This window comes from Tinamus guttatus, unplaced genomic scaffold (assembly GCF_059628265.1).
Source record: "Tinamus guttatus ecotype Peru unplaced genomic scaffold, ASM5962826v1 Tinamus_guttatus_pri_ptg000501l, whole genome shotgun sequence".
Classification (NCBI taxonomy): domain Eukaryota; kingdom Metazoa; phylum Chordata; class Aves; order Tinamiformes; family Tinamidae; genus Tinamus; species Tinamus guttatus.
In genome coordinates this window covers 362255-506433 of record NW_028289035.1, presented here as the reverse complement: position 1 = coordinate 506433, position 144179 = coordinate 362255, and the positions used below count along the sequence as shown (strand labels likewise).

At 40.0% G+C, this 144179-nt stretch overlaps 3 protein-coding genes across 3 annotated transcripts; 1 reads left to right on the top strand and 2 right to left on the bottom strand.

Annotated features, from left to right (window-relative positions):
• Positions 1 to 59147: 59147 nt before the first annotated feature.
• RNF144A (ring finger protein 144A) lies at positions 59148 to 113796 on the bottom strand. Its single transcript, XM_088533434.1, has 8 exons — positions 113750 to 113796; positions 82433 to 82578; positions 68190 to 68294; positions 67959 to 68019; positions 67053 to 67260; positions 65300 to 65447; positions 63787 to 63876; positions 59148 to 60986 (listed from the first exon to the last, which is right to left on the bottom strand). Exons 2-8 carry the CDS (start codon positions 82565 to 82567, stop codon positions 60855 to 60857), a joined length of 879 nt encoding a protein of 292 aa, XP_088389560.1. The 5' UTR covers positions 82568 to 82578; positions 113750 to 113796; the 3' UTR covers positions 59148 to 60854.
• Positions 113797 to 117750: 3954 nt separating this feature from the next.
• On the bottom strand, positions 117751 to 122790 carry RSAD2 (radical S-adenosyl methionine domain containing 2). Its single transcript, XM_010223358.2, has 6 exons — positions 122451 to 122790; positions 122182 to 122343; positions 121525 to 121754; positions 120143 to 120292; positions 118843 to 118875; positions 117751 to 117939 (listed from the first exon to the last, which is right to left on the bottom strand). Exons 1-6 carry the CDS (start codon positions 122788 to 122790, stop codon positions 117775 to 117777), a joined length of 1080 nt encoding a protein of 359 aa, XP_010221660.2. The 3' UTR covers positions 117751 to 117774.
• Positions 122791 to 123198: 408 nt separating this feature from the next.
• On the top strand, positions 123199 to 134816 carry CMPK2 (cytidine/uridine monophosphate kinase 2). Its single transcript, XM_088533433.1, has 6 exons — positions 123199 to 123312; positions 129677 to 130003; positions 130092 to 130206; positions 131010 to 131211; positions 132748 to 132981; positions 134599 to 134816. Exons 1-6 carry the CDS (start codon positions 123199 to 123201, stop codon positions 134717 to 134719), a joined length of 1113 nt encoding a protein of 370 aa, XP_088389559.1. The 3' UTR covers positions 134720 to 134816.
• The last annotated feature ends 9363 nt before the right edge of the window (positions 134817 to 144179 follow it).

The following is a 144179-nucleotide window of genomic DNA, read 5'->3' as shown; positions in this document are numbered from 1 at the left end:
GTAGCTCTGTAGCTCACAGAGTTCCCAGGCCTGGTGTAGGCCTGCCAGAAATACAGACAGCTTCTCTTGGAATCTTGCCTTAGATTGAGCAAAACTTTATCAAATCCAAGCTGTTTTGAATGAAATATTTCATGCTGAACCAACTGGCATTTTCAGCAAAACTTTGAAGTGGAAGATCTCTGACCAATTCTCTCTATTAACATAATATTAACTGTTTAGTGAATGGCACCTAGTAACTTCTGAGTACTGAGTGTTAATTCTTGCGAATCATTTGATGTGGGAAACGTAAGCACCTATTTGGTATCTGGTTTTATTTAATGATTATTATGCATGCTGTCAGAGAACAGTCTCCAAAATTAATTAACATTCAGATCCAATGGACTGGTCCTCCAGTTTTTGCACAGTGAGATTCTTTTGTCCTGGTGCATGACAGCTGGATTTGGAGAGAAGGAAGCCTATGCTTCAAAAGAACGCTTCTTTTATGAATGGTGCAAGGTCTGTTGATATTTACAGTATTTATAAAGGTTAATCAATATTCGTTAACCAGATCATTTGCCCCATCCCCCACCATTCTGTTTGTTTTATTGTTCCTATGAAACGTGGTTCTCTGGGCAGTCTAGATGGGTGAACAGTGTGAAACACTGCTGGACACATATCATTTCCCTCCTATTATTTCTCATTGGAGTTGTAGATACGAATTCATGAATGTACCTGTAAAGTACATGGACATAAGTCTCGGTTTGTTTTGTTTTGTTTTGTTTTTAATTTGTGTGAATTGGAGAACTGGGAAGGAGAACTAATTATAAAATTCCTTGGAGGGATGGCAGGAATTGTTGTGTAAAATGGAATAACTGCTTGAGAAGTTGGTTTCCCAAGGCCATACCTCAGGCAAAATAAGCCCCCAGCATGACCCCAGTATTTTGCAATCTATTATCTTAAGTAACTGCTCTATTTACCTATGCATAAGCCTGGTAAGATAGGAAATAAAGCTACCAATACATAAACACACTAAAAAAAACACCAAAAAAAAAAGCTGTATCCAATGACATCAAATAATAATATTAAAATTTAAAATAGCTGTGTTTTTTTTTGTTGATGGAGTAGGACACAACAGGATATGGTGCTGCATCCCTTCCTGGCTTTAAATACATAACCCAAAAAGGACTAGGTGCTACAAATACAGACTTTACTGTGTCATGAAACATTTCCAAAGACAATCTTTGTCCACTTCTGCTTTTTAGGCCTTTGAGAAAGGAGAAGAGTGAGCATATAGATAGGAATATCTGTCTTCTTTTTTAAGCAGACTCATTCTTTAAATACTTTTTTCCATATCAGAAATTGGGAGCGCTATTGAGGAGCTCTCATAGAGGCAGGATGAAGTAATGCTGTTCCTGAGGAAGGGAGTCAGGACAAGTGCATCATTCTGGGCATTTTCTGTATTCCTCCCTGCAAAGTACTCCTGCAGAGTAAAGTTGGTTTAGTAAAGAACCAGACCTCTCTAACACCCGCACTCCCCTGATTATGAAATCCCACTTATATTTACAAGTTCAATAAGACAAAGTTCTACCCTTCTGAAGGACATGGGTTTTGTCCTTTTGTCCCTACCCAAACTAGGGCCAAGACATGGGCCCAAATACTTACCTGTCCCACATACTTACCTTAAATTGCTAATATCACCCTGGCATTCCTTTGGTGTGCACTCCACTAGCAGCACAGGTAGCAGGGGTTAGAAATGGGAAGATTGTGGCTGTTTTGTTTTCAGAAGGTATGAGAGTTTAGCTATAAAAGCATGAAAAGTGGTATGGGTTTCAGAACTAGGAGATAATTCCTGGGCTAATCTACATGCTAGTATGGGTGCAGCCTGGAGGTACATCTGTGTCTGAGAATTGACGCAAAAAATTATCTTGGTGACTCACACCAGAGTTCTTTCTTCATGATGAAAAATACATGGAGTAAAGCAACAGAAGAATCTGCATTTTAAAGGCAGCCCATTTTGTTATGGGTGCTTTTGCACCTTCATAGCAGCCACCAAAAAGCAAAGATTTAAGGCAAATGCTTAAAATCTGGTATGCGTATTTTAGGAAGAAATGGGTTTTGTTGCAGACACATGAGTATGCATCTGGTGTCACTGTATGCACATTGCTAAGGCTGTAGCTGAATGAAGGGCTTTTTGTAGTAAATATGCTAAAAATATATTACAGACAGTATACTTCAAAAATGCAATACTGTGCAGTGCCTTTCCGGAAGCAATATTGTTTGGAAGGTCTGAACTTTATGGAAGGAAAGGTTATTGTTACAAATTGTTCCAGAGTCTCTTGTTGGACTTGATATGATTTCAAGTCGCCTGATTCTGGTAGTGTCCAGCTGGACTTTTTAAGTACTTTGTAGCATGTTTCTATTTTTTTTTTTCCCATGACATTTTTAATTAAATGATGATATATTGCTATACAGCAATCCCTGTCTGTGAAACATCAAGAGATCTTTAGATTACCTTAAAACTGTATCTCATCACTGAGGATCATGCCCTGCTTTTGTCCAACATTCATGGATGTTTTTCAAATGACCAAAATTCTCTTGCAAGTTCTTCTAGACATCTCTGCTCAAATCCCAGATACACACACACACACACAAAACAAAACAAAACAAAACAAAACAAAAAACTTAAAGAGCTTTAAACAGTCCTTCACTCTGCATACTGGATACCTGGATAATGAAATTACATATCCAACCTTAGTGCTCCATCTGTTATGCGTTCCCAGTTAAAAAAGGTTTCCTTCTATGAGGAAGGTCAATGTTGAGGACCCAAAGAGATTTTTGACCTGTCAGTACCAGAATCCTTGCTAGTATTTGGTGATGGTTTTTCAGTGAGTTTTTGAGTTCCTTTCCTGTCAAAGGCATTTGTCTATAACAACAGCCCAATGTATCCTTAGTGTGTTTGAAAGAATGTGTTCACAAAACCAGTCTTCCAATACGGGTGCACAGCAATTTTCACAATTTCATATACAGTTAGCCCACTGCAGAAATTACTCTGGATCAGGAATTCAGTCAGACATTTGCCTGGCCAAACGGTGGCATAACAGGTCTAGACATTGACTCACAGTGCTAAAGACAGAGGCCAGGCCTGCACAACAAAATCTGGCTTGCCAGATTCAGTTAGATGTTGTCACAAAGTGTGATTGTCATAACTATGGCAACGTGAACTGCTAGCAGAGACATGATTATCTAAGAATGTTTTGCATGTATTAGAACGATTGCTGTAATTTAGAGAAAAAGGCATAAACTGAGCCACCAAAATCACACTTTTGCCAGTCTGAAGTGTATGGCTTCCCATGCTTTTTAAACATAGGTGATGTATCAGGTACAATACTAGAAACATTTACAAATATGAGCCTTTTCTTAGTCTGTAAACTTTTTCAAGTGAAAATGAGCATGTCTCCAAGATCTGGTTTGAATAGATTTTCCAAAGTCATTAGGTCAACATTTTCTTGAAAGATTGGCTTTCAGCCTCCTTTCACCTTCATGTATTATCTGAGAGTGTTTTGTATACTGAAAAAAGTTGATTTTTTCAGGTGCCTTAAGTATACAGAGTTTTTTTTTTTTCTTTCTTTCTTTTTTCCTGGAAACAGAGATGCTTTTCTGTTCATATTCTTTGTGAAAATGTACTTTTAGGCAAGGCTTTTTGATTAAGAAGCTTCCAAATTATCAAGCATTTTTAGGTGTATGGAAAGGAAGGTGGTTTAAAGAATCTGACAGGTCAACATGATGTATGATCTTTCATTTATTATTATATGTAATGTGGAAAAGATTTTTTTTTTCTAAACGAGTAAATATTCATAGTGCTAAAAGAGAACACAAGGTGACATTGAATTCAGTTCAATTTCTACAAAAATCTGAAATTCTATCTATTTCTAACTACAGTCTTGACTACTTGATGCAACAATGTACACATAGAAGATCTGGCAAAGTTTCTGTAATTTATCAGAAAAAAATATTTCAAAATTAATTAGAAAGATACTTGTTACAAACTATGTTACAAGCATACCACACTGAAGAAAAACACAGTTGGAACCTAAAATAAGACCCCAGGACTAGTAAACTGAGGGTGACCTTGTTTCTGAAAAACGTAAGTATTTTCAAGATCCCAAGTCTGTATCCCATAGAATCACAGAATGATTAAGGTTGGAAGGGACCTCTAGAGATCATCTAGTCCAACCCCCCTGCTCCAGCAGGGACACCCAGAGCACGTGGCACAGGGTGGCATCCAGGTGGGTTTGGAAGATCTCCAGAGAAGAAGACTCCACACCCCCTCTCTGGGCAACCTGCTCCAGTGCTCTGTCACCCTCACAGGAAAAAAGTTATCATCTCATGTGAAGATTAAACTTCCTATGTTTCAACTTACACCCATTACCCCTTGTCCTGTCACCGGCCACCACCAAGAAGAGCCTGGCCCCATCCTCCCTACAATCACCCCTCAGGTACTTGTACATGTTGATCAAATGTCCTCTCAGTCTTCTCCAGACTAAATAGGCCCAGCTCACTTAGTCTTTCCTTATATGATAGATGCTCCAGTCACTTGATCATCTTCCGTGGCCCTACGCTGCATCCTCACTAGAAGCTCAATGTCCTTCTTGTACTGGGGAGCCCAGAACTGCACACAATACTCCAGGTGCGGCCTCACCAGAGCTGAGTAGAGGGGCAGGATCCCCTCCCTCGACCTGCTGGCAACGCTCCTCCTGATGCAGGCCAGGATCCCATTGGCCTTCTTGGCCATGAGGGCACATTGCTGACTCAAAGCCAACTAGCTCTCTGGCGTGGCCTATTTTTTAGGTGACTGTCCCCGATAGCAGCAGCATTAAGGTCCTGTCATGCCCATGCTATGCATCTGGGGGCTCAAGGATACAAAGCATATCACTGTGGGCATGTGAAGTTGCAGTCCAGATCATTTAAGTACTTTTCTGATGATATACAATCCCACCATACTTAGTTCTTAAAGTAAAAGTAAAGAATAGGTTAGGTCTTTACAGAGAGGTAACACATTAACTAATACGCACTTTGTCTTCTATAGTATAACTATTTAGTCACTCGTGCTAAGTTGTATTAACAGTAGTTATTAGTCACTGGTTGAGTCTTTAGACTCTTGTAGTGTGTATTCTTCCTGTGACCCACTTTGAGGCAAAATACGATGGTTGATTGTGGTTTAAGCTTGGTAGCATGATTATGCAATTGATTCAGCCGAAAACATATGCATAACAGCTAGGGTGACTGAGCTAATCGACAGTAACTAGGTAAGACACTGTAAGTCACATTTGATCATGCAGTCATAACCCTTTATTTCTGCTCCTGTAGTTTCTACTTTCACAAAATTTCCATGGTGCATCCTGCAGATGGTAGGAAGGAAGACTTCTTTTTACTGTGGAGCAAGAGTTTATGACATGGGAAGATGAAGAAAGACACCACTGGTTCAGACCAAAGTCCAGTTAAGCTACTATTTTGTTTCCATCATCACTATTCATGGTTATCTGCAGAGGATAACAGTTATGCTTTCCTTGGCATAATCTTCAGATTTATAATCTTCAGAATATAAAATTCCTGAACCAAAACTTATATTTCAGGCGCAATGTTTCCTGACCATGACTGGATTTCTTCTCCATGAATTTGTCCAGTATCTTTAAGATTCTCACTCATATCTTTAGTCTCTATTACAGTCTATGGCTGCAAGTTCCATCATTTTAAAATGTATGGCGCAAAAATTATTTCCATCTGTTTGCTTTGATATTGTTGCGGTATAATGTCTCTGAAGGTCCATCTTTCGTGTTTGGAGAGATGTTAAAAATCACATAGGCTTATGCCTGGGGAATCAAGGATGCATTCAGCTTCACAACCCTTTTGTGAAAATGGGAGAATAAGGTGTTTGGATAGAACACATTTATTCAGTACCCTGTTATAAATTGTCATATTGTATTTCCTGAACTCTGCTTTGTTGGATGGCTTTCAGAACAATTAGCAGAGCAACTTCAAAACTTTTCAATCTGTTTTAATATACATGCCATTCAACTAATGTTAACATTTCAATATATTGCATTTATTATGAAGGAAGTACCCTAGAGTGCTCCTCTCATGAAAGACCAAAGAACAACTAATCAAATTATGTTAGCATGTTGCCAGACAGTTTCAGTGTCATAGCCATGTTATACCAAAGCAAGTGTATGAAGGTAAGTCCTTTTACTGAACACAGCTCTCTGACATATCAAGGAAGAAAAGAGCAAAGTGTCATAGCAGTATACAAAAGCAATGGACAGTGGTTATTAATATATCTTTACACAGTGAGTGTTAGGCATGGCAAAACGCCTAACATCAAAGAAAAGCATCACAAGACATGAAAAATTAAGATGTTAACATGTTTGTCTTATGTTCTATATCCATCTAATCACCCTTTTTATATATTTCTCTTTTCCTTCTACTTTGTTATTAGAAATGATGCTTTTATTTCTTACTCGCTATTCTGACACACCTATTATATTTTTAAGTAGGCAGCAATGCAACCTTATTTCAACAGGCATTTTAGACAGTCATTTTATATCAGTCAGCCTTACTTCCCTTCAGTAACTAGAACTGACTGCATTACGAAAACAAAAAGCATATTTTCTGTGAATCTTTATTTGTAAAAAATAGCAAATAATTTTTCATTAAAAATACTGCTATATTAAATATTAAGTATCAATACTAAGTAAATTCACTGCAGTACGTAAAAGTTTAATGCTGTTAAAATTCACTGAGACCTCTCTAGCAGGCTGAAGTAATCTCTGTGAAACACTAGTGTGTAATATTGCTTTCAGAATGCTTTTGATACTCACTGGTGAATTTATTTTGTACCCCAACAAAACAGCAACAAGTTCAGTAACAATGTTTTAGGTTCACAGCAAATTCAGTTTCATTTAAGTGCTGATTTCTTTTTTAGTTTGATTAAATAATATAGGCTTTCAGTATTTGTTAATTGATGCTGTTTAGAGTAACTTTGTTTTGTTATAAGCAATTACAAAATATAGGAATACAGAATTCAGCTGCATTGAGCTACTGAGTAGAGTAAAAATAGTAATTATGGTTAAAACTGTATTATCTCCAAGTCAGCTTTCAAAGTTAAATGCTTATGCCAGTTACGCTATTTTACGAAGTTCCACAGACTTATTTGATTTCCACTGTTGCCTTATGTCTGGAATTCTTTCTTATATTCATTAGTGAAACTTGCTTTGTTCACCAGTTACAAAATTTTCCTATCACTGCAGTGACACCTGCTGTTGAAAGTAACTTTTTTAATAGCTAAAAGGTATAAGACAATCCTTTTCTTAGCAAAGATTGTCTTATGATCACAAACTTCCTCACATGCTAACCTGGGGAAGAAGGAGGGCAGGGAAAAGGGTGGAAAAGGAAGGGAAGGGAAGGTGAAAGCAAGATAAAGACAAATAAGGAGAAAAGAAGAATAAAAAGAAGGAGAAAGAGAAGAGGCAGAGAAAGGAAAGGGAAAGGAAAGGGAAAAGAAAGGGAAAGGGAAGGGAAGGGAAGGGAAGGGAAGGGAAGGGAAGGGAAGGGAAGGGAAGGGAAGGGAAGGGAAGGAAAAGGAAAAGGAAAAGGAAAAGGAAAAGGAAAAGGAAAAGGAAAAGGAAAAGGAAAGGAAAGGAAAGGAAAGGAAAGGAAAGGAAAGGAAAGGAAAGGAAAGGAAAGGAAAGGAAAGGAAAGGAAAGGAAAGGAAAGGAAGAAAAGAAGAAAGAGAGAAAGAAAAAGAGGAAGGAAGGAAGGAAGGAAGGAAGGAAGGAAGGAAGGAAGGAAGGAAGGAAGGAAGGAAGGAAGGAAGGAAGAGAAAGAGAAAGAGAAAGAGAGAAAGAGAGAGAGAAAGAGAGAAAGAAAGGAGGAGGCAATGAGAAAACAGGAAATCATTTTTTTTGCAGGCTTTAAATGTTACAGATAAGTTCATGTATGTGTAAGTAAATTTTTGGAAAAGAAGCTGATTGAATATAAACATATTTCATGTGTTCCTTGTCCATGGCCTTCCTACATAGATCAGAAATAAAAAAATCTTGGTTCATGCATTGACGCAATTGCTAAGGTTAATTTCTCAACCTCTGAATAGTGACTTTTCAAATTCACTGGATCTAGATAAGCTCAAAGTTCCTACAAAAGCAGTAAATAAAAAGTGAAAGATCCCTGTGATTTTTTTTTTCGAGGAGAAACAATGGCATTTTTCCCACTTCTTTAAAGGAATATTAAAGGTTTCTCCTGTATAATGCATATATATGTTTCCGTTCCAGCTAAAGAAACTGTTGCTGCATGGTTGCATACAGAAAAACGCTTCAATAAACCTTCTGTAAGTAGAATATACAATCAATGGATTTAAATCTATATATACAGTTTTGTGTGTAACAGAATTCCTGTGTGCTAGCATACATAAAATATGAGCATCACTAATAAACAGCAGCTGGAGTATATAGCAAGCTGGATCTTTGTGTGGAATATCTTTAAGGTGTTTTTGGCACAACTTCCAGCACTGTCTTGACCAACACTTTCCCAGATGTGTAGGATTATGGGATATATCTGTTGGAATCTCTCAGGAAAGCACTTTAATTCACAGCCACACCTGGACTGGATATTGCAATCAGCTCCCATTTTCCATTTACAATTTTCCTACCTCGTTCATTTTAATTTCTCTGTTTTCTCCCTTATCACTTAATATATTTTCCTCATTATTGGCATCTGGGCTGTGTGTTCTAACACAAACACTGAAAGACCAAATCAAGATTAAAAAAAAAGAGCAAAAATATTCCCATTTCAGATGGAAGAGCAGATGGAGCTCTTGGCACTTCAGAGGATTCAAATTGACCCTCTGCACCAAGCTCAGGGAAGACAGACTGTCACTGCTGACTGGGAAACACTAAAGAGACCTGTTTTCCCATCGAATATACAGTAGCATTTTCTAATTCTTTAGCTCTAAGCTGTGCATGGCCATGAAAGAGCATCTGATTTTATCAGACTAGACTACCTCATATCTCAGGAATGCTCTTCTCCTACTTTCATATTGAAACCGATAATGAGCGGTCTGAATTTTGGGATATAATTTTGATTCTATCATTTTTTATCAGTGCCTGAGAGGGGTTGTGATTAAGGGGCAACTATGCCCTGCCTCTTCCTCCTCCCCCACCCCTCCCTGCTTCTTGATAATTTTAGCAACCATAACACCATCATCCACCAGTTAAAATACTCAGAACAGAAAGGGCTACATCTTCAGCTGGTGCAAAAGGAGTCAGCTCAGCTGGTCAGTGGGAACGAAACCTACCACAGAGCAGTTCATGATCTGGCCTGAGTTCTCCTGACCAATGCATGCATGTCCATAGAATAACCATCTCTCCAATGTATTACATACTATGTTGGTTGCCTGCACTTGGTATTACTGTAATAATACTTTAATAGGCTTTTTGGAATATTTTATGGTTTTCCACCTTGGTTACAGCATTATTTTCTTAGACTGATATTCAGTATGAAATGTCTGGCTAATAATTCATTTCTAAGTTCTGTAAGTGTAACTTGAAGAAACCCTTTTTTATGAAGGGGATAACAGAAGCTGTACTTTGGATAAAGCACTTCCTGAAGAAATAGGGCAGGCAAAAGCAATATGAAGATTAGCAAATTCCATATTCTTTTAAAAACATCAAAGTTTCATCTGAGCTTAGAAGTCTTCCAAGACTAGCATAAACCAAAACCATAAAAAAAGGCTCAGATAAAGCAGATTCAGACTTCCTCACAGATTCTAAGAGTACTCTTCCAGACATTTCCTAGCTTGGTACTCTCTTTTCAGCCTTGTTTTTGTGACACGTGGTATAGTTTATGACCTTTCTGCAGTTGTGCATGGAAAAATTCTGGCCAACAAGTCTACAGTTTTGAATTTGTTTTCTATGTGAACGAAATGTTGTTTCTAGTGCTTGAACTGCCCACCCAAAATGTCTTTGTTTCTCTAAACCAGAGTGGAGGATGAGTAAGGGACTAGGCATATCTGCATGGGAATTACAGAAACAGTACTGCCAACATTTTACAAAGAACTTTCAATGAAGTGACCTATGTAAAGTCCAGTGTGAGAGGAACACCCTGTGACAATATGGGAATTGTTAATGCTGTGGGAATTGTTAATTCTCCCTTGAAACTATATACAACAGAAAAAGGACAAAATAGCACTTGGCAATTACTTGAGTATTGTTTACAGGCTGGGGATTCCTCAGTCATGAAAGAGATCAAGCACAGCAACAGTGCTCCAAAACAGTGTGTTCAGTGTGTGCCTTTCCAAAGCAAATTAAAAGGCCTGAAGACAACCTTGCGCTCCAAGACAGTCTTCCCCACAAATAGATATCAAAATTTTGGTTCAAGCTGCTCAAATCAGAACGTGTTGTTCTTCCAAAGAATGTTTATGACTATTTTCAAAGAGAAGGTAGACTCTGAAAAACTGGAAAATACTGGGGTTGTTCTGCAAAGTTTTCCCCTTCCTTTAGGTTACTCTACCCAGAAGTGTGGAGAATCGTCTTCTGAGACACCATTCCTGGGAACACCAGCCTCTCAATATTTTCACTTTTTTGGCCATTCTCTGTTTTATATAGTTAAAGGATAAATGATCACTGACATAATTCTAAAACTTTTCTGAGAAAAAAAGCCACCAATCTCACTTTCTATGGCATGATGGCTGCCATGGTGGATGTCTTCTTACAAGGGGTGCCTTCATCAGATGGCACTGCCTTCTCTGGCAGGAGCTGTAGACATCATACCAAGCCTGCTCTAGTAAAGCTACAGCTAAAATCAAAAATGTGCTAAGAGTCCTCATGTTTATTTAAATCCAAAATTAAATGCCAGAGCTGCATGAAATATTTTCTTCTATATTCTGTCAAAACTAGGAAAATAAAGAAAAAATCATCCACTCTATTAAATATTTAGTAAGCTAAATTTGGGCCTTTTATTAGTACAACTATTAGCTGTTGCTAACGTAGCCTTGTTTTCACATGAATTGAAAATAAAACTAACAATCCCACTGCAAATTGGATTTTAATAATAATTCAGTTTGATGATTTACCTTTATTTTTTTCCAAAATAGTGACAAAAACTAGAGTCTTGAGTAACATTTCATTTTTAAATAGTTATTTTTCAGTTTTAAGAGGACATAAAAGCATCTGAAATTATGAACATCATTTACCACTCAAATATATTTTTGTGCCAAGTTTTGGCATAAAGCAAATTTTCAGCTGAGTGACAAACCAATAAATATGTGGGCTTACAGTAGCTCTTCTGAGAAACTGAACTTCAAAGGGTGCCTTTGTAATACTAACAAAAATGTGCTAATTTTTGTGCTTTTTTTTTCTTAGTTTGTTCCTGATGGTTAGGAAGTTGATCGTTCATTTTTCTACTGCCATTCACACCAGCTGCTATAAAACAGCTATAAAAATACTCCCAGTGCAGATCTTGACCGTAGATCACTGTACCTAGACCCAGCTGCAGATGGATGGAGCAGCTGGTCCAGAGAGGTGCTGTTCCTGACTCCCACACACACTTGGTCATGATGCATGAAGCAGCACAGTTGCTCCCCAGCCACAATTCCCATTCAGTCACAGATTTATGAAGTAATGAGCCGCCTACCAGAAAAAAACAAAACCAGCAGCTCTCCAGCACGCTTTAAACAAACACCCAAGAATATTCCATAATTATAAATAACTAACTGCAGCTCAGCCATCAGATGAATTGCTAAAACTTTTTTTTATATATAACTGGTTGAATGGGAAGCAAATACAATAGAACAAGGAAAGAAGGAAATACACCACAGTGGGGAGATGAGACATGAAAACTGCTAATTGCTTCTCAGAATACCTTCTGTTTTTTTTTTTTTTTAATCCATTTGTTGGTGATTGGTGGGGCTGTTCTGCAACGATTTAGGAATATATCATATGACCTGGTTGTTTGCAGTTATTGTGTGAATATACCAGCTTAATTTTAGTGTAGATATAAGAGAACCATGAAGATCCAAACTCCTGATTTTGGGCACAGAATGTTACTTTACACTAGCCTGGGTATAGGGGAGCCGGAATTCTTGACCAAATAGAAATACTCTCTCCAGAGATGAGACAGGAATCCCTGGGATGCTGTTTGGACAAAGAAAGAGACACTTTCTGTGAGATGTTATCAAGATATATCTATCTGCTTCCCTGACTTAAATGATGGGATTTTTGGTGAGGATGACACAGAGAGAAGGAGCTTGCTCCTTCTAAAATTATTTTCCTCTACATGTTTTGATTGCAATTTTAGCAATAGTTTTAAGAAAAGTGTTTAGTCACTGTGGCTACCAAAACATGGGCACTTTTAAATTCTTGAATAGTGACATCCCAACATTATCTTTACATCTCACTAAAGGCATCATACTGGTGAAAATCAATGTTTTGCCCTCACTACTCTTGGTAGAATTTTACTGTAGAAGGAAACAAGAACAAGACAGAAAAACAAAACAAAACAACAACAATGAAATGCATTATTTGAGCAGGATCTTGATCTGGACATCCCAGGTCGCAGAGGTGCATTATGGTGCTCCCTATCAAGTAAAGACAGACACAGTTTGCATTCATCAGTGAAGAGTCTCCAAAAGGCAAGAACTATTGCTATGTACCCAGTTTGATCTGCTGGTGAAGTGCAGCAAGACTAGAAATAACACTCCAAGTGTAGAGTCATAAAACATGTCATTGCATTTGTCTTCCTCACTTTTCAGAAGGTTCAATGTTATTTGACCTTGCTTAATATTAATTAGTATCGGTAAGAATTATGCACACCACTCCAAAGAACCCAACCACATCTATAATATTTGTTTGTTACTACCGATGCAATATTAACTTGGATTACTTACGTACTCTACTACCAATTTCTCTTGAAAAATCAGTCACTGGTCTTCAAATCTTCAAGCTTAAAAATCTTACAACTATGACTGATGTTATTTGATGTGAATTACCTTTGAAAAGCCAAGTTCAACCCTTTAGGTCTCTTCAATAGGCATAAGTAATTAAGTGATTTTTTCCTGCATCAGCTGGGGAATAGATGCATTATCTAATATTTTTTTCTATCTCTAACTTTTATTAATACCAATGGGAGTTTGAATTGTGTAACAAGGCTAATGTATTTACATCAAGTCAAGCGAATGGAAATAATGAAATCTGGGCCAAAGAACCCTCCTTTCAGAGTTCTCTGAGATTATTCCCAGATGAGCATTTTCTTTTCTGCGCTCAGAAGCAATCCTCATTGACTTTGACTTCTTTTTCTGGAGAACTCTAATATGAGTGTAATCCCAAAAGAAATTAAGAATGACCATATAAAAACTAATTAGTTAAACAATACTTGATATCAGAGGCTTATATTCATAGAGACTGAAGGTGCTTCAAGACCAAAGTCCAAACTGCAACCCTCCTGCTGCTAACTTGTCATGTGGTAAGGCATGTGGCACTACTTTAAAGGAGCCTAGAATGAATTTCTCCCCTGACCTTTACTTACTCCCTCATTACATTATCACTTTATCAGTGAGGTCTAGCCTATGCAGTAATATGGGAAACTCAGGAGGTTTAAAGCTCTTCCATCCTGGGATTGTCCTAGCATGGGTAGCTGGGCATAAAAGAGCCCATTTTACAAGGTCATTGCATTCTGCAGCCTGTCCACCTCACAACATGCTGGAACAAAAGCAGAAAAAAGGAAAAAGGGAGATGATTTTAGTGCAAGTAACAGTAGGAAGAGTTTATTTTATGAAGCTTTATGATCATGAGAGACAGCCAAGGACAAACTCACAATGAAGACACTTTTCACTGTTGCACCAGTTCAGTCGAGAGCAAAGTCTGTCCCCTGCCATATACTTTCCAAGGATGATGGAAAAGCATTCAGTAAAACATGCTCTTTCATATCATTCGAGGACCACTGATAACTCAATGTAGTATTATGGGGCTGTAAAACACACACTGATAAAGGTATACTTTCCCTTATAGTTGGAAAGTTCAATTTTATTTCCAACAAAAACAGTTACTGGGCGAAAATATATTTCTAACAGCCATTTCAAATACTCCCGAGATACAAGTGAAATCTAAAATATGATCAAACTTTAACAATTTGTCCCTGCACACTTAGCGTCTGGGTTCTACAGCAGTGATACACATCTGTCCCCAAATACAAAAATACAAAATGCCTGTGTGTGCGGGTTTTTTTTTTTTTTTTGACTAGCTTGTCAAACAAAACTAGCTTGCCTGAACTCAGTGGCTTTTCCCCTTTTTCCTTTTCTCTCAGCATTACTTTTTCTGAAACACTTTTGGGCTTGATTTTAATTCAGAGGCGTGCAAAAGCAAGCATCGCCAGGGGAAAGCCTATTAGTGTGGTGGCATTTCTGACCCTAGCCTCCAGCAGCTCCTGACTGCGCGTGCTCTGCGCCTTCTATGGGGCAGTGTTATTTTCCACTGGCTCCAAAGACTGCCTTTTTGTTCTGTGGTGGCTCACCTACTTAATAGTGGCAAATTGCTGCATAATCATTAACCAACCAATATCTGCTAAAGTAAAACAGAATTAAGGAAAAACAGATGTTGTTTTCTGTGTTTAATGAGAAAAGTTTATGCATCCTCATATTGCATTGTCTGACCTTTCTCAAATTTGGGCCTTATATACCAGACAAAGTATTTACCATAGAGCTGCTGCATTTGTATGTGGTTTATAATATTACCCAGAATACATTTGGAAAAGCAGAACAATAACCTTTGGCAAACATGCCAGTGAGCATAACCTCTGAATAAACGAAAGCGGGACAACTGAGAGCTGCAGATCCCAGAATGCAACTGCTCACACATTTGGTTGTCCCCTGGAGGCATATGAAAATTTTTACACTTAATAAGAAGCCAGAACATTTCCCTTGCTTCAAAAAATCACAACAAGGTGAGGAGGAATAAATATCACTCCATCACCAGTGCAGTCTAATTATTTCATCCTAGAGTGGGAAAAAAATGGCATCGTTAAAACAAATTTTCAGCTAAAAATAGTCTCTTAAACTTTCAGGTCTTCTTGGCTGAATGGAGTAAGTGCTTAACCAATAAGATTAATAATAGATACTAAATGAATGAGGCAATGACTGTACAAATGGGGAGCACAAGTTAAAACTTATGTGCAGAATATTTTCATGGGAAGTAAGTTCACCTTAGAAATGTAATTGACATTGTAAGATAGCGGAGCAAGCTACAAGGATGTCTCTGAAGGCACAGGAGCCCATTTTACTGGTATAACTCAGGCAACTAACCTAGGACTTTTCTTGTGTGTTAAAACAAGAGACTTAATGGCCTGAATGAAATGACTCTTTTATGGTAATCAAGGCTTCAGGAGGGTCTTAATTCTTTGTCTGTAATCCAGTTGTCAGTAGAAAGGAAGAAGAATAACAGCAAAAATAACAGCTGGTGTATTCTTACATGGGCATTATAGTTCTTACATGAAGTCAATAGGTGACAGTAATGTAGAAGCTCAGTAAGCCAGTAGGGATTCAACCCACCGATACCATTTCTAGAGATAAGTAGCAAAGTCATACAAAAATGCTAAAATTATTGCCATTGCTATCAAAGCTATATAAAGAACCACACCTCCACCCTGTCTCTTATTGTTTTATAGGAAACCAACACCTTTCCTCTCAAGGGAAATCTATCTACATGATTTTGACATCTCCTGTCAGACTGAGTCAGATCAAAGGGTTCAACCAGTTTAGCAACTTGCCTCTTACAGGCAGAAGCTGAGGATGCTCAGGAAAGAGTTAGGTCATGTGCAAAGTGCTTCTTTCCCTGTAACATACTCCCCACTCCTGATGATCTAATTCTATGGCATTTTGTTTTATAAAATATACAACTGAATTATACTTAGATCCCAAAACAGTACTGGCTTTTATTTTGTTTTGCGTTGTTTGCTCATTTCTCTTCAATTTGTTGCAAGATAATTTCCCTGTTTTTCCTACTTTGGTCTTCACCATGGTCTACAGATATAAACACAACTATTTCTCCTGTTGAACCAGTTGCTCTAATTAAAGATACAGTTTCTTTCCCTGCAAAACTTCATCTCCCATTGGTTGTTTCTAATTCTTTCCTTATGAGATATAGTGATAAATCTACCCTATATGCTTTTGTTGAAACAATTAAAGACTTTGATCAGCTGATCATATTCCCTTCAAAATGCCTTTTTCTAGTTGAGGAGTACAGATATAGTTTTATCTCTAATGGATATCAGAAGCGGGGAGGGCTTATTATCTTAGTAACTAGGCTTTTTAGTCAAGCTCATCAAGAATATTTCACTTACTTAAGAATTTATTTTTCCTTATTATTCTTTATTTTCTTCATTATTAAGTATTTTCAGTTTGTAGATTCCAGACCTGACAAATCTTTATGAAGTGGTTTATCAAGCCTGGGTAAAATAAAATGTACAAATGAAGACATAACTGCATACCCATGAGTTGTTGGATTGATAGACTTAATGGAACAGACTATTTTCAGCACTGTAGTGCATGGCTGTCCTAAGGTAAAGAAACCTTCACCGCTTAAGCGGTTGGTATATATCCAGGTAAAAGAATAAACCTGTAACAGAAGAGTGTATTTATAGAATCACAGAATCACAAAATGGTTCAGGTTGGAAGGGACCTCTAGAGATCATCTAGTCCAGCTCAGCAGCTCAAGCAGGGACACCTAGAGCACACGGCACAGGGGCCCCGCTCTGCATGGGGACACACTCCAAATGGGGCCCTGTGCTTCATAACTGCTCTAACCCTAACCCTAGGAAAGGGGGTGACATGGACATGGATTCACCAAGGCAATGGAAGAGTGTGAGACAAAAGTATGGGCAGACTTGCTGCTGCCCCGGGTGTCTTTTGCATGTGCTTTGCATCCACAATCCACATGGGGCTCTGCTTTTTATCATTGTTCTAACCCTAACCATAACCCTAACCCTAGCAAACAGAATGACATGGACCTCGTACAATCAGGCCAATAGAAAACTGAAAGGCAAAAGTTGCAGTACAGGCAAAATTAGTGTCATCCCACATGTTGTTTTGCATGTGCTTTGCAGCCACAATCCACATGGGGTTCTGTGCTTTATCATCACTCTAACCCTAACCCTAACCCTAACCCTAAGAAAGAAGGTGACATGGACCTTGTTTCTTTAAACCAAAGGAAGACCGAGAGACAAAATTGTCATACAGGCAGATTTGGTATCGTTTTGCATGTCCTTTCCCATGTGCTTTACAACCACACTCGACATGGGACTCTGTGCTTCATCACTGCTGTAACCCTAACCCTAACCCTGAGAAAGCAGATGACGTGGATCCGGACTCATCAGGGTAAAGGAAGACTGAGAGATAAAAGTTGCCAAACGGGCAGACTTCATGTTGCCCTACATGTACTTTGAGATGTCCTTTGCAGGCACAGTACACATGGCTCTCGGCTTCATCACTACTGTATCCCTAACCCTAACTACAGGAAAGCTTATGGCATGGACCTCATATCATTAGGCCAACCTAAGTGACAAACATTGTCGTATTGGCACACTTGCTCTTGCCCCTCATACACTTTTGCATGTGGTTTGAAGCCACATTCCACGTGGGGCTCTGTGCTTTATCACTGCTCTAATCCAAACCCTAACCCTAACCATAGCAAAGAGGATGATGTAGACACAGACACACCATGCCAAAGGAAGATGGAGAAAAATGTTGCAGTATGAGCACTTCTGGTGCTGCCTTTCATGTCCTTTGCATGTGGTTTGCAGCCACACTCCACACGGAGATCTGTGCTTTATCACTGCTCTAACCCTAACACTAACCCTAACCCTAGGAAAGGGGGTGACGTGGACCTTGCCCCTTTAGACCAATGCAAGACTGAGAGATAAAGTGTGCATACGGGCAGACTTTATGTCGTCCTGCATGTTTTTTGCACGTGCTTCACAGCCACACTCAACATGGGGCTCTGTGCTTCATCACCATTCTAACGCTAAACGTAACCGTAACCCTGGGAAAAAGGATAATGTGGACCTGGACTCATCAGGCCAAAGGAAGACTGAGATACAAAAGTTGCCATACGGGCAGACTAGCTGCTGCCTCACATGTCCTTTTGCATGTGCTTTGCAGCCACACTACATATGGCTCTCTGTACTTCATCACTGCTGTAACCCTAACCCTAAACCTAAGAAAGCATATGACATGGACCTCGTATCATTAGGCCAATAGAAGACTAAGAGACAAGAGTTGTCAAACAGGCACACTTGCTCTTGCCCCGCATGTCCTTTTGCATGTGGTCTGCAGCCACAATCCACATGGGGCTCTATGCTTTATGACTGCTCTAACCCTAGCACGACCATGTGGGTACAGTCACATCAGGCCAAAGGAAGAAAGACACACAAAAGTTGCTGTAGGGGCATACCCCTATGTAGTCCCGCATGTCCTTTTAGAGGCTCTTTGCAGGAGCACTTGACATGGCTCTCTGTGCCATCATCACTGTCGTAACCCTAACCTAACCCTAAAACTAACGCTCGCAAAGGGGGTGATGTTGACATGGACTCATGAAGCCAGTGTGAGACTGAGAGGCACAAGTTGCCGTACGGGCAGACTTAGTGTCATCCCGCATGTCCTTTGCCATGGGTTTTACAGTCATTTTCCAAGTGGGGCTCTGCACCATATCACCACTCTAACCCTAACCCTAGGAAAAGCGGTGACATGGACATGGAATCGACAATGGAAAACTGAGAGGCTCAAGTTGCCATACAGGCAGACTTGGTGGCACCCCGCATGTTCCTTGGCATGTGCTTTGCAGCCACACTCCACATGGGGCTCTGCGCTTCATCACGGTTCTAACCCTAACCCTAACCCTAAGCCTAACCATAACCCTAGGAGAACATATGGCATGGACCTGATATCATTAGGCCAACAGAAGACTAAGAGACAAAAGTTATCAAAAGGGCCTGCTTGCTCTTACCCCGCATGTCCTTTTGCATGTGGTTTGCAGCCACACCCCACATGGGGCTCTGTGCTTCATGACTGCTCTGACCCTAACCCGAGCAAAGAGGGTGACGTGGATACGGTCACATCAGGCCAAAGAAAGACTGAGACACAAGAGTTGCTGTATGGGTATACTTGGCGTAGTCCCGCATGTCCTTTTACATGTCCGTTACAGTCACACTCGACATGGCTCTCTGCCCCATCACCACTGCTAACCCTAACCTAACCCTAACCCTAATCCTAACCCTAGGTAAGGTGGTGACATGGACATGGAATCAACAAGACAATGGAAAACTGAGAGGCACAAGTTGCCATACAGGCAGACTTGAGGTCGTCCTGCATGTCCTTTGGCACAGGCTTTACAGTCACACTCCACATACATAGTGCTCTGTGCTTTAGCACTACTCTAACCCTAACCCTAGCCCTAGGAAAAAGGGTGACGTGGACCCAGACTCATCAGGACAGAGGAAGACTGAGAGACAAAAGTCACCGTAGGGGCAGACTAGCTGCTGCCCCACATATCCTTTTCCTTGTACTTTGCAGCCACAGCCCACACAACTTTCTGCGCTTCACCACTGCTGTAACCCTAACCCTAACTATAACCCTAGTCCTAGCAAAGGCAGTGACATGGACCAAGACTCATAAGGGCAAAGGAAGACTACAGACAAAAGTTACTGTACAGACAGACCTGGTGTTGCCCTGCATGTCCTTTCGGAAGTTCTTTGCAGCCACACTTGACATGGCTTTCTGTGCCATCATCACTTCTGTAACCCTAATCCTGACCCTAACCCTAACCCTAGGAAAGGGTTACATGGCCATGACTCATCAAGTCAAAGCAAGACTGAGTGACAAAAGTGCCCTACAGGCAGACTTGGTGTCATCCCACATGTCCTTTACCATGTGATTTACAGTCGCACTCCACAGGGAGCTTTGCTCTTTATCACTGCTCTAACTCTAATCCTAACCCTCATCCTAGGAAAGTGAGTGACGTGGACATGGACACATCAGTCAAAGGAAGACTGAGAGACAAAAATTGCCCTACGAGCAGCCTTGCTGCTGCCCCACATGTCCTTCTGCATGTCCTTTAGAGTCACACTCCACATTGGACCTAACCCAAACCCTAGGAAAGGGTGTGACATGGACCTGGCCCCTGTAGGCCAATGGAGGACTGAGAGACAAGGCGTACATACAGCCAGACTTGGTATTTAACCCATTGTATTTTCATGACAAACACATTGCTCTAACCCCCTTGGCACAAACTCTTTTCTCTCTCCTCTTAGAACCCTTTTAGCCAAGTCTAGCTATAAAAAGAGACTTCTCATACAAAATAAGAATAAATTATTGCCTGTTCTAAGGCCTTTTTACACTACCTCTATATTGAGAATCAAATGCAAAGTTGTTCTGAGATTATAACAGAAAGCAAAATCATTCTGTATATAAATTTGAGTAACTAGAACTGGGAAATCTGCCTTCCTTCCTAAGTAGTGTCTCAAGCTAAATTGGGACACTGCCTGTTGTCTTTTGGTGAATTTGGTTTTGGCATTTTCTTCTGGGGGAGCGGTGATCAGTAAAATTCATCATTGAAATTCAAGAAGATAAAGATTGAGGTATCTAAGGGTCATTTCTGGTGAAGGGTATTTTTCAGGGTATATGGTGGAATTCCCACATACTTGGCACATTATTGCTTATTTTTCAAGAAGTCAGTTTTGCTAGCTAGCATCAAACCTGTCATATTTAACATTTCATTTCTGCTGCTTCACTCAGTTAATCATTTCAGTGGAGATGCTGCTGACTGTGAAAAACAGGGTATGAAGTACTTGTACATCGAGCTTATTCCTAGTTATCTGTTTTGTTTAACACTAAAAGGGTTTCAAGCTATTGTGGATTTATTTATCTATCTATCTATCTATCTATCTATTTATTTATTTATTTTGGTTTTGCTAAAACTTACTATTGTTACTGTTTAAAAAGAAGTGACCAAGGTGTCAGCCTTCCAAGGACCGAGTTTCCTGCATTCCTGATGCATTTTAGATTAGAAGGAGCTCTGAACAGTTAGCACATGTACTTGGTACCAATTAGATGATTCTCAAAGTGCTTCCTGGTCCCAAGAACCACACAACCTTTTTAGCAGTGCAGCGATTCAGGGCAGCAAAGCAGATGGCTACGTCGTGTCCAGGAGCAGTTATCTCCACATGGCAATAGGCAATTCCTCTCACTCACCCACCTGAAGGAATAGCCAAGAGTTATATCCTTTGAAAAGAGCTGTTGATTCTTTTTCCCAGCTAACTCTCTTGTATGTAGCATAAGACTCTTCTACTTCCTGCCATACAGAGGATACACAACTCCTCATACATTGATCGCTCACTGTGAGGGAGGTATACGAGCATTCAGTGGAGCTGAGCCAAAGCTGAAAAATCAGGCAAGAATTGGTGTTTTTTTTTTCTGTTTAAACATCATGTATGAATACATCTTGGAACAAATTTACCTCTTCTGACAGGTGGAAGAGGGAGGCTTACTAGTTTGGATACAGCTATATGAGAAAGGAGCTAAATTGTCACTTTTCTCTACTATTCAGTATCCATGCTGGGAAGAGAGCTTATTATCACTATGACAATTACTCTCCTGTGCATTGCAATATGGATAGTAGCTCCGTTAAAGCATGTTGGCTCTGCTGAACTAAAAATGACAAATATCACAAACCCATATCCAATGACATTTTCTCCTTTGTTCTTGAATTTTTGTAATCCACAAGATTAATCTCCCACTTAAACTACGTAGCAGCTATGGCATATACAGTTTTATTGTTCGCCCATTATCTAGCACATCAAAACCCAAGCCAAAACATAACCACCCATGCCAAATTTTTGAAAGGGTGTGGCTATGGTATGCAATAAGAACAAGTTTTTCTTTGTGAATAAGGAAGCACTTAATATGAGGTTTTGATTAGGTTTGGGTACTGTGAAGCTAGTGGAAAAACACCAATCACTTAGTAACAACTACAGCAAAATGTCTCCTATTCTTTACAGTTCTATAGGCTTAAGATGGGAATGCATTTTGTTCCCTTGTTTGTCTATACCGTATACTGGAGTCCACAGTTCTCCACATCGCAATATGTCTGTAATAATGCAAGGTCAGGTGAGGCATTACACAGAATGGTCAGTGTTAATTTCAGTCCCAAATTTACTCTGCAAAATTATAAAAGATAAAGACGAAAGATACATAGACAAAAAGGGAGGGGGGAAATTTGAAGAATGTATCACATCATTAAACACGTTTCCTAACCTGTAAAAAGGACTCCACTTCCACAAAAACTGCCAATTTTAAATATTCCAAGGAACATAATACAACTCTTTTTCACTACTACTATGTAAATACTTCCTCAGTTTCTGTCTTAATTCTTTTTTTGTGTGTTCTAACTAAAATTTCCCCATGGGTAGTCCTTGAATAAGATGCTTCTACTGATTCAGATGCTTTCCAGAGTCCAAGACTTATTCTGCTTTGTCTCAAAAATCAGATGTCTTCTCAAAAAGAGATAAGAGGATAGTACAGTATAATAGTCTGCTTCAGTTAGACTCATTCAGCTTTTCATTCAGTTTCCTTTCTGTGCATAACCCTTTCTTCTGCAGTTTGCTCTACAGTCTCACTTGCCTTTGACATGAGGCCAGCAGGCTCCCATCAGTGCCTGCAGCAGTTGGATGTAGGGAAGACCTGGTCCCAAGCCCTGCTTTTGTCCCAGACTCTCACAGAGATCTCCCATAGCTTTGTCTTTCTGGGAGTCCAATGGTGGTCTCTGAAATGAAAGCACCCTTTCTACAAAAGAGTCTTACAGCAATCCTACCTCTATGCTACAAAAACATGCTTGCACATACTACCTACTAATGGCTTTATAAAAACAGGCAGAACATGAGATCCCAAATCACTTCTGCATGAGAAGGGACACAAAAAGAAGCCGTAGTATATGTTGCAAATGTAGCTGTAGGAGACACAGCTATCATCTACACATGTCTGCAGAAAAAACAATGAGATAAGCTTCATTATCTTTCCACAGACATTTTTCTAACCAGTATGCAGGTGGGAGCCACTTAGGTATAGAGCAGATGAAGGGTTTTGTCAATGTCAAGTAGAATCTGTCAAAGTCACTGCTAAAACTGGTGAAAAAATACAGTAAAAGCTTCCTATAGGAAAAAAAAAAAAAAAAAGCTCTTTTTCTCCCTTTCAAATGCAAATTTTCCTGGAGAATAGTTTCATTTTTTTTCAAGTTTTTCATTAAACAGCATAAACAAATGCTTGATTTTTAATTGAGAGAATTATTTTGATTTTTTTTTTAAGGCCCTACATTTTTCATGTCTTTCCAGTGTTTTGTGTGGACAATACCTCTTCCCTCTTAGCTGCAGTCAGTGCCAGTAATAGAATCTGGAACTACTGATTTCCAGACCCTTGCTCTAAGTATTTCATATTATGCTACAATATTTCAGAAACATTATGTAAAAGAATTAAAAAAAAAAAAAAAAAGGCATAGCTCCGAATTATCTACACAAAGCAAACAGAAATGTAGATACTGGATTCTCTCCAGGGCTCCTGGCTTCCTGTGACACTTACAAGACAAAAGTTAGGGCAGCATGCTGCAAAAAGACACCAAGCCTTTCCAGCACCGATAGACTTTCCATGGCTGCAGTGCCATAACTACGGAATTAGCTGTCAGACACGAATTATCTGTACCTCAGGCTGTCCTGAGCAGATTTGCAGGGTCATAAATCAAGGCAGACGGGGGAGGGACGGCCAGCCAGCCCAGCATTTACCTACCAGGGTTTGCCTGGAGGCCTCCTTTGCACCTCCTTTACACTTGATATCCATCAGTCTGCTGAGGTCATTGATGGGTGTAAAAGGAGAGAGACCAGGGCTGGAGCTTTGGAAAGTGTTATTCTAATCAACCTCTCCATCTTTCTGCTGTGTTTCTTTCCTTGTTTATTATTTTTGTTAAATAAAGCTAAGTGAGCAGGTGAGCAGCTGAGGTTGCAGGGTACACTTGCCTTCAGACTCTTTTATTTAATGATTGAGAATTATCTAGGAGCAAAGATAGGCCAGAATTAAATTTAGATTTCTAGATTAAAATAGCACTAAATATCATGAGCCACTGAGATGATAATCTCAGATATACCTTCAGTACCTTCAAAAGAAAATGAAGAACTTAAAACAAAAGCGTCAAATAAGTATCTTGAACCTACTGCTCATTAATTAGTGTTGGTATTTGTTGAATCTGATGCTGATATAATAGCAGTATTTGAGCTCCCTTTTGATTTAGAAGTTATCTTGTTTCAGAAAAATTCAAAAGTTTCTTGGTTGAGGAGAGAAATGGATGAGGAGAGGGAAGCGGGAACTGCTGCGGAAACTGCTGAAGAATCACAGTCTAAAAGCAGAATTTAATCAGAATTAGGGATCTGAACATATGTGCTAACGGGAAGGAAGCGGACAGCTAAAGCACCAGAGCACCATCTGCTGGAAGATCGGCACTTTTAAAAAGCTAGAAATCACATAGGTGAAATCGAATGGGTCAAACTTTTTAACACTTTTTAACACTTAAAACATTTTTTTTAATACAAAAACTCTCTATAAAACATGAGGCCAGTAAAAATGATTTGCCTGACTTTTATAGATGTATTTTTTTTCACATAGCAAATGATCATTGTTAGGCACTACTTACCCTTTAATTTCTAGCCTTTGATGCTAATCCACAGGAAAATGCAAAGTGATAAAATCTGATGGTAAGCATGGTTAGAAACTTATTTCCAAGAAAATTAATTCTGTTTTTTTTTTTTTTTAATTATCTATGGTGAGTGAAAAAAAAAAGCGCAAAAAGGTAAAAAGTAGTATTTTTTTTTTGGGGCTCTTTAAATTATCAAGTTTTATTGTTCTGGAGTCTTCTGTATAGCCCAAAAGTATAAACTAGTATTTTTAATATATAACAATTAAAATGTAAGCATATGTCTCTATAACAAACCACAAGTGATAGAGCATCATTTTGCAATGAGGGATTTGGTGACTTCCTCCCAAATAGCTACTAAAATTCTTTGAGCCTTTCTTAGTGCATTAGGTTCAGTGTTTTCCTGAAATCAAAGGTTATCTTCAATCTTGATGAAGAGAGCCACTTCTCAGCCTTCCTGAGGACATGGCTTTTCAATAAACACACCCTATTTATCTCCCGTTCCAGCTCAGACTATACCTCCCTTTCTAAATTGTCCGTAACTTTTTCCAGATATTATCTCTGAAATAGCTTTGACCCATACCACGAGGGACAAGCCAGCAGAGTCCAAGCCACCTTCTAGACACACCAAGTGACAGAGTTCACAAGCAGGATTTGGTAGTTCAGCCCTGTTTTCCCATTCAAATATTTTGTATTGTGACAACAAACCATCTCTTGCTCTGTTTTTGTTTAACATTCATTTTGGCTGCAGCTGGATGGACCCCACTTTGTATAAAGGGTGGCAAATGTACAGTCTAGAAGTAAAATTTAGGTTATGTTCTGCATGTAATAATGCAGAGGAGGGTCCAGAAAAGGGCTTTCTTCTGTTGCAGCTAGGCACAACAACGTTAAAGAGAGTAAAGGCCATCAGACATAACAAGCTTTAAGATAGTTTGTCCTCATCTTCCAGCATTTGGATATATTTGTTCTTTTAGACTGAATTCTTCCTGCTTTTCCTGCTGCTCTCTGCAAGAAGCCATGTCTTGTTGAGACACATCCTTACACAGCTTATGTTTTTGCTGTACCCAGACTTCTGTTTTAAATTTACAGTGTGAAATGTAGCAGCCAGACTGCAGCAGTTTCAGGCAGATCGCTCCATCCCGTGGCAGCATGATTCCTTGCAGCCACTACTGCTCCCACGCGAAGAAAGGGTGAGAGCTGCGTGTGAATATGTGGGTGCCAGCACCCATGTATGTTATGCAGCAGTGCATCACATTGAGTCTACAAAGTCTGGGCATAAGTACAGATTAAGGGTTGACCTCACAGAATGACAGAATGGTTGAGGTTGGAAGATCTATAGATCAAAGAATTTTTTCATAGAATGCTTAAGGTTGGAAGGGATCTCTAGAGGTCATCTAGTCCAACCCTCCTGCACATGCAGGGTTGCCTAGAGCACGTGGCACATGTCCAGGTGGGTTTTGAAGATCTCCAGAGAAGGAGACTCCACAACATCTCTGGACAGCCTGTTCCAGGGCTCTGCCACCCTCACAGGAAAGAAGTTTTTCCTCACATGGGGATATAACTTCCTGTGTTTTAATTTATACCTATTATCCTTTGTCCTGTCACTGGCCACCACCAGGAAGAGTTTGGCCGCATCTTCTTTACGTTCTCCCCTAAGGTATTTATATGTATTGATCAGATCCCCTCTCAATCTTCTCTTCTTCTGGCTAAAGGGGCCTAGATCACTTAATCTTTCCTCATATGATAGATGCCCCAGTCACTTAATCATCTTTGTCACTCTACACTGCACCCTCTCTAGAAGCTCCATGTTCCTCTTGTCCTGGGGAGCCCAGAACTGCACCCAATACTCCAGGTGAGGCCTCGCCAGAGCTGAGTAGAGGGGCAGGATCACCTCCCTTCTCCTGCTGGCAAAGCTCCTCCTGATGCAGGCCAGGATCCCATTGGCCTTCTTAGCCTGCATTAGGAGGGCCAGATCTCTAGAGGTCCCTTCCAACCACAACAATTCTGTGATTCTATGATTCTGTGATCCTTTCTGTGATAGTGCTGACTACTCAATGCCACTGGCAGGACTATGGACTAGATAACTTCTGAAGTCCCTTCTAATGCTACTTTCCTATGGTCTATATCCTCCTAACTCCACTGATTCACTCTATTTGTTTTAGTTAGCTTTCCCCAGGTCTATCATATTAATGTCTCTGCCTTTCTTCAATTCCTTTCCTTTGCAGGCTATCCTTACCAGATGTGAAAAAATGGATTATTCCATTCCCTCTGCATCAACTCTGTATGTACTTGAAGCCGATTTATTTTGTCTTTTTTCTGTGTTTCTCTTCTTTGTGTTACTCTCCCTTCCCCTTCTACTATTTATTTCAATATTTCTTCATATCTCATGATTTTTAGACTTCTCTTTCAGCTTCTGGGCTCTCCAGTCGGTCCCTGTTTTTCTTTAAGCATGGCATGCAAAACTGGCTCCAGCTGAGCCCCTACAAGCAAAGCAGAAAACTTCAGTTATTGATTCTTGTCTCAGATGCCCTTTTTTGCAGATGTGTGCATGCCTGCTACCTTACATATGGTTCTGATATTCTGTCATCAAATACACAATATAGTTTACTATAGTTATTATTCAAAGTTCCACAATAAATAAAAGCACACCCACCAGCATGAAAACTGTTGTTTTCAATTTCAGTTTGCACTTGAGCTCTTCAAAGTCAAACCACGCTCTTTGAAATGGACTGAATCAGCTCAAGTCAAGTGTATGAAAGCCTGTCTGTGTGATGAATGTTACTGTTTAACAAGAAGCTAGAAACCAAATGGGCTGAGAACTTGGTTCCATTTAAAACTATGATAAAATCCACTTGGCCTGGGTTTCTAATCAGCACACCTTGCTCAAAGGATTCCTTAGCTGAAAATGTAATGTATTCATGCCTGCATCAGCTGTAGATTAAATTTTATATGATTTTTCTTTTGCAAAATTCCAAGAGATAGAGTTTTGAAAGACTGCATATTTTACAAAGCAGAAACAGCTGGATAGACTTTGCTTCAGCTATTGACATTACATCATGACAACCAAAACAGCATTCCATAAATCTTTCTAATACCCTTCACGAAGGTCATGATTTATTTTTAAATGTAGATAGCACTGACATGTAAGGTACATAAGCATTGCTCCTTCAGATTTAGAGATGTGTGTCACTTTTAGTCACAGCACTTCTAATGAACTCTCAATAAAATGCATAGAAGTATGACGATGACAGAATAACTAATATATTCTAAAGGATTTAGAATCTAAACAGAACTTGAGAAGAGTAGAGTCATGGGATATATTGTACAAAAGTACTAGGAAGACAGTCAATTGGGCACATTTTGATGGATAATATTAAAATAAGTAACTAACATTAGAAGTATATCTTATTTTCTCTTTGCCTTGAAATTCTTAGTCAGTGGACTTCATGCCATGATGAGGACAGGCGTGATGAGTGAGGCTGTCCCAGGCTCTTTGCACAATCTGGGCAGTGCGGGGAGATGTTGGTCCTCTTGTGCTTGCCAGGTGTGGAGACCACTTGCTAAAAGTTCTGCAAATCACTGTACCAAGCAGCAGGGCTGCAGATTTCTCCTCAACAGTCACTGAATGTGTTGAAAGGATGAATCAGGTCAGAGGACAGGAAATGGAAAAGGGTGCCAAGAAAAAGAAACTGCAGTTACTGAAAGGAAAAGTAATGAGGATTGTTGGCATCCAAAATAAATGGAGATGTTGTCCAGAATTAGACTGTGGCCTTGGAAAGAGCCTGAATATCTCACCCTACAGACAGGCTGTAAGACCAAAGTCGGGTGGAGATGTGGGAAAGCTGAGCTCTGTAAAACGCAGGATCCTGGAGCAGGTGTTCCACACTGGCATCTCCCTCATGTCTGCCTTCCTAGCCAGCTAATCTACCTCTACACATTCTCCCTGTGACTGGAAATGTGTTAGACTTGTCACTAGTAAGACTAGGAGGCATAGTTTGATTCAAGAGGAAGACAAAGGGCTTATTAACTCCCATTGTACTGAACGTGATGATAAGGAAGAGGGGTTGTCATTTTTATAAATTCTAAATCCAGGCTGAATGAGGGGGAAGGTCAGTTTTGAGTCGCTGGCCCGGATGTGTGGATGAACAAACTCGACCACCTAGGGATAGAAAGTAAAACAAGGAAAGGTGAAGGCAAAAACTGCATATAGTCAAACGACAGGAAAAGTAGGGAAGAATAAGACTTGCTAAAAGAAATCACTAATTAAAGGTCGAAGTAGCTAAAGAAGAGGACAGAGTTGTGAAGTTTCAAAAAGGACCATGTGTCTGCATTAAAAACAGCAGAATTTCTAGCACTAGCCAGAGTTTCAGAGAACCTGAAGAGAGTTTTGGTGACACAAAGGGAACAGATTAAATTAAACTAAAAACAGAATAAAGGTTTGTGAGAAGGTTAGTAGAAAAACATGTGGAAAAGAGGCACTGAAACAAACAGGCACAAGAGCAGTTTCTTTTAAAAGCAAAGTTAATGCTGCAGTTTTACCAGGACCCAGGTAAACTCCTGATACATTTTTATTCCTGATAAAAAACAAAGAAAGAAATAAACAAACAAACAAAACAAACTGATGGACACAAGATGAGCTTGAGAAAAGTGAGGTTTTTATCTTGTTATTTAGACTACAGCCATACACGTGCTTTGAAAAAGAAATGCATAGCATTAGGTTGAGGATACAGCAATACTCTAAAGCTAAAAATAAAGCAAAACAAGACAGTAACTATTTTTTTTTCTGGAATTAAAATAGCATACTGTTCTTTCTCTCTCTGCCTGCTGCCTATGAATAACATTTAGCAACAGCTATTCTGGTGCTTTGCCCAAACATATACTGAGACCACTGATAGCTCTGCGGTAATCAAAGCATTTTAAAACTTCTGTCAGACTTAAGCAGATGAAGAAAGCTAAAGCTCATCAGTAAGAAAGATATGATAAAAGGGGGGAAAAAATGTTATTATAGGACACTATACTGTTTTTTATTTTAGAAAACAGATCATACCACAATTCTGATTTGATGTAGGAAAATAACTGCACAACAAGCTGAACAAGCTGAAATAAGCCTTCCTACTCTCTCATGCTTTCTTGCAATCTCACCACACCATCTTCTGTCATCACATCTCCACCATTTAGACAATGGATGAAAAGCCTGGGTGGATTTTTTAGAATTTGATCTTCCAGGAACCTTACTGAAATACCTTGAAATATTGGATCTTGCTGAAGTTTCAGACTGAAATAGTGGTAAGAGCACCTGCCTTACACCATTCTGTTTAGTCATAATTCTCAGAAAAATCTCTGAAATTGGCCTTTATCTTTTCTTTTTTTTTTCTATCAACAGATTTTACCAAAAATGATTGACCTTGTGTCTCTTCATTTGCCTAATTAAAGCCACGATCTGGGAGGAGCCCAAAAACAGGTATGGGGATTGGGTTCAACCTTTAAGATACACCAGGCTGGCTGCTGCTGAGCTCAGTGGAGAAGTCACTCCCAGAAACGAGTGGGGTTCGTGAACAGCCCCTTATGCTTAAGCAGAGTGTTCATCTGAGCTTAACCATGGTGGCTCAGACATTCTTGGTGAGGATTAACAACCACAGGTGGAAAAAGAGAATTTTCAGTTCATCAACTGAAAGTGTATCACATTTTGATTCAAAATTCAGTTCTACTTTGAAGAATTAATTCAGGGACTTAGAAAACCCCTTTCCTGCGGAACGTTTAGGATTGGTTAACCAGCAACAGATGGCAGCAAAAGAGAACTTGATAAGGAAACTGGAGTAAACCAAGGTTCAGAGGTTTCACAGGGCTATGGAAAACAGAGCATTAAGGTTAAGAAATATCTCCTAACTAGAGCTCAACCACCACTTCTTCCTCCACCTGCCCTCAGGGGAGTTATATCCAGGCCGGGATCCCAACTGTAGATGTTTTATCTGGGTCACAATCTGTATTTTCAGAGAATGTGGTTTATACAAAAGTCCAGAGAGTCAGGAAGCTTAACTTCCTCAAAATGATATGAAAGAATTACGGAGAGCGTGGATGGGTTGAGAAGCATGAGGGAATACAAAGACTTCAGAGATGTCCTGGACTAAGAGGCTCCAGGAACAAAGAAGCTGAGGTCTGCAGAAGCCCTGCAGAAAGTATGGGAACACATTTCTCTGCTGGGAGAGGGCTGGCTGAGATCTGCTACTGCTGGCAGATGGAACTTCAGCCTCAACTGGCAAAATATCAAGCTTTTTAAAAAAATAGTAAATTGCCTTGGCAATGACCGAGAAACCAACCGCAATACTGAAGGAAGAAAAACCCCATGCTCTGACGGCTGAGTGGTTCATGACCCCTGCTCATAAGAGAAAATGAAAGGTGGTAGTGGTTGGTGACTCACTTCTGTCAATAGCAGAAACATATATTTGTTTATATGACCTAACGCTTATGGAGAGGTGTTGCCCAAATCAAAGCTATCGAGTTTGCCAAGGCTCATTCAGCCATTTGACACCCCCTCCCTGCAGCTCATTCACTTAGGAGCTGATGCTCTAGGAACAAGCTAGAGAAAGTGGTAAGTAACAGTCAGACCCCTGGAACCATGCTGAAAGAATGGGAGCCTCAGCTGGTGCTCTTATCAATGCTGTCAGTGAGGGTAAAAGCCTGAACAGGGACAGGCACATCCTGGAGATAAATATATGGCTATACAGATGGTGCAGCTTAGAGGACTAGGGTTTCCTGAAGCGGGGGGAGGAGGTATTCATAATAGGGTCATAAGAGGGACGAGAAGGAAATGACTGAATCAGTTGTAGATATGTGTAAAGTATTTTGCCTTGTATGATGCAGGAAGCACATGTTCACTCTGAGATCTGGAATCTGGTGGGAGACAGACCTGTTCAAAGTCTCCAAGGTAATAATAGAAGGAGAAAAGGGCTTCTTTAGGAAAGAAATACAGCAGGATGCAGAAAATGTAAAGCTGAGTATGTTTAATTTAATTTTAGACACTTCATAGTTAGGCATCTAATTTAACCTAATAATGTAGGTTCACATTAGAATTGGTCTCTTCCACCTGTCTTAGACTACTATTTTAGTATAGGAAGAATTGCCTCTGGAGGAGTCTGTCTCCTCACATTAACTATAAATGAAATCTAGATAACAAGATGACTAAGATGGTTAAGGTTAGATGATATTTCACTATACAAATCAGATGCTCACAAGTTTTTAAAATGTGTTGAGTGGAAATTAAACCGTTTCTGTATTTGATTCTGACCAAAAAGGATAAAATGACTGAGAATGGTAAAGGACAGGTAATTTAAGGAAGATGAGTGATAGAACTGATGATTCTTTGAAATGGACTACCAGAGACCAGATTTCCATCACTCAGCGGATTGACAGGAAGAAACCTATAAATGTCACCTTTAGGAAAGAGAGTCCAAGGGAGCTGGCAGTTTCTTAAATTAAAGCACAAGAAAGATGATCAGCAAAATATGAGAAAGAGTGACCACTGAAAAGATTGATTTTAATATTCTAGTTTGAAGGAGCGCATGCCTTATTCAATAGTCTTCCAAAACAGAGCAAAAGAGACTCTTTTCGCTCTCTCAGAAACTTCTTCCTTCCATCCATCTTAGTTTCCTTTTGTTTATAATGAAAACCCATCTTAGTCTTAAGCACCACCTCAAATGTACTTTAGTAATTAATGTGTGAATTTAACACTAAGGAACCAAGATTGGTGAGCTCTTCTGTACTTCACTCTTAAGAAAGAAGTATGAAGAGCAAACTGGACCAGTTTTTAATGATAAGAATAAAAAATATCACATACACGAAGGGTCAATGTCAAGAAGATCAAAGCACAAAATGAAATATAGCAAGCAAAATCATAACAAGAGCAACAAGCATTCTGTAATTTTCTGAGTAGTAAGGCCTAGCCTTCCGCTCAGTGGAGAGGGAAAGGTAATGGCAGGTGTTGCCAAAAGCTCTGAAATGTTTTATGTATTTTTGGCTTTAGTCTTTACAAACTGTGTTTAGATAGCTAACACAATCAGCAATAACAGCAAAGTGCTATTCTGTCAGTTGGCATAGAAAAAGAGCAAGTCAGAGGCTACCTGAACAAACTAAATCTTTTCAAATCATTTGATATCTTGTTTAAATTTTTCTCACACTACTTAGGATGTTGTCTAGGGCAGTATCAGAATACGCAGTGATTAAGGAGGGTAATTGGGTCCCAGAAGACAGAAAAGAGAAAATAGTGTGCAACAAATTAACAAATTTAAAGAAAAGAGAGAGAAAAAAAAAAGGAAAACAAAAAAGATTAGGAGAGAAAGGAGATCCCAGTCTACCATGCACTAGTGGAAGTTAACTTCAACTACAATATGACACTGGAATATATATAAAAAAAAAGGTTAAATTATTTGTGATATTGATTTGTAGAGAAAAGAACCCTGTCAATTCAACTGAATACTCTTTGACAAAGAGGATGTGTGAAAGGAAAGAAGAAATTGATATGATCTTGAAGCTATAGTGGAATACACACTATATATAAGTAAATGCTGTCATATACTGCAAGAAAACTAACATCACATTTGTAACAATAAACAGCCATCCTGTATGGAAGACAACTGAGAGAATACTTCCTACTTGGAAGAAAATGTGACTTTAGCTAGAGTTCAGTTCTACACTCACTCAGGGAAGATAGGGCACATTTGGAGAGGATGTAGAGCTTAACAGCAAGCCTGATCTTAAATTTGAAGATAAAGACCGTGTCAGAAAAAAATGAAATAATTGTTTTTGTTTATTTAAATAAAAGAATTTGGGAAGAGACTTAAAAACAGTTTTTAACTGCATAAAAGTTTAATGAAAATAGGAAAAAAATGTTTGGTGTTATTTGGGGAGGGGGCGTTTCATGCATAGTGGGAATAGAGCAAGAATTGTGGGTTTAAATGGCAGCAGTGGAGATTTGTATAATGTTTTCTTACTGTAAGGAGAGGGAAGTACTAGACTGGCTTGCCAGCAATGATCACAGAATCTTAAAAGGTTTTAGGACAGGAGGATCAAGCAGCTATAAATATTATATCTAGAAACAGGTACCAAGATACTCTCTGTTAGGTGGATAAGATGGTTCTTCACTTCTTTCCAGCATACTTTCTGTGATTCCAAAAACTTCACTGGGTATTATTTTCTCTCCTCTTTAGGGAACAAAAATACAGAACAATGTTATTTTATTTTTTTTCTTCAGTACTATCAGTTACTGGAAGTGGTGTCTTTCTGAAGAAACAGAAACAGGGAGGAAAGAATTTGAGAATCAGTCATAATACTGGGATTATTATCTGCTCTGGAAGGTTGTAAAATCTGTGATGAACAGTGTTACTGCTCCTTTAGAAACTTTCATCTCACAGATGAGACTTCACATTACTGTAAAGCAAACAGTTATTCCAAAGGAGGTGAGTTTAGGAGTTATTTTTAGATATCCTAGGTTTAGTATATCATATCTTGGTTTCGAAAACATTGTAGAGCCTGGAAGACAAATTGTGGAGAGATTCATATTCTGAGATATCATATAAAATTAGGTCATTTAGGAAATGAACAAGGCATAAATAACTACATCTTTTCCTAATCTATCAGGTAGGACACTATTTGCCATCAGAAAATGACTGCAAGTTTTACCCACACAGACTCCTGCATGAAATCTTTGCACGTAAGTTTTTTTTTTTATCTGGAAGAATAAAAGTAGATGGCTACACTAAGTTTTAAATAGGTACACAATACAAAAAGATGAGAGAGAAGAAAGGAGAGGAGAGAGGAGAGGAGAGGAGAGGAGAGGAGAGGAGAGGAGAGGAGAGGAGAGGAGAGGAAAAAAACACAATAAGAAAACATTTTCCTTAAAGTCTTTGTTTAATTGATTTTAACACATGAACCAAAATGGCAAAAGTGTATGGCAAGTTCCTGAACATGCAATGTTTATGTGCAGTTTATGTGCTGTAGACAAAAAGAAATTATGTTGCTTCCCTGAATGAAACAAAAAAAAAAAGTTGATATTTTGCTTTAAGTGAAAAGTATATAGAGATACTTCTCAACTTTTGCAATAACAAATAAATCAAAAAATAAATTTCAGTTCTAATTTCTGTGGAACTGCCTTGCCTCTTGCCTTTTTAATACATATTTTAATTGTAGTTTTATCTATAGTAAGGGCCATTTTAGGTTTTATCATGCACATGTTTTATCATGCACATATGAGAAGAATTTGTAGTCCAGAGAGGGCTTCACTGATTTTATTTATGTACTCAAAATAAAAGGAATTGAAAAAATAACCAACATAAAAAAACCGCCACCAACATCTAGTGTTTTCCCAACTGTCAGAGTATTTTTTTCTTATGTTTAAAAGTGGAAACTTCTGTGATTTTGTTTGTGTCCATTGCCTCTTCTCCTGACACTGAGCACCACTGGGAAGAGATTGGTTCCATCATTTTTGGATCCCTCCATTAGTTATTTATACACACTGATAAAGTCACCTCTGAGCCTTCTCTTCTCCAGGTGGAACAGATACAGCTCCCTTACCTTCTCACATCACAGATGTTCTTTATGGTCCTTGGGACCCTTTGCAGGACTTGCTCCCGCAGCTCCATCTCTCTTGCACTTCACCCAACACTCCAGCATGGTCCCACCAGGACTGAGCAGAGGGGAAGGATCGCCTTCCTCAGCCTGCTGGCTATGCCCTATGCAGCCCATGTTGGCCTTCTTTGCTGGGAGCTCCTTGCTGACTCCGGTTGTCAATTTTCCACTAGGCTACCCGTGTCCCTCTCTCTAAAGCTGCTTTCCAAATGGACAGCTCTCAGCCTGTAGTGGTGCATGTTGTTATTCCCCGCCAGGTGCAGGACTTACTTCATCTTTCCTTCTTCTGAACTTTCTGAGATTGCTGTCTGTCCATTTCTCCAGCAAAAACATTTGGTGCATCAGCTATTCTCCTAGTTTTGCATCCACATGGATGCAGGCTGATGTTGTGGATTTATGTGCAGTATTGCACACACATACAAAAACATATATAAACATATATAATGTGTATTAGATTATACAGAATACACAAAAATTTTTAGACATTGGTGTCTATATATGTGGAGATATACATATGACGGGGTAGATATAGTTACATGGGACTTGAATAGATCTTAGGTAGATGTGTCTCATTTTAAATACGTGTTAGAAACTGTTGGTGCCATCCATATTCCATAAAGAATGGAGAGAAAGAAATATATTTTTGGATGCTGAGACCTCTGAAACAATGTGCAAAGGACAGCCACAGGAGAAACAGCTCACCACCAAGCTTCTAGTCCCAGCAATTCTAGGGAAAAACTTGAGACTGCTGAAGGTAACAATGATGTTCAATGAAGCAAATGCATATTGTTTGGCAGCTGGCTGAGTCAAGCCATACAACACATACTTTGACAGTAAACCATAGTAAAGATGGTTTTAAAATGTCACTTTGCTCCTATCTAGTGCAGTGTGAAAGCAAACCTTCTTTTAAAAACGCCTTACACCACAAGAATTCTCCATATCTTTTAGGATCAAATATTCAAAATTCAGAAGTCAACCCCGCTTTGGTGAGCGCTTTTAATTGAATGATTCCTAAATGGGCTTTTTTGAATGCCCCTTAATAGGTCATTCCAATCAACACCAAATTTATAAATAAGCTATATTTAAGGCCCTTAGCAAAAATGTTTGAAGAACATGACTGTGAAGCAGGAGGTAAAACCTGCTTTTATATAGAAGCAAATGGATGGTTGGACTGAAAAGGGTTTAGAGATGAGATTTAAACAGATTGGACAGAAAAGATATAGATGGGTAGACACAGTGTAGAGATGGAGAGATGAAGAGATAGATACAGCAGATAGTTAGATTCTCATGAAATAGTCTTTCCGTGTTTGGTGCGCAGCTGCATAGCACCTGCCTGACATTTACAGCAGATAGCTTTTATTCATTTCATGGGATATTCATCAAAATGTGGTTGAGAGATGGAGAAAATTCCAAGTATGTGTCATCACTTTACTGGCTTGTGCAGCTGTTTCCTAAAGCACACAATGATGTTGTGTTGTTAAGGAAATACACTGTCACCCTGCTGAACAAATAAAGCATTTAGTTTTATTGAGTAAAATTACAATAATGATGGGAGATAATACACTAAAAATGCAGTTTATTCAGTGAGAATGGACAAAAAACTTACTGTCCATGAGAAAGAATCACTCCATGTACAGAAAATAAAAATTGCATGATTTATTTAGCTAATATTAATTTTTCAGCTACCTTTTTAATAATACTGATGTGACACTGACATAAGTTTTGATTAAGGGTGAGAACCTGCAGCATCTTTAGCAGTAGAACTCATCAGAGATACCAGAGCTCGAACTACAGCAACCAGATAGAAGACTATATCCATAGAGTCTGACAGATAGCAAATAATTATACTGGGAAATGCACAAGCCTAAGATGGATATTTCATTTTATTTCTTTTTCTGGGAAACTGAGCTCATAAATTTCTGCACATACTAAAATCCCATGATACATTTTCCCAGGAATAATCCTGTTCTTATTTTGCATGTCTGATTATAAGATACTAAATATATCTCAAAACCTTTTGCTTTTCTAAAGCTTTATTTCATATATTTCTAATAACAATGATTAGGATGAGCCAAACTACCTAAGCCACAGCCCCATAGAACTGTACTGCTAGCTGTACGAGACTGTTTTGCACAGGTAAATCCAGATCAATGTCACAATATTTTATTCTATTGCTTTGAATTTTTCAATAGTTAAAAAAAATAGTATTAAGGGGCAGCTATGACACATTTGCTGTTTTTTTTTTTTTAATGTTTGAACGCATGTTTTGAGTATGAGATTTGAAATAAGCAAAACTTGAAGCAAAAGCTCAGAGAAGATACAGGCTTTACATGATTTATACATGAGAACATGTGTTCATCCAGATTTGATCAAAAGCAGACTTAATTCCTTTTCAAAAGGAAATTCATGAACTTCACAAGCCTTGCACCAACCCTCTCTCCAGCCTCCCAAACAGCCGAGCTGCCCTTGCAGGGATGGTCACCTGCCTGGAGTGCACAATATGTGATGTGCTATCCCTACCTGGCTCGTACCAGGCATTTTAGTAATGCTGGGAGGCAGGAGAGACAAAAAGGAAGGGATCTATATATGAGATATAGAAAAAATAGCATGCTGGAATATACTGATGTGAATAGTGAAAATATTGATGTGAATAGTGAAAAAATAGTGATATGGAAAAATAGATTTACCATGTTTGCTATTTATTTTAAATTAAAAGAACAAAAAATATTAGCGTACGAAGCTGCTGCAGAGGGCTGAATGCTAAACCCCTGACGTAAGCTGCGAGGATGATCGCTCCAGTCGCAGCTACAGTGACATGCAGTTACTGAGCCCATCCTGGCCATCTGTGGTGGCAGCTGAAGAAGGGAGTTGAGATGCGCTGTTGTAATTCACGGAGAAAGCTTCACAGCTCCCTGAGAGCCCTCACTGTTCTAAAGGCAGCCTTAACCACCACAACCACAAGCTTTTCTAACTTAAGCACTCAGTAGCATCCTCTCAGTAAAGGGATAGTGGATTAAATTTATAATGCAAACTATCCATTCAAGCCTCCTGCAGCTAGCTAAGGAACTCATGAGGGGCGGAACATTTTAGACTTAGTCCTTTAGAACAAAGTTGTTAAACTATGACCTCATAATGCCTCTGTCATTCCTATGGCCCAGATCCAAAGGCAATTGAAGTCAACTCCTATTGACTTCAGCGGGCGTTGGAACAAGCCCTCTTCCACTTCAGCACAAGGCTATTTTTAATGAATCAAGACTGCCTCCTCAGAATCCGATTTGGCCTTGAAAAATGGAATGCACTGTTGCACTCGAACAGAAATTCTCATCATGATGCCTGGCTATGATATCAGGATGGAAGGGAAGATAAAAGCCTTTTCTTGAATCAAGCTGCTCCTGCAAGAACTGCCCTTTTCCCTCTTCTAGTTGCTAAAAAAAAATGGTACTATATTTTGCTTTTATTGGTTGCATCTTTGGGGAACTAGATATCTATTCCAATGGGAGGAGAGGGCAACCTGCACATACTTACATAGACACACCTGCCTATGTTTGCACTGGTCTCTGTGCTTCTGCAGAGGTATTTTATCTTCATTGTCTACACGTCACGAGTTGCCTATTCAAAACATACAGGGCAGATTTCCCAGAAGAGTCCACTATCATATTTCTTTGCACAAACACTTTTTTCATTCCTTAAACATGTAGCAGAACAACTTCCATACTACTTTTTGTGCTCAGGGGAGACATTTTTGACATTATTGTTTTCATTTCTGCCTTGAAGGATCAAATTGAAATTACAGTGAAATTCACTGTAACACAAATAGGAGACACCGATAAAAAAAAAAATCAAGGAGATGTTTTATTTGTTACTACAGCAGCTTCCCCAGCAATTCTAAACAGTCTCAAAATAACTGGATTTTCAAGAATTCACATTATGATGCATGAGAAGCAGCAGTAGTTTATATTTCTGACTGTGATTACTGACATGTGATAACCCATAACTATAAAAAAATTAATAAGTAAAATGTAAAACTGAAGAGTGATTTTTTGCTTGAAAATTTAAAGTCTGAATAGCTCACAGGTCATTTCATTTTTTCGCTTTAATTTCATAAGAAATGTAGAGTTCTAATTTGGAATGAAAACACATTTATAAATGCTAAAATTTCCTATTCGTCGTTCACTCCAATACTCACATAGCTCCAAAATATGAAGAAGACCTGTATTTGAAACAGAAAGGTCTTTATCTTTCTGGATATTAATAGAATTCATAAGAGGAAATATTCTGAACTCTCACTGAGCTCTTTGCATGGAAGTCACTACAGAAGTAGAAAGTGTTATTATAATAAAGAACAACAGTAGTTCCAGGGCCTGAGCCAAAATGAGCCAGGATACAGTAAGAGCCCAATCCAAAGCCCACTGGAGTCCATCAAAGTCTTTCCATTGCTTGTTGTGCAATTTGACTCAAATTGTGAATTTCTCATGGTGACATCTGCGTGTCCTTCGTTCACTGATGGATGTGGTGAAACAGTGCTGGAAACACAGAGAGATGCCATTGCTGCAAGATGACAATTTCCTGGCTTTGTGTATTATTTCTTCAGTTTTTCATGCCATTCTTTGCATGTCATCATTCATCTGTTTCCCATGCCTTTCTGTTTCCTACTTTGATTTGTTTCTCTCATTTTTTTTTCTTTCACAAGATACAGCAATAACACATGCAACTGCATTTAAAACATTACTGTAGAATATGACCAGGCAAACTTTAGACTCTGTTTTGCATTGTATTGTTTTATTTCTTTGAAAATATTGAGGTTTTTTATTATTATTTTATTTTACGACATTCAATAAAGTACAGGCGAGAATGGTGGAACCCAAAATCCTGTATTGCATTTGTGACAACCTGAAAAATAACACATCTTCTCCTTTTGCATATGAGGTGGAAGTTTGCCTCTTTTCCTGCCACTCCTCCGTATGTAAATTCTGCTGCTATCTTACATTAGAAATATCCAGGAAAAAAAAATGAAAGTGCAGCTGTCTTTTTGCTTTTCACCTCATAGGAAAACACATTAATAGGATTTTGCTCCATTGCTTTGGGAGTAGGGGAGAGCTTAGATCCAGCTGGTCCACCAAACACGTGCAATATTGTGTGAGGTCAATCTATGCAAGGTTTGCAAGAGTACTACTAGGCTTGACTACTGGTCCTCAGGGCATGTATTGTTTTGCAATATAATTACCCAGCTCAAAGCTAGCCTGACGGGTCTAAGGAATAATACAGTGCACACCTGGAGAACACTAACTTGCCAATATGTCCTTGTGAATGTTATCTCCACTTTGATCTACACGAAGTAGGAGCAGGGGCAATTTATTTTTGTGTAGGGTGAATGAGCAGGTTTAGAAAGGGCCTCCAGAATCCGGAAACACCATAGTGCTTTTGCGAGATGATTTCATTCCACTAAAAGAACAATAAGGCAAAGAGAGTAGAGATTTAGTCCATTGACTTCCTAAGTAAATCTGACTTGGCAAGTAACCTGGTCTGCTATTTCTTTCCCCTCATAGAAAGCTTTCCCTAAGCACAGGCCTGATATGTGCAAGGATAGCAAGTCATGTCTCTAGCTGGAGAAGTATCCCATTCTGCTTCAAAACCAGTCAACCAGGTACAGCTGGTGTTTCAACAACTTCACTGTTTGGCTACCACAAAGGAAAGAAGGTTATTGCATCAGATCTTAATGTCTGTAAATATGTGTTCTGATGGAGCTTTGATATAAGCTTTGGCATAAGAAAGGCTTTCTCTTACCAGCCTTATTGACTTACTGAATCTCATTTTTTCTTTTTTTCCCTTTTTTTTTTCTTAATATGCTTTTCTCAGTATCTGTCTCTTGAGTTCACTACCAAGCTTTTCTTGATACTTGAAATAGTAATAGAAATGAAATATTCTAGATATATAATCTCAAAGTCTTTGAAACACAGATTCCATCACACACAAAATGAAAAGAAGAAACAGGTCCTCCCAGCCGCTCTCAGTTAGGCTCTGTCCATCCATTCTTCCTCGATTGTCCCTTAGAGCATTTAACAGGGATAGGTGTGGAAGGGAGGACTGCAAAAGGGCAATCAGTCCTTTCATCCTCCACGTGTTTATTGTTGGCCATAGCCAACATGCAATAGCCACTTCTTCCACTTATTAAGCAAATTATGTCTCTTTTGTTCACACACTGCCACTTAATAATGATTTAGATAAATGATATATGTTGGTTGCTGTGACTGACGAGGTTTTTCCTGAACACACCTAGCTGAGCCACCTTGCCACTAGATCTAGGGTTTGGTAGCTTTGGCGAATTATGAAACACTATGAGCCATGAAGACTCACTTAGGTGTCTGCAGTAGGCAGTCTGAATACATCTCTGAATTTTCCTGAAGGTTTGGGGCATGTGCTATTGCAACTGCTATATGAGGTCTCATTGTGGACTTTCTGATTCATTACACAGCAGGGTCAGGAGAGGTTTCAAGAGGTCTCCTTGTCCATCACCAGAATACCTTTCCTGACAAATATTTGCTCAAACAGTTCTTGAAACTTCTAACCCTGGGAAGCCCCAATCTCTGTCTTGTATAGCTCTCCTCTACCTTAGTAATTAGCAAGTCTTCATTTCCAATTTCATTCTCTCTTGTTGAAGTTTAAACACACTATTTAACCATCAGCTACAGGCAGAAGGAAGCTGTAATTCCTCTTGTACTCAGAGCAGCATCTCTCTCCGAGGGAAAGGAAACTCCCCAGACAAACAGGATAGCATGCTCTAGTGGAAAACAGTAAAGGAGCACAGAGTGCTCCCAAGATAATGTGCATATATCATTGGTTTAGTCAGGTCAGGCACTTAATTTCAAGTCACTTTAAATTTTGTTTCATAAGGTAAAAAGTTGCAGTTTATGTTTTCAAAGGCTGAACATCTACAGATGTGAGTAATTGACTGGCGACTGAACATTTTGCAGGAGAAGACATTCAACACCTAGCCAGTTCTTAGAAGGATTGTCCGAGATGAAGTAATGAAGTCTTGTTTTTGTCATATAGCCACTGAAGTCCCACTGTGCATCAGTGACAAAAGGCTACATCCATCCACACAGTCAGGAACAGGGGTATTTTTTCCTAAAAACAAATTATTAATTGCGGGACTCAGCTTCTGGCACAAAGAGTTGCAATAATCATCCCCAAATGCCACACACACTTTCTTCCTGGTAGGCCATAAACTGCAGAATCCTTAAAATACTCAAGTGACTCAAGGAGAAAACATTTCTGTTTTCATCCTCTTCACAGAACCTCATGACTTTGAATTAGAAAGGAATTTAAAATACAAAATAGAAAAGGAAGAGGTGTTTCTTTTAGGTCTTACTACTTCAGAAATAATATTATTGGCTATAGCCTACAGATTTAGAGGATTATACTTTCAAGCAAAAATGAATTGAGGATATAAGCACAAACCTTGAATTTAGCCAAAACACATTACAGAGGCAAGGCTTGCCAAAACTATGTTAATGGTAACAATATGAGTTTAGGATCTATTTTCTTTGAACTCCATATTCATTAATAAAATGACCTATCAAAATGCTCAGAAACAGATAAATACTACTGATAAGTTCTGCAAACAGACATTACATAAAGAATTATTATTGAATAGGAATGCATTGAAGCACTCATCCTTCATCATGATGTTTGAGTGTAATTAATCCATCTACTTTTGAAGTGATGAATTATTCTAAAAACAAAGATCTGCCAGAAACAATAAAAGAAAGGGGAATATAGACTACTTATAAATATTCAAAGTGAAGACATATGGCTTCTGACATCAGTGTTGTGTGGTTATGTTGGAAGAGAGACACAGAAACTAGAGGTGAATGGAAAGAAGGAATATTACCTAAACTGATAATGATTTAGACTGTAAATGTCCTAAACAGACATTTTTAAAAGGGGCTACATCTGGATATATGAAATTCTGAACTCTTGTCTGGGAAAAATGTGCATCTGTGTGTCTGATGGATAGAAGAAACAGCAATAAATAGAAGAATAGAAAAGGTGGTCCTGTGTGCTTTAGATGAGTTTAGGCAAATTTGCTTCGTAGAGGGCTCAACTCATAGTTTCTAATTAGAGATCAGAACACAAGACACAAATGCTTAACCGTTTGCCATTTTTACTCTCAGTCAAATTCACTTTTTTTCTGTGTATACCTATATCAGCTTCTTTTTTTCTTCTTTTTTTTTCTTTTATTTTCAGAAGTAACACTTGAAAACAGTAAGTGGCTCAGCTTAGAATGGAACAAAACTCGATAGTAAACAGCCAGAAGTATATTCCTCTCCCCAGTCCCACAGCAACTACATGAAGGAAAACCGGGGAAAAACAAACATCTCACATAATTTAAGCATCTAAAAGTCATTCTCAAATGACTTGTGGAATCACACTGGTTTAGATTACTAGACTATTTAGGCTCCTCCACAATTAGTGGACTGAATGACAGTTCATCTCATTCTTCTAAGATACTAAATCAGGATGAGATAAGTCACCTTTGGAGGGACCTATTTCCTTTCACAGCCTTTGCTGTCTCAGCTGTCTTATTTGTAGACACCTATAATTTTCATGAGATGGGCAAATGCGAGAATCACAGGAGAAGCCCATTCTCCTTCAGAGAAGGTTCTTCCTGCAGTGCCTCACCACTGCTCTGTGAAAGGAATAAATGAATAACTCAGAAGAAATGAAGCACACAAAGTATGAATATTCAGAGTGTATGTGTGTGTATAATATGGAGAGAGAAAAAAAAAATGAGGAGGCAATGCTCCACTGCAAATCTCTCTTTTAGACATATCTTCTCTGTTGCTATCTACATCCAAATCCCAAGTCTGTAGGATGAGAATTTGCAATGTTACCACCAAGATTTTTTTGCTTGCTACTGGTCCACTCCTAGAGCTACCTTTGGCTACTGTTTTGATGCAGGATCCTTTTTTTAATTTTGTTTTGTTTACACTGGAAGTTTTACCAGGGGACTTCAGGGTAGAAAGAAAACAAAAGAAAAGAGGAAATGCTGAATAATAGAACAAGTAATCCTAATTTGCTATATAAAAACATTTTGCGGTTGCCTTTTGAGACCATTTGCAGCATTTGAGACCTACTGCAGCATTTGCTGATAACATTTAATACATAATCCCTTTAGAAAGAAAGGATGGAAAAATCAGAGTGAGCAACTTAACAAAGGTGTCATGCAGCAAGATTTTTGTTGAGTAGACATCAGGATCCTACCAGCAGGGCAGCATAAGGTGGGATCTAAAAGCCCAAGCCCCCTATAAACAGCATCAGTTCCCTGAATTGTCTCCTGATGGAAACTCCTGATGGGTTTGTGCATCATGGCACATTGCCTGGCCTCTGACTCCTCTTAACTTCCTGCCAGCATGATTACCTCTAATTTGAGAAAGAAAAATATTGACTGGCACAACATCCTTAAAGTCTCTGATTTCAGTCCACTGTCTGCCAAGGTCAAATTCTTCTCAATTTCCAATTTCATTTCACTCAGTTTTATCCTCTGCAATTCAGAAATTTCCTATGGATATCTTTGAAGCAGCTTCCTTTATATCTGCACAACTCTTGTTAAAGATTATGTGGTGATGTTAAAATTACATCATGTGATGTATTGGTGTTGCACGGCTGCTTGAATTTGCTGTGTATCCAGATCCAAAGTGCAGCTTCTGCAGTGACCCTGACTCGAGTGCTGTATGAAGCAAATATATTTGTGTTCAGCTGGATGGCAGTGCTGGTGCTGCTGCAATTCAAGTGCTGTGCTAGCAGTCCTAATTTGAACAAATTTGCATAGTAGATGTAAACTAGCCTCAATATGCACCTTTTTACCTTGATAGCTTAGTAATAATAATATACATTAATATGCTTTTATGCAGATATTTTATGAAATAGAGTATATATGGCTTTTCACACAAGCATTTTAATACCTGTTGTATTTGCATTTGGTTCTTTTTCTCTCTTAGTATATATTTGCACTTTTATTTTAATAACCCTGATTTTTTTTTAAATAAATAACAGTGTGCTCCTGTACTCTGCTCGATGCCTGTCTCCTAGCTCTTTGCTTGGCATTTTTTCACTGCCCCTCCTATGAATCTGATCTCCAAGTTTTCAGTTCACATGGCATTGCCCACACCCGCTATACTGGACCTCTACTTCTTTTCTACTTCTAATTAACCATGGATTAAACAAACATATTCTATTTAGTTGACTACCTAGTCTCACTGTCTTGCTTACTAAAATGATTTTTTTCAGAAATAAGGAAATGGTATTCAGGAGCATGCTTTTAGGAGAGCAGGATTTCTGGTATCTGTCAGCATCCCAGATCCTGCTTCTGGACAGGGCACATTAAAAAGCAGCTGGGTATCCCCATTCCTATATACAAAAAGCAGGTAGTCATTTAAAGCAATATTCAGAATAAATTGCAGCAGGCATTTATGGAATTTGTCCTCTTTCATATCTTTATGGATGATCTGGATGTGGTGATTGAGTGCACCCTCAGCAAGTTTGCAGACAACACCAAGCTGGGAGGAAGAGCTGATCTGCTTGTGGGTAGGAAGGCTCTAGGTAGGAAGGTTCTACAGAGGGATCTGGACAGGCTGGATTGATGGGCTGAGATCAGCTGTATGAGGTTCAAGAAGGCCAAGTGCTGGGTCCTGCACTTTGGTTACAACAACCTCATGCAGGGCTACAGGCTTGGGGCAGAGTGGGTGGAGAGCTGTGTGGCAGAGAAGGATCTGGGGGTGTTGGTCAACATCTGGCTAAATGTGAGCCAGCAGTGTGCCCAGGTGGCCAAGGCAGCCAACAGCCTCATGGCTTGTATCAGGAACAGCGTAGCCAGCAGGACCAGGAAGTGGTTATCGCCCTGTACTCAGCCCAGCTGAGGCCACATCCCAAATACTGTGTTCAGTTTTGGGCCCCTCACTACAAGAAAGCCATTGAGGTGCTGAAATGTATCCAAAGAAGGACAATGAAACTGGTGAAGGGGCTGGAGCACAGACCTTATGAGAAGCAGCTGATAGAGCTGGGGTTATTTAGTCTGGAGAAGAGGAGCCTCAGGGGAGACCTTATCGCTCTCTTCAACTACCTGAATGGAGGCTGGAGTGAGGCAGGGGTCGATCTCTTCTCCAGAACAACTACACATCTAACAAGAAGAAATGGCCTCAAGTTGCACCAGCGGAAGTTCAGGTTAGAAATCAGGAAAAAATTTCTACACGGAAAAAGTGGTGAAGCATTGGAACAGGCTGCCAGGGAAGTGGTGGAGTCCCCATCCCTCACAGTGTTCAAGAAACATGCAGATGAGGCGCTCAGGAACATGGTTTAGTAGGCATGGTGTTGGAGGGCTTATGGTTGGACTCAATGATCTTGAAGGCCTTTTCCAACTATAATGATTCTGTGAATTATCTTAAAATATGCTAAAGCAGTTCAGATGGCAGAAACCTTCCAGCATCATCTGTGACAATAAACAGGGCTGGCTATAGGCAGCACAGAGATAAAACAAAGAGAGACAAAGCTGAAGCATTAGTCCTCAGAATAATTGAAGTTTAGTAAATTTGGTTATTTTTTTTTCCCATCCAGCATCCTTAGATTATATGCTCTCATACATCTGATAAGTGGAACAATTCTCCAAAAATGTGCCTGGAAGATACATGCCAATGTGTTGCTCTGTGCTTGCTGACACTTTCCCTGTATATTCTTAGTGGATTGTTGTGATGTGTATCTGTTCTGACACAGGAATTAATCAAAATATTCAAAGATTAGTGGTGGAGGGTTATTGATCCCCATTACCAAAGTCTGTGTAACAGAGTTATCTTCCGGAAGAGTAACACACAGAGTTATCTTCCATCACCATCTTGTGCATTAATTTCTAGAAGCTACATTAAGACCACAGAAGCAAATAAGGATGGAGAAACTTTCTTATGAAAGTTCTCTTCAAGTATCACCAACTGGACACAAGGTCTTGGAAGACTGATGTTTGCTGCAAAGACAGAGAGGTCTTCAAGAGTACCCAGTGCCTAACTCTTCATCGTCAACTTAGTTCAAACTCTTCTCTTGCAGCTTTCATTCAGTCAGTAATTATGCAAAACAGTATATGAATATAGCCTTTTTCCCCACCCTAGATGGACAGAGCTTTCAATTTCAGTGAAAATTAGCATTTATTCTGCAATTAAGAACCACATAGTTCAGTTGATGTTCTGCCAGCCTGTGGTAGGTTGTTTGTGGCTGATACCAGGAACTGACTGACTAGGAACAAAGAAAATAAATCCTGTGCAAAATATTTCATGCAAAAAAAAAAAAAAAAAAAAAAGAAAAATAGAAAAACAACAACTTCTTTAGCGAGGTCTGGTGGAAATTCTACTCATGCGTTTTGAAGCATACACTAAACAGCAAGGTGATTACTGGCTAAAGAATTGTGAGGGATATGACTGCCTTACAAACCTGCCAAGTTGTTTCCATGTCCTTGTATACAGGAACAATCTAGATGGAGGCAATGAGAGGTTATGGCAGTGGCAGAACAGGGCTATAATCAAGACTACTGGATTCTTGTTTGTGGCTAGGCACATGTGCTACGCTGCTTCATGAGTTGCATTATGACCATGTTGGATGGCTTAGGGCCCTGATGGACTTTCCTGAGGAGGCTGCTGGAAAGACTTGAGCTCCATTTAACAAAATGGTGAACTAAGTCTGAAGACCATTGAAATCAAAGTAATACACTAAAATAATCTAAAAATATCTAATTAAATACTTACACTACTTAATTTAAGTAGGATTTTCCTGTGCCATCTATAGCCACAAGCCCACATCCACAAAACATATGAAGTGTGAGCAAGGACAATGGAAAGAAAAACTCTGAATCATTACAGTAAAGATATAGACTAAATTTAGCAGCACTGTGCAGCAAGTCAGAGTTTGGTTTAGTCCTTCTATTCCTAGGACTATGGAGAACAGGCGGGCAAGCGAAGTCATCAGACTCATAGTGTGTCAAGCTCAGAAAAACAGCAGTATGGATGTCCCTGACTAGCAAGCTTTAGTGAAGCAGCCAAAGAAACATCCTGGGGAATAGTAACAACAAAGTAAACATATTAATGCATTTTTTCCATTAAAGAAACACTTCAGCAATTATACTTTATGCTTGTGTTTGTGTGTATGATCCTTATCATATCGCTGTAGTAGTTTTTTAGGTGCTGCACCAGATATAGCCAAATTTATCTGTGGAGAAGCAGTCTGAAAGAGATTAAGATCCCACGTACCACAAAAATAGACTGTGGGATGATGGCAAGGAGCTCTCTTAGTGCTTCTAATGCAAGAAAGGCTGCAGTATTAGCTGATATATTAGAGAAGCCTCTATGGAGAAAAACGTGATAAGAGTGTGTGAATCTCCAAAAGCAGAACAACATTTTTCTTCTCATTTGTCATCAGAGGATCCAGCCATGCAGCACAGTCCACAGAGCTGTGGACTCCAGCAGCTGGGTTCTGCTGCTTATTGAACGGTTTAATCATCTATTGCTAAAATGAAATTTGCATTCTCACGGTGGGGCAGGGGATTGGCTTCAAAAGTAGAGCAGGTTGCTCAGGCCTTGTCCAGTGGGATGTGAACATCCTCCAAGGATGGTGACTATACTTCTTTTCTGGGCAACTTGCTCCGGGCACTTGTATTCCAGAAAACCACAAGTCTGGTGATTCTTTGTGTCTGCGAGGATTTATTTATTATTTATTTAGAAAGCCTGTTCCTGGAAGCTTGTGATGTATCTCAAATTCCTTTCTTATATATGTATGTATAAAGTGATTCCTTGCAGTGATGAAAATCTGAAAATACAGATATCCATAGTTCAAAAGCCAGAAGATAAGCAAGAAAAATTATTATTTTTTTAATACTACTCTCAGGATTTTTTGGAAACTGCCTCATGAAAGGCTTGTTTATTCATCACCAGGCAAAGATTTCTGTATAGTGCAGAACAGAAGCTATGGGAATGTGTTGCAGGTAGCCTCAGTCTTCCCAAGCCTTCCTAGCAGCTGCGGTCATTTCACAGAGCACAAGCTACATGTGCAGATGGGGCTTTGAAGCAGCCTTGTGCATACACGGTTATGTGACAGGTTTGCAGAGCTGGCTTTCCCTGCTATCTAATGGTTAAAAATTAAAACTTAGATTTAGCCTTTTATATCTGAAAATATATGCAATATGTGACTCTTAAGTAATGCAAGCAGAAGAAAAAATACTGAAGTCAGGACTTCAAATTTGAATGAGCAAGTGAAACACCTGTTAAGCTAGAAAGCCTAATTGAATTTTCATTGAGTTCTCCTTATGTGCCATCAAAGTGTCTTTCAGGCCAAAGCATCATCATATCAAGGCAGGTATAGAATATTTCTAACGTGAATTATATTCCTGTATCTGATTGCTAGGCCCATAATTCAAATCTTTTTAGAGAAACTGTTAACAGTAACATTCATTGAGCTGTTCCCATTAAAAAGAGCATGCCTTGTTCTACCCATAAGATTTACCAATGTTTAACAAGACCTGCTTCTCTTATTCATTTACTATCTTTTCCTGCTTTTCCCTTTGAATCTTGTTTTGTCTCATACCTTTATATTAATTCGAAATCACCATTTCCATTGACAGCTTGTTGCATGTTCAAATTAGTGACTACAAGATGACAATCAAAGACAGAAAAAAATCCTTAGTGGCAAAGAATTCCATTGATCTTGTTTTGGAAAAAATAAAATCATAAGGTCAGGATAAAACCAGTATCTAATATAAGTAGAGGCCATCTTGCCCAGATTATAATTAATTTTGAATTCCTTCTGTTGCCATGACACCGTGCATGAAAAGAAATAAGCCAGGCATTGTGTGCCATTCAAGAGCTTGGTGGAATTTGCTTTTCCTTGTGTTTAAAATAGCTAGAAAATTCCCTTTTACCAGAATTTTTCTATCAAGTGGTAGAGGGACAGAGGTCAGATACATTTTGAAAACTACCTTGTTTAAGGAAATAATAATAATGATTCAGAAATAGATACTAAAATTGCTTGCTTTTCCTCCTCGCAAATCAAGTAATTATTGTTTTTTCTAAGCTATGTGGACTACTCTTAGTTAATGTGCTCTCTACAACCACCCCCCTTCCAGTCATTTCAGGAGTAGAGACTAGCCAGAGCACAGCTCACTACCCACACACCCACAGCACAAACCTTACAGAGTCTTCTATAGCTCTTCAGAGTTGCTAGGAGAGGGTGAGGCCTTTGGGGTGGAAATACTTATCTAAAGAGAAAAACACACGACACAGAGAGTAATGGAAGTGCTCATGAACATCATGTTCTGAGTGCTTTATAAACTTTAAAGAGACTATGATACTTCTCTTATAAACAGAAATGGTTTTCCTTCTCTTACCAACATGCTGCTAACCTCTTATATCCAGGAGCTTTTGTTGTTCGCAGTTTTTCACACATATGGTTGTTGATTTGTTGGGAATACAAAGTTCTATAAAGACCTGCCATCACTGGTTGCTTTACTGGTAAGTCCCACCTGACTCAGGCTCCCGGCAGAGGGTGACAACAGCCTTTGCTTGGAGCAAGGCAACAATGACACTAAAGCCATTTTCACAAGGACACCATCATTTATTCAGAGATGATCATCTCTACCAAGAGATGACCACAAAGTTGGAATAAACACAGACATAGTCCGCCTAGCCAAAAGAGCTTTTATAATTTTAATATAAAAGTGCAGCCAGGGTGCGTATTTACAGTTATCATCAAAATCCGTCCTTACTTAGTAAGTGTCTTGAGAGTGGTTGAGGTATGGTGTCACTGAAGGCACCTGGTGTTTCCTGGCTCTCTGCCTCTGTGGCTCAGAAGCAGCTACCTCAGGCACACGGGCAGCAGCTGTCATGGGAATGTGGTTGCACCCTGAAGAGCCCTTTCAATCTAAGGGAGCGTCGGGATGACTTTAGGTATCATAGTTTCTTTTTTGTTGTTGTTTTTTGTTTGTTTCTTCCCACAGGCAAATGGCATTGAGAAAACAGTGGGGCAGTTGCCTCAGTTTTCATCCCAGATGAAAAAGTGACTCAGAGGGTTCAAAAGTGCTTCCATAAAGCTCTCATTTTAACCCAACTGCAATCTTCTTTCTGTTTCTCTTACCAAGTCCCAGCCATAAGGAGATACTAGACATTGCCTGCAGAGCCTGTAGTTCACCATGTCCTCAGATCAAAGATGGGATCAAGGGCAACAACTGCTAGCAATGGCACCAGGCACTAAACTCTTTCATCTTGCATAACTCCTTCATTGCCCTTTCCCTCCTTCTCCTATCCGCAATCTCTCTGCTTTCAGCTTCATCCTGCTAGAAGCAGAGCGCTGGCCCAGGAGCAGAGCTCATCTCTCAGGAGCCGTCCTTCCGCACGTGGTGTTCTGCACCTGGATACCATACCCAGGTGCTGGGAAGCCAGGGCAGCACCTTCGAGCTGGAGGTCTCCTGCCTACTGTCACTCAATCAGTGCTGACAGATGGGGAAATCTGATAAACAACGTACTACGGTATGACAGGAACAAAGCGTTAGCAGTCTGGTAAGACACTGACACAACCCTGATCCTCTAACAGCACAACTTGGCATATTTGTGAGGTCTTGAAAAAGAAAAATGGATACAGCTGAAAAACATGCTCATCTCAACATCCCAAACGGTCTGTAACTAGAATGAACCAGAAATTCTCCAGGGTTCCATGGAAGCTTGACAGAGAAATGGTGGCAGCCAAGACAGCACATTCATATTTTCTTGAAAAGTTAGGGTTTGTGCTAGCATTGGCAGGATCCTGACGCATACCTCTAGGCCACAAAAAATACAAGAAACTAATTTTGCAATTTGCTTTATTGCGATACACTTTGTGGGGAGAACTTTGGAACATGTGCAAGTAGAGTGAGCTAAAGGCAGAAGGACTCGGTAACCACCCGTTACAGCTTGCCTTCTCCGCCAAACACGTTGACGGCTAAACGGATGGTTACAGTTATTGTTTGGACAGTTGTATTGTTTCTGCAGAACATCTGTATTGAGGAACACAGATATGACAGCAGGCGTGGGTAGGAAGGGAGAAGAGAACAATTTGGCTCAGCTACAACATCCGTCAATTATAAAATATAGAGAAGATGAAATGCTATTAGCCAATACACAACGTGTTTTGAATGAACTGATTTTTTTAGTGTTCCCTCCTGCTCTCTCCAATGGGCTGATCAGCCTCTCTGAACACAGCTTTTTGAAAGAACTATCTGTTTGCATTACACTTTCCAGTTACAGATTGAAACATTTCTATGCTTATATCAGTTTTCTGGAAGTTCAAACACTTAGGACTGTGACTTTCAGAAAAGGTTTATATACTCACAAAACAGAAACAGGAGCATATGTTAATATTCAGAAACTAGAACAACCCAGCATAGTGTGCAAAGCCCATTATAACATAGTTATTTTTAGCTATGATATCATTACAATTAACTCTGTGCAGGTTTTGAAACATAGGTTATAAAGGCTGGAGATAGAAATCTTGTTCATATAGATTCATGTGCAATACTCTTAAAGAAAGCAATGTCTTATTGTTTAAAATAGTGTTCAAAGACTGCACCCTGCTGGCTCATAGCAGCATCAGTTATGACAAACACTTAAAATATTCCCTCAATATCCCTTTTAAAATGCATTAAGAAAATTCTATCCATATTCCAACGCAAATATCATTCAGCTTATACCCATCGTAGAAGCTATATGACACTAACAAAAAGAGAACACCAACATCTAGTGAGTCATTAAAAAAAAGCATTATATTCTTCAGCATAGGCAATTTTAAGATAAGATTTTGTACAGCCTCGTGCTTTTCTCCTGTGGGCAATCTCACAAAATGACAAGGTCATTCTCAAAGTGTACCGAAGCCTCAGGCTTTTCAGGCAGCTCAAACATTTCTGCCACCTAGCAAGCCCAAAACATCAACTCAAGGGAGCGGGGAAAAATAAACTGTGCTTTCTTAATCATTCTCAAAAATAAAGCATAGCAGTGTCAATCTAAGAGATGGCTGCACCTGCAGAGTTTAATTTAAGGTAGTATGAGCAGGTCAGGCCAACAGAACCTACCAGATTAATGAGTTATGTTCACTCTCCTTTATGAGATACATACATATATATATATATATATATATATATTCTTCTCTTACAGACCATGGATGAAATCGGTCTTGCATATCGTGCCATACAAAACAGAACATGCCAAGTGAAACAAAATACTGTCAAAGAAAACTCTTGTCAGGTAAACAAGAGTCTTTTTCTGTCTCTCTCTTGCACAGCAAGATGAATAGGACTACAAAGAAAGAGTTCATTGCACACCTAAAATGAAACTCACTAAAGTTAATGAAAAGACTCATCAATTTTTATGGACCCTGAACATCCAATTCTATAAAATCTTAGCTCACATGAAGTACCACTTACTCAAGCTTAGAGATGTTAATTTTTATCCTCTCAGCTCCTGAGGATAAAAGGATTTTATATTTGGAATAGAATTAAATCACTTCTACCTAGAAAAAGAATTCTTCTACTTTGAGTTGCAAAGTATGGCATTGTATTTGATGTGGGTAATCTGAATTGCTCCAGGATCTGATTTCCTGCTCTACAAAATTTTGAGGTAACAAGATTTGCCTGTCCCGAGGACATAAAATCCCACATGGGTTAGAAGAAACACTTGACATTTGAGGACCAAGTATTGGGTAGATTTGCATATTTACATTCAGATTCTGGAAGACAGCACAGAGTTCAGAGCTAAAACATCCAGAAAGCATGTACAGGTTTTCTTTGCATTAATGTTCTGATTGTAGGGTTCATTTTATTTTTTTGCTAAAAAAAATCCTCCAAATCAACAACAATCAAATCAACAAACAAAAAACCCACAGCCCCCTCCCCTACCCAAAGTGATCAGCGAACAGCAGGAATTAAATAATGACCTGTTAACACATGAGGCATTGCACTGTTCTCTCCTGTGCACCCACCATTAAATAAAAGGGCTATTCGGTCTCTTAATTGTATTGCTGTTGTTTGCATATGTTAGTTTCTGTTCAAGTAAGAACAGAAACTTTTTAGCTATGAAGTTGGTTTTCATGATTTATATAATCTAAACATTGCGTATGTGTTTAGGTAATCACCCATAAACACACATCACCTGGAAACACTATATAGGAGAAGAACAACCTCATTCTAATTTGTAGCAACAACCTCTGTCCTAGTATTTGCAAATAGCATTTGTGATAAAACACTTTAAAACTGGAAGTTATTTCACTCAATTATTGACATATAAAATCTATGTGCCGATACAAAGCCGATTGAAAGGCCTCTTGAGGCTAATAATTCAGAATCAAACTCTCCACACCACCATCTTCAACAAGCAACATAGCATGGGACGTTACCTTCCAGGAGATAGGTTCATCTCTGCATTGACTACCATCACTGAAGTACAGGCATGTGTAGTTTAAGCATAAATCTCATAAATGAGACAAATAACATACATAAGTGATGTCAGATACAAGGCTTCTACAAAATAGTCTCCAGATATATGTCATCACATGCCAGATGGCTTCAGAGCAAGGGGATCTACTAAATCCACAATCTACTAAAGCAGGCTAGATTCCAAAGTCCTTTACGCCATGTGCAACCTGAACAGTCCTTGATTCTCCAATGTGTTGTACAAGGATCCAGCCACACAGCTGAAGGTCTGGCTAAGAATGGCCTTCCACGGCAAAGTAAGCTTAACCTGGCAAAGAGAGTGGTGAAATGACCAGGAGGCTAAACGTTACTAAGCTAAAAGAAAATTGGAAGTGGTGCACCTATCTGAGAACTCTCTACTCCACATGAAGATTGCAAAGCAAAACCCAAACCTAATTAGAAGCAACAGTCTGCGTGAACAGAGCAAGAAAGTGCAAAGACTGCTTTGTTAATAACACCTCCTTCAAGAATAAGCCAGGAAACCTTGTGGCATTTATTTTCTGCCCATTTATTTGAATAAAATATCAAAACCTCTTACAGAAAAAAGTCATTTTGATCCAGGCAAATGAAAGAAATAACTGAGCGACAATTATAAGGCAGACTTGATTTTCAAGTTTCCGGCTTTAATTTTAAAATGGTAATTGCTTAAATGATCAGGTACAAGAGACACACACACTTTCATGTTATGTACACAAATTTTAGGAAGAATTTGTGTATGTGTTTTTTTATGGGAATGGATATAGTAAATCTTAACAAGCTGGAAAGAAACTATAGAGATTGAAGGACTTCATCCTAAATGGCAATTCAGGTGAACTGCAAAGGACCAACGTATGGAAAACTTAACCAAGAACATGAGAGCAAACTCCTACAGTAGGAGAGAGTAAGGTATCCTCTGTTATTCAGGAAATAGATCTTTTAAATTTTCACTTCCACACCCCGAGCTGAGGGTCAACATAAGTTACTCACTGTGAAAATATACATTAAAACCACCTCCAACGCTTCAGGCTGCGAAACAACAACAGATACCCATACCCATCTCAGCATAAGTTGTGGAGCAGCAAATTCACCCAGTTAGGACGCACATCAGCTGAAAGCGATAGGAGTTGAAGCAAAGACAAGGCTGTGTGTTGAATTAGCCTCTAGATATCCCTAGGTTCTCCCGGTTGGCTCACTGGGGAGACAAGTCCATTAATGTCCATGGGCAAAACCTGTGTCCTGAAGCCAGATGGGATGACTCCAGGCTACAGGATTATTCTGAAAGGAGGTGAAGAAAAGGAGAGAGTGTTTACCTATATATAACCAAAACACTTTTCTTGAGTGAACATAACACTGAAAAGTCACTATGAAGAATCACAGGAGTCATATTCATTTAAAATATCTATTGAAATTAGAAATTAAACTCTTCAATATGATTTGAAGTACAAAACACAACATTAAAAGGCATTCAACAGATCTTTTATACATCACAGTGTTAGTGGCACAAAATGTACTTACATTTCAAATACATCAACAGAACTATTTTTACACTGCTCAAATACATTATTTATACATATGCATGACTCCATGCTTATCCCTATACAAGGTTAAAATGCATCCATGATAAAATGATCAAGAAAGGTTCTGTTATGTACCACGTACCTGTATCTAATGTTCCTGGAATTCCTATGAGAGAGATACACAAATTAAAGCAATAGTGAGGACCACAGGGCTCTAAACACAAACAGCATGCTTTACTTACTATAAGTGCATTAGCATTAGGCGCTGATGCCGGCTTTTTTGATGTCTTTAATATCACTGTCGGCAACATTCTCCATATCCTACCCATTTTCCTCAGGATGCCAGATTATATATATATGAAAAGCACAAACTTTGGTTTTAAAAAGCAAACCTGCAAAAAAGCTTTATGCATGCTGCACCTTATTGGGATGAAAACCACTTGTATTAAACATAGTTATTTTAAAACTTTTTTTTTTTAAGTAAAAGGACTGCAGATGAAATGCCAAAAATCATTTTTGCTTTCCTGTCTATTGCATTTTTAAATTGAAAGCTTTTTTTTTCTGATCTATGAATATTTAATCCTGCCAGCTTCATATAAAAGACAGCTTTTCATTAATTTTCACTATGGTTCCTGCATGTCAGGATTTAACTGTATGCTGAGTTGAGCCATTCAGCTTTCATTTGGGATCTTGTCTAATTCATAAATCAGAGTATGTGATGAGAGATTATGCTACTTGGTAGGGGGGGGAGAGCATCCCAAACTCTTGGTATACTGCAGTCAGCAGTAGGAGATTTAAGGATGAACGTTAACTTGAATAAAATTTAAATATTAATATAAACCGAAGTATGTATGTATATATAATCTTTCATCAGAGAAACTTAAAAAGCCTCCAAACCAATGAAATTATCCTCACAACACTCCTGTGAGGTAGCTGAGCATTGTTCCATCCATTTAAAAGATGGGTAAATTGAGATAAAAGAAGTGGCTTGTCCAAAATCACACAGGAAGACCCAATACTGCCATCATTGAAGTTAGTGTGGATTTTGCTACTGATCTTTCTCAGAATTGACTTGAGCTCAACTAGTGGCAAGTCCAGGGAGAAGCAAAGCCTTGGGAGTCCTGCCTCCACCCTCGCTCCTGTGCTCACTAGACAAGACACTAATTCATCCCAACAGAACATGCATCCAGGTACTGCTAAAAAACTCCGTTAAAACAGCATGTAAGGCAATACAAACAAACGAAATCTTAGCATAGCCATACGAATGGTACAAAGACCATGCAGTGAATCTCATTTTTAGATGAAAATTTAAAAAGACAACGCTGTTACAACAGTCATGTGAAAAGCAGCAGAGACATTCACTTTCCTGTGATACAGGACTTAAATGCCAGAGAGTAAAATAATATATTTACAATCTAATTTCAGGGCATTCGATTTCACACTATCAACATAAGCTGTAACACACACAAAAAAGCCTCATTCTCAGTAGATCACTACTGAAAATACATTACTTGGGAAATAAAACAGCATTAAAAAGAACAAAAGCAAAAACAAACAAACAAAAAACCCCATAACCCCTCCCCAATTTTTCCGCATGGCAATGCAGAAAAAATGACCTTTAGCATACCTGAAAGGATTAGCTATTTGGTAAGTGTATGGAGGCATACTGTCTATCCCAAGAGCCAGAATGTGTATCAATTGTATCAAGAGATTTCCAGTAGCAATTCAAATATGTTGAGATTAGAGACAGATATGCTGACAAAAAAGTACACACTTTTCTGCTCACAAATAATGTTATCTTTCAGCATCAATTCTGAGTTATCGTTTAAAAATATTTATAAAGTTTTTTTTTCATTTCTATTTTTTTTTTTTTAATCTGGACATACCTTAACTTTGACACTGATTATTAACTAGCCACCCAAGGGACAGTAGGTCTCTGTACCACAGAAATTTTCTATATTGCCACATAAAGCCTGTCTCTAAGAAAGACACAGGAGAAAATAAACTGTGTCCTATGACATCCAGATACTATTAACAGGCCACTGCACTTCTGCTGCCTTCTAACACTCCAAGAGAACTGGTCACCAGTGCCATGCAGAGGAGAATCTCTCAGTGCACACAACAAAAAATGAACACCCAAGGAAATCTTCATGTCCTTTTGCCTTTTTTTCCCCCCTGCAGTTAAATCAAATTACATGGCCAGAGATCAAATGCCAGGGTTGAAGCGTCCCCAATCAGTCTTACCTGCAGGAGGTTGTTTCTGCGCATTGAAGCAATGACTCAAGATAAGCAAAGCTCAACAGTCTTCTGCTTCTCTATCTCTGGTGATATGGACTTAACTTGCTGCCAGAACCAGAGTGCGGTGACTACTTCACTGCCCACTGAACCCAGCAGTGCTTCACACAACACCTAGGCAAACCAGGTGATTGGATGCATCACTCATCTTTCCCCTAGGAATATTTTTGAATAACAAAGAGGATCTAAAATAATGGCTAAAGAGATCTATGAAAACAAACAGATATTACAAGCAAAGATCTGAACTGTGCATTACCACAAAAAAGGTGATAAGGAATTCAGACTTGCTGGTAAACAGATATCTTTTTTCTTCTTGTTATAATGGCAGAACTCATTAAAATCAAGCCAAATAAGCAAGCATGCAACTCCAGGAGATAAAATTTGGATTTTGATATAGTTTAAAACTTGGAAAAAGGAGGAGAAAGAATTCAAGAAGAGTTTTATAAAAGAACAGTGGTCTTCTCAAAATCATAATGTCCAATCATTTTATTTAACAGGCAGTATAAAATAAAAGTCAATGGAAAGAGGAGTCACTTCCTTATGACTGAGCTAAAAAATTACATTCCCAGCCAGTGAAAGTAGCCAGAAACAATTGCATTTAAAGGTTCTGATACATTTTCAGTGCAAAGTTACCCTGGCTTCAATATATTCATCCACCTCACTACAAGGATAATGCACAGATGTAAGTGCTGATGAAATAAATGCAGTCAACCTTCAGTCCATGTGCCAGTCAGAAGAATATTTTCCTCCAGTATTACACACAAACATACACAGCAATTCAGGTGCATCATATTTCATGATAAGTTGTTAGTTAAATTCTTGTAGGCTTTAAAAACAGCTAAGATCACTTTCCATAAAATGTTACTAAATAAAAACTACCATGATTAACAATATTTTATTTTACTACCCTGGAAACATATAGCACTGTGAATTCTGAAATACTATCAAACCGGGTCACTGACTCATTCTCAAATAAAACTTGTTTTTATCACAGTATTGTTATTAACAGCACATACTATACAATATTAACTCAGAAAATGGGCTAAGTAGTTTAAACATTAAATACAACTTCCACAAATATCCCAGGCATTTTTATTACTGACTACAGGGATCATCCTGATGCTTAGAATTTTTATACTTAAGAGGAAAGATTCATTGATAACTCAAAGTCTGAAGAATAGCAAAATTACTCCTGTATTTTTAATAATCACCCTTAAGACAGAAGCAAGCTATCTTGAACTTCCAAAATATTTCAATAACACAGCTATTTACACATTTGGTTTAAATAGGATTATATCTATATATCTATATATCTATATAAAAAGGTTAAGATACCTGGATTAGAAGTTACAGAGCCCTATAAATGTAGCAGAACCCTAAACAACAGCAAAAAATAACAATTCTGAAAAACACTAGTGGTCCAGTGGTAATCAATACCATCAATGCATTTGATTAGATAGTAGGTTTGTGCCATCACTCAAGCTTACAGCTTCATAAATTCACTTCAGAAATTTAGTTTTCAACCAAACAAATTTCTCGTGTGACTTCCTAATATTCCCAGAAGGCAACGGAACCAGTTTTGTCCACCTATCCCTCCCCGATTTTCAAGAAAGGCAGAAGATGGCCAATATGCACCTTATTGATTTTGCTATTCTTGGAAAAATATGCACTAAAAAGGATGCTGTGATATTAACAAAAAACAGAAGTGTAATACACATGTTCAAGTCACACTAGGTTGACTATCCGGTTTAAATGATAGGCAGCTTAAACACATGGAGCATTAAGACACCAAAATTTAAAGCAAATGGATATGCAAAAAGCTTCAATTTGTACGTATTTTAAAGTAATTTTGCTGATGTCATTTAATACAGTTCCCAGTCCACAACAAGGACAACAGAAACTTTTGGCATTATTTTTTGCAGAATCACATCTTCATTTCAGATAGCTACCTTTGTCCAAGGTCTTCCTTAAGCACCAAACTTGCCTTCCATTACTGTTTTTGTCTCGTAGGAATCAATCTATATAACAACATTAAAAAGCAATTCCTGGAACCAAGACTGCGTGTCAACAAAAAGCAGAACGGGCCAAGTAAGGCTACAGTAATGTAAGTGCAAGAGGAAAACAAGAGCAACAATAAAATCAAAACGAATGCTGTGATGAGTCCAATCTTCTCTCAGTCTAGGTAGGGAGAGGGTCGTCATCTCCTTTACTACACTTACACTTGCAGCACAGAACAAATGGTGTAGCTAGTAGAAGAAAGGGGGAGGCCACCAAAAGGAGAAGACCAAATCCTGCAAAAATTCCTACCACCTGAAACAGAAATCAGAGAGCAAATGTTCATTTTTCAATGCTCCAGCCAAATCCATGCTCCACAACTCAGTTCCATCATGTGAAGCTTATTTGCATTGATGAGCTTTGCTGTATTTCAAACACCTAATGAAGCAACTGACTAGGTTTTTTTTTTCTTTTTTTTTTCCTATCAAAGATAAATATTAAATAAGGGGGACAAGCCTACAAGACAGTTAGAGACTCTCCTTGTTAAATGTTCACTTATTTACAGGACAAAACTCCAAAAGGTAGCAGCCAAGTCAGGATCAGTAGTCATTTGCAGAGAGCCCAGAAAGACTCCAACAAACTTCCCACCGTCAGAAAGGTAAGTCTGGGAGTCTCAGCCTTGTATTGCAAACACTATGAACAACATGATGAGTTTGCATATGCCAAATGACATTTTACAAGTGAACCTGAGCTCACCTTGCTGCTTCAGGAAACTTGACCTAACTCCATCTAAAAGCATTTTTTCCATTTACATTTATTGATCACCCTCTTCCTAGCATAGGCAGAAGAGCTCAGACTGCCAATATTGTCAATGTGCCAAACTCTGTTAGTTTCTACAGCATTTAAATTTAGAAAATCATCTAAAGAAAATAAAAGTTGAGGGTCACTGCCTGATAAAGTTTCCTATTTCCGATAAACAACTCTAAGCTGAGACAATATTCCTGTAAATTTTTTGAGAAAACACTTAGACTGATTCACACAACAGTATCTGTGAATAATTTTGAAGGCAAGAGTGGAATAATAATCTGCTAACAAAAACTCAGAACAGAAAGCATAATGAAATCGGAGTGTTATTGCTCATCAAGAATTATTCCAGCCGGGGTTAGCTATGCCATTTCAATTAACTGGCAAATATTTAATTTCCCATGCTATAGGAAGAATGACTTACCAGTGCCAAGCACAGATAATTTCTGTTTATGATTACTCTGTATTTCTTTTTGTAATTTCACTAGCCAATTATCTTCGAAATGCAGTGTTGAAACCCAACGCTTATTTCAGTAGATGGCGCTGTTAGACAAAATTAATTTCCAAGAGTGAAGCCCTCACCCTGATATTACATAATGCTATGAGAGATTTTTTTAATTGTGTATTTTGACCGTCTAGGGATAAGAAGCTCATACTTTCGTACCCTAATAATTTTATTTATTGGCAATAGCAATTTCTCTTTAAACTTCAGCAGTACACACATTCTTTTCCTGGAAGTGTTGACAATCTGATGCAACTTGTCTGTACACATTTGCTATAAACAGAAAATAAAGTTAATTCTTGGCTGAAACTTCTTTAAAATACAGGGAGCTGCAACTGCCCCATCTCTGCTCTGCAGAGGCAACCTTCACTTACCCGGCTTTTTGCAGCCCAGGCTAAGAATGTTCAACCAGGCATTGCTAGCTGCAGTACAGCATCAAGGTAGAAGTTAGCATTTCAGTGCATTGGTTTGGCCACTGCTGATATTTATGATATCTATTTATATCTTCTTTTCAGTCCCAATATGCTCCTAAAGAATTCACCAAGTTTCATCTTTTTTTTTTTCCTTTAAACATTAGCTCAGCAGGTCGCCTGCTGAGTATTAGTTATTCATTTTCCACCTGCATGCAGTTGCTCCTAAACAGCTCAGCATTTCACATCCAGAAGTAATCATCTTCCCTACTCAGCATCATGCCATTCCCTCTGGCCAAAATAACTATATTTTTTTAAATCCACAAAGAACAAACCAAAGGTTCATTTCGACTTGCCTTTGACAAATACTCAATGAAATCTAACATAAGCAAATGATTACAGTGCTAATCTTTCTTCAGTAGGTTTGGCAGAACTGCAACACCACTGGTAGAAAATTATTGCTGTCCTTCTCGCGATGACCAGAACATCAAACATGGTGTCTATCAAACATACTTGAACCAGCTATTGTGGTCAAGTACAGTTTTGTATTGTATGTGTTACATTAGGGCAGGGAGCTCTTCTGTTATGTAGCAATTATGTTGGATCCAGCAAGGCCTGGTACAGGCTATAAGGATCCCCAAACTCTTTGCAATTGTCAATTTGAACTGTGTTTGGAACTGACAAGCTCAGTGGGATACCTACTGGAGGACCTGCGGGAGGCCAGACGTGACTCCTGAAGGCTTCAATATGAGCCTAGCAGAAATCACTTTATTCCCGTTACAGCAGGTTATTTATCTACTACATTTCTGTTAAGTCATCTAGCCACGCGTATGCTTATATTGTGATTGGTTGAATACTACTGTCCACACGTCTTCTACCACACTAGGTTGGCTGTAGATATCGAGGCACACGTTTACATGATCGGCCCGCAAACAGTCCTCTATCCTGCACTGATAAGCTTATGTACAGGTTCTTCCTCTCCTACTTCCATGTTCTTGCAGCTGGTGACTTTCCCACGATCTTTTCACCTTCGTCTTAGACCGGCTCATAGTATCCATCTTCTATCGGGAAGCCTCGGTTACTTAGATATGCTCCCGGAAGGACCTACCTCTACCCAATCTACAGAAATGAGTGAGTCACACATTAAGGTGTTCCTGCTGGAGCAGGGGGGTTGGACTAGATGATCTCTAGAGGTCCCTTCCAACCTCAACCATTCTGTGATTCTGTGATTTCTTTCTAATTATGGACCACCAAATTTTCCCAGATATTATAAAACCTATATATTAGAAAATATATACATCATTAGAAAATATATACATCTATAGAAAATAATACATCTGTCAGCATGTTATTGTTTCTCTGTTGATTCAGGCAAACTTATTAAAGATCTGAGCTTTACCTGCGTTCTGTGCCAGATAACAGATGCCCTGGAGTGACCCAACTTGTTTCGACAAGGTCCTTTATCATAATGTATAAGAAGAAAATCATCCTACAAAATATTAAATGGAAACATATGCAATAAACAGAAGTACAAATTGTTAGTTTATGAAATACTATGTCCTGAGAACTTATAACCAGCAATTGTACAGGAAGATAAAATCTTGGTAAAGAGAACCTTGGCCAGCTCCAACCATTCCAAAAAGTGCTTTGTTTACAGTTAAGCGTCTTCAGAAGCAGGTTGTTTAAGAACTGTTGTTTATCTATAATGAATCTTTTCTTCTGAAGACTCCCAAGTGGCATATTTAAATGCTAGTGTAAAGTTTAGCAAGACAATCTGAGATGGTAAACTGGCCAGTACATATATCTCACAGAGACAGAGAGAGGGGAAGGAGGGGGAAGTGGGAGGGAGAGGGGAAAGAAAAGGGAGCGGAAGAGAGGAAAGAAGAGGGGAAGGAAGAGAAAAAAGAGAGAGAAAAAGGGAGAAAGAGAGGGAGAAAGAGAAAAGAGCAAAGGAAAAAAAAAAGAAGATTTATAGCACAGACTTAACAGACTTGATTCCTTTTGTTAGCTAAAGAATAAAAAGACAATACAGACACAAGAGCATACAGGAGAAAGGCTACCATACCTGTCCTGCCACACTTTCATACACCAGCCAAGATAGCAGGCCAGGTACCGAGAGCTGTGGGGGGTACCCAAGAGCTCTGATTTTTAACTGAGCACGAGAATGCCTGTGATTTAAGGACTCTCAGTAAAGCATTCAAAACGAACAACAGCAGGATTCAGAACAGTCAGAGTACCTTTAGTGGACATAAAACATTTCCTTCACTATTGTTAACTTTGCTATAAAATTAAATGGATGACGTGGAAACAGATATTGTATACTGTATGCCTTGGACACAAACACATGACAACTAACAGCTCATAGATTGATAAATCTCTGGTGTTAGAACACTGTTTTGTTTTTGACACATTAGACAAATTCCTTGTCTAACAAAATGACCAATATATGATAATGGTGGCACAATGAACCTAGAGGTTCTCTGTTAAGTCTTCACAGGATTGAGACATTAATACACTCATCTTGTAACTCCTTCAGAAAGTAGAACATCAAAAGGCAAATCCCAAATGAAGTATTATCAAAACAACCAAGCTAGATGCCAATGCAAGGATAGCTAATATTATAAATTAGTTTAAGCATATGGACAAAATACCAAGATCACACAGATCAGACAAGCAGAATTAGGTATACAAATCCTAACAAGTTAACAGCTCCAGCTCCAATGGATACAACCCCACTAAGTTTGTCAAAAGGAAACCCAAAAATACTGCTGCAACAGAAAGTGCAAAAGACAAGGAACAACAGGGGAAGAAGTGGCTAGTGAGTGAGTACGTAATTCATTAATGAGACAGCTGGATAGCAAAGCAATGAACTCCAAAGCTTCTGAGGTCCAGAGCATGCTGCATGTACTCACATCAAGGGATTCCAGGCAGTACCAGCAAAAGGCATGTTTGCAATTCTTGCACATCATTTGGGCACAGCCTTCATCTCGCTCAATGTAAACTTTGCACTTTGGACAGCGCTTGATTGGAGCATCATCTTCCTCCATTTTAAAAACCGAACTGTGAGGAAGAGTGGTGAATTAGTAAGATGTGTGGCCATGTCAATTTAGAGGAGATCTTCTAAGAACTGTGATAAGTAAATATGCCTACTTTTTTTTCCTTATTAAAAAGAAAATAATAAAGATCTAGGTATTCAGCTGACTTATTATTCTGATATACTCTATTTTTCAAACATACATCTACTATTTTTCAAACACACAACTGTTTCTGTAATCTATTGATTTTGGTAATAGTACACTGCTTCTTCCTGAAATATTAGATGAGCAGCTAATTCACAGCTAAACATTTTGTATGTCTAGATAATTTTTCCCTCCATTCTTTACTCTCAGAAGAGGAATGCATCCCCTAAAGGTACAGTAAGCCCAGACTGCGCTTCCTGGGGCGAGGGTACCAGGGAGTGATTGCTTGTCTCTGCCTTCTTTGAGGATCCTCCATAGGAATTTCCCTCCAAATTCCCTCTGCCATGAGCTTTTCTGCATTTTTGTTCTTTCAGAATTTATTGCTTTTTATCTCCAGCACTATCCAGTCAAAACATGCTTCATGAGTTTGGGTCAGCACCGCTCCTTCTTGTGTCTTGTACAGAGTGCAGGAATGTAGAAACACTGGAAGAACATTTATTTCTCTAGAGTAGCTTTCTACTCTGTCAAGCTTTTTTTCACTCCAGCAACTAAAATGTGTCTTGACAACTGGCACTTCCTGCCTGGCAGCCACTGCTGGCGGGAAAAGAGAAGATTTTAAGATGGAGACAAAAGAATGATGATAGTGAATTAGTAAGTGGCAGTAAAATTGGACTAACACTTGATTGATTGCAGTTTGCCTGACTGATGGATGGCAGGACATACACTCATTAACCACACTATCAGCAATCATATCACAGAGGAAAGCTTTAAATCCATAAACTGCAAAAACTATAAACATCCAAAACACTAAGGAAAATACATCAATACCTTACCATGAAGTTTAGTGAGATTGAGTTCTGGCTCAATTTCACATGAAATCTGCATAACGAAGTTATAATATTTGACCAGGAACTGATCATGGCAGCATCATAACCAATCATCTATTACAGCAAAGGTTGAAAAAAGACAACTTGGGAATAGCTAAGTCCACAGGTCATCTAGGGCTTTAAGAATACCTTGAACTGTTACAGAGTCTTCCAAGAAGGCTGTCAGTGAGATGTGCACAATGGCCTCTCCCATTCAGTGGCTGCAGTATGCCTGTGTTTCTTCACCGTGGCTCTCAGAGTTCAAGATTGTTGTCCAGATATGCCACAGTTGGGATGTTTGACAAAGTATCCTAAAAACTGCCTGAGATGTAATGACCAACTGTCAGGCTGTCTAGAATAGCTTCTGTGAGGAGAAGGTCATTTGTTGCCTGCGTGCCTCGTCTGTGGTTTGGTGGGCATGGTAGCAAGGAGGGACGGCCATCAAGAGCCATCCACGTTTGGAACATAGCATTAACATGAGAACTGGAATGACTAGGTGAAGGAAATGTCTTTAAAACAAAATAAAGCATCCAAAAAATGCCTCTTTGTTATTCATATTCCTGTCTGTTAAAAGATGCATTGTTTTCTTTCTAAATTTTTGGTCATTTGTAATACTATACCTTGTTTCTCCTGGAAGAAAGGAGAGTGGCACATTCTCTTGACAGCCTTGACCTGGGTGCCAGTTGGATTTGCAAGCAGAGCAGAACTCTATGTCACAGGCTTTGCACTGGACCAGCTGAGGATTCTGAGGGTTTGATTCCTGGAGCTGGCAAACTGCCTGGCAAGTAGAGGAGGGACACCAAGTCCGACATGGATCCAAAAGCACTTCTGTAAAAAGGCATAAAAGAGCTAAACTCAAAGGCAGTTGCAAGACCAGCCTTCCATAACACTGTGTTCCAGATGAGGTTGACTGGCAGGGCATTTGAACACCCGTCTTTTCAAAAGGAGCTTTTTCATTTACTTTACTCAATTAAACATAAGTCTGGCCTGCTTTGCAAACTGGCACCAAACTAAGATAAATAAACTGAGTTTCCAGAGTCTGAATTAATTACTTACTTTCATTCACTGAACTAAACCTATTCTGAGAATGGAATGCAATATTTTTCTTAAGTTACACTTAAAGTTAAATAGAGCATATCTTATAACTTATGCAGGCATAATGCACCAGAAAGTGTTTGTACAGCATCTTTCCCAGTGGGGCTCTACTTCAAGTTGGCTGCTGCACTAACGTAACCACAAGATTAACAACAATATAAGATTGTTATCCAACTTCATCCCATTCCTGACGGCTGCTTACAGTTAACTCATTTCATGTTTCAAAGCCCATTGTGGTCAATAAAAATATACCACTTATTCACCTGGTCTCTTAGCTGGGTCTATTACTCGATGATGACCACAGAATAAGTTCTCTGTGGTCATATGTACCTAACTTCCAAAAACAATTAATATCACACTACTACACGTATAGGATTAGATTTTGATTTCTGGAGTGTTCCTACTACAGTAGAAGTGATAATGTGTGTTACCTCTTTCAAACTGAAGCTTCTTGTATCTTTGCATGATTTCTGATGCAACCATGCACTCAATCTGTTGAAGGAAGGAAAAGACAAATTCCAGTTAAGAACAGCATTTTCAATAAATTGAGACAAAATATTTGACCTTTGCAGAATCATTAAAAACATATGTTGGCAACCATGAATGAGCAAGACACATCTGAAAAAGAAGAGGAGAAGAGAAAAAATGTAATAAAAACATACCTCATTTTCTTGTAGATGACCTCGCTTTGGGCAGGCAGCATCAGGGCAACTAATTGCTGTTTCTAGACCTTCTTTGATCAAAAGCTCCACATACTGTTTTAGGCACTGCAAGAGGGACAGAGAGTTGAGCTAACTGCCCCAACAAGAATAAATATTTCAGTATTTTAACAATTTTCACTTGAAAATCTGAGGAACTTAAACTTCTCTGAAAAACAGATATTGTGCCCCATTTACAAGCGTGATGCATACTCACAAACACTGCCAAGGTTATACCCTTAAATAGGAAATGGTAAGTTCATTTTCTGCATGTGTTCATCACACAACTCCTTCAATTTGGAAAAAAAATCAGCAAAAAACAAATAAAAATGAGGAAAAGAGACAAATTAAATGGGGAGCTAGAAAAATAAGAAGATAAAATTAGATTAACCACAGACACACAATCTTTATGTGACTGGAAACCACAACACAGCTTAGTAAGCAATAACCATCCATAAAGAGACATCTGTCAAGAGTGACGAAAAGCAAATGGGAGTATACTTTGCATTCTATTTTTGGAAAATAACTATTTGAACTTCATGGCTAAAGACCTATTTTCTCTTCCACAGGAGAAAAAAAAAAAAAAAAGCACGTGAGAATTAGGACTCCCAGAACTATAGTTTCCATGGGGACTGAATAATAAATATTGTTAATAGTAATGTTTTTCTCCCATAGCAACCATAGCGTTTTACCTAAGTAGTAACTGAAAATATAGGATGTGCATTTGTACACAGCATGACTGTCAACAAGACAAAGAAGAAAGGCAGATATTTAGACCAAGGTCAAATTAAGACCAAATCTCATTACTCCTGAAGAGCAGGCAGGGTCAAGCGAAGCAGACAATGATACATTTTACTAGCATTGATTTGACTAGCCTGACATGTTGACTTTTTATTGCAACAAGGGCGCACATGGATTCTTTTCTCTTCATACCCCCACAGAACTTCCCCCAACCTTGCGCCACGGGAGAAAAAAAAATGAAGGTCTTTTTTCTAGCAGATTCCCCTGTGGTGTTCTCAACCTGCTTCTGGGATTCCCAAGGGCTCAAATGGCAACAGCAAACTGGAGATAATTATGAAAAATAGATCCTAAACTCTCATATAACATCTGCAGAGTAGAAATTAAGACTAGACCAACATCAGAGTGAAATGAAGATACAGAGCAAGCCTGGCATACTGGAAGATGGGAAGCAAGAAGGATTTTGCACTCTGCAGCAAGTGGGCAAACCAGAGGTTTCAAATACCACCTTCTGACAGAATTTTCAAACAGGCCGTTGTGAGCCTGGAAAGGCAAAGGGCTGCATCACCCTTGCAGATTCCAGCATGCCTAATTGCAGTTCAAAGCACAAAGCCACCTCTTTACTCCGGCCGCACCATCTAAGAGGCCTTTCAATGAGCATGTCTCCAGCCTAACCCTTCGGATGTGGTTTGTATTTGCTAAAGTCCAGACTTAGAGACTACTCATTCGGCCTCTTCTCTTGTTGTTCTGCTTCTTCATATGACTATTCTGCTCCTTTCAGAGAATTTATCACTTAATTTAACATTTTATCTTAGTTTTCACCTCTTGCACATCAATTGACACAAAATCTTCACTTCCTGCCCACATAATTCCTGCTACTGCAGGACACAGCTCTGCTGGTGGTGGTATATCCCTTGAAAGCACAGCAAATCATTTCTGTTATATTCTTCTTTCCTGTGTCTCCTGCTCAACAGAGACAATTGCTTGTTGTATAAGAAAAACAGAGACTGACTAATTGTTATCTTTAGAGGTTTTACATGCAAAATTGTGATGACTTATGACCTAAGTCCTCCTCTTTGTCAGTATGAGTTTAATGAAAACAAGAGTTCACTCAGGAGCAGATGGTTTGACTTCCAGAAGGTTAGAGCTCTGGGTGCGGGTGCTGGCAACTCATGAGCACCACTGACAGCTCCACAAGGACAAGGCCCTGGGTTGGGCGCCTTGGCAAACTGTGGTGGCAGTTGCAGTGAAGTATTAGCTCTGCCTAATGACACAATTGGCTCTTCCCTCTCCCCTATATTTGCAGATGACAACTGTGCATTAAAATGAAAATGCATACATTTTTAATGGCAGTACTTAGCTCTTATAGGAAGTACTTTTCGAGCTGAATGAGCTTTACCATCATTAATCATTAATGTGGCAGTTCTCCTCCTCAACCTGCTTGGGAGGATTGCCCAAGTCCATTAGAGTTGTTTCCTTTTGTTCACATCTTCCAAGAAATGCCTTTCATCCCTGCCATGTGCTGTGCCCAAGGTGCTCCCCTCCCATTCACATGTCACTGGCCTCTGTCTCCCCAAAATCAACGTAGCACTTCTACACACTTCCTTCTGGGAATGCAGGTGCCGTCTTGAGGCCACAAAACAGCACTGTAAATTAGGCAGAGGACACGACATCCTGCCAATTCAAGATTCCCAGCTGAGAGATTCCTCAGGCAGAGACAGAAGAATTTGAAGTATTTGGCATGAGGCTTCTCTTGAGAAATACACGACACTTGTCTTCGAAAGTTTTGAACTGGCTGGAGCACCGTAAGTGCCATAAAGCACCAGCAGGCAAACAAAACAACACAGTAGGATTGCGTGCTCAGTTATACACAATGACAAAAAAATCATTAAAACAAACTACTTTTACAAAAGGGTAGTACATTGTAAATTGTTTCTCATTTCCTCAAATCTGTCATTTTACTCCTTGTTATCTATTTAAGAAATAAAGTACTGTTTAATATGAAGGGGGAAAAAGTGTTTTGAAAGTAAATCGCCTAAAACAACTTTGAAAATAAACTTTATTACATAACCTTCCTCCAGAGAACAGGAAAGATGAAGTCAGATATCTAGTGGCTGAAAAGGTACCCAGTTGTACTTGACCCTTAAACTAATAGGGTGAACGTCTTTATTCTCCATGCAATGGATACTTACTATGGTAGGTGACCTGTTTCTGAAGCAATGCTTTTTACTCAAGTCCTCTTGTTCTCTTATTAAAAAGAAAGAAAAAAAAAAAGAAAAAAAACTTTTCTATTTCAATAATTAAGTAAATAACTACTATTGAAATGTATCACACTTGGGAGATGCTCTTAACAAAAAGTGACTCTGCATGTTTCTTTTTATCCATGTAGCCTGAAACAATGAAGCCTGAGTCAGATTTCAAAAAATCAACTGTTTGGACTGAATTAAGTAAACTGAAAAAGGATAACTGTGAAAGAGGAGGACTTTTTTGAACTGAGAAAATATATATATATTTTGCATTCAGCTTTGTGTTCCATTTCTGTACTTTGACAATTGTCACGTAGAATAAGAAAGTAACACATGTCCAGCAAGAACAGAAAACCAAGCATTTAAGTTTTTAGTCATTAATAAACCATGTACACAGTCCTACTCCTTTCCCAATTTAGAAGTAAAACATGTTAGCTTATAACATTCTTTAGGCAAACTGTTGTGTTTTATTTTGCAGTTACAGGTGAACAGACATCTGCAGTGGCTGGATTTCTATGTTGTGTGGATTCTTCAAGATTATCAATGACTAAGGAGAAAGTGTTAAAAAAAAGTCTCCCTACAAACATCCTCCAATATGAAGCTGACATTCTAGAGTATGATATGGTACCTGCAGGAGAGTGTTAAGGTGGTTTGGATTCCTTAACTACAAAAATACCTATGTCTCTAATTTTACATTTAACAAGTCTGTATATTTTTTTAATTGAAACATGCTTGCAGTATGTTATCACATATGAATGCTAGACAAGGAATCTCAAGAAAATCTTAGCATGTAAAATTTGTAATTTCTGTTAAATAAATAAAAGCAAAAAAGCAAAACACCGCACATCCTATTTTAAGCTGTAGGTCAAGAGGTTTCACAGGTCCCAGCTGCTTTCTGCCAACCCTGAACAGTGCAAGGTCAGTCAAAACTGACAGGGCAGATCACCCGAGTGGCTAGTAAAGAACTACTTTCCTTCTGAAGCTGTCTAACATAGGCTAAATGTATAAAGCTCAACAAGATGAATTGTTCTTCTAATCTTTGTACATGCAGGATTGCGCTACAGAAGAAGGTGTATATATGCAACGGCCACTGATGCTCCGTTATTTTGCAGCTGAACACCATTTTGTCTGGCCCTGAGAAAACTGAAATATTGTCTAAGCCAGAGTAAAGGTATTCTCATCCATGAGAATCAAAACTGTTGTTTTTTTTTTTTGTCTGGTTTCTCAAAAATAATCACAATATTATTCTGATACATTTAACTCTGACAAACCTGCACAACCCAGAGCAACATTTTGACATAAAGATTTCAGGTATCTGACTTTTTTAGGAGAATTTAAGGAACAACTCTATTTATGGCAATGATGCTTCACTTTGTTTCTTCCGACACCCAAAAGCAAATTTAAAGCACAATCATTCATAAGAAAGAATCCAACTTTCATTACTTTCAAGTATGACAATTTTGCTGGTATTTATGTTGACAAAATAAACTGCTCACTGGGTCTCTAAATTAACTTTGTAATACACTACAACTACAATTAAAACCACTTGAAGATATTTTCAGTGAAAGCGTTCACTGTCTAAGAAGTTGGGGGTTTTCTGATACAAGATAGAACAGCCAGAGAGAATGATTTTTAAATATTCCAGCACATTTACTGTTAAGAACATGCTATCTCTAATAATGCAGAAGATGGAAAATGAGTTAGGCAGGAAAAAAAAATCCTAGAAGCTAATAGACAAATTTTGTCAAAATGCAGATTCCTGCCTAAACAAAAGCTGCAGATGCAAGTATCAAGTCACACAGGAAATTTTCACTGGGTCAGTCTTTGGAAATGCCAAAGCATTGCAGGATTGCAGACACAAATATATCATCACTTTTTCATTTAATTTATTGCCTAAAACATATCTTGAGTACTGACACTAGGCCAGAAGTCCATCCCAAAAGTAAAAAAAAAAAAAAAAAAAAAAAAAAAATTAAACTGTACGCACTTCAGGAAAATAATCACATGTTGCCATTCCTAAAACAATTTAAAAATTGCCCTACTGATAAAATACAATAGCAGGAGGAGGGAGGGAAAAAAATCCAGTATTCACCAAATCTTTAAAAAATGAAATAACTTTCTAAAAATGTACTTTAAAAAGGGAAATAGCAAAGGCAGACAAAGACAGTAACTCTTTTGGCCAGCCATTAGTCAGAAAAATAATCCTTTGCCTTGGGCAAACAGGCAACAACAGTCTCACATCCCAATTCAGACAGATCATAGATTTATAGAACCCTTAAGGTTGGAAGGGACCTCTAGAGATCATCTAGTCCAACCCCCCTGCACACGCAGGGTCACCTAGAGCACGTGGCACAGGGCTGCGTCCAAGCAGGTTTTGAAGATCTCCAGAGAAGGAGACTCTACAACCTGTTCCAGCAGATACAAGCACTGACATGCGATGTGGGCCTAACTAGCAGGCCTAAATTTCCATGAGAAGAGGAAACTGAAAAAATAATACAGCAAAAAAGAAGTTCAGACTGAGACAGCAAACACTCCCAGATAAGATGGCTGTTAACCTGAAAGCTGAAATACTGAGGAGACAAGAAAATCCTGAATTATCTGTAAATGAGGATTAGATGATCATCTGAATACAAACATGCACACATGCACAAATATACATATATACATATATACATATATACACACATGTGTATATATACACAGGTATAGAAATGTTTGATTTCAGCCACAAGATCGTGAGCATGTACCAGATGATACAAAAGACCTCAGACTAGATGAATGTAATGATGCCCTGTAGCCTTACATCCTGGGCACGAAGGAAACAGGAAAACAGGAGAGGATACTGAGTGAGTAGCACTTATTTAGCAGTCTTGCAGCTGCTACAGGTCTAGTTTGGCCTATGAGTAGCTTTTTTGCTAAGACTGCTAGGCCAAAGATGAAAATTCTTGTGATGAGCTTACACAGATGAATAAGTATGAAAAATACATACTGTAATAATGACTTTTGCTGGTATTTGCAGCATTTTTTTGTTTTGTTTTGCACATCAGGTGTTTTGCTTTATAACTCCACAAAAAGGAATGCTGAAAAGGTGACATATATCCTTGTAGAAGACAGAATAATACCAAGCTTATCCCACTGTTTTGGGCAGACAAGCGTCCAAGCAGTGAATAATTATTTGCATTGGTAGACAGTGTTATAGCGTTATCCATAATGTAATACTAGTCTTTAGAAAATGATTAGAACAGTGAATAGCGACACAATGCATAATACCCACTGCGAGTGTGTGTCCCTAGGTAACAGTCACTTCCTATAAATAAATTAACAAGATGAATTAGGGCATCTATATCTCAGCTGAAGCCCAATATGCTTGGAATAACACTTCCTGCCCTCCAGTTCGAACAGAAAAATTCACTCTAGGCTCAAGAGTATTTCCCTAAAGAAAACATCACTTTCTAGAAAGATTTTGTTTGAACAAAGCTGAATGGGTCCAAGAGGAAGAATTCCTCGAAAATAAGTAATAGCTTAGGGATGACAGAAGAATGAAAAATATGGTTTCCAGCCTGCGCTTCTCTATTCTTAATGAGTGCTGTAGCCATAAATAACACGCTGTTAAATTATACTTCTTAACGTTTCTACAAATCCCTTTGAATCTAATAGGAATGTTCATCTGGATGAAATAAAAGCACTTTTTTTTTTACCTTAATTTTTCCTGGAAAGAAAACATCCTTTTGCAAAGTTCCAGTACTACTTCTAAAACATGAAAAAAAAAAACATGCAAGACAAAACCAAAAAGGTTTCTTGGACAGTGTTTAGCCCTTTCAAACTTACTATGCTGCCTTTTTGTGTAAAGCAGAATCATGGACAAACCTCTATTCTCATTTAAACACAGGCTCAACTTTGACATTCACTTACACTGCTGTTTAAATGTGCACAATTCTCTCCTGAGTATCTACAATCTGGCTGTGCAACTTTTCAGTATCATCCTAATCTTACTTGACTGACAAGTATAATACTGCAGAGCAATCTGCGCAGATATAACCATTCTTTATTAGATGTATTGTAAGTCATTACTGTTTAAACCCAGTCATACAAAATATATTCAACCTCTTTGACCACCTCGATCTCACAGAGACAGATATACAATAGGCAGATGCTTAATGATTCTACTTTTAACTTTAATAAATGATTTCCACTTCTACAGAGAATTTCTCTGAATCAAGAGCCTGCTTTCAAAGAAATCTTCACTATTGCAGTCCTCATTATTTCTACAGTTGATTCACCATCCTCAAGAATAAATCATATGAGGAAACAGTCACTTATTTTGACATCTGGTACTTCAAGTTTAGTATATGAAAACAATAATGCAGAATATTTTATACATATGGCTGCTCTTTGGATCACCTCCTTTGCTGCTGGGAGAAAAATCTTTCTATCCAGGCATATAAAGTCCTTGCTCTGTTCAAGACTAGTGCCATTAGTGTTTTCCACAACTCTGCAACTGGAAACTGTCTAGCACCTGCATCTGGACTTCTATGCAGTTGGCAAGATGATGCACTGAGGAAGCACTTCGGCTACGATCATAAAATTGGAGTAACATTACAGGTGTTAATTCCAAGGTGGCAAGTGATTTAAGAGAACTAGAGCCTGCGTGCTTAGCACCCATCTCGTCCCACTGTTTTTCCATGCTGCTGACCAACCAGGAAAACAAGTGACATTTCAGACAAACCAGCTAAGCATCTTTTCCACACTTTTAGGTCAGTCTCATCTGTATGCCTCTATACTCCCACAATCCAGAACAGGATAAGGTCAGGCATGAGGCAGCAACCGGACGAGGGACTTGCCCCTTAAAAACACCTCTGTGGTTAGAGAAGAGACAGATCTTTGATATGTCTCTGTAGACACTCTGCAGACAGTAGTGCAGCTTGTTGCTTTAGCGTTGTCCAAATGGTTTCTGACAGTACACATTCGTTATATGAGCACACATTCCTTAAATGATGCAAATAACTCTCAAAGCAGATATTCACACCAGGAAGAGAGTGCAGCCTCCAAAGTCTCCGTATCATTGTACGGCACCAGATTAACTGTGATAGCGTGAGCACGGAGTAGTGCTGGCATCTGCCTATGACTTCACAAACAATCAGGATGAGGAAAGATAAAATGGTATGTAACATCAAGGACATACGTATTTTGTGTGTGAGCTATTCCTTATAGAAAGGAAGCCTTTCTGCAGTATGAAAAGTGTTGTAAGAATAAGGCTAAGCCTTTGGGATGCAGTAACTGATGGCTGCGAAAAATCACTAGCAGGGCCAAAGAACAAGGAATTAATGAACTTGACAAAAAATAAATAAAAAAAGCCTAGTTCTAATCTTATAGGGGAAAGGAAGTAAAAGTCTATCCTTTTAATTTTTCTTTGAAATAGCTATATATTAATATATAAGTGTAGGCAAGTGTAACGCAAGATAAATAGATGAATGAACAATCTTTCTTTAAAAGAAACTTCCTTTCCCACCACGCCTGCCAACAGCCAGCTAGCAAATGGCTAAAAGAGACAGGGATAAAATGTTGCAGTTCACAGATCAAAATATTAGTTTCAACTGAGAGTACTCATGCATTTTCTACATGTCAGATTTTTATTCCTCTATTCTTTCCCATGAGCTGGTGGTCCTCATTTATTCACATTTTCAATTTTTAGAAACACATGAAGTAAAACTCACAGAAAATAACCTGTTTTCAGTGCCAATGTATATAGCAGGTAGAAAAAAAAAGTCTTTATATGGCTGCTTAAGATCAGTTTTTATCTCAGAACAGAATTAATATGCTTCAGCAGCAGAACAAAACACCTGCAGCAAACAAAGGGCACATGCAAAACATTATGCAAACAATGAAGAGCCAATTTTCACAACATGCAGCTGAAGAAAACTTTTGTTAATCTCATTTAGCAACATCACACCAGAGAAGAGAATGCTGCTCTGGATCAAGCCTGGATTCCACTCAAGATTGTGCAATTCCCAACTGCCATGGAATTACTCTATGAATAGGCCAGTTTATTATTAAAGCAGTGAATTTTGTTGTCATAGCTTTAGGAGACCAGCAATGGCCCAGACAGCCATGTGAGCTGCTGCACAAACACATGGTGACCTCTTACCACGAGATCTCTGCTGACACGTCATACGTCAAGACTGCTATCAGCTTTCTGTTAAGGTTAGCAGGGAATCAAGCACAAGTAGCAAGCTCTAAGCCTTGCCAAAGCTAGAGGGAAACAGGAAGACACAGCTACTTAAAACCACCTAGAGTTCTGTAAAAACATGAGCAGGGCAGCTCCTTGTTGCAGAGGCCAGGACAGCCTGGCCTGGGCCTGCTTCCCTGTGCAGAGACCTCCTGCTTGGATAGGTTTCCTTGGCAAGCAGGGGGAAAGCAGTGCCAAAGAGAAGGCACCTGAGCTCATCGGCTTGTCTCTACATCCTTCTGGGCCTGCCTCACCCAAAGGGACTGAGGCTCCCTCGTTTGGGAGGAGGGAGATCCAGGGAATTAAATGTTGCTTTTTCCTGTCTTTTGACTCAAAGGCCAGCATGGTCCTGTTTGGTTCTAGTCAATCATGGCAACAAGAACAAAGTGTATGCTGCCAGTTAGATGTAGCTTAGCAGTATTTATTTTGCTCATGGCAGGCCCTTCCCTTCAGGTCTTCAGCTTGCACCAAAACTCTGTTAGGGGAGTGGTGGAAATAGGCAATCACACGGTCAGGGAGATACAGCAATGCTGGCTAAAGTGGGCTACTGATACCTGAGACAGAACACCCTCCCAGACCCAAATCATCATTATACTAAGCTAAAAGGAACCTACAGGTCTAAGGTTGTCTTAAACAAGAGCCTCCGAGCAAATTACTAGAGTACAAGTTACATATACAAAACGGGCCCAGCAATGTCAATTTTAACACAAAGCTGATTTACACATCCACAATTGGGCAAAACAGCAGTCATGAACAATAAGCAGGTGTATGTTTGTGTATGTTTGTGGTTTTATTTTTTTCCAGCTGTAGGAACGGTATCTCTCCAACATCCAAATAGTGTCCCGTCCTTCCAGTGGTAGGAAAGCAGGCTTGCGGGTGAGTAATCCAGGTAACCTGATTTTTCTCTATCGGGCTTTACATTTCTTCTAGATGTTTGTTTGCCTGGACTGCCCACCGCTCTGATTTTGCTTTTTAAATTTGAGAAAAGTAAGGGAATGACTACTCAGGGATCAGAATACGTAGCACTGCATAAACTTGAATGGAGCAACATTGCTTTTAAGTAACACAAAGTCAAAAGAAGTTCAGGCTTTTTCTTAAAGGGCAGTATTTACAAGAGCAGCACTGCTACACTGCTATTATATTACAAACATATACAGACACACATCTGTTCTCCTTCAGCATTAACCAGCTAATCTGAATGCAAAAATGTCAGTTAAAACAAAACATGTTGTAGCTCTGGTGAGAATTACAAAAGGATCAGAATTTCAGGCTGGAAGTGGAGTCAGTCTGGCTTTGCCCCCTCGACACACACGAAAAGAAAACAAAGGCTAAGTACTAAGTGAAGAATTTTAGTGCAGTAACTAACGCAAATAAAACTAAAAAGGAAAACTTATGCCCTTAGTTTAATTTTCTTTCCTTCTGGAAGCAAATCTTAGCATTTGTTTTCTCCAAAAAAGGTAAAGTGATTCACCATTTTAAAGCTATTAGCTATCTACTCTGTCCTAATTTTTTATTGGGAAAAAATAATAAAAAATAAAAAACAGGAAACAACAACAACAACACCCAAGCAAACACTGAAGAATTCTGGTCCCAAATCATTGCCTCTATTGTTGACATGATTCAGCTTCCAGGAAGACAAAGATTTTATTTTGCCCGTAAGAATATTCAGGGGAAAAAACCCACCTAAAAACTAACAAAAAAAACAAACAGCAGATAGCTTGTTTTCCTTTCTGTTCCCTAGACTTTTGTTTCTCTGGCACACAGAGTAATTCAACAACAGATATATTCCTAATGGAGAATATGTACAAAGCTGAAATGGAGCTCCCAGCATTGTGCATGCATTAACAGTCCTAACAATAGTACAATACTCCATTATGGGTTTTAATAGCCCCAACTGGCAAAATAACATGACGGGAAGCAGCAGTGCCCAGGCCTCACCAGCAGCGGAGCGGCGGCCGGTCTGCTGCCTTCCTGCAGAGCTCTGCCTGCCAAAGGAAACCCCATCCTACCGATACTGCCCAAGCGCTGGGATGAGATAATCCTTCATGAGATCTTCACCATAGCACTTCTATGGTTATAACAGAGTGAAGATAAATATTGCAGATTTATTGCAGATAAATATTGCAGGATTGAGAAATTCGCACACGGATTGAAATTCTGCCTACATACCCCTAGCACTGCACTTGAAAGATCTCTTTGTAATACATCCCCCTGCTTGCTGTGGTTGAGAGAGAATGGCTAGAGATAGGAGCACGAGCTGCAGCAAAAATAGTTTTCACACTGGTAACCAACAGCTTGCTTTTTCTCATCATCACTCTGCAGAAGCCATCTTTCACCTTAGACTATATACATAAAAGCAAAAAGCCAGAACAAAATTACATGTGGGTTCATCAAGAACTAAACATAGCAAACCAAACATTTCTCCAGGTTTATTTCCATTCATGCTAGCATAATTAACTGTAGATCTACTATGTTTAGACTATATAGAAAGTCTTAAGTAAAAATATTTTTTTCCTATTGATTTTCAGTACCTTTATTTTTCTGTTTATAAAACACAGACAAATATTGAGGATTGCAATGATGACTCCCAGAGGCAAAGAAATAATATTAACAGGAGAATCAATGCACTCTTCCTTAACCATTGCCAAGGACTTATAGAGTCTTTCTTCTGACTAATTTTAGAGTATTTCCTTACATAAGGTATTAAATTTTAAGGTGGTTCACAAGGCAGAGGTGTTTCGGTGACAGTAAATTGATGGCTTACCATAGATTTATAGTTTGCCCTTTGGAATTACTGTGATGAATTCTTACTTCTTCATGCATCACAGAAACAGTGATGAATACTTTCTCTGTTGTTTCACAGGACAGCTTTAGGGTAAATATAATTTTCACTGCATTCAGACATCATTGTAGTAAAAAGTTCATACAAATGTCTAGGTAAGCAGCATGTGTTGGTTTTCTTAAAGAGGATAAAGCTTAGTGAACTATTCAAGACAAACAAGTATGGATGGTAACAAGCATGGACTGATGATTCCAGTTGAAAACTGCTAGAGACAAGTAGCCAATGCCACCATGAACCCAGTTACACCAGAACTTAAGAACAAGCTATCAAGGCTTTCTATTTCTGAGAGATTGTAAGGGCACTAACAGTATTCTAACAGGAAGAATAAGAAGATCAGGGATGGCATCGAACAAGAGAGTGATGGGGAATAAGCAACATAGTTGGCAATATGGTCTTTTTGGCATCAATTAAAACTTACTGAAGCGACATTTAAATATTCCCTACATCAAAGGTAACAAGAAAACTAAAACTATCCATTGTGCAGCAGAGAGCAGTTTTCATAAAGGCTATGATTCTGTTTTTCCATGAAGCCTATTATTTCATACACTTTTCCATGCTTGCGCAAATACTCCTTTCAATGTGTGTAATGAAGAAATACTTATTTTGTAACTGGACAAACACAGTGTTTGTAATGGACCATTTTGTTTACTTGCATGTATGTCCACCTTCTCTTTCCTCATGCAACATCAGTGTTAAAGAAAGTTGCAACACCTTGGACTTTATAGAATATTACATGCATTGAGAAACAAGCTGGTTTTGCATCGCTTTTTGCCATTTTCAACAAGGAAAAAAGGAGATTTTTTCTGTATCTTATCAACAACAACAAAACAAAATAAAAATCAGATGACATTTCTAAGGGGGGGGTGAGAAGAGGAGATAAGGCCACTGAAAATTCTTGCTTGCAAACACTGGAATGGAAGCAGGGAGATCTATTGGAAAGCACTTTCAAGTCAATCACATGGCTTTGCACATTACATGTAACTTCTCAAGAGGTGATGACACAGTCTTAGAATCTTTGAGCATAATGCCTCCTAGAGTTACATTATTTCCGGCATTACTGCAATTTTTGCACTGCTGAGAAATCATCACAAGGGTTTTTTGTACTTGCAGTCATTGCAGGATTAAAGGATCTAACATCATCATACCAACACACCCCACAGGGCTGAAAACTACCGCTGCTGTTTCTGTGCTTATCAACTGCCAATACCAAATCACTATAATGGAAGCCTTGAAAAGATTAACAATTCCTATATTGTATTATGAGGCTGAATCTTACTACATAACAGTTATTTTCAAACTCTGTGTTTCGTACCGAACCGACAGGGTTCTCTTATGTTCCCTATCCTAAGCATGCATTTATGCAATATGGCAGTAAAAACTTCTGTGATTGCAATTATTACGTGATGAAATTACAACACATAAAGTGTTAGTTGCATGTGAATCTGTTCCAAAGAGACTTCATGCTAAAATAAAAAAGCAAACAGGAAAAAAAAAATCTAACTATAGATAAACAGAAAAATAATCAATGGTAATTAAAAGTGGTAATAACTTAGCTACAGGTAACTGTCCATAGCAATACACTTCTTAAATACTTGAGTAAGACTATTTTTAATAACAAAGCAAGTGCTTTTTTCCTATTGTTTGCATAAGGTACTCAGCAACAGCATCCATTTCCAGTTTGAGAACTAGAAAATTAAGAGATGAAAACACACAAGTGCACAATAAATAAATCCATGCCATCTCTAGCTCTACCGTTTTCATATAGTGAAAATCATACAGATTCTTATATACTAGCAGGGAGAAAGAGGGAAACACTTTCAGCTCTCAAAGACAGTACAGGGCAGCACTCATCTCCTAGCCATCAGAGTCAGGGTGCTACCCCCTGCTACAACACTTTGCTGGTTCCTCATGTTACAGGCAAACCCTGCCCTGTGCCAGTGAGTTTCTATTGCAGCACAAGTGAGTGCAATATGAGAGTCATGTTTTACTGAGAATGTGTGGGTGAGGATAGGTCTTAAGCAATTATTACGGATGCTCTCATGGTAAAAGACCTATAGTATCAACACTTCAGGGTGAAACCCACTTAACAGAAAAACACATAAAACCATTGTCAATTTTAACTTCAAAACTTACATCTGCTAAAGAGTGAACTCACCAGGGTACAGAAGATGCATTGGCATTGTGCTATTGTTGTCATCTGCTCCACAGGATATTCGCCAAGGCAGAGCTTGCAGGACACTAACGGGTCAAGTACCAAGTCCCAGGTAGGCCTATATCTTGCTGTAGTCATCGCAGAGCAGTCTGAAATAAACACAGGTATTACTCCTTCACCTCCATATGCTGATACTCCCAATATTTTTGTGTACTGCAAGCCTCAGCTGCTGCCTTGCTCTTTGGAAGTAAATATGAACAGTGATGGCTAATCTGACAGTTATCAGCACATGCAAAAAGCTATGCACCCCTGCCTAAGAGCATATGCACATAGAAAGATGAAAGGAGGAGGAAAAAGATGAAATAGGCTGATAAAATATCAAGACAGCAAGCAGAAAACACTGTAAAGTCACAGACTTTGTTTCACATTACACATTAAGTATCTCATGCTATTTTCCTCACTACTTACTGCCTTTCTTTCACCCACATTTGTTATCCACTCCTTAAAATATATTGCTTAAAGTCCCCTCCCACCACCACCTACATCATATGTACAGAGTATCCTTCATGAATCCAGCATCTGTTTTGCCCTTTCTGCAGTGTGATGATACTGCAACTGGCTAACACAGCCAGATATTTTTGTTCCTAAGAGCATGGCAGATGGATCAGTTTGCTAAGTTAATTTTAGAAAAAAAAAATGATGAATATGAATATCCTCAAAATTTCTGAGCCTGCAGTTTTCTCCCAACCTTTGCTACATGCTGACAACGTAGCCTTGTTGTGGCAATAAACAACTGAGGCGAAAACAAACAGAAGTGTGAGCTCTATTTAATATCAGATGGTATAATACCTATACATTATTCTCAACAGCAATAAGGAATGACCATGTCTTTTACTAGACATTAGGGCTCAGGGGCCAGAGGAAGAGTTGCCAAATGCCCACTCAGTGTGGAACTACAAAGAAGAAAACTCCTTTACAAGTTACGCACATACATTTACAATCAAACACATCTAGGGTGATTTTTGCACTATATATCTAGTCCTAATGCCACAATATTATCATTTTGCCACAGTGACAGACTTTTAGAAGTGGGATATCCACATCTAAAGGCCACTAAAGGTTCTACATTATATCCCCCTTCTTTCCTTACCAAGATATGCTAGTTCTCTCTCCCCAACAGATGCCAACCGTGGTTACATTTTGTTTTTTTTTTTTTATTCTGTTTTTGGAACTTGAAGAACTTATCTTACTTACATCTAAGTTATATCTATGAACTTCTCAAGACCTTCAGAATTGCAACAAATATCATGACTTACATGCCTTTCAGACCAGGCTTAGACAGACGTTTGGGAAAAAAATGGCTTTTTGCCCCTAAAAAATCACAAGGAAAGTTCAAAGAAATGCCTGTGAAGACCATATCTTTGATATTGAATTCATTGTGGACTTGACTTCACCAAGGTCTCTAAAAACTCTCTGAAAAAAGTGGAGATTTTATGTGAGCTCTCCATTCAATCTGACCCATTAGGAAGTGCTCTTTAAAAGGTACACACAAGACACCAAAAAAGCAGTGCTTAATCTTTTTTTTTCTTTTAAGAGTGAAGCCATCAGAGAGAAAAGAGGGAGAGAAGAAAGACTAGATAGATAATCTTATTTCTAATGATGTTCTGGGTCACCTCCACTGAAAACCTTGTGCTATTCAACACTCTTTCAAAGGAAAGATAAGAAATAGGCCCAAGGAATTACATGTGAAAAACATGTTCCAGTCACGATGGGAGATGTGCTGAGCAGTCTTTTTTGACATTTTCATATAAAAGTCTGACACTGTGGTGTGAATTAAAACTCAAGGACAAGGCTATTAGCCTATCTTACTGTAAATTGCCACTGTGTTATCCTTAGCACAAAAATAAGCTAAAACAAGTCTCTATGTACACTCTGATTTATCTGACATTTACAAGTTCATGAAGTATTTGAGAAGCAACAATCAAAAACACCAGAAGTAACTCTGTTTCTCTGAGTGTCCTTTGCTTGTCCTGACCAGTTTATTGCACATTATAGTTTGCTGCTTATAGCAATGAAACTAAGGGATGACCAATGAAGAGGCATAAATTTAAATTAAGGATACACTTGCAGGCATCAATCAGATGACATCATCACTCAGTTCAGACCAAAATATTGTCAAATGGAACACACCAATGCAACACAATCCAGGCAAAAAAAAAACACTTATTCCATGTTTGTTAATAAATGATAATATGAGGTAAAATGTAGTCTTTCAGCTCCAATTCTTCTACTAGCTTGCTGTTCTCTAGGACAAAGGCTTACTGGTCTCACCATGCTCATTCCTCTTTTGCATCACAGCTGTAGCACAGTAACATCTAATTGGGAAAGATTTATCTTCCCTGCTCTTCTCTGCTCAAAAAGATTAGTTTCTTCCAACCTAGCATCCTGAAGGCCTGCAGAAACTGCCCGCCCTGTCACAGCCAGTGTGCAGTCAGTGGCTCAGCAGAAGGGAGAGCAGAAAGCAAAAGCAGACTTACACGTTCCAGCCGCAGCAGGCAGCACTGCCTCTTTCTGTTTGCCCTTCTTGACAAATTTGCCTTCTGCTGAGACTGCAGCATATGCAAAAGGAGATGATTGCCTGCCTGCATTCGTAGGGAAACATTAAAATATATAAATAAATAGTTAATTGTCTCCTAAACCACTAAGAAGATCTTATCACACACTATCATAGAAAACAAGACCCATGTTGCCTTATTAAGTATGTCATTATATGGAGTACGAACTGCAAAAGACAGCAGTCTCATTTTACACCTTTTACTTTAGCCTACTTAAGTCTTACATACACACATTTTTTACATCCTGAATTACTTTTGAAATCTAATTTAAAATATTCTTTGCCTTTAGTAATGAAGCATTAAATTCCCTATCAAAGGAAAGAACTATCTGTTGTCACCAATGACATTAAAGGAAGGGTGCAGAGATCTGTCAACTAGCCTGCAGGAAAATGTCACAGAACATCTACTGCTTCCCAGGGGAACGCCTGCGTCTGCTGTGTATTCTTGTAAAGCAGTATAGGGCATCCAGCTTCTGAGAACAGGCTGAATCTTGCTTCATGGCCATCCGGCCATGTTGTAACGAAGTCAGTCTGTGTTTACATCATAATGCATAAGGAAGGAAGAAAAAAAAAAGAGGCACTCAAAAGCAGAGAATTTGACTTTCGATCAAGCTTGGAGCTTTCAGATTAATTCTCCTAAATGTTCTGTAACTAGTGTCTCTTATGATTTCAAACTGTATTTTGATGTTTTCTGGTGATATGGCAAACTTCACCTAGAAAGTAATGCAACAGCAAAAAGAAAAAGGAGGCAACCAAACGAAACAAGGAAGAAAACAAAACAAGAAAAAAGTTTCTCCAAATATTTTGCTTGTGTGAGGGGAAAAGTGTCCATTCATAAAGTAGATTCATCTGCACAAAGAAGTTGCAATCTGCAGCTGGCTCTTTCTGATCCATAAAGTCAATAACTTTCATCCACAGTAACCTAAACAATTCTAAGCCTTCCTATATATCCACAGCTGCAGATCATGGTGCATGTGACTTGACAGCTATCTTGGAGATCTCCAACTTAACAAGGGACTGATTTATATGATTGAGGCTCCTGCAACTCAATTCGCTTCCCTCTAGCCTAGTTTGAACTTGATGGCATTTGCTTAGTTCCTAGGCTTTTCCATGGATTCTCTGTAGTGCTATATAGCTAGGGAAATACAGAAGTGGGCTGCATGACAACCTTCAGTCTCATCAGTAAATACTTATTGGTAATGGTACTAGCTTCCATTATGTCACTTCACCATGGGCTTTCTGATAAGGTCATTTAAAAGTCCTACACAAAACAAAAAAATGATTGCCTCTTTTAGGTAGATTTTATGCTTATAAAAGCTGACAGGCAGACTTAGCTCTCACCTATCAATCTGGGCTACCTAATGATTCCTATCACTGAGTTATCTCTCTGTTTCAGTATCTTTACCTTCAGAGAACTGCTTGGGAGGTAAAGGAGTATTAATTCTCCCTACTAAATGCCAGGCAAACTAATACTGGATTTCCATGGGTATTTATATATTTTAGGATGACTCCTCACTTCCTTGAGTTCTTAAGTTCTGGCAAAAGCCTGTCTGTCTTTTTAAGATTCCCTCATAAATCTGATGCAAAAATAAATTGTTATCCTTTGAATCCTCAACAATTCCAACCAGTAAAGATGGATTCTGTCATCCAAAAGTAATCCACCAATATGATATACTTTGATATAATTGTTTGCAACACATAAAAACTTCAGTTTGCACAGACTACCACAGCAAATCTTGTCACAGGCTTTTTGAGCTCTGCAGACCTGGCCTCTATTTCTTACACGGGCTGCCCATCAGTTCTGAAGATAACAACAGACATGGTGAGCTCAAGTTATCCCATGGTCTGAGTCCAGAAGATAAAAGGCCATGTAAGAGCTGCCGGACTTAAAGCATTGTCAGCAACTTCAATTTCTTTGACCAACAGAGGCATGTGGAAAACAGGCACTCTCAGACTGTTGACCTGAAATTGTGCAGTGAACTTTTCAGGAACTTGGGTCCTTCCCATGACTAGCCACCTTCCTCAAACACTGCGTTTCTTTGCCTTATCTCCCCAACTTGCATAAAAACATTTCACAGTTACGTATAAAGAGTTTATGAATGTATATAACAATTTCATTCAGAAAATGCAATACTCAAAAAAAAGAAAAAAAAAAAAAAAAGAAAGAAAATGAACACTGTACCGAAGCTTTTTTATGCCATTATTGAAATGTACTACCAAAAGTTGCTCAGATACTGCACCAAGAGTGCAGCAATCTACTAGACTGCTAAGATAAGTTGGTGAGATAGGGGAAGTTCAAAAAAGTTTGTTTTGCTAAACACCTGACTTCTCCTTTTGACTTTTCCTGAGAAATTGTAAAATTCAAATTCTAAGACAAAGAACTCATGGATGTTTGTTTGACTTAGTTTAGTTTTGACTATGACATAGATAAAATATTAGAAAGGTAACAGTGAAACTCTAGATCTGTTGCTATATATGAAAGTGTTGCCTATCAAATGAATGGGTGGACTGCGGACAAAAGATACACACACTCACCACCACAAAAAATACAAACTCTTAAAGTTCCAGTTCTAAAGGGTACTAAAAACAGGCATGTCTAAACCTCGTCTTCTATCCAAAAAGATGCCACTTGCAAGCTGGAATGCAGAAGTACCTGACAGCTGCAAGATCCTATGATCTTTTCTGTAAAATACATCCTTGAGTAGTGTGACAGGGCCATGTATTTTTATGGTTTTGTGTGTTCCTGGGCTTTTCAACAGTTACAGTGCTAGTATGGCTTCTCAAAGCACTGCTAAACAGGAGCAACCTGCAGTAAACATGGTGTGGCAGTAGCCACCAAACACCACACTCAGAACCATGTAGGTAGTTGTGAAAATCAAGTGTGGTCAGGCAGAAGGCAAGGAACTGGACAAAGATGTGGGAGGGGGGAAAAATATATATATATACATACATATATATATAAAATTGAAAAAATATGGCTGAGACAGCAAAAAAACCCAAACCAAAACAAACAAACAAAAACACACTGCAAACATGACAGAAATAGAGAAATGAGAAGAAAAAGGCAGAGAGCAGTTCCTTTCATTTTCTCCTAGGAGAAATGTATTTTGCAATACAGAGCACGATAACAACTGAAGTGGAAGTCACTCCATTATGTGCCCTATCTACAATGCACCAAAAAGCTCTAGCACAGTTAAAGAAAAGGAGCAAGGTGGTAATAATAAGGAATGTTGCACAGAATTTATATCTACTTCATGTTTGCTATCCTGAGATTCAGGAGCCAGAGCAGCAGAGCACTCCGGGTAAGAGCTGGGGAATCCTGCCCCATCCCCTTGCCCATGAGTGGAGCTCCAGACCCTCACTTCACCTCAAAGCACTGTCTCTGCAATTACAGCAAGAAGGTCTCAAGACCATTTGAAACAACTAAACCAAGATACTTTGTGATTTAAAAGAATGTTCTTTAAGTACGAAAATTTTCCTCTTCATGCTAGAGAAAAGGTTAGGTGCTATAGCATAGGTGTTTGCTTTCAATTTCCAATTCCAGTTTAATGCAATGAACTACCACTTTTGAATACTAGCACCAAGTCTCAGACTCTGAATTACTGAGTCAACCATTAGGCCCATGTCAAAGTGTGGAATAACAATGGTTAAATCATTAAGAGTTGAATTGTTTAAGCTCTGTAGAGGAAGAAGAAAGCAATGTGCATCAAGAATCCGGAATATAAGGATTTTCCATATACACAGCGTATGTTATTGTTCTTCTCCACAGATTACAAAACAGAAATGTGACATGATTGAGATAGCAGTTCATGAGACAAACAGATCTCTGAGATCACACATAGAGATTTAAACAATTTAACAGCATCAGCGTCATCAGCAAAAGGACCAAGAGTTCAGAACAGAGCTAAATCTTTTTCTACTGACCATTGAATACAACAAAAGAGATATAATCATTCCTTGAAGGAGTTATGTCACGAACAAGCATTTCACCAGATGCCTAAGAAATTGTTGCCAACAGTCAGGAGACAGAGTGAAAGAGAAACGTCCTGTTGACCTCCCTTTTTTGGGTATCTAAAAGACAAAAATCAGAGTCAAACTCATTTTCCCTACTGAATGTTTTCAGATTTTGCTTCTACTAGCAAAAGAAGATACATTACTAAGCTTTCATATTTACAGGGTTTTCTGCAACTTGCCGTTACCACCTTTGTTAGTTGAAATAACTGACACTCAAAATCATGGGTACCAATACCTAGAGTTTACTGGCAAATAATTGTACTTCATGATGAGCTCAAAAAGACAGCTTCCAAAAGCCTGGAAACAGCTAGTAGATATAGCATACATTTAGGTAGTACCTGACAACACCTGACTAGGACCACAGTTAACTCAGTGCTATAGCAGGAAAGGCACAAGCTTCAGCTTACCTAGTTTTTAAACACAGCTTTCAGTTGTCATTCCTGCTCCAGGTAATCACATTTCTCAGATCTCCGTGCTGCCATTACAGTCATGGACTCTAGGTGTGTTGGCTTGTTCTTGTAGCTCAGTGGGCTGTATTGACAGGCGCTCTACGGCTGACTAATGACCAGTATTTTTCTTGTCCCCATCCCTACCCTGTTCTCACTTCCTCCTATTCTTTCCCTTCTCCCTGCTTAGAAGGAACTGATGAATTAGTGTGCCCTTTGAGCAGCCTGCACAACAACAACAAATCAGCAAGGAGCAGTCTGAAATGTTAACGTAGCACAAGGATTTGCCTCTTGACAGTAGGCTCTTAGAGCAGTAACAGCTATGTTTACGCAAAGCCCAAATAACACCACGCCTGAGATCTGTGGGTTTTCCCTCTGTGGGAGGGGAAAGGGAAGAAAGATAAAAGCCTCGGAAGCTTAAAGTTATAAACCTATGTCATAGCTTAAGGCTATGTCAAATTACTCAAGAAGTAGAAGGAGAGCAAGGGAATGGAGTCCCATGACTGTGTCCTGGTTCCAGCTCTGCAATGCTTGATGGAATCAGCTGAGCAATTCTCTCAGCTCTCCCAGTAAAAGCGGATCAAAATAGTATTTTATCTTGTAACTGTGTGGCAATATGTGCACTTAGTGCTATGGTGAAATACTCAGTGCTGTATTTGCATAACACTCAGATGAAGGAAGTACTCTAGTATTTATGAAGAACACAAACAAGTTTCCCAAATTCCCCTATTAGCTCACTTAATACTATCAGAGCTAACATCATGTGCACAGCTCCCATCCTAGCTGTAAGACCACACATATCCCTTCATACTTGGCAACTGCACCTTGAAGACATTTCTGTAGCCCAAAACAGCATCCATCACAGTAGGAAGAAACTGTGCCCACCGCTAACTTTGTTCCTGGGGCTCAGTAATAACAACAACTGAATTCCAGGCAGACATTTATGAAAGACAGCATTTATCACAGCATACAGTTTGGACAGTGGGTCTCAGTTCCACAGCATAAATTTGCCCTTCCAAGATTAGAATGCGATTTTCCCATGTTCTAACAGTTCACCTGTACTGACAAAATTAACAGGGAGAATAATGAACATAGCACAGGTAATCAAACAAGGCTACTTAGACAACATTGTCAAAGTAGAGAAGAAAATGAATCTTCATAAAAAGAAGGAAACTATCATAGACATGTTCTGTCCACTCGTTACTTAAAGCTATCTAGAAAAACCCCAAAATCTGAATGTATAAACAAAGGGGATGCCAAATTGCTCTGAACACTCGCTTCTGCAGACAAGCAGCCGAACTTTATGGCTTCTGTTAATACTATATTACATTGTCCATAACAAACCCGAGAATGGCCCTTCTAGTCTTCAGTGGACAGGAGAATGCAGGAGATTTGAATTAGAAGCTGTGGTATATAAATTCTCTCACAAGGTGAGTGGACTAAGCATGAGGATATACACAGGATGGGACTGCATCTACCCAAGATAGTCACCCTATTGGTTGTTCCTGATGACGCAGCTTTCCCAAGAGATAATCATGTAGGTCACCCACACAGCCAGTGGAAGACAAGTGATTCTGAAGGCCTTCAGTGACCTTACTTGTTTCAGCTGAAGTGATGGGAAACCCATGTGTGAATGCTCATACACACACACACACACACGCACGCACCACCATCCTTCAGGAGGAATTCCTGAGAATACATCTAGTGAAATTTAGTCTTGCACTAAGCAAGACTGAATTAAAGAGTGATAAGAAAATAGTGTTTTTCTCTGAAGTGCTGATGAAACCCTCATACGCTGCTCTGCACATCCTGCCAATGGCATCTAGCATAATCAAGACCATTAGCTGTTCAGTTTCTCTCTGTACAGTGTCAAATTTTCAAATCTTTTCCTCCTTTTATGTTATCTATCATCCATTTTTGATTTTATGCAACTTATTAAATAATCCGTCCTTCATATCACCTTATGCTTCCCATGACACAAATAATTCTTCTCAAAACCATTCCTTCTCACACTCATCTGCATGCATTTTATGACAAACTTCTGACCTGACAAAGTTGACAACTCAGGATTCAGACATGAAAGTCCCTCTCTCCCCATGCAACAGATCCTATTGCTCATTTGTCTCTCTCATCCTAAGAGATCTCCTTTGCTATACAGACTGTAGTTGTTCTAATTTTCCTTCTGCTTGAAACACACTGCCCTGTTCCCATCACATTTTCTTAAGCCTCATCTCTACTGCACACATTAACTGAGTCAAGGTACCCTACAGCTGAAGAGAAAAGGTCAGATTGTCCTGCCAGGGAGCTGACTTGGGATGAGTTTTCCTTCTCTCTCAGAGAGAAAGGTATTTTGGCTTTCTCAATACTGCGGTAATGATTTTAATTACATTGTGGTCTCTCTTAGTGTCTCAGCCACATTAGTTTGCTGAACAAAATGCTATTTGTTTCCAAGTTTCTCTATGCATGTTTCAAGATTGTATGTTCCAATATATTTCTCCAAATCATGTCCTGATGGCATTTAACCAGTATATGCCTGAACAATAGAATTATACAGGAAAAAATGTTACTATCATGTGACAATATCACTAGAAATGGACTCTAATGAATATGCTGCTGTATAGTAAGAGTTAGATATTTAATTTGGTCTAGTTTTGTATCTTATTGATTGCTCTGGTCAAGTTTTTCTTTCAAGAAACATAACCCTAAGACAATTTTTGTCTGTGATCAGTACAACTATGAAGATTTAAAAAAAAAAAAAATCCAATGGCTAGAATATTACTTAAATTGTAGAATTGCACGTGAAAAAAAAAAAAAAAAAAAAAACTTTTTTTTTTTCTCCCTACAAATTTGCTGGATAACTTTGAGCAACCCCCATGATTTACTTACACCTGGTGGATGGACACACAAGCACCAGGTAGGCTGGAGGATGAACGTGAAGCACATGAACTACCCGTGTGAGTATTTTCCATCTCCCTCTGCAGATGGAGAACCAGGGTACCTGCTGTCTTTCCAAAGGTGCAGTGTCTGACACTGTAACACTGACCAAAGCTCTCATCTTTCACAGTCATATTACTGCTACATGGCAATGCTACTGCAGAGAAATCGTGCTTTTTTGCATATAAAAATGCTTTCCTGAGTAACACGTGCCCATTTACTGCAGAGGAAGGAAGCAGTGCAACACACTGACTGCACATGGCACAAACGATGGTTTAAAGCATCTGCAAACAGCAGAGGCACGAAAACAGGAATCAAAGACCAAGAAATAAGGTGTGCACAGGCAGTAAAAAGCAAAGGGAAGAAAGGAAAGGCTCAGGCTCATCATACCAAAAATGCTCACTTTAGGGCTTTCAAGCTAAAGCTATCAGTAGGTAATACGTACTTATAAATCAGATCTCTGGATTTACAGGACTTGCAAAGGAATTCCATTAGGAATTTCTCTAGACTGCTTTGCAAACCTCACCTTAACTCAAAACGAGTTGGGCCTCTGCTTATGATACTTTTAGAGCTTAAGGCATAAGATGCTTTTCCTCATTGATAAAACCCCTCAACCATCTGCAGTAGTTGTACAATTATGTCTTTCATTACTAATTAATAATTATAAGTTTTAAAAATCTTTCACACTGGGGAAGTTTGGCTTTTGAGTTACCCAAACAGAAGTGATACTGAAAGAATATATATTAAAGTGTCAACTTAGTATAGAGTAAATGATCCAAAAGTAACCTAAATAGAAAAGCTTTTTCTGACATAGTACATTCATATATATATATAAAATATATAATAATAGCATAGTATATAGTATATAATAAAGTATATAATGGTATATATAAAGTATATAATAGTATATTAATTTGAATTGTAATAAAAAGATACGTTGTCTTACATGTCACGGTTTGGTTAGAAAGAAGACATTCACTTTTACCTCTTACATACCCACATAATTCATTTTGCTAACGTGATCTTTGCAGTTTTTGGTTAAGACACACTCCCTCCTGCACAAACACACAAATGAAGAGCAGCTTTCTTAAATGAGCCTTGGTGGGTTGTGAACAAAGTTAACATTGCCTTAATTTCTTAAGGAGAGAAACAAAATAAAGAAGTGCCAGTTATATTTAAATCACTGACACACAATAAGGTATGCCCTAAGCTAGTAAAGGGAATACAGCTCCTATGTGTCTAAGTGATAAGTTCATTATCAACAAGTTCCTAAATTTTGCCCCATGAAACGTGTCCCTTTATATACATTTAACAGCTAAGAGCTGTTAGAAAACATTCTTGGGTCTCCATAAAACAAGCACTTCGTGCCTCTTATCTTCGAGATCAGTTTTGCCTGAAAACAAACCTTTCTAAAAGCTCATTAGATACTCAGAGGGTTGCTCTGCAGTGTCACAGCCACCGCACAAACAGGAATCAAGGGAACAGCTTAGATGCAGGATCAAACAGCCTAAATACTGCCTTCGTACTGCAGAATACAGTGCTACTGTAGGATACCTACTGCAGGGTCACTGTCACCCTTAGACTGCAAAATCTTCTGCAGGAGAAAGAGATAAAAACTCATACCACATCTACATCTACATGCGTTCTCTGTCTCAAAAAGTGTATCAGTAGTCAAATGTGGTGGAAAATCATTTACTCTACACCAATTTGGATCAGGAAATACCTTTTAAAAAGTATTGTTTAAGCAGGTTTGACTCCTGTAGGTTTTTTTACTGTCCTGTAGGCAGCACTGAAATAGAAGCAACATCAACTGCTCTATGTTATTTTATTGTTAAAAGACAAGCTAAAAAAAAGCCCTTAGTAAAATAAAGTTTCACTGGAAATGTGACTATTAAAAAGGCTGTATTCAAAAATGGTAGTTAAAGATTTTCTACATTTTCTAGAGGCCACTTGTTGAATATTTTAGATAGTAAGACTCTTTCCAAGTACAACTCGTGCTTTTCCAAACATAACAAAACTTGAACCACAGAACTCTGCCCCCTCTTCAGCTTCTGGGAAGATCACAGATGAACTCGTTCATTATGGTCCAAGTCAAGTAATGCGGTGCAACACAGAAAGCGGGGCAGGGAAGATGGGGGAAGAAAAATAATAATTAAAAAAATAGCCTTTGAGACATAAACCCCTATTTAAAGAAAATACACTGTACTAAGAAATAAACCTTTTTCACTACATTGTGTAACTATTGCTGTCCCCTATTTACTTTAATGGCCACCATAGTGCTTCATGCTAAAGAGACTGTGAAGGAGCACCCACGTCGGTCTGACACACCAAGTTAAAATTAGAAGCATTTAAAAAGGAATCACTCTAGAGTTTCCAAACTAAATGACATGAATTACAGCCCAGTGCTTAAAATTAGCCTTCATGGTTTGTTTTAAAGATATTCCTAGTAACAAACTCAATCTGATTGCTCTCTCTTGGTTGATTTTATTGCACCTAGCAATCTAGGAGACCAGTAATAGAAATTTTCTTTAAAATATATCTCTTAACATCCCTAAATATGGCCTCCTACTTGAGTTAGCTGCCTCTAAGATCTGAAAATTGGGGTAGGGGAGGAGGGGGAAGAGGGGGCAGCAAAGGATATTAAAAGTGCTTGCTACAAGTTAGAAGCTTTACAAGCATTTAGGATTAAATGGCTTGTTGATATCAAAACCAGGAAGAAAACTTTCAAGAGGGAGGGAAGACATATTTGTAATCTATCTTTTCATTACAAAAGCAAACAAAATACCCCAAAACACACAAACCAAACACTAATAATCAAAGAACTCACTACTGAAAGTCTACAGAAGATAATGTTAGCACAAACAAGACATGCAGGCCTTGAAAGATTCAAGGACGGGATTTAAAGACACATAAAACATAAATGAACCATGCAGGGCTGACATCTGCGTTACTTTTAGCAAATGAACTATCTAACCATTTTTTTTTTAAAAGTGCTGATAAAGATGATAGAAATCAGTAGAAAAATCGACAACAAAGCACGTGAGAAACTGCCTGTGAAAAAGGGGAACAGAAACAAGGGAACACGAGGTGTTCCCTGCAGGCCGCACTCTTCCCTCACGGCGGCTCCATGGGCCACCACTCTGCCGTGCCCGGAGAATCCGAAACAAAATTCCGAAGATGCAATCTATGCCTATTGATTTCTACAGGATGCTATTTTTTTTCCAAGAGTAATAATTCACAATCAGAATAAGAAATTAGGGGAAAAAAGAAAAAAAAAGAAAAAGAGTAAAAACTACTTACCTAGTAAATAAACATTCCAGATCACTTTGTGCAAATCTCAGATCTGCACATATAAATATCTAGGCAATTAAGAAAGGAATATAGCCTGTTCTAAAATTGGATGATGTAATTTACTTCCTAATTTTTTATTTACTGTTAAAAGGTCATTTCCCACCTTCATACCTTGCTTTTCTATCAGGGGGAGATTTGCTGTGCACTAAAGCTAACAGACTGCTCTATTTTTATATCCTGTTTCATGAATTACAATCAAAAATGTTTACCTTGCAGCTCTCGCCACAGAACGAGCTCGTCACCTCTGCAGAACTATTCTTCCTTCCTGTCAGTGAAAACATCGCTACTTGACTTGCGTGGGTAGATCTACGACTCTACTATGCAAATTATATTTACACATCTACTAAATTTTGCTTCCCCTATCAAAAATTCCAAATTGGAAGCAAAACAATGGATGCATCAGTAGCCAAAGGCTCTGCTTGGCTACGAGATATAATAATAATAATGAAGCAGATTATTAAAGTGGCACTGGGAGGTGACCACCCACACTGTATACTTGCCACGAACTCAGTCATGGGACACAACAACAGGGACCTCAGTTGCCCTTTGGGCTACAGACAGCTGTGTGGAAACAGTTACCTTTGCTGCTAACAACTAAATCAAGGCCAGATTATTTTGATGGCTTCCTTCTACAAAATGAATCATAGCAACTATTTTAAGGTTATTAACAATGAAACAGAAACAAACAACTCTAAAAGATCCACAATTTCAAGTCAACACTAGATCACTGCAGAAGAACTTTGCCTTTTACTGGCAAGCCTGAGTTTCCCCATCTGCTACCTTCCCCCTAATTAAAGGAGGAGGGGAAGGAATCTACATCTATGAAAATATCTTTAAGGACAATAACATGCACAAACTTCTTTTTAGACATCTAGTAAAGGCCAATGAGTTCTGTCACCATTTTCACTATCAGGCTTAGGGAGTAGTGGGCTTCTGCCTGCTAGGTGAAGAGGAAGAAAAAAAAAAGGGGGGGGAAAAAAAAGAAGAGAAGCAGACAGTACTCATCTACATTGCATCCAATAACAGACGTGTTTTTGTCCATTGCACAATTATTGCAGAGGTCATTCATATGCCAAAAATACTTTCCAGTATGGACTTTTCGCCAGCATAGGCTCCATTTCAGCAACCCTTCAGAGACATCTCAGTGAAATAGGGTTGGCAGGAAGCAGAAAGAGTCTCAAAAAAAAAAAAAAAAAAAGACACTTCAGCTGTGCAAATGCACAGTAGATCCACAGTTGTTTCCCATTTGGAAAAAAAATAATATGAGATTGAACTTTGGTTTCTGCTGAGGAGGAGGGAAGGCAGAAAAAGACACCCAGCTCTGTCAAGAGAGCAGAACGCAGGTTCTCTTCAGGCTGCCTGTTCTTGAAACGCTCTTTTCCTCTTAGATTTGAAAAGGAGTTATGTGCATGGAGAGCTTTGAGGATCTTTAGAAACATATCAGCAGGAAATTAAACAAACGATGGACAGAATACACAGCTTATAGGTATTTGATGGGGAATGGGGTGAAGAGGCAGAGTTTTAAATTGACTGGTTAAAAACATATGTAGTGAAAGTGAGGGACTTTTTTTTTTTTTTCTTACTTCAAATGTTTTTAAGCAAAGGATAATGAAAACAATGCCTGGCAAACATTTGGAGGTTTAAATAAAATTTCAGCTCTTCTTACTCATGATTTGTTGTTGTTTTGTTTATCTGACAGAAAAAAAAAAGGCGAGACTAAAACAGTTCTCTAGTTTCAAAAGAAACTGATGAAAAATACTTCAACAAGCTTTACAATTAAACATTTCTTTATCCTAGCCATGTTTCACTCCCCTCACCGACTTGCTATCCAAGTTGAACATGCAGCTGTTGTACAAAAACTCGACATGTATCCAAGCAAAAGAACTGGGTTTTCATCACACTGGATTCTCTCCTTGCTCAGAAAGAGTTAAACGAGAACATCGTTACACTTCTTGTGAAGCTTACGCCAACGACACGGCATAATCCTCAAGGAAAAATAGAAAATAAAAATCTTCCGCTCTATTTGCCTTTTCCAGGAGATGCAATCAAGCTTTGACTGGGAAAGTGGAAGAGCCACCAGGACAAATGGAGAATCTGTAAGTGTCATGAATTCTTCCATATAGCCATGTATTAGTGTGAGAATAGTGCAGCCCTTTTATCTCTACTCTCACTTACAGAATGATCTTTCCCAAATCACAAATAGAGAAAAAAGAGATATATTTTTCACTACTTAGAGTATTTTTACTGCCTTTTAAAGGTCAATCATATCTGTTCCATACGGATTTTGATTGACTGAAAATCCTTCATCAACATTTTGCATATATACAGATCCATAGCTAACATGCAAGTTATCTGAAGTATGGATTTACTGCTGCTTAAAGCTGAAAGTGCAGTATTGTGGAACGTTAAACTATTAAACCAAAGAGGCTCTTCTACAGATATAAATATAAAAATAAAAGCCTACGGAGATCATGTTAGGCAGTACTGTACAACTTTACTTCGCTGGGCTACAAGAAAACAAATCTCCTTCTATGCCCTGGGCTTTGCTGGACGTTAACTAGAATGCAGATTTTATTGTTTTCTTACATTTATTGGTAAATGAACCAACTTTTTCATTGTAGAGTTCCATAATTAAAAACAAACTTTGACAAATTCCCTCCTCTGGTGTAATTTGGACTATGTGGTTTTGATTTTTATGGGAGAGCATACAACAGCAATTCCAAAGAGTCTATAAACCCATCTCTTAAGCACTTTTCCCAGCTCCTCTTGGCATACAAGTCTTATGAAAGAGTGGCTGCACCAGAAACTGTATCTGTCTGTGCTGAGGCCAAACATTGTCAGGAGAGTTAATGCAAACGCCCAGCACAACGATCTCTTTGTCAGTCACAGGATCCCATGAGAAAGCACCAACCAGTCTAGGAATTTGGCTCCAGGTAGAGTTATAAAAGGCCGAAAACCAGGACTAAGAGTCAAACTTTTTAAGTACATTTTAAAGTTGTGCTGTTGGCACAAGCTGTCTGAATGCAGAAATCCAAAATTCACCTCTTCACTATTTCTACTCTCTGCACATGTGACTCAGCATACATATATGTTAAGTTTGGAAAGATTAGTGCCATCATACAGGGTTTTTTTTTTTTTTTTTTTTTTAACTGCGATGGATTTATAAGCCTGAAGACAGAAAATATATTTTATTAACATCTTATATAGCTGTAACCCTCATAATCCATAATTTTGAGGGGGAGGGGCGGGGGAACAAACAAAAACACTCTGAAGGGTCAAAAATTTCACCCTGAACTAAATTCAGAGACTTATGTACACAAATTCTACAATGAACCAAGGCAACTTTCTACACACTTAACACAGCAGTTCCAGAAACTGTACCAGGATAACAAACATACAAAACCCACAAAGCCCACAACTTTGCGCAAAACTCAGTCTGTAGGCAGAGCATTTTCATAAATACGATCACATGCCAGGGAAGAGGAGGAATTCAGAGTACAGCAATTGGCAGGACTTCTACTTTCACTTCAAGCTATTTCCCATCTTCAGCTTTAACAATGTTATTTCTGAGAGAGAAATCACTGACTCAGTTCCTTTCTAAAGAATACTCATAAAATCTTTATAGTTCAAACTGAATACATACCTATTTTAAATCAGAACCATATCTTATTAGCTAATCTTAAAAAAAAAATCTACTGGCTTTGAAATCAGCTTATATATAAACAAATAAGATTCTACCCTTCCTTAATTTCATCAGAGAGTTCAAAGGTGTGGCTTAACCTTTCTGCGACTCTGTGATTAACCTTTGGAACTAAAAATGACAACATTCCAATTTTCCACACTTCAATTTCCACATATAAAGATATGTGATATGGAAGAATATCTGCCATACTTTAGGGGTAAACAAAAACAAACAAAAAAAAACAATGACAACAAAAAGCTAAGAAAGAAAAATGAGTAGATAAGAGAATTGTGGCCTGAAAGCTGAGACAACCTTTCCTTCTCAGGTATTGGTGTGCTGCAAAATTTTAGACTACCAATATGCTGTTCAGCCAACAATTATGTCATTGAAAACAGGTTTACTCTTCCTATCTTCTCTTGCACATTTTCCCCCACTTTAACCTTATCCTCCCACCTGGTTCTTTTCTACAGATCCTGCTCGAAAAAAAGCAGGATTTGACAAAACTGCATAACTGCCCCCTTCCCACATTAATTGCACAACTGGGGGGTGGAAAAGGTAGGAAAGGAATGAGGAAGAAAACACAGAGTTATTTTTGTTACAGTACTTCTGCTTAGAAAATAGAAAAATGGTTTCATGGAATTTAGGGTGAGAAGAGTTATTAAACATGTTAGCATGCTAAGCTGTATAGCATTTCCCAGGTACCCTGAAAGCAAAAGAAATAACTTGCAATGGCTAACAAATACTACCCTGACACAGGACCTGCTTTGCTCGTGATCCATTGAGAAATCCACTGCTTTCCAACCCAACAATGGGAAGGGCAATTTTTTGGTTGGGGTAGCTCCTTCCCTTAGGAGTGCTCCAGCTTTAGCTGGTGGTTCTAGTTCTGCCTCTTTCTCGAAATGATAAAAGTTAGTAAAAGAAATTTTCTCCTCGGGAAAGAGCCACCTAAAGAACACCTTTCCTACAGCTCAACCACAGATTCGTATTTGGGGAAAAAAAAAAAAAAGCCCTCTTGTTCTTTATTCTCACAAGACAAGACACATCCCAGTACTCACAGCTACTGCATCAACCACCTTTGACTCGGCTGCCTCCTGCCCTAGCTCTTCCTCTTAAAGCCCTGCCCCCTATTGGCACTTTGTCCATGGCTTCACTCACCGCTCCATTGGAGACACCCTGCTGGCAGCCACTTTTATCTTTTGGAGATAGGAGAGGACCTGATGAAACATTTCCCTTTTGCCAGCACTATTCATCTGGTTTCCTATTTGCTCCTGCACAATTTCTTCCAGCCACAAGAATTTAGTTACCCACTCCGCAGAGAGAGCTCATGGACTCGTCTCTCTATTCCAGGCCTGTCTCTCCTTACTCAAACAGAAAATTTCACTCCTCCTCTCTGACATTTTCTCAGATACACCTAGCTGCCAGGTTAAGCTCTACAGAGCTAAGCAAAACCTCTTATCTCCCCTCCCACACAAGGCTTTCCTGTGGGGATCTTCCTCAATTAACCAGCATCCTGCCAGTCGCCCAGCCTGCAACTTGAGAGGAAGAGAGAGGAAGGGGGAGACTAACTCCTTTCTCCATACGTTCAATAATTTTCTCAGCCTTTTTCTCTGGATTATCTTTCACTAGCTTTTAAAAGCCATCTGCCTGCTTTTGATCAACCCATGACATTGCTCTCCACCACCACCAGAGCAACCTGTCTGAGAGATGGATCTAACAGAGCAATCCATCTTATCTATTTTAGATGTCTGTTTTTGGACGAAATGTTGTTTCTCCTAAAATTATCTGGGCAAAGACCCAATAACTGCAAATAAATAACAAAATGAATGCATGAAAATAAGAAACTGCTCGTGTCTCATCCCTTCTAAATTAAGACAACAATTGGGCATTTTTTCAGCACTTGTATAATTCCGTGCCTCTTTTTCTGCACCTCTTTGAGATTCTCAAGTGTCTTTTAAAAAGATGTGAACACCAGGACTACACATGGAAGTTCTGTATTTCTTTTAATTCATGTTTTGAAAAAAAAAATTAATAATCTCATTAGCTAAAGATTAAATTAGTAAATTAGCCCTATCTCCTCTCCCTGTAACACTGTACTGGAGACTTAAATAATCCTTAAATGATCCAATACCCATGCAGAGTCATCACTTCCCAGGATACAGCCTTCTATTCTATGGATTTTCACCATTTTTTTCAATCATATTTCCAACTGTGTTCAACCCCATCCCAGGCACCCACCTTCATCTGGCCTTGCTTACCAATTATATTCTATGTTTCCATATTTGCATGTATGCATGTGTAGATATATATATATAATGTGTATATATATACAGTGTACACTCAGCTATACATATATATACACTCATATATATACTCACATATACACTCAGCTATATATATATAGCTGAATACCCATCTGTCTTTCCCAAATTTCGAGTGTTTAAACAGAATGCTCTATTACTTCTGGCTTGTAAACAAAAGTGGTTAATGTCAAGGTGGTCTAGCCCCAGCCCTTTTGGGATTCCCAGCTTCCTTCCCACAAGGGTCTACCTGTTGGTATTTCTCTGTCAGCAGCTACATCAATCAGTCCGTGCGCCTTTGCCGGCACCACGCTGCGGTGACTCTTCTAACACGACTGCCCTGTTGTGCAAAGCCACAAGCTGACAAGCAGAATTAGGAAACTCCGTCAAGCTCCGCGCAGGACCAGTGACACATGCGGAAAGCCAGGCTGTGGGATCTGCTCTGTATTTGTGTGACAGCCCATGGTTCATTTGGTTGTGTCAGCCAAGAGCAGCCAGGAGGCACGAACGGCTGTGAAATCTGCCTCCTCCGCCCCACTCTGTCAGGGCTGATGATGCATCTCACGGCCCCTGAGCCACAGGGTTCAAGGACAAAAGAACTTGGGGACACATAAGAAAAAAGAAAGGATTAAACTGAACACATTATATGCATGAGAGGGAACATGAACTTTGCATTGTCACTTTTACTTACGGTGATGGCAATACGTGACACTGCAGTATGCAATATCCTTCCTGGCCTCCTTAGCGCTGTCAGGATGCTGTGTTTCTAAAAATCATACACTGCCAGCATTAAGGAAAGAGGCAAGAATCACACGGTGAGGAGACAGAGGAAAAAAAAAAAAAAAAAAAAAAAAAAGAGGCTCCTTGGAAGTGCTCTCTCCCTTAAGCAGAACACAGTCCTAAAGTCCTAAAGTAAAGGGCCAATCACACAGCTCATTGGTAAAAAGGAACTGGGACCCTGTGCTAGACAGGCAACAGAGTTAGACCTTGAACCACACAGACAGACTGCAAGTGAAGGTGAAAATGCAGTTGAATCTGTCAGTGTCCATCCAACTTCACTATCATTCAAGTCAAAAGGTGAAATTCCACTGGACCAACTCCTTCCCCTTTTTCTCTCAAGTCTTCCCCACTACATCCTAGGTAGATTGAAGAGTGTTTACCACGACAAAATCACCAAGGGTGAACAGTTATTCATCTGGCTGATTCATGACAATAAGACACTTTTCATCAGATAGGAGGTGGGAAGCTCTTTAAAGGCCTTTTAGGAAGAGCAGTTACATGGTTTCAGGAGGACAGAAAAGCTCAAAGCACGGAGATGAAAGGTATTTTAATGGAACCATTTGCACTAGTACATGGGGCATTGTGTGCTGAAAACAGGGCAGTACACTTCATCCCTAACAAGATCTGCCAGAAGGTTTAATTACCAGCTTTGCTCTGTAGCTAACAGCTACTAGTACTCTACTAACTCCTGGATGCACTCACAGAAAAAAAAAATCCTTTTATCTCAGATTTGTAAAAAAGAGCCGGTCTTAACCTGAATTTAAGTGCCATATTTATTACAAATGTGCAATAGAAAAGGATATGCAAGCCAGTCTTCAAGAGAAGACAGTTTCCTCCCTACCCCTGCTCATTAAGAAACTGGAAAAGGTCTTCTCTGCTTTTATTTTTATCCCTAGTGAAAAACAAACACTTGAGAGCTACTGTCAACATAATTAAAATCAGCATTTCTTATTACTGAAAAATGCTTATAATTCCTCTAGATGCTGAAGAAATAATGTACAGATTCCTATAAAAAGATGGTGCAAGTATATTGCATTACTGTGTGAACAGTCTAGTACTATGTTGAAAACTTGCTTTCACGTGGTTTGTTAGTCTGGTTCCTTAAGAAACATTAAAGTAATCTATGATTTTGACAGAATGCCAAGTCGTGCAGAAAAAGTATACTGAATGTTTGGAAAAACTCACTCACTCAGGCATAGATGATAATGTAAACCATTTTTATGCCTTCCTTTCCAAGTATTTGTTAAAGTTATTATTTATCTAAAGCACTAAAAAGAAATAAAATAGAAGTTCAAAACAAGGTTTAACTTGGGCTGAAATTCCACACAAATTTAACCTAACCTCTTTTCTGACAGTCATTCAGAAATGAAATGGAGAAAGTATCAGTCATCTCACACTTGCTTTGAAACACACAAATTATTTGACAATAAAAAGGTAATATTTGTTTAAGAAATAAAGAAGAAAATGGATATTTTAAAGAGTGTTGGAATATGCATCCATGGCCTTTAAGAGTCTACGTTTCCCTGGGAAGCTTAAACAAGAGTGACTGGGTGAGTGGAAATACATGGGGCAATTTCTTACGGACCATAAACCATCCGTGGAACACGCAGTGTTGACAGAGCTACAAGTGCATTTCATACATTCTACAGCCAGAAGGACAGAGAATTGGCCACTGTTCAACCACCAGTGACCATTTTGGCAGTGAGCTACACTGCCAAAATTAAGAACAAAAAGAAGGGGGGGAGGGGAGGAGCAAGGGGAGAAGAAATTAGTAGCACATCATTATCTCCGTGCATAAATTCCCTAATAGGCTCATTTTATGGGCATACACTCCTACATCTGCACAATCACCATGATGGGCATGGCTCTTTCCTGGTCTTGTGCACATCAGGACACCTAACCACAGAGCACAGGGGATCATGGGCCTCTGATGAACTAGGGAGCCATGTGATGAACCAGCCATGTGATTTTTTTTTTTTAATGTTTTCTGCTGCAAGTTTCCCGTATAGTCTCAAAAAGCAGAGCACAAAGGGAAGGGAGAGTGTATAAAAGTAGAAGGAAATGATCAGAACAGGAACTAAGTGAGCAAAACAGTCCTGTATGCAGGGTACACCACCCTTTCTCTGTGTATGCTGTTACTTATTTATAGTATGGTATACAACACTAATGCATAACATCATAGCAATCAAAGGCCCCCGTCCAGACTGACTGCCATGGGGGCTAACTCTGGGCTCCACTGGATTTCAAATCCTCGGTTACTCAGTTCTGTTCAACACTCATCCTTACATCTTAAAGTATATGAGCATTTAATATATATCAGATGCCCTATACTCTTGATCATTTTGAGACAGATTGCCCTGAAGCCATTCTCTTTGCAGTTATATGCTTGGCATATGTGGCACATACCCAGAACAGACGGCACTTGCCAAAGCATTCCACACTGAGAGGAAAAAAGAATAATGTAAATGCAGTGCTCATAATGGCATTGTCAAAGAAAGCAAGATACATTAGTTAACCGTTAGCATCAATAGGAGATGAGGAAATAAAAATTCAGAAGCAGCAAATATTTTTGTCCCTATTGTAAATATTCTTATTTTCCTGTTTCACTGTACTGAATGGCTTCTGAGGAGGAAGAAAAGACTTGTTACCTTTAATTAAAACAAAATAGTTTCCATTTTTGAGAAATATGCAAACATTACGTTTATCTAAGAGCTCCTGGACAATTCAGAAAACATTTCTGACATCTGCAGAGTTCCCAACACTGCACTTAACTTATATTAATTGAAATGGCTCCTACCACTGAAGTTTTCCACTTAAAATTCCTTCACAGATAGATGCAACTATAGAAGATACAGTCGACACAAAGTCCTCTTTTAACACTAATACATGCATATAATGTGCATGTATCTGCTATCTGCATTCAAAACATTAAGACAGGAATAATATGTTCATCGCCACCTCCCAAAAAGTGTTTGTAAGCTGGCATTTCATTTTATATAGTTCTCAGCATACCCCTTAAGCTGACCTTCTTTTGCATCAGACAAACACTGACCTAACAGCCCAATTCTGTATGTGTTAGTTTTCCTCCAAAGGAAGCGCAAGCAGCCTACTGAGTGAATAAACAGGCCATTCTGACATGCTAGCAGTTTTACACAAGCCTTGAAGTAATAAAAAGAGCTATGTAGGGAGAATGTAGGTCTATTGTTTCTGGAGCAATTAAGCTGCAGTTACTTAAATATGTTACTTCCTTGGTTTGCTTTACAGCAACAACAGAAGATTATTGACCTTTTAGCATAATAGGCAAACATTAAAGGAAGACACACACACAAGTCCAGAATGTTTTTATTACAAATCTTTAAACTAGAAGAGATGTAGACCTCACTGTGACCCGACAGATTTCTAATGAACAAGTCTTACAGTCAAAGTAACTGTAGGCAAATAGGCTTAGAGAGACACAGAACAGGAATCCAGCTCATCATATTACACGCTGACACTCTGAATTCTTCAAAGCCTCCATAAAGAGTAGACTGCCTGATTTTCATTTTATAGGAATCACATGAAAACTTACTTGATATTTAAGTACTTGATATTTAAGTAACATTAGTTGAGGTGGCACTTATAGGATATAGGATAGTGCATGTCAATATCCTATTTTACGCAGGCCCTCTCTTAGAGATAATTTAATATTATTACAGGTTGTTTTTTTTGCATTCAAGTTTAGAATTAACTCATATTTCAGTGAGAAATGCCTACTTCTCTGAGTTAAGATAAAGGCTCAGCCTCAAGGGGTAAGTAAGAAGGAAGTGCTGAAACAGAACAGTATGAGAAAAGATACTGAGGCGAGAAAAAAAAATAGAGGTCATGACTGACCCTTCTTGCCTTTGCAATGATCCCCCTGAAGCTGCCACCCATCATCAAAATGGTGCAACGAGAAAACACAGTTGTTTGACTCTTCCTCATACCAATAGCTATGTTGAATTTCCCTTGATAAAGCAATAGCTTCAAGCAATAAGAGGCATGGAAAGCAGGCCTGTGTTAGTCCAGAAGCCTGTACAGCAGAACCCTGGAAAACAGAGACCTTTCAGACAAGAGCACACAAAATAGTACTCTAACTGAGAGAGAGGATCCATCATCTAAAAACTCATTTACCATCAAATACAGCCAATATAGCAATATTTCATAGCAGTAGTCTAAATTGAAAGACAGGGCACACAGCCATAAACATTAGGTTTTATTCAAATCCGTGAACTTCAGCTGTTTGAGGAGCTAATGGAAATGTGAAATGACTGGTGAAAATATTTAGCACTAACTGACAGTTTGCTAAGAAGACTATCACACTCTTTGGATTTACAAGTCATCTAAGGATTTGTCATAACTTGATTTTAAGCTAAACATCTAATGTGAAGCTAAAACGACAGAACTGATCCCTAGGAAGTTCAATATTTCAAAGGGAATGTCATCCAGAAACAAGAAGTGAAAGCGAAGAAGTGGGTTATTATTCTACTAACATATCTTTTCACAGATGCAAAGAAGACAAGAAAACAACTAGAAGTCTAAGTTTTACCCTAAAGAGTAGACATTGGTGGAATAACTTAGAACAGGTTTTCGGACACAAATCCATACAGTGTGCAGTGCGGTGTTGCTCCTGCAGGACACAGCATCATGAATGCGAGGAGATAACTACTGTGCGTTAGTTAACATTAGTTACTCTAAATACCGCTCAGGCCAATCCCCGGTAACAGTAGCAGTGAGACGCGAGCCAAGCGCTGGCTGCTCTTGCTCGGGCGAGCAGCAGAGGTGAGAAACGGCAGCGCGAGGGGGATGAGCTCACGCTGTGGGCAAGCGAGCGCCGCCGCTCCGAGGGATGGGGCAGAGCTGAATAGATGCGCCGGAGCCAAGAGCAGCAGGGAAAGCTGCCAGCATCAGCAGTGCTGGTGAGCACGAGACATCACGAATGGGCCTCACAGAAAGTTCCCCCAAGGCAGAGGATTGCCATGTTGCTTACAAGATAAACAAGCTAGCTTGGAGCAAGGAAATAAACTTACACCCTCCAGGTGAACATGAATGGGTAGGAGCCATGAACCTCCAGGCCTTCACCTGCTCACTGTTGGAGCCACAGATAAAGATCACATGCGCTGTGCCCTAAGGAATGGGCGGTCCTCAACAACTCCTGCAACTACAAAGGTCACCACTGTTGTGCTAACACCCTGCGCCGGTTTCACCTTTCCACCATTAAGAGCGGCAGCCACATGGTCCAGTTTACTTCTGGCACAGCAGTCACCCAACCCAGGCACACGGGGCTAATCCTCTCAGTGCCGCCCTGATCCGCGCTGCTGGCTGCCGGGATCGGCTCAGCGCGGCCCGTGAGCGCCAGCGCCTCACCTGAGGTGACACGGAGGCGGCAAGCGCGGCTCTCCCGCCTCTCGCAGGTCTCCGGCTGCACGTACGGGCACAGCCGCTGCGCCTTCCTCAGCTGCCAGCAGCACTGAGCGGCAGCGGCTGACCCGAGCTTAACCCAGTACCTTAAAATAGAGTCTCTGTTGTATGCAGGTGAAATCTCTCAAAATCTAGAGCATTAACAAACATCAGAAAGACAAAGAGCAGCAGGAAAAAAGACTTTAAGAATTCTTTTCAAAGCATTTAAATATGGATCTGCCTCTCTCCCTCTTTCCAAAACAACACATCTTACATCTATCCTCAGCATGTCCTTTTGGTCAGCACTTTTTTGCAAAGAGAAGAAATGACAATAAGCATCAAAGGTAATGAGTAAATAATCTAAGAAAAGTTGGTGTAGGTGTTTTCTCCTTTACACTCCAAACATATGCCAAGAAATATGTTATACCTCAAGGAAGATGATACATCATTAATTGAGTCAGTGCACAGAAAAAAATGAAGAAAGACATATTCAGATAACCAATGTGCAAACTGACTAGCATAATTGATTGTATTTATACTATCACACAGATAGTACTTATGCAAACACAGGCAGAAACAAAACAGAGTGAATTGTTGTTTTTCCTTGCATTCTGCCTAGTAACATGCAGAATTAAGGGTACAATTTTCATACAAGACCACTTTAAGGATCATACAAATACCAGGTCTCTGAAGAATCATTATTGCGCCATTCTACATGAGCAAAAGGGATAAGAGTTAAAATTATTCTAAAAAAAGGAATTTCATATACGAGAGAAGCACATTGTTACAATACATAGTATGTTAAAACACACACACCCCTCACTTTCCTTTCTCCATCAGGCACTTCCTGCAGTATCACAAAGTGATCTTGGCATAAACTGAGATTAAACTCTGTTCAAATCAATGTTGATCCTAAAATTAAACACTTTGTTGCTTCAGATTCAAAGCATCCAGAAAAATACTCAGAAATGAAGTAACAGATTAATTTGAAAGTCAAAAACGTAACAGCTCAACATAAATCATTTCATAACCACCCTAACCAGCAAAATCCACTTTCCCTGGAACATAAGTCTCAAGGTTATAAGAAGGGTTCAGACTACAATCATATTCCTTCACTAAAAGATCTTTTGCATCTGCTTGTTGTCACACATATACTTTTAAGAAGCTTAGTATCTCCAATGTAACTACCCTTCTCAAAAATGTAGTGGATTTTAAAATTTTAAGAGGGAAAGAAAAAGACTAATCTTCAGAGTTGTATTTTTGCTTTCTTAGGAGGAAAAAAAAAGGGGGGGGGGGGTAAATATATACACACACCCCAACTGCAAGTGGCTTGACTTTTAAATTTAAATTGCTGTTGTAAGATCACATGGGAGATGTAAGGCTGGCCACACAAATCACAGGTCATCATTCTAATTCTCTATCTGGATGGATATAACTCCTAATAGAGGTAAAAATGAAGGGAAAGTTGTTTCCTTCAAGCAATAGAGGGAAAAACAGAATTAAGTACCTCGCCAAATTTATTTCCCCACAAGCATATAAACATTGTCTAAGGCATCAGGCCTGGAAAATACAACTGCTTTAGGCAATATTGAAATAAACACCTTCATAACAGCAAAGCTGAGCTCATACCAGGGGACTGTACTGCATTAATTTCATCAGTTCTTCAAAATGATGTGTATATGAGCTCAAAGGTACACTGGCTTGTACAGATTTCAGTCTCCAGCCCTTGAAGTGCATGTGTAAGGGGTAGCTACAGAGGAAAGGGTTAGATCTTTGCTACCTTTGACAGCTTCTGTTGCTGTCAGTCCTTGCGATGCTTCTGCTGCTGCAGCCAGTTAAAGGGACACTTAAGCAGTATCATGGCCTAAGCAGCTTCAGCAGCTATTTAGGGGCTCATTTATGGCAAGAACAGAAAAACTGACTTCCCGCAAGGTTACTTTTAAATACCACAGAAGAGTAAGAGAAGTGGTCCCAAGGTCAGCCATAGTTCCCTTTCATCACTATCCCCACAGGAACCTGAGAGATGGAGACACTCACGGATCTCCCTCTTTCTGTCAATCCTCACCAGCAAAACAAGAAGTGGACTGACTGGTAATCAGTAATAGCAGAAATAAGAAGCATAGGAGCAAACTGATGCAACAGATTATGGTGAACTGTTTGATGCGTGGTGAACAACGGATTGCTGCCTTATTGCATGCTGCTAAAGGCATCTTCTCATTCTTTCCGAAGTACAAGAGGCTTCCACAAGAGCTAGATGTGTACAACAAATTTCAGGTAATACCTAAGCCTAATGATGCAGGTGACCTGCTTGCTAGAAGCTGGAGCTAGGAAGATGCTCACTCCAAGTACCACAGGGATAGTTTTCACAGGCTGAGCTTTGCAAAAAATAAAATAAAAATGACTGGTGAAGTTTGGAGTTTTAACAGGAAATAAACCCAATACTCCAGAACCAGAACTCTTAGCCAGATTTCCAATTGAAAGTCAAAAGTAAGTATAAAGAACCCCCTCCAAAATTGGGCCTTAGCCGTTCATAAGCCTGTGGCAAGGCTGTAATCGTGTGAGATAAACTTGAGCACTTGCATTAATAGGGGTGGGGGAGAGTAGAGAAGGAAGGGATGTAGTTGCAATAAACTGCCATAGCGCTATGTGGAACCCTGGAAGGGTTGGTTCCGGAACCATAGCAAGGGATTTTGAGGTTACAAGCTACTACTCTGTCACTGCTCTTCGAATGGAAAGACTGAAGTGAGCTATACAAAGGAAATAGTTGTCTTTTCAGGATTAGCATTATCTGCTCAGACCTTTCCTTCTCACAGCAAGTACCACCATGTCTCAATGATTCACTTTTTCTGCTCCTCATTTTCTCTATTCTACTGAGAAAGAACACTATGGTGTGTTCATAAATGTCATCATCAGCAAACAATGAAGCTACTTGAAAACGAGTTTTGTGCTAGCACTGTCAGCTCCAGTATTCACTGGCTGCATACTCACACACGCACCAAAAAAAAAAAATGTAAACATCTCTGATAAGATTTAAGATACACAGATTATGAAATAGAAAATCCACTCCTAATATGCTGCAGCATGCAGGCAGAAGAGCAAACGTATTTTCAACAGCTCCCTCCACCCAGCCATCAGGTCTTCAAATTAGAAATTACCATTATGATCTTTTCATCTAATCTCCTTCAAAAGGTCAGGAAAAGATAAACATTATGAGCTTATTTCTGCAAAGCAGAATAGAAAGTGATACTGTCTTATAAAAATAACAGCTGATTGCAGCCTAAGTTATATACAGTAGAATTACTAAACCATTCAAGTTGGTGGGTTGGCTTGCAGCTTTGTTGTTATTGTAGCTTGAGTTAAAAATAAGAAATGGAAAGCAAGGTAGTTCAAAAGATGCCTAATCAAACCAAAATTGTTAATGCACCTGCCTAATTATTAATATAACTCTATTAATATGATGAAAAAAAGACACACACATCGTAATCCCTGTGCTAGAACCAGGTCTCTAGGAAAGAAAGAGTTTACTTGTGTGGATCGAGCTGCAGTATGGCCAGAGTTGTGTATTTCCCTGAATCAGCACTGGGAGGGCAAACAAGAGCAGTTTTCTGCCAGCCTATGAGAGAATTCCTGCAAACGCGGCCAAGACACTGAAGCCATTCACAGCCCAGGATGGCAGCGCAGCCAAAACTCACAGCTAGGACAGAAGCCTCGTCCTTTGGCTTAATTGAAATGAAAACTGTCAAAATTTATAGAAAATCCTATATAAGAACCATTCAAAATGGACATGATATTAGAAACAAGAGCACTTAAGAAAATGCATCTTCTTTTAGCCCAAATAACTACTTGACGATCTAGACTCTGCATATTTCAGTTATTTAAGAGAACTAGCAGTACTAGTCTGTGTACAATAAGAGTTTGCAGATGATAAACACAGGAGTTGAGCCAACAGCTACTATAACTGAACCAGGGTGATTAGAAAGGGGAGAACACACCCTTTGTTTCACCTAAGGGACGTCTCATTCAAAGCAGTCGTATCAAATTGAAACATCTGTCATCATCCTCTGTTATTTCAATCACAGAGGCGGTTTCTCAACCTCATGAGCAACATACAGATTGCACAACAGTGTAATGAAATACTATGACCAGGGAAGGGAGGGGTGAAGGAATAAAGCCTTTACCAGAGGGAAAAATATATATATAAATATCCCTGTCTTTTTCGGGCAGCTCTTATGCGAATTGAAAAATCTTCTTCCACTCTTCCCATTTTATCTTATTTCTGTTGGATATCTAACAAGCTTCACACAGGGCCAGCTGGCCGACTCCCCAGAGCTACCACGAGGCAGTCGTTCAAGTTCTCCCATGCTGCAGAGACCCTTATAATGACCAGCGGAGCAGTTTCCCCAGGGTCACAAGGCTGCCTCTGAGCAGCCACATCCCCGCACACCCCCGTCCCCAGGCCCCTCCACCCTGCACTATTTAAAGATCCCCTGTCTACAAGTCAAACACAAACACACAAGCCAACGAGAGGCCGGTAACACTCGGTGCAACTCCAAAATACGCAGGCTGATGTAATTTTCAGTAGCATTCTGCACAGAGAGACTTTTTACTTCAGTCGTAGCAATGTCTACAACAGAACTGATAAAGCACGTGTGAAACAAAGCAATTCCTTTCAAAATGCGAAGTTACCTGGCTATCCTGGGAACAGTTTAAACATATGAAATAACGGATTTATCTATTAAGAAAAAAAAATGACCATTCACTTTTATTGTAAAACACCAAATGACTTGTTCCAGAACAGAAGTGACAAGGCTTCCAGGAATACAGAGGAAATTCAAAGAGCTCCTATCTTCTTCCAACATCCCACCCCACGGATAGACCCGGTTCCAGCCCTTTAGGAGGAACAAAAGCCGAACATAAAGCCTGATTTTTTTTTCAAAAATGAGACACCCTAGTTTTATGAATGCTGGGCTCCCGGGCGCAAGGAAGGGAAGAAGGGAGGACAACCTTGTTACTACAGGGTTCCTTCCAACACTTCAAAAGCAGTCAATGTCAGCATATGTTAAACTCACCGAGGGAAGGAAAAAAAATACAAGCAACAACAAAACCCTCCAACTTCTAATTTTTCCCCACCCCTGCAACCCTAACAAATTACTTTCTCCCCAAATTGCACGCTTTAAGCATTCTGGCAGCCAGGACATCAATTCACACGCCACTTCAAAGCGTTCCCCCCCCCCCCTTCAAAGAGTGTTTATTGCATTTCAGGTTGCGGATTCAAGAAGGCTTTTGGCTCCCTTGGGTAAATCACAGAGGAGCAAACAAGCGAGTCTAAGTAACCGTTTTCATCCCATCCCTGCAATTGTCACTCAACGCGACGGCGCCGGCGGCCGCTCCGGCGCACGCTGCGAGCCGCGGCCCGGGCCGCCACGGCGCCGAGCGCGGCCCCGGGGCGGGCGCGGGGACACAGGCGACACGCTTATAGGGAAAGGTCGCCCACCCTGGCGTGGGCAGAAACACGCTACTACCGTCCTTTCGCGGGGACGGGGCCCGGGGGATTCAGGGGGATCCCGCGCGCACGGGGATGCGAGCGGCGGGGGGCACCGCGAGGCCGCTTTGTCCGCCGGCGGGAAGCGACATGCGGGGACGCGCGGAAGCTGCCCCCTTCCCGCGCCCCCAGGGGAGCCCGCCGGGTCGCCCCATCCCGCCCCGGCCCCCGCGCTGCGGCACCGAGCCCGGCCCTGGCGGGGGGGACGCGCCCGTCGCTCCCCTCCGCTCCACTCCGCTCCTTACCCAGCCGCCGCCGCCGCCGCCGCCGCCGCCGCCTCTGCCGCCGAGCGCGGCTGCGGCTGCCGCGCTACCCCGAGCGGCCGCGGCAGGGCGCCCCCGCCCCGGCCATGGCTCCCCCCGCCCCCGGCGCCGTCCGCGGCGGAGCGGGGCCGCGGCCGCCGCTTTTCTCCGCCGCGCGAGGAGGAAGGCGGCGCGGGGGCGGCGCGGGGGCGGGCGGGCCACAACAGCCACCGCCGCCGCCGCCGCCGCTCGGGCAGCGCTGGGAGCCGCCGCGCCGCCCGCGCGCGCTTTGAAGCGGCCGCCGCGCCGCGCCGCGCCCCGCGCTGCGGCGCCGCCTGGCGGACGAGGGCGGCGCCGCTCCGCGCCGCCCCCCCACGGGCATCCCCGGGGCCCCCGCGAGCGCTGCCCCGTGCGCGGCTCTTCCCATCGCATCCAGGTGCTCCCGGCCGCGCAACGGGAGCCGCCTTCCTCCCGGCGCCCGTTCCTCCCCGCGGATCGCCAGGCCGTCAGCAACGCGGGCGGGGGGATTCTACGCAGGAAGGCAGGAGGGTCAGGCTTGCTTGCAAGGAAAGGGAAAGGGAAAGGGAAGCCGAGGGAAACCATGGTGGCTGTACAGCTGTTCTCCAAGATGCAAAAGCAGCTGCCTTCGTCTCGCTGCTTTATGCATCGAGCAGCAACCAGCCTCCTTTTGCACTGGCGTGAGCAATGAGAGCTGCCTCCTTGACTTGCTCAGACGCAGTGTTCACCCCCTGCCAGAGCCATAGCGAGGGCCACACAACCAGCTGCCTGTGCTCCAGTTTGGTGCAAGAGTTTATTCTGCACCCCAAAGATGTGAGCATGAGCGTGGAGAGAACCTGCCTGTCTTTGCTCCATCCCTAAACTGACTAGCTTTGGTTATTTATCCTAGCAAAAGGTAATTGTTTTCTCCTCAGGTATTTCTGGACGGTTGTATCTTTCACGTATTTTAACCGTTTTCTCCCAGCACAACCCGTGCTGCTCAAGCAGGTCACAAATGCTCTTGAGCCCCAGGAGAATCAGCACCTTTCGTCCCGGATGCAGCTGTTGCCTCTGCCAAGCAGCCCCCGCACTCCCTGCGGGCTCCATCCAAGATTACCACTGTATGGTGAATGCAGATCTTCTTATTATCGGTCTGGATTTTGTTTTTTAAAAAAAGAAACTAGAGACAAATCTAATAAAATAGAAACATTTATTGCAATGTGCCACATACAAATGTAGTAGGAATTCTGTGACGTTATCATTTAAAAATTCACTGTTTATAATTCAGTCTGAAAAAAGAGAGTACCTGAATGACAGTTTTATTCCTTACTCAAGACACATTCTTAATGATTAAACTTAATTAATTCACTCATTAATTCATTAATTCACTCAAATTCTCATTTTCTACAAATTTAAAAAATATGAACAGCTGTATAATACTGGTAAACGGCAGTTTACTAATTACTGCCTGGTTCAGCTTTTTTAGCAAGCGCTTAGCTGCAGAACTATGACATTATACATGAAAATACAATAAAGCCTATCTGTGTTAGTTACTGTCAGTTAGTTACTGACTCTTCACAGTCATAATGTGCATGCAATCCCTCAGCCTGGGAGTAGCCCTATTGAATTTAATATTATGCTTCTAGTCCTGCGTGAAAGTTAGACACGCTGCAAAATGAAAGCCTAAACTTCATTTTTTTTCCAGTAAAAACTGTGCTCATAGGCTACCAAAAAATAAAATCTTTCTAGGTTAACCAAGCTGTAGCCATGTTGAAAATTAAGCCAAAGTTTTCATTTCCAGCAGTATAACTGGTAATTTCCAACTACAATTGGTAAATTCTTCAGAAAAATATATATATATATATACACATATGTATTACACAGAACAGAGAGTTTTCCTAAATTAGGCACAATAATAAGGGGCAATGTAAAATTGTTTGAAACCAACATGGAAAATATAAGAGCTCAACCCTATTCACTGTCTGTTATTCAAACAATATTACTTTTTTCAGCTCCCTTTTATTCACCTTGCAGCTTCAACTTGAGGCATAGCGGACATCGTGCACCAAAAAAAAGACCATTTGCAGAGAGAAATGCCACAACAGAGAACAGCAGCATTTTTGGAGCTGACACGGAGCTTGTGCCCTTCATGTCTGCATGCTATGATACAGCTGGCATTGCCAGCAGAAGCAGCAAGCTTGTAGATTTAGTGCTACAGTGATGCGCTGATCTTGCTCATGCTGGGACTGAGCCAGCAGCAAAGTGCCTCTTTTCTATCATGCAGTGCATACGCTGAGGAAGATGCTCGATTCAGCAACAGGAACAACCAGCAAGTCAAACACCACAATTACCTAGATTTGCTTTGCCCAAAGTTGTTCCTTGTTCAGAATTCCTGCTGAGGTCAGTAAAATAACTGCCAAAAGACTCTGGGGTTAATGCGTGTGGGCCACTTTTTAATGTCCTTAATACTAAGAGAAGAAAAAAAATACTGAAATACAAGTGTATAAAAAGTACAGGGATTGTGGAATTCTAAAAGACAAGTTAGAGTTAGAACACTAAAAATGGAAATGGGACTCTGAAAAGTTTTTTAAAAAATCAACTAACATTATCAGAAAAAAGTGCATTTTTTGCAAGGTGTATTTAGTGCATGCTGCGTCCCAACTGCTGCAATATTTAAACATGTGAGAAAGTCTAGGCATGCTAACTCACTTCTGTTTTGTGCAATGCTTATCCCTATTGCCTTCACACAGAGCTAGACTGAAGTGGGGGGTGGGGAGGGAGGCTAATTAAATTTGAAAAAATGTAATCACAAAAGGATAAAAGATTACCAAGAGAGAAAAAAAAAAGGCAAGAAGGCAGCATATTAAATTATTGCCTTTGTGGTTTTTTTTTTAAAGTTTTCTCTCTTTTAGGTGGATGCTATTAGCTCTTGGAATCAAAGGCAGCTACCACAAAACCTAGTTGCACTTATGACCTGCATGTTGGCAACTAGTAAGAGTGACTACCGAGCTACACAACCTTTAAAACAAAGTTATGAGAGATATGAACTTTGTGCAATAAAAAGCACGGGAATAACACAGACCTAGCAAGAGAAGGTAGTGGTGAGTGTGTTCCATATTATTCATTCATCATATAAGGAATCTTAATCAGAGTTGTATACATAAGGAGAGAAAAACGAACAAACAAAAAAGTAGAGTGCTGCAGGAAAGTGAAATGGGGGAAGTTATGAATAAAAACAAACATTTTTTTTCATTGCAAATATTTGTTAGTGTACATGTCATTGGCAAGGTGAAATAAGAAGTTGCTCATCATTGAATAAAACATATTTCTTAGGTTTTGAGGAGCAATATTGTGATCAAAGCACTATTTTTACAAGAAATTTACATCCCTCAACATTTGGGTGTATGCAGCACAGGGAGAAGAACAACACTTCTACAACTAAGAGCTGAGGAATTAAAATTCCTATTTTTTAATCTTGACTTCCTTTTTGATGTATTCCTTATTAGAGATAATGCTAACCCCTGAAAAAGGGTCAGAATCATCCCTGAAAAAGTTAGGGCTGCTTTCAACGTCGGCCCTCTTGTGACCTGGTAAGGAATTGCATATGCACCTTTCCATATGAACTATACAGAAACTATTTCCTGATAAGAGTTTCAATTTATCAATCATTACGGCTGTTTACACTGAGTTAGACATTGGCATTTTTTCTTTGTTTTCTTGAATGCACACTTACCTATTATCTTAAAACTGTTTTCTGTAAGGCATTATCTTAACAGTTTGCCCTTGCAGTCCTTCATACAATAAACTAGTAACTAGATTTTAGACCTCTGTGAAAATTCTATTACACTGTTCTGTAATGTTCAACTGAACAATAGAAAAGAATATAACCTAAATTCAAAAAACACTAAAATATTTATCTACAGAGTTAGTGAACATTGATCTGTACAATATACACATGTAGTTAAAACCATTATATATATACAGACACATTTTCTTCACAAAGTGCACTTGCCACAGCTCAGTTAACTGAGTTACCAGTCCAGTTTCATGTCTGCTTTACTCCACACGTACTTTCCTCCTCTCTTTAGGAACATCTTCTCATCAAATCCACTGAATTGTATAGCTTCTTCTACTCCAACATCCAAGATAGATTTAGAAGGCTCTTTTCGTCCATTTGTACAATTTAGAAAGCGCATCTAGAAAATTCACAGGTACGACCTTTAAGTTTTATGCATATTTACTACTGTAAAGCTTACCTGTTGTACAGAATTAAATAACCTGTGCTACAATTCCACAAACATGTATGTAAGCTACCTGCCTGAGAACAGTTTCACTGTTCACTGCCCTTAAGAAGATTCAAACGCCCATACTGATATAACCTTGCAAGAACAAAGTCATACCAAGTAAAGTTTTTAAGGGTCTAGTTAGTTTACGTGTAACCGAAGAGCAAACATTTAGATAATAAACTGCAATGGCTTGTCTAAAAAATATGTGTAAAATACACTTTTACACTCATGATGCAATGTTCATGCATGCAACCTGATGCATTTGGGGACTGCTCCTTAGGCCGTAGCTACATTCCACTTCTGAATATTGGATATGGAAATAAATTAAATCTAATTGGAATATGGAAATATGGAAAATAAATTATATCTATTGGAATATGGAAATGGAATATGGAAATAAATTGTATCTAATATGGAAATGGAATATGGAAATAAATTATATCTATTCCTTGTGGGACATGGTTGATCATAGAATCATAGAATCATTTGGTTGGAAAAGACCTCCTAGATCATCGAGTTCGACAGTAAATCCATCACTAACATGCCTGAAAAACAATGTCCCTAAGTAAGTAAGTGCCCTGTCTACACGTTTCTTGAACACTGCCAGGGACCGTGACTCCACCACTTCCCTGGGCAGCCTGTTCCAAGGCTTCATCACTCTTTCCGTGTAGAAATTCTTCCTTCTGTCTGACCTGAACCTCCCCTAGCATGACAATTCTTTTATAGAACACATAGTAAACTGAAGCAGTTACCACTGTTGTATACATAGGGATATATTAACAGACAAGTATCAAGGATCAAATAAATACTTACATATTCATCTAAAAGGAGGTATGAGTCTCTCATCTGTAACAGAACAAAAGAAAAGCTCGAGTTAATGGGCAAACTAAAATTTCATTCTAGGGAAAAATCAAGGCTAAAACAAATAATTATTCCTTCAAAGTGTAATCCAAATCTTTGAACAAGCTGATGTCTTCCCTCTGATTTCAGTGAGCTTGGATCAAACTTTCCTTTTTTTTTTTTTTTCAGCATACTGGAATGATTAGGTCATTTCCAAACAATTGATGTGGCCATTTATGCCATCCCAGCATTCACTACTCCCAGTAAACAAATCTGTTAGTGCCAATCTCCCAGTTTAAAAAGCTCTTCAGTCTTCCAGCACCAGGAAATAGGCAACAATTGAAATAAGATATCTTTGCCCAGCTAACTAGGTTTCTCCTACCTGACCTCTTCCACATAGTCTTAGGTGTGGAAGTGAGCATGTTACTCAGATTTCACCTAGTAAGCCAGACTGCTTTGAGCTCACTTTACTTAAAATCAGTAAATTGTAAACTGAAGGCCTTGATCTCTGAAGAGGATAAGGAAGGAAGGAGAACAGATTTAAGACTAGATTTCGCTGGCTAAACTTGTATTTCCTCACTCAGTTTATAATCTTTCTAAACAGTGAACCTATGACCTCTGCTCATGCCACAGGTACAGCATGTGGGCATCTAAAAAAGAAGTCCTAGATAAGAACATGCACCCATCAGCAGTCAGTTTGATGAGGCTAAAAGTGTCCCCTGTGTTACTGTGACGGGGGTGCTTAGCGAGATGTGTCAGGCACTATGCCAGTTCTTTCTCCTGTGAAAACAAATACACTTGATGACCAAAATAATGTCGACTGGGATGAGATCCCTACTGAGTATAGGTAGCTGATGCTGCCGTAGTGTGATGCATCTCTGTCAGGAAACTGCTTAGAGTATAAATTGTGTTTGTGTTAAGTCAGCCATATCAGACTCTTGTGGCCTGGTAGTTGAGAGCCCTTCAGCTCTTGAGGGGTTAACTGTTTAGACCTCAGTTTCTACAGTTTCTGTGCTGATACTTTATGGAGCATGTTGCCACACCACACCACAACGGAATTCCCACTGGTTTCCATAGGACTGCGATCAATGCCTGCAAACCTCGTATAAAAGTACAAATACTGCCTTCCAGCATGACAGAACTGGTTGCTGAGAGTGATAATGTAGCACCAATATTATCAGGGAAAGTGTTAATAAGTATGAAAGCTTCTAATTCTTAATCCGTCTTTCCATTTTGCCAGAACAAAGCTATGAATAGCCAGTTTTAATTTTACCTCCTGATTAGACTCTGGAACTAAGCAGGAGACGTCCTTGTGGCGATCAAGGAATCGTTTGAAGTCATCATCACTGATGAGAAACTTGTCTGCTTCTCTCAGAGCATCCTCACCACAGTTCTCCCCTTCAATGAGCAGGCACTGGAATACCTGAAGACAAAAACGCACCTAATGAGGAGTTTACACTTTTAATGGCCTTGAGGATGAGACTGCCATGATCATTAGAGCCTTCAGTTGTCTCAGCACCTCTCTTTAAATATGCCTGACAGTGGAGCTATACTGATACAAACTGTGACAAGTAAATTGTACACAAAGGGCCCGAGGTAGACCTGTACTTCATAAATTAACTGGAATAGCATGTCTACTAAGAGCTTCCTTCTAAAGACATGGTCCTCGAACACATTCAGAACAGACTTTGGAGAAGAAGCTGCCTTTGCCAATATGGTTTGCAACCTCATAATGAAAGTAGGGTAGGAAACTTGATAGGAAAAAAAAAAGTTATTTCTTGGGGACGTTATGCTCCCTTAGTGGGACCAAGATTTCACCTACACTGATTCTCTTTTCCTAGTTGGAAAACATTGCTGGTATATCAGTTCAGTGCTGATAAAATTCTTATTTGTTTCTATTAAATTGTTAAAAGTGTAAAAACAGCATACAGGAGCTATATGGGTTCTATCCCAGTGTGTCCTAACAGCTGAGAAATGATTCCAAAGGCCCTCCCATGCTTACAAGACACATGATCTTTACCTGCTCTCAAACCAATAACATAATGCAACTAATACATTTCTAATAGTGTATTAGTGGCTAGGATATTTTCTATACTAGAACATTATTGTACAGTGTATTGTTAATATGAACTCTAATGTATCATTGTACACTAACTTCATTCTTTCTGAAGTATGGCATATTTTCATTAAAAACCTTCTATCTTATCTTCAGTGTCATAAACAACTAGACCTATATAGCCTGAAATAGTAATTCCCTGCAAATACCACACCAGACATGATTCTTGGTATACTGGGATCCATTTAAGTATGAAATGAGACAGAATATCACAGAATCATAGAATGCTTAGGGTTGGAAAGGACCTCTAGAGCTCATCTAGTCCAATCCCCCTGCTCCAGCAGGGACACCTAGAGCACGTGGCACAGGGTGGCATCCAGGCAGGTTTGGAAGATCTCCAGAGAAGGAGATTCCACAACCTCTCTGGGCAGCCTGTTCCATATGCCTCAGCGCTATGTAACATTAATAACAGCTCTGCTTACACCACCCCAAGCTGGAACTGGGAAGCTGTCTTGTGTAGCTACATGTTCAGACTATTCCAGAATTTCACTTCACCATTCATTTTCTCTGAGCAGAAGACAACCTACAGTATACACTACCTTCCAGCGCACAGGGTTGAGTGCCTTGATCTGTTCATTCATATCTTCCTCAATGTTAAATCTGTTGATGACTGAATTTATTTTGAAAGCAACAGCGTAGTCTCGGCACCACTGTCTCAGTTTATGCAGTTTTTCCACGTGGTTCTTCTTTCCTTGACTGCGGCCAATTAAAACATTGACTTCCTCATCAAAACTATCACAAGAAATTGCCAAAATGTCTAAATATTGACCTGAAAACAAGTTTTAAAAATGGATTAGCATTTGTATCTCCAGTTGAAAGTTGTCAAGTGCCTGCCCATTTCCACTTCCTTGTGATCTGGCACAAAGCATCCCATAGACACCACTCTGTGGAACTGCACAAACCACAAGAGCCGCAGCAGCAGCATCCCCGCCCCTGCATGGTGGATATGCTCCGGTTTGGCAAAACTGTGACACCAAAGAGGCAAAATGACAAGCTTCACATGCTCACAACATATAATTAACCACATTTCACCAATGTTTTCTTTTATTTGACATTTATTCTAACTGACTCACTAACAAATGGGGGATCCATTTGCACAAAAATAAATATATAAAATAAATAGGGTCTTGCTATGAGGCTGCACCGAGAAAGCTCCCAAGCCAAGCGAGCGTTTCTGTGTGTCAGGGCCTCCTTACCGTACTTCTTGAACCACTGCTCTCTGATCATGCTGCCGTTGCTCACGATGCTGACGCTCGGCAGCCTCAAATCTTGCTTACAAAACTGCACCAGCTTGCCCACAAACTCGCCTCTGTCCTGGAGAAACGGTTCCCCTCCCGAGAAGTTGATTTTCTCCATCCCTAGGGAGGGAAGCAGAGACGGGAAGCTGCCGTGAGCTCCTCTCAGCTGCTTCGGGCAGCAGTACTACGAGCCTGGCTATAATGCAGCGAGCTTGGGCTGCACTCACCAGCCTCCTTGAGCATCGCCAGCCCGCGCTTGGCCTCCTCCAGCGGTAGCACGAAGGAGGTCTTGGCCGTGTGGAAGCAGAAGCCACACTTGTAGTTGCACTGGCGCGTGAAGTGGTAGTTGACACTCGTGGGCGTCGGGGCCACCCCGTCCCGCTGCCTCTCCCGCTGCCTCCCCGCGGCATCGCTGGGGCCGGGAGCCGAGAGCCGCCGCCAGCCGGGCAGGGGCAGCGCCAGCGGCAGGGACAGCACCAGGTGCGCCAGGCTCCGGCACAGCGCGCTCAGCCGCGCACGCAGCGCCGCCAGCAGCGCCCGCGCCTGCGGCAGCTCCGCCACGCGCATGGCTCGCTCCGGCTCGGTTCCCCTAGACCGGGCTCGGTTCGACTTGGCTTGACGGGGCTCGGTTCGACTTGGCTTGGTTCGACTCCGCTCGGTCCGTCCCGGCTGGGCTCAGCTCGCTCCCGTTCGGCTTGCCGTTTGCATCGCGGCGCGCCGCGCTCCGCACTTAAGTGCGCAGCGGCCGGGCCCGCCTCGCGGCGCGGGGAAGCTCTCGGTTTCATTTTCCTTTCTCGTAGAAGGGAAACTTGGCACCGGGCCCACGGACCACGCAGCCAGTACGCGACCTGGTGATGCCCAGCGTCCTCGCTGCTACACTGCTGCGCACCCCCGGCCTGCTGCTCCAGGCGCAGGGAGCACCCAGGGATCTCTGTGGCCTCAGGGGCTCCGGTTCTCCCAGTTAAACAGGGTATGATGGATGAAAGGGAGCGAAAGCGGAACTCATCTACTTGTGTTACATCGGGAGCTCTTCATGTTAAAGCAGGTCTGCGGAGCTCCCCCGAGCAGGAGGCAGGTGACTGCTGCAGGGTAACGGGGAGAGAATGCTTGAAGTATATTCAATTCTTCATCTAAAATGCTGCCCAAAACACTTCAAGCAACAGTGAATATAGCACGGGCAAAGGTGGCAGCTGTCGGAGGCAGTTCAGTGCCTACCTTGGCAGTGCCAAGAGAGAACAAGCACCCAGCTCTTGTGTTCCTTGAGTCCTTTGATGCCCAGCATCTATCATGGGAGAGGACTCACAAGGCTTATGTCACAGCTACAGCTGCTATCTTCAGTCCCAAGATGCCCTCCACTGCCTGCCTGCCTCTCATGCTGCCAGTCTCCTTTGGGTGGTTTGTCGCCATGTGTCTTTGGCCAATGCCAGCATTGCTAAACTGCTCAGATCCTGAGCCAGGTCTGTCTGAATGCTCACATCTGAATATCTACAAGCTGTGGGTTGGCTAGCAGGTTTAAAGTACTGCTTTCCTTGCTTCTTTTTCTCTGCCAGAGCTGCTAATGAGGCAGGAGAGATTTGGTCTCGGTTTGGATTCTTCTCCCCCCTTAGAAAGAATAATAAATAAATAAATAAATAAATAAATAAATAAATAAATAAATAAATAAATAAATAAATAAATAAAACTAGGAGAATTAATCCTATTTGCCACTTTTAATCAGAAAAAATACCTGCTTGTGCATAGAAAGACAGAATCATAGAATCATTATGGTTGGAAAAGACCTCTAAGATAGGCTGAATGGTACTGTTATTTGCTGTCTTTAATGTCCCATCACCTTTCCTTCACTTTCCTAGATCTGGTCTCCTGGTGCACTAATGGCTGTATTAGTGGACTAGTGAAGCCATGCAATATTTAACCTCTCTACCAGCTCTTTAGCCGGAAGTGATTCATGCCCATAGGGCAGGAAGGGAGATTTTTTTCCTGTAGCTTTCCTGGTACTGCTGCTTCACAAACATACTGTTGCAGCATGATGAGAAATATTTCCATTCCCAAGCTTGCAAAGTTGTCCATAGCTTGTCTGTAGGAACAATTTGGACAGGAAATCATGGATCTGTGGGTCCTTAAATTTCTAAGAACAGAATTGTTCGAGGAGAAAAGCAACGGAATACAAGTTAGACTAGCACATGACGTTGAATTTGCCCGGTGGTTATTTCATGATTTCAGTGAGTTGGGAGAACTCTGGTACCCTCCATTGCCCCACAGTATTCACACCCTTTCTGCTTCATGTTAGGAAATTTCTCTAGTTCCTAACTTTAGAAGCTTTGCACCTTCTCTTGGCCTCAATGCAAAGTCCTTTCTCAGCTGATTCTTAACTTTTATTAATGCAAGGTGAGCCAATGGAGCTGCAGTGATTACAGCCTTTCCCCTTCCCTTGAGCCTAAAATCTTTTAATGAGAAAAATCCTGGTAGATACAATATCTTAAAGACAATTGCAATACTTTTCAAGTCATGCATCACAAGAAGTACTCTGTGTGTTTGTGTGCATCTATGATTTTATGTGTGTGTATGTGCACATATGCCATTACAGCCACAATCTCTAACATACAATTAGTTTTGCACAGAGATCTTATTCTTCAGGTGACAAACTTGCCACTTAACTCACATTATTTAATTTCCATGATCTTCTGCAAGTTTGGACCTTACAGAAGATCCACTGAATAGCCATGAGGTTCGCAAAATGATTCCCCAAAGTATCAAAAATTCCTGAATGATTACCAATTTCTCTCAGCAGAAGACTTGAATCAGACACAGAAAGATACCTAGAGTAAACATTTGATCAACATGTTCAAGTACCTGAAGGGTGATGGAAGGGAGGATGGGGCCAGGCTCTTCTCCGTGGTGGCTGGTGACAGGACAAGGGGTAATGGGTGCAAGCTGAAACACAGGAAGTTCCACCTCCATGTGAGGAAGAACTTCTTTCCTGTGAGGGTGACAGAGCCCTGGCACAGGCTGCCCAGAGAGGTCGTGGAGTCTCCTTCTCTGGAGATCTTCCAAACCCACCTGGATGTGACCCTGTGCCACGTGCTCTAGGTGTCCCTGCTGGAGCAGAGCAGGTTGGATTAGATGATCTCTAGAGGTCCCTTCCAACCTGAACCATTCTGTGATTCTGTGATTCTGTAAAGCAGAAGAATGCTGTTTGGAGAACCAGCAGACCAAATGCCATAAAAATGAATTATTCGCAGGTTTCCAAGGGTTTCAATAGACTGAGCTGAGATCTTGTCAAAGCAGGTTTATTCAGCTTTAGCCAGCTGCCTCCTCATGTGGAGGGGCCCAGAGGTGCTACAGGAGGATCTTTTTATACTAGGATCAAGACAATTTGTAACATACTTAATTTGTAGCTACTTATAAAATACAGAAGCACAACTAGACAGGTGTCCAGACTCCTGGCTTCTTATCTAAATGTAACAGATCTTCCTTAACTACTTTATCTTCTTTAAACACGCTTGTGGCCTTGACACACACCACACTCAACATTTTTTATTGATGTCCTTGCTTTCCATGTGCAAGTATGCGTGCTTTAGCAGTGTTACAGTTCAGTTCTTATTAATGGAGGTCTACCATTCCATTTCAAGCCCTGTGCTAGATAAAAATCCTCTAATACATTAGCTCACTAATAACTAAACAATACAACAATCAAACATCAATTGCTACATCACCAGAACACTGCTGTTTTCTGGATGCTTTTATTTGAAAGTCAGAAACTCAGGGAACACAAGATGCAGAGAACCTAATACTCAAGCTTATTTTCTCTATGCTACTATACAAAATGGCAATTATAACAGCTTTCTTCCTCTTTTTTTTTTCCCTCAACTTACCTCCTAAGTATATTTTCTCTGATTTATGTGTAAAGGCCGTGTGTAACTGTCATCACGAAGTAATCACAGACTTGGACGAAGCAGCAAGATACCAAACAAACAGATTTGGACATGTTTCCCCTATAGCCACAGAAATCCTAGGAGTATCAAAGAAAAGCATTTGTGTTTTACTTTCCAAACTGTTTTCTAGCTCACGTCCTCTCTGGTGAAATCTATGAGAAAACACAGATGTCGAGTTTTTTGCAATGGCTTTGAATCTATGCTTTTTTTTTTTCTTGTTTTCAAATGAGAGCTGTAATCACATTTTCTGGTCTGTAACCTTCTAGAGAAGGCTCAAAAATAGCATGATGCTCTTTGAAAGTGGTAGCAGATCTGATTCCTTCCTCTTGATTCCAATGGAAGTCATCCCGCACTGGGAGGACAGGGTCATAGTTCTCACAATGTTTCAGTATTGTAAATATGCATAAAAATATTTTAAAAGTAAATACAGTGAGTCAAATAATGGCGTACTTGATGGGATGAAGGTACACAACTAGCGTGGAAGAATCCAAGTGGATAACTAGTGTCCACAGATAATCCTGCTGTGCTCCCTAATGACTACAGAAGCAAAAACTTAAAAACCAAGAATATAATATTTATCTAAATAAATTCTATTTATCTAAAAAAACAGATTACCTTCTCCAGTGTTCTTCGGTTCCAATCAGGCAGTCTCCTGACGGGGCAAAAACAAACAAACAAACAAACAAAACCCACATTACTGACATGGTATGAACCAGTTGCATGAGTAGTGGTTTCCACTTCCCCGTGACAGGAGGAGCTGTTCTCATGCCAGCCCTGTGGACCATCAAGAGAGCACAATTCCAGAATTGTTCCCTGAAATGATCCAAGGACAACCAAGAGTAACTTATGGTCTTATGATCTTATTCCCACATCATTATATCTACTAAACATCTATTTCCCATTCTTGTGTATTTTATGTACTTGCACAGGCCTTCAACTTAAGTAATTTATTTTAGTTCCAGCTGTGTGTTTCAGCTGTTTATCTATACTGTGCATTTAGAAATGGTTGTAAAACTTTTTTTTTTTTTACTTTGAAATTCTAAATTCTACAGAATGTAAAATGGCAATGGTCCTTGTGAAAAAACTGAGAAGTGCTTAGTATAGATTTATTTTAAAACAGATTCATACTCTGCAGACTTTCAATACAGACAAGGATCTATCTTGGAGGCAGAAAGCAGGTGCAGTTTCCCATATTTTTACCTGATTTACCACATATTTGTGTGTATAATGCGATAAAATTTTCCAAGACACTTTTAAGAAATTAGCTACTAGGGGAGATATCACAGACATCTTTTAAGTGATATCACAAGCGTATGAGAAGGAATCAGCAACTTGCCGGCAGGGTCAGATCAAAACATTGACACGTGGTTTGTGGTGGGTGGGGAAAACATGAAATGAAAGTAAAATCTTTCCATTTACTCAGCTGGGAGGAGAAAGGCAACTGTGGCATTGGAACTGAATAAATAAACAAATGTCCGATGAGATTGGGTGTACAATAATGCATGTAAGAAAAAAATCCAAAACATGTTTATGCAACGCTGAGCTCAGCAATGGTGAGTGCAAAAAGCCACTGAAATTATTGGCTTAATGGAAGCAGCAGTGAAAAAAAAACATCAACAAAAGGTTGGGTATTATCAGGAGAAGTAGTGAGCACAAGGGAGGTATTCAGAACAAGGCAGAAGGAATTATTTACCATAGTACCTTGGTACTGCACAGTGCCAAGTACATAGTACAAGGTACTATGGACAGCCTTGGTATGCACAGTCATATCCTGAGAAGTGCATGCAGTCTATGCATCTCTGTAGGTGTTAAAGAAGTTATCCCTGTAACTAAACGATAGTGAATGGAGCAGCTGCCTTACGATGGTTTGGGTCTGTTCATTCTGGATATGATGAAGATGAGGAATTTGAATCAGATAAAAGAAAAAATATTCTTTGCACAACAGGTGTGCACTTCTGGAATTTGGGGCCACAGGGCTTTGGGGAGGTAGACTGTCACAGCATGAAAAGGTTTTAGACAGATTTACAGACAACAGATTCATTAATAGGTGGTAAACGGATCAGGTGAACATCTGTAATCCAATGACGGTTGAAGCATGAGGACTGAGGGAAGACACCACAAATAAGTGAGCTCTCTGTAGCATGTCTTCAAAAGAGCAAAAGAGTGCAGAGTGCATTTTCTTATGTTCTTAAAATGAGTATCTATTGGCTTATTATATAACTGTTTCGCCACATGTCTTCTGACATCCTCACCCAGGATCAGTCACCCTGTGCTTGCGAATTACATGAAAAAAATGCAGAAGTGCTCAGATATGATAAAGGGAATATTTTCCCTTGAATAATGCCAGCTTTAGTACCCGCTGCTGAGCCAGCATTTGAACAGCCTTCATGGCTATATTCTCAGTTCCCGCTCCAGCCCAGCCTTCCAGCAGTGTCCTTAGCATTGGCAGTTTCCATCCGATAGAGCTGATTTTTAAGGAGCCTGTTGCTGCCTACCAGCTGCTCCATTCTCCCCGTAGAGCTGCCAAACACAAGATATTTGTGTAAACGCTTGATTGACCAGAAGATACCAAGTTTCTGCTGAATTTCTCATCAGAAAATATGTTCTCTTGTAGAATATACTCTTTCAGAAGATGCTCTCAGGTGCTGACACTGTTTTATCTCTACATTTCTAGCAATTGAGAGAACAAGCAGACTTCACTAGAGGTGCGCATTCTCCTGCGCTTCGGGTTACATAATCCACGCGAGCAGAAAAAGGAGCCTGGGTCTTTACAAATAAGGGAAAAATGAACTTGTGTCTTTACAAATAAGGGAGTCACTCCACATTCTTTAGCAAGCAGGACTAGGGAGTACAGGCAGGTAGGTCGTGCTGTGTGTATGAGATTGGATGCTGCTGATCGCACCCAGGGGAAAAAACAGGAGCAGGGCAGAGAGTTCCTCATGAACAAATGACCAACCAGGGAGGGGGAACATATCACAAAGCAACATATGTTAGACTGAGAAGTTAGTTCTGAGAAGTCTGGAACTTCTGAGTATCTTAGCCAATGGGGAAAAGGAGCGGGCATACTTCTGCCAGGAAACTGCGATAAAAGGAGGCTGCATCCTCCAGTAATTTGAGATACCCCACAGGGGTATGTCCTGGTGGACTCTCCCTTTATTCAAATAAAGTTTTAGGACTCCTCTGTCTCCTTTTTGGACATTCGGCTCTTGACAGTGAGATTTGCTGCACACACTTTTCAGACAGTTTTACTCACAGCAGCTGTTGTGCCACTAAATAACTACTACGCTTACTTGCTTTGCTTCAGGCTTCTCCCTATGAATCTGAAACTGGCCAAAGGCCTCAGTTCCCAAAAGGTCATTCATTTTACTTCCAAAATCGTTTAAGTCTCATGGTAGAAGCATGGGGTCAAGCCATGGATGTGCCCTGACAGCAGTCCTTGGGCGTGCTAAGGTAGCAAATCCCCTCAGCATGGCCTGCAGGCTTGCAGGGGGCAGCTCAGCGCGGCAGTGCTTCTGACCTAGCGGCAGACCCCCCGACTCAGGCACGGCATCCCGTGCTACCACCGCAGCGCGTATTTTCCTCTCCTCTCTCCTGGTGAACCCTCCCGACCCCCCCGGGCCCACGCTGCGCCGCGCACCCCGCGCTGCCCTCCCGCGCTGCCGCTCGCGGCGAGGGCGGGCGGGCACGAGCGGCCTCCGCGCCGCCTCCCGCCGCCACTTTCGTTTCCCGCCGCCCCTCGGCGCTTCCCGCGCGCGCCGCTCCGCGCCGGGCGCCGCTCCGCGATGCCGCCCGCGCCGCGGCCGCCGCTGCCGCCCTCGGCGCCCGCCGCCCGCGCCCGCCTGCGCCAGGTGAGCGGCGGGACGCGGCGCTGCGCCTCTGCCCGCTGCCCTCTCCCGAGAGCGGACAGGGAGCAATGGGATGCGTCTGTCTTTGCAGTGCGCCTCCGAAATCCCCGAGGCCCGCGCCGTGCTCGAGATCCTGGAGAGGTGTCCCCAGCAGCCGAGGAAGGGGCATTTCCCCGTCATCGTCGTGGAGGGGCTGGATGCCACAGGTAAGCGGCACGTGCGAGGAGCAGCGGATCAAACGCTGGGATGAACCGTTGTGCAGTCATCCCGCTGCACGCAAGGCTTCGGAATTAAAACAAAAACTGAAATCTTGTGACATACTTGGATGAATCATAAATACCAGTCTGTTTTCTCTTATTTGAACACATCAACCTATGCTACTTTTTCACTCAACGGATGAATGCTTTATCTATGTAAAAAAAAAAATATATATATATGCCAAAAGTGGAGTAATGGCATTTAAACTGCTTGTGGAGATCAGGAATGCAGAGTTTTCCCGTGGAGCTTTCAGATGAGTGAAGTAAAAGAGTGGTTTGAGAAACCAGTGGCAGTTTTTCATTAAAAAAATGGTGCTTTCTGAATAACTTTGCTTTCTGTGTTTTCAGTCAAAAGGGACTGAAAATCCACTGCACAAAGAGAGCAGTGCATAAACAGTATGATGCCAAAAATCAATGTGTGGCAACATCCATGTAGACTGCCAGCTAGAAAAATACTGGAAAGGTTATGTAGAGAAATTGGCTTGTGAAATGCCTTTAAAGGAGGGAGGATGGACAGCTGGCAAGAGGGAGGAGAGAAGGGCTCAGTGCCGGAAGGGGAGTAGTAATTCCTTTGATCAGCCTCATAACCCTTTTCTGCTGAAAAAACCCTTATCACAGCAGTCTCCAGTTACACAGTTAGGTGTCAGAACATGTGCTCCAAAGGAAAAGATAAGGACATTTTTCAGCTTTTAAAAGTCAGTTGTATCTGTTACGCAAGATGACAAATGTTTCTTTTTGTAAATGAAATGCAGGCAAAACCACGGTAACCGAATCTGTTAAGGACGCCCTGAATGCCGTTCTGTTAAGGTCGCCGCCACCTTGCATCAGCCAGTGGAGAACAATATTTGATAACAAACCAGCACTCATTAGAAGGACATTTTATGCTGCAGGAAACTATATTCTTGCTTCAGAAATAGCGAAAGCATCCATGCAGTCACCCGTGATTGTGGACAGGTTTGTACATTTAAGAAATCCTCTTCTAACAGTGCCATCACACGATCACTTAGTGTTGCAGGAAAACCTGCCAGTGACACCCTCTGGGATTCTTCTCTTTGGAAGCGCTGCTGTGCAGGTAGGCTGATAATATAAGTCTTCTGAAGCCTAATACCTACGGTGAGACTCAAGTGTGGGTTTTCTGTCCCCATACTGGGGACCCATAACTGGGTTTAGCGCATGTGCAAACCCGGAGCAGTGGAGACGGCTGAGCGTGGTAGCCTCCAAGAGGGCTTTGAGATATGGCCGCGTCAGAGTGACTGAATTTTAGGTCAACTTACTCTTTCAGGCTGTAAAGACATAAGTCTGCTTCTCGCTTTGTACCCGGAGCCACTTATTTGTTCAAAAGTATGATTATTACAATCTATGTCCATGACTTACCTACTAACATTACTATAATTTCTTATTCTTCTACTTCTGACTTTTACCATTTTTCATTTGACATGTCTTTCATAAATCATCCTGTGTAACAATTTATTTTCTATATTGTTTTATTTTTTTTCTGCTTCAATTTTTCCCCCACTTTCATTACATGTGAAAGATGAGACTTACCCAAGAGCAGATAGCCTTCATTTTCAAAGCAATCTTTTTCTCATGTTAGCCAATCTGATAGTCTCGGTACAGAAGTAGGTGGTACTAAGCAAATTAGAAAAAAAAATATTTAAATGGATCTGAAGCCTTTTGATGTCAGACACCCGCAGTATACCTGAATGAAAAGCTCTTTTTGGACTTACTAAGTATATATATATGAATTCAGTGGGAGTCGTTGTGACTTAGACTTCTGCTGTTGGTTTTATTTGTGTCTTTTCTTGTTACATATGCAGCTTGCAGTATGATTCTTAATAAAAAAAGTCTAGGTGTAGGTTGAAACTCTTCACTTGCTGCAGTAGATATACTATAACCTGTTCCCTACAGAACACAGAAGTTGTTTATAGGTATGTGGGTGCTATTTTTAATCTTCATCAAACTCACTAAATACATAAAATACAGTGCCTCATTCTGGTTGCAATGACAAACACAGGGGAAACACAATTAATTTGTGCAAATTAAATTGTGTGAAAACCAGAAAAGATAAAAGTTCTATCTTTTATAATTGAAAACTATATATTCTCTACCTGCTGCAAAAAAAATGGCATGATTTGAACTACACGAGAAGAAGAACTTGATGTTTAGATTTGGACATATCATGAAACTCATTCTCAGTTTGATCTCATTACATGAGAAGTTGTTCTTTGACAGCAGTATTTGGAGCACAGTTTGCCTAATATATAGCTTCTGGCATATGTTTAAATTAATAATTCACAGTAAATCTAAATATTTTATTGAGCATTATTGCTATTTTAAGAAATGATTGATTGCATGGGATCATTCTTTACTATTCCCTTCCAAATACCATCGTTTTTGCACTTACAGTCGTACTGAGACCCGCCTTCTGTATTGCTGAAGTATTAGCATCCTTTTGAAAGCTTCTCTCTACATTTTGTATTTTCCTGCTAGATACTGGCACAGCACAGCTGCCTATGCAATTGCCACTGAAATAAATGGGAAAGTTGAGGATCTTCCACCATCTCACCACGAGGTGTACCAGTGGCCTGAGGATCTGCTTAAGCCTGATCTTGTCCTCCTCCTTACTCTGAGCCCTGAAGAGAGGATCCGGCGGCTGCACGGCCGAGGGCTGGAGAAAACAAAGGAGGAAGCTGAGCTGGAGACTAACAATTTGTTTCGCCAAAAGTACGCTTTGATGAGGGAAAAGAGCATGGGGGCAATCTCAACTCCTTTGGACTCAGGATCAAAATGTCCTTCTGCTCACATTATTGAGAACAGTTTTCCAGATGTTTAAACTTTGGGGATTTTTTGGACAAGGAGAGTAAATTCAATTATTTCTCATTGAAAGTCCCTGAAAGATGCAGGTGGAGAATTTTATTCTCTTGCAGAAGAGTTCAGAACCAAAATTTTGTCTTTGGCCTTGCTACTTCTCCTCCTCAGATTCTTTTTTGGTGTCCACGTGACATGCTTGGCATTATGTGACACCTGATGAGTCATGAATATCACATGGGTGTTTTGTGTGTATGTTTACATGTGAGATGGTTATATGAGATGTCTGCACGAGGCTGGCAGATATGACATAACCTGTGGACCCTTTCTGGACTAGCAGCTAGAAGCTGAAAGAGATACTTTCAGTATCTCAGGCATTACTAGGTACAGGCAACTGCTAGGTATCATAGGTGAATTGCTCTCTGGGCTCCCATGAGTGCATTGATTAGATCATCAGTGTCTCCAGTGGAAGCTGAGACACCCAATGCACATGCAGACATTTCCATGCAGTTGCTTGAATATAGCTACCTGCATCCACCAACTCCAAAGCTGAAATTTACCTCTAGGGTTTAATATTTCTGGAGATGACATACCTTAAGAATATCTGTTGCTTAATTTGACATAAGCCCTGTGCAGACACAGGTACATGCAGCTGAACATGCAGAAGGACAGGTGAACTAAGAGAACATGATGCCATTTAAGAATCTTTTTTTTTTTTTTTTTAATTCTGCTACTTCTCATTGCCTTTACAAAAAACTTCCATTATTTCTGTTTTTTTAATTATGCCAACCTGGATATGAGCACATTCAGAGTCTCTCTCAACTGCTTTTATGGCATGGGACCTGAATATTTGACGTTATTAATTCTTGGAGGAACAGAGAAAATGCTATTCATTCTCATTCATATCCCCAGAGGCTAACTATGGGAGAGCTTTTGTTGTGAGAACTTCCTACTCTAAGCAAGGAGGTTTTCATATTATTTTCAATTTCAGCAGCTGTTTGTAAGTGAAGAATTAACAGGTGGTAAAGGCAGGGTTAGCCAATTTGATTGCAGGAAAGGGTTGAATGATTAGGTTATGGTAAGGTTAAGTGAAAGGGTTCACTGCACTTTCTTGCAGTTCTCCAGTGACTTCAAGCTTAGATCAGTGAGCGGAGCTATGCAACAACATGTCATGTAATGCACAGACTCCATATCTGGCTCAGAGTAAATGCAGCTCAGGCATTATAAGGAGGCTGTCCAGTGTGCTGCTAAACCATACTATTTTCCATGCCCAAGGTATTGAGAAAAAATAACTTAAATATCATGACACAAGAATATTGATAGGACTCTATAAATCAGTGTCATAAAAAGAACCTCTTTGAGGGTCTTATCACAAGAGTTATTAATGACTTGTTGCTCTTTGCAGTACATGTCATTCTTAGTTTGCTAGTGCATTTTTCTATGTGAATACTTTCCCCTGAGATGATAAATAATTATGTCAGTTCATATCCCTGCAATCTGTGGTTTCATTTCTCTTGTTTTGTTTTTAAATAGAGTTGAAGAGTCATACAGAAGGATGGTGAATCCTGCATGCCAAGAGGTTGATGCCAGCCCCTCCAAAGAAGAAGTTCTCAAGACCGTGTTACAACTAATTAAAAAACACTGTGGTCTGTGAAAACAACTACTGTGTAACAGCACTTAAAGATACTTTTTATTGTCCTATGTTTCTGCTACCTGAAAACACACTGCGATGTGTGTCCTCCTACGGATGAGTCTTTTATTTCTTCTGTCTACAGTAAGCCTGCTAGGTTATCTGTTTCGCTGTTGTCTAGTATACTTTTGTGTATAGGACAAAATACAGTTCCTGTGTTCTTTGTCATTCCTAGCAAAGCCACTAACATACCCCAGTGTTGTATCAGGTACACAAGGGCAGCGGTGACATTTCAGGATGCATCATCACATTGAATCATCTCAAGGAAAACCTACTCATGTTCGTTAGGTGTTCCAAAATTCGGTAGGTTATAGCAGAAATATTAAGTGTAGAAGGAGATGCTGGAATTTAATCCGGCAGAAAGCCAATAAAATCATAACATTTAGGAACAAAGAACCTGATGGCCAAGTATTTGCTGGAGTAGAGGATGAGCAGCCAGTTCTGTGATAAGCATCCTCCAAAAATGTGTAGTACGTAAGGCCCAGTAAGCATTCAGGCCTTTAAGTTCATGGAGAAGCTTTTTGATGTAAATATCAATTAATTTCAGAGGAAACCAGGATAATGCTATCACATTAGAAAGAGAGATTGGAAAGAAACCTGAAATTAAAAATATTTGGTTAATAATTTCTGAAATATTTTTCTGCACAGTTTTTTTCTATCCTATTAAGAAGCTTGTTAATGTGTGTTAATTTCTTGCTTTGAGAGAATGTGAAATGAAAAAACATCGAAAATTTGAACAATGAAAATGGTTGTACTTTTGCTTTCTTATTTTCTTTTGTTAGTTTGTGTTCCCCACATGCTGAGAGAGCAGGAACTATCAAGACTTCCGTTCTGCAACTGCTTATTTTTATGCATCTCTGCTTCATTATCATTATTCTTAAGTATAAAACAAAACATATGTGTAAGTGTTTGTGGGTTTAGACATGAACAGCAGTTCAAGAAAGAACGTAAATAAAATGTCATTTTATTTAAAACACTGCTTATGCTTTCCTCACTTAAGTATCTATCCTGCCAATAAAAGTGTACTCAAAATTATAGTTCCTGTATCCCTGCAATCTGTATATGCAAGGGGGGAACGTAGCAGCAAGAAAAAGCTTTCAAAAGTCATATTGTTCATCTAAAAATGTTTCATTAATGTATCAATTAATGTGTTTTGAGTATATGTAATAAATTTGTACTTTCTGTTAAAAGGTGCTGTTGTATTTGGCTTATTATCTGCACAGCACTAGCACTGGGATTCACAGCACACATAGGGTGAGTGAAAGTACTTAGCTGTAGGTGATCTGCTTCATGTTTCTGCCACATTTTTGTTCACGGTGTATAAAAAGACTTTACTAATATATCTTTTGCTTTACCAGTGCAGTGTAGCACTGGTAACAAAGATGTGTAACAAATTAAGAGGTTTATTCTGGCTACTGAGAAGCAGCCACACGTAGAGAAGCAGCAGCATGAACACTCAGAAATTTAATTGAATTCCACCTGCTTAATGTGCCTTGTGCGATAAGTCATTTTACTGGAAGTTTGATGGCCACAAGAGGTCAGGATTTTGGTCTCATTGCCGAAAATGCTGAGGCTTCAAGTAATTCCATGTGAATGCAGGAATTTAGGGTGTTTCTTAGAACTAAGAGAGGCATTTTCCAGCAGCTTTGGGATGGGAGCACTCATTTAAGTAGGGAAGAGGGAGCATGAACAGGTTGGGGCTCCGCAGGGAGATCCCACAGTGGCAACAGGAGCGCTCCTGTTTTTTCCCACTTCCTGCTGCCAAATTATGTCTGAGACCAGAAGTCAACTGGCACAGTGAAGGCTGCTCATTGTCAGTTGTCCTCAAGGCATAGGTCACTCCAGGGCATGTTTAATTTATTACCATTCTGGTAAATTTAGTAATTAGCTATTCTTCTAATTATTTGCACAGATTTGGCTTTAGGATTCAGTCTGCAAAGATCCTGATAGTCCTAAGAGCATTTGGGAGTCCCAGACCAGAAAAGCAACATATGCATAAATTTGAATTTAAGCTTCTCAGTAGATCTATTAAAACCAATGAATCCAACCTTTTTTCCATCCTTTTATATCAGGGAATTTTACAGAACAATTTATTTTACCGTATAGAACTCACCATAATCTTACTTGCTTTTCCCCGCACTTCCTCCCCGCCCTGACAGTCCAGGAAACCATAGCTACTTATATAAAATGGTATTAGTTGCCCAAACATAGGCATCCTGGGCCAATTTAGTCCTCTCTAAGGATTTTAGCACCTCCCTGCGGTATCCGAGATGTCCACATAGGGCTGCCAGAGCAGACGAGACATTTGGGTGACCTGCTCATCCACGCAGTGGCAGCTGGTGGCCTGTGGGGATACCATATGGTGCCTAAAACGGCGCTAGTTGCCCATTTAAGCAGTGAGAGACATAGAAAAACAAATATGCAGCCTGTTTGGGCTCTGCCGATGTTAGCAGATGGTGTGGAACAAGTAGGGCAGATCTGTGATGCAGAAGAGCCGGTGCCGAGGACCCAGTATGTGCCCTGTGTGCATTTCAGTGATTTATTTTAGACTAATCTGGTCGCATGGACAGTCTCACGGCAGCAGCTGTGGTGCACTGAGCGTGCTCCTAGGCTGTATCTTTTGGTTTAGTTTCATCTGGACAGAGTCCAGTTCACGCACCCCAGGACTGCTCCATGAGGCAAAACAGAATATGGAAAAGCAGGCTGATCTCAGAAAAAGACTTCAAGGAGCACATCTCTGATCTGAACCGAGATGCTAATGTGGATGCAGCTCTAGTCTTTGCATGTTGTAAATGGACTGGAAAGGCTTGCTTGGAACCAAAACAGATTTTGGTTCTTTAATCCATTATACTAACGGGACAGGAAGAGTTTGAAGAAATAAATCAAGGCTTTATCAAGTCGGGGCAGGTGAAGCAGGGCTTGGGGTCCCGTGTCCCCTGTCCTCCAGATTAAAGACTAATCTGGAACATACCACAGCTCCTTTCGGATTGAGACCCCAAGCTTTATTAGGAGAAGGCCATGGAGATGAGGTAGGGGGAAGAGCAGATCGTGGTGCTCACTGCGACCCAGAGAGACAGGGAGAAGCCCATTTGCTCACCCTGCCCTGTGATCAATAAGTGCTGCTGTCAAGAGGCATCTAAACCACTATCCTAAGTAAATATCAAGCAATTTACATACAAATACATGTTTCATAAAGTAGGAGTCACTGTGTTGAATTCCTAAAACCAGTATGTAGTATTTGGGTAAACAGTGATTCATTAGTTTTGTGGGGTATTTTTTTTTTTTGCTGGTCCATGTTTTACAAAGTCCCTCCACAATATTAGCAGCTTCTTGAGATTTGCCACAAAACTTGCATGCTGCATCTACTATCAATGCCTGACAGTTTTGGAGGCAGGAGAATCAGGACACTCCATGGGGCTTAGATGGAAGGAAAAATGTCTTTGTTCAAGCCCATAGCAAACAAAGGGCTCCAAAGACTTTTCTATTTTTTAAAGGAATGAATAATTGGTAGTTGTCTGTTAAAATTCATTAGCTTTTTCAGTCTCAGTTCCCCTAGTTTCTTAATTTGAATATTCCAAGAAATGCATAAGACTGAATTGTTGCTGCAGGGGGCTGTGCTGACTTTGATCTTTTAAATTGAAAACTATGTTCAATAAAATTAAATCAGTTCTTTTATAAAGACAAAGATCATCACCCTCTGGTTTAATTCAGCTAAACAGACATAGGGTTTATGTAAATATGCAGGCATTGTAATGTGAAACAAAAGCTAGAATACCCTGTCAATAGTATAAAAATGCATTTTGTGTTACCAGCTGGTCAGTCATGAACTTTTTTTCAGCCATTTAGACAGTGCATGTCATGTACTCTAAAGCCAGTGAAATATGATGGAAAATGTCCCTGTATCTGCAAACTCATTACTTACGAAGAGTGAGCCAGATAATACCCCAGTTTAAGCACCGGGCAGGTATAAAATGAACTCCAGTGGGGTAATCTACTCTTTCTGTTGTCATCCATCTCCCTGGGGCCCGCTGTACAGGTGAAAGGTTAATGCAATCTGCATATTTACTTCAGCTTTGAGTTTTTTCTCTTTCATTAAATATTCTGTGATGAAGTGTGCATGTCTTTCTTTGAAACCAGATAGAACTACAGAACCAAGACCAGATCCCACAGCTGCAAGTCTTCTGGGCCAGGTATTCTGTCAGTGACACTAATAAACTTTAAAAGGTCTTCTTTGGCTCTGGTGACTCTACCAACCAGGCTTACATTCAATGGGAAAAGTAGGATGCACCATGCTGCAGATGGGAATCTCTGGATGTACCGTGCTCATGGTCTCAGTGTTTGCTGCAAGGATTTCTCAGTATATTGGCACACTGTGTTGCTACTGCACCTGCAGTTTGTCTGTCTGCATCCCGCTGCATGTATCCCTCACTCCCAGAACGTGTGCAAGCTTTTAAGGTGAATGCTCCCAGCCAAGAAATATCCCAGTGGCTGACGGTAACTCCCAGTCCATAGGGCTGGCAGGAGACCCAGCAGGGACTTCTAACATCCCTGAACACCCATCTCTCCTCCCCTCCATCCCGGAGGGAAAACAAACAAACAAACAAACAAAAAAACAGTGCAAACAATTTGTTTTTTAGTTTTCATTTCAAAATGGGATGCGTAGATTATCTGTTAAATTGGGGGAAAAAATGTCTCCTAGTTAATATTTTTTTCATGCTTTCTTAGCCTGCTGCAATATTTTTGAGAGAGCTGATCTCATAGCTGTGTCTGTTCTCATAAGACCAGCATAGATGCTCTTGGCAATGTAGTTAATCTATTATTTTTGTGTATTACATATTTGTATTGCCCTAACACTCTTGTGTTTTGCTCCGCTTTTGTATTTTCCATGTGAGATTTGTGTGGTAAGTGGAAAACGGGCTATTTCAGTGAAGCAAAAGTACTTAGAGTTAGCTTTTATTTATCAGTTCTCAGCTTCTGAACTACTGTTGTGTTTAACAATGGAATTTGGGATCAGAGATCTTTAAACTGTGTCTCACTTGGCTTCACCAGCTTCTGAGTTACCAGCAGTTCCCTTACGACTCTTGAACGTAGCAGAGTTCACTTGCAGAGTTCATGTGCTTTTAAATTACATCTGACTGCCTCAGAGGAGGTATCATCTGTGCAACAAACTGCTTTCAAGGTACTGCAAAAGTCTCTCCTCTATGTGTGGGAGTTTCACTGAGCAGACAGCTAGGAAAAGATATAAAAGTAGCATCTGCATAGGAAATTAAAACTTGTTTATCTGCAGCAGAAATTCAGAGGAAGCACCTATATGTTGCATTGCCAGCTATTACCTAAAATAGATTCACTTCCCCAAAGTGTTTGAAGTTAAATAGCAATTGTTAGGTGTATCACAATGGTTTTCCAATAAATCTGAATCTGTTGGAAAAAAAAAAAAAACACAAAACTGTTCCTGGGATAAATCCCTAGAGACATTTGATCTATAGGACAGATTTTCAGGATGATTTCACAATATTCAGAAAGGACTGTGAGAGACACGAGGTTGTTACCCTCATCTTCTTTTGCAAACAAGCCCTTTGGGGCAGGGCAAAATAGAGCAGCTGAAGCACTGTCCTGCAGAAGAGAAGCAGAAAGATCTGCAGCCACTTGTATGAACAAATTCACTGGCTAAAATTGTTTCTGATGATTCACTCTGAGTACAGTGTCGTGGGATGCTGCACATGCCTCAGAAACCTGATCAAACAAAAATCCAGGAGGCTGCAGAAATCCCTCAGGGAGAGTAAGGAAAAGCAGTGGAAGTTTTCCAGCCAAAGACAGCAACCTGAGAACTGCCCCCAGGTAGCAGCCCACCACGCTGAGAGAAGGTCTGAGCTGGACAGCAAGTGTTGAGGGCTGCTGTTCTCAGCCTACAGTATATAATAAAGAAAGAGGCAGGAAAAAATGAGTGACCTGTCATCTATTGTCATCATTGCTGAGTTGGAGCCGACTCAGGGGAGTGCATACTGACAGTATTGGGCAGGCAGCTTCTGCTGGCTTTCCAGATGATAGTTTGAAAGAAATTAAACTTTTATGAGAGGAGAGGACAAAGAGAAATATTTCTAAATCAGATAAATACAAGAAAAAATGGAGAAAATGCAAAGCATAGAGGCATTCCTGTTTTAAGAGCCATACAGCCGGCCACCTGTAATGGAATCACATGGAAGCAAGATTGCGAGGACACAAGGATACTGGATTGGATACATGCCACCGTGAGTGCTGTCAGCATGTGCATGTGTGTGCAAACGTGCTGGGGAAGGGGATGGATAGGCCATTAAATCTGTGAATATGTAGCTCGGTGAAATGGCAGGAAGTTTTTCAAATGCCTTCCATATGGCAATTTCATACACATCCCTATGGGATAGCCTCTGAAACTCAGCAGAACCCTCAAGTTGCCCCCAGCTGCCTATTTGACTCTTTAGCATGGAGAAAGCATAACCTGTTCCCTGGAAGGGAAGCTGCTGTGGGTACGCTGCTCCACACTGGCTTTCAGAATCACAGAATGGTTAAGGTTGGAAGGGACCTCTAGAGATCATCTAGTCCAACCTGCCCTGCTCTAGCAGGGACACCTAGAGCACGTGGCACAGGGTGGCATCCAGGCAGGTTTGGAAGATCTCCAGAGAAGGAGACTCCACAACCTCTCTGGGCAGCCTGTGCCAGGGCTCTGTCACCCTCACAGGAAAGAAGTTCTTCCTCACATGGAGATGGAACTTCCTGTGTTTCAGCTTACAGTCATTACCCCTCATCCTGTCACCAGCCACCACGGAGAAGAACCTGGCCCCATCCTCCCTGCAGTCACTCCTCAGGTACTTGAACATGTTAATCAAATCTCCTCTCAGCCTTCTTTTCTCCAGGATAAACAGGCTCAGCTTGCTTAGTCTTTCCTTATATGATAGATGCTCCAGTCCCTTAATCATCTTTGTGGCCCTGCGCTGGACCCTCTCTGGAAATGTCCTTCTTGTGCTGGGAAGCCCAGAACTGCACACTCCAGGTGCGGCCTCACCAGAGCTGAGTAGAGGGGCAGGATCCCCTCCCTCGACCTGCTGGCAACGATCCTCCTGATGCAGGCCAGGATCCCATTGGCTTTCTTGGCCCATGAGGGCTCCCTCTCCACGGAGCTGCTTTCCAGCAGGTCAGTCCCTAATCTGTACTGGTGCCTGGGGTTATTTCTACCCAGTGCAGGACCCTGCACTTGTCCTTGTTGAACCTCATGAGGTTCCTCTCTGTCCAACTTTGGCTTTACTTCCCTCAATCCTCAATCCATTCAGTGCACTTCCAAATTCATCAGAAAAAAAAATATTCAATTTGCTGTATTATGCCTTGGGAGAGTGTGACTTAGTTCACACAGGAAAGAAAACTGCAGTGATTTTCTGATTGTTTTAGACAAGGGAAGGATACTCTCATTCTGAAAGCAATTTTAGCCCAACTCTGATCAGGGAAAACAAAAAAGGGGGTGAACCTCTTAAGACAGAAGAAGGATCTGACCTGCTTAAATCCATTCCCAGAATCTGTTTTGTCAATCTGTTGCATCAAGGAAAGGTATTTGCCAAGAGAGGTTGTGGAGTCTCCTCTGGAGATCTTCCAGGCCCACTTGGACGCAGCCCTGTGCCACATGCTCTAGGTGACCCTGCATGTGCAGGGGGGATGGACTAGATGACCTCTAGAGCTCCCTTCCAACCTTAAGGATTCTTTGATTCTATGATTTCTATGCCCGTGCTGTTAAGGTAAGCGAGCCTCACTCAGTCAGTCCTTTCACCACCAGGGTGCTATCAAGATTAGGTTGGCCTTCTGGGCAGGTCTTAGCGATGTAGCCAGTAGGGAGTAGGAATTAATACAGAGCTTGTGTTCAATCCTTCCATCATGGATCTCTGAAGATGCCCAAGCTGTGCACAATTACCCTAATGAGCTCCTTGATCAAAGCTGGTTACTTGGCTCTGCGCTGCACATGCAAAACTCAGGCACCTTGTTCATAGTTTGATTTCATCTCTCACAACTAGATGCATAAATAAATGTGCTGTTTTTAGATGCTAGAGCCTCACAAAAATCCACCTGTATGTTTGTAAGCACAATAACTTCCTAGCAGGTGCTCGCAAACAGGTTTACATCAGAACATGGACTGTTAGTTAAGGCAGTACCTTGCAGTTTTCACAGAGATACATACACATCTGATACCCTCTGGAACTCAATAAAAGAAAACACAGAATCATAGAGTCATAGAGTCAATAGGGTTGGAAAAGACCTTTGAGATCATCTACACCCAAAGCAGGAATGGGAAAAGTGTTTTGAACAAGATTAAAACTCATAGAACATGATGAAACTCCTAAACCAAACCCTGTCCAAAAATCTTCTGAAGCTGTAGCATCCTGTACGTACACCTCCCCCTTTCTTCACCCAGGACTAGAGATGCTGCAGCCATGAGAGGGTTCTTTATCACCATAACCACAGCAGGCTGGAAAGCTTTTCAGGAGGCTTCTTCTCACCATCATTTGACCTCTCTGAGAGTTTGTTTTTGTTCCGTTCTCTCTCTATCAGCATTACTGAGATTAGTAAATTGCGGCTGGCATTTGATGATATTCTGCCGGATGAAAATGGAAAGGCGAGTAATTTTAGCATTTCCATTGCCAGGCTAAGGAGCAGATATATCAGGACTGGAGGTATCGGTATATGAAGAAGTCAGAGATGACCAATGTGAAAAAGGAGTTCAGGAATTTCTATAATCAATTTCTTTGTTCTAGTTCCCACCCTACAGAGAAACAATTTCTTAGCAATATCAAAGTTTGCTTCACTTTGGTTTGTTTCCTGCTCCTAAAGTATTGGGGAGAAAATGGGCAGGAAGTACTAGAACACTGCAGATAAAAGCAAACATTATCCTTTCCTTCCTACTATGCCACTGTCATGGTCAAACATGACAGGGAAGGCCCTGAATCCCGTTTCAATAAATCAAGCTCAGCTGAGGCTCTAACAAGCTTGTCGTTTATCCTGGGGTTCAGATTATACTAATGCTGCGTGCACAGTCCCTTGAGCTGGTGTAAGTCACAGGAGTGCGAGTCTGGATCTGAACTCCCTCCAAATTCGTGGCTGTTTCAGGCCTACTGCAGATTATCGTTTTGCATTCTGTTGTACTTTCTCACCGTTGAATTAACAGGACACACATGGTGGAACCTAGTCCGTGGTGGTGGGGGGCTTGTACACTAATCCCCCAGTCATTAACAGGAACTGTGTGCGTTCTGATGAGCAGATCCTGCTTGTTGGTCACAGATGAGAAAACACCCCACCACGTTTCAGACAGTGAAGGAGGTTTACAGACTCAAGATATAATTATTTTCATGTGATTCAATAAGAAGAACCAAATATTTGAAGCAACTAAACTGTATGTGAAATATTCCAA

Coding starts and splice junctions, on each gene's coding strand:
- RSAD2 (XM_010223358.2), bottom strand. CDS start 122,790: ATGCGCGTGGCGGAGCTGCCGCAGGCGCGGGCGCTGCTGGCGGCGCTG. Junction 120,293..121,524: donor TCAACCCTGTGCGCTGGAAG/GTAGTGTATACT, acceptor TTTTGTCTTCAG/GTATTCCAGTGCCTGCTCAT. Junction 118,876..120,142: donor TTCCAGAGTCTAATCAGGAG/GTAAAATTAAAA, acceptor GTTCTGTTACAG/ATGAGAGACTCATACCTCCT.
- RNF144A (XM_088533434.1), bottom strand. CDS start 82,567: ATGACTACAGCAAGATATAGGCCTACCTGGGACTTGGTACTTGACCCG. Junction 68,020..68,189: donor GTCATCTACAAGAAAATGAG/GTATGTTTTTAT, acceptor TTCCTTCAACAG/ATTGAGTGCATGGTTGCATC. Junction 67,261..67,958: donor GAAGCTTCAGTTTGAAAGAG/GTAACACACATT, acceptor GCCTTTTTACAG/AAGTGCTTTTGGATCCATGT.
- CMPK2 (XM_088533433.1), top strand. CDS start 123,199: ATGGATGAAAGGGAGCGAAAGCGGAACTCATCTACTTGTGTTACATCG. Junction 131,212..132,747: donor TCACCCGTGATTGTGGACAG/GTTTGTACATTT, acceptor TTTTCCTGCTAG/ATACTGGCACAGCACAGCTG. Junction 132,982..134,598: donor AACAATTTGTTTCGCCAAAA/GTACGCTTTGAT, acceptor GTTTTTAAATAG/AGTTGAAGAGTCATACAGAA.